The following is a 144179-nucleotide window of genomic DNA, read 5'->3' on the forward strand; positions in this document are numbered from 1 at the left end:
ATACACATCTTTTGGTGCTACACTTGCACTCTGCTTCAATCTTGCAAGATTATTCTTGCAATTAAACTCTCAATATCTAAATTTACTATAAAATGAACAGATAATATCTTTGTAGATATCTATTGTCTTCTCATTATTATTGATCGATCCAATATCAAAAATATCCAGAATATCGGAGTTCTTCTCTAATACGAACCTAATTTGCAAGTTCCTCAATCAATCCACATAGTTGGATCGATCAATATATTTTCATGTAGTGAAAATAAAAAAATCATAATGTAGACTTAAATCTACATAAATAAGAATAATAGTATAAGCAGACCACTCATGTTTGACATACATAAATAGATGATATCTTTTAATATAGTTATGTCTCTCACTATTTTATCGGATACCATAGCCCTCTCCTATTGTAAATAAAAAATCTTAATTTGATTTCTTAATAGGATTGAGATCCTAATCCTCCAATAAAATCTTATGGATATCACAACAAATCTCAATGAGTTCAAAGATAAAAAAATCTATCTACTTGTATCTCATACAACTCTCAACATAATTCTTGCCTCTAAAAATACTCAGTCTTGTGGATAACATAATAAACTATAGTATTTTTAGTTAAGTCAGATCCTTCATTTTTATACAGCTATATCTGAAAAATACTATCTTTGTAGATATCACAACAAAGTAACATATCTAAATATGCCATAAAGTATATAATATACATCAAGATAAATCCACATCAATCTTGATAGCAAGCCTTGTAGATATCACAACAAACCTACTATGATTTTTGATAGGATATTAACTAGGCATGAAGGAAGGCATATGTAGTATTCTAAAATACTGAGCTACCTTCATTCAAGATTCGAACTAATTCAATTGACTAGAAAAGTGTTAAGATTGGTGGAGGTCCCCCGTTGCTTTTCTTAGACACCAATAAAATTAGTTAGGCTAGCAATGGAACCAATTAAATAACCACCACACTTGCAACACTCCTTAGACACCAATTGATTAATCGATTCAAGAAATAGATCAGCTACTGGTTTATAACACTACAACTTAATATAATTTTTATGAGGGCTTTAATGGTCTCAAGCACATCCTAATTCAATCAATCATAATGATGCATTATAATAGTTATCTTAACAATCATAACAACTAATCATGGCATCTATTCATATTTCTAAGATATGAAATCATAATCAACAATATGATTATAATGAAGCATCTTAAGCATATCACATATGTATAAAGTTCTAATAACATGAATGAATATAAAATACTCTTTTCGTGGTTCTTCTTCTTGGGATATCACAGTAACACCCCTACGCACCATAAGAGTACCCCTATTGAATAAGAAGAGAGGGTCTATGAACCCTACTTGCTCTTATGACTGGATGGCCTGGTGATGAACCTAATTAGAGTACTAAACTACTAAGAAAGATTCTATACATACATCATGCATTTTATATTTAAAACATATCTTTAAGATATACGAGGGTTTGGATGTTCAATCGGGTTCAACCCTGCACCCGACTTGAACCAAACCAAAATCTCATGCTTGATCACAATCAAGATAATATTTTAATCTTTGATTATATAGATCAAGGTAAGCTCTGATACCACTATTAGATTTTGGTGATGCAGCAGAAAGACTAGGTGTTTAAAATTTTCATTCAAAACATCCGATGCACCAGAAACTCAAATGCCCAGAAATCCTTGACTATAATACTCAAAGTACAATAAATATAAATTTAAATAAGAAGCATACCTATAGTGCTCATCTCAATTTCTACAAGACATCTAAGTATCTGTCCTCCAATGGTTATCCACACAGAAATTGAACCAAAGACAGCGCTCCTTCTTCACCTTGCTTTAAGAGTTCTAGCCCCTAGAACTCGACTACCCTTACACCAGTCAGGTTTCTCTAAGAACCTGACTCCACCCTCTTAGAACTTCTTTTAAACTTTTGATTCTCTTTCTTTAGAACCCTTACAACCCTTGTTAGGATCAGATAAGGCTTTATCTTAAATCTCAAAGCCTTGTCCTAAAACTAAGATATGTTGTAAGAAAGAAAGGAGAGCAACCAGAGAGAAATTGGAAACCTGATCTGCATGCCTTGGACACCCAATACCCAATCTCTTTTATAGCCACTAGAGAGATACCAAAAGAGAGGGACACACCTCATCCAAGAGGTCTATCTGATCTGATTATCAGAGATAAGAGTTTCTTCAAGCAGAAGGACTCTTATCAATGATACATCGATCAGCACCCTGCTCTGCACGCGTGATCAGAGAAGGGATATTTTTGTATCCCTTCTCAAATCAAAAAAATTCTCAAAAATCCAAGGAGATAGGAGATTCAATCTTGATCTTATATCACCTAATAAGGAGATCAAAAAATCTATGAAGAGATGCGATCTCACATCCTTTCATGCAAAGTTTGATCACCATGCACGCACGCACATGAGGAAGATTCCAGCATCCATTTGGCTATCTGATATGTCTGAAAAAATTCCAGAAAAATTACTAAAAATATATTATCAAATATGAAACATTATCATAAAAAATTATTATAATTTGAAAGCATTTGATTAGGAGAAAGACTCTCCAAATCATAGAGAGATACGACATTTTTGTGCACATGTGCCAGACATCCTTCTTTTTCCAATTTTCTCTCCATAGTAAAAAATCTAGAAAAAAAAATCTCAACATGCACGTGTAAAATCTATTTTGCACCAAGAGTCCTTCACAACTTGGACTCTTCATAATTGGTGTTAACATGGGATGTGGCACCCCAATTTTAGCTATTTTTAGATGGCACAATCTAACACAAATTCTCACCAAATTGGGCTAGCTAATTAGTAAGGGATGAGATCAAATTGATCTCTAAAGGAGCAAAGATTGTCACACGTGCTAGCATGCTTACTGAAATTCTGATTGAATCTAAAATTCTAATCAACCTTTTTCAAAAGGATCCTTGGCCAATTTCTATATGTGTATGACCCATTAGGTTTCATATCTAGCCAATAGTAGGTTCAGATCCAAGTTGATCAAATTTAATTAGATTCTAATTTAATCGATTAAGGTCCAATTGAGCTAACTCGAGCTCAACAATTAGAATCTTTTCTAATTGACGATCGAATTAAACTCTTTAATTCGATCAAAAATTTATAAGTCAAAATTGATATCTCGCAATATATCATGACTATCTAGAAGATATAGAATTTGATAAAAATATTAAATATATCCTTCAGTGTCAAGTTATCGTGCAATTCAATCCTTCGATCATTCCTGCACCCTGAATATGTTCGTGAGTATGAAACTATATCAAACTCAAACATATATTCATATCAATTCTCAATTAACCAATGATGACTTTGATAAAGAAGTATTAGAAACTTTTTCTAACCTCCTTCCTATTTTTGACCAAAAGACTTTTTTTTAGCCATCTAGGATTGAGAATACACAGGATGCGATCTCCTCTTACTAGGAGTGATCAATTCCATGTTGACCTACTCACAATCTCCATACACACTCCACCATATCCAGAACATCCCGTACATATCTTAATGCCATGCCTGGGTATGAACCAAAATATGGGTTCATGTGCATAAGATTCTATAATGGTCTTAGGTCTAAAGATCACTTGCACAACTTCCACTTAAAGAACCATTTTTAACATATAAGTAAAGCTTCCATAAGATATTCTCTTTGATCGAGTCAATTCAATAGACATATTTTTCAAATGAGCACCCACATCCTTGTATTAGTATCTCACACAAGTGGCTAGTGAGATCTGTCATCCTCTCGATCGAGCATACATAGGATGTCCCAGTCTATCCAAAATATTGATCTCTGACTCAATGCTCCTATGATCAGAAATATTTAAAATTAGGATTTTAGAGTTTTAGGTCTCACTAGTATGACCCATTCATGTCTCTTAAAATTATTGTCCTAATCTTTGAGGTTCATCATAATCTTAGACATAATAAGATGAAGCTGATATGATGAATCAATGCTTTAAATAATAAATATCATTATATGAGTTGGAAAATCACAAAGAAAAGTCCCATCGCAACACTTGCGATTGGCTTATAGGGTACTCTTCTTTCAAAGAAAAATTTTTTGAAGTCAGTGATTGTGAATCACTTGTAACCTGTGAATTTTATTTTCTTAAAAAAAATGACCAAGTCATCTTTTACTGAAAAAGGTAAGCGAACCATTGAAATTCTGGGTCTAATACATACTGATGTATGTGGACTCATGAACACGAGTGCTGGAGATGGATATTATTATTTTATTATATTTACAGATAATCTATCGAGGTATGGATATGTCTATTTAGTGACACATAAGTTTGAATTATTTGAAATATTCAAACAATTTCATAATAAAGTAGAGAAATAAACTGAAAAGAGTATTAAAATACTTCGATCCAATTTTGGAGGTGAATATCTCTTCAGTGAGTTTTTGACATACTTAGAAAAGAATGGGACTCTCTCATAGTAGATCCCTCCTAGAACATAAAGTATAATGGTGTGTCGGAAAGGAGGAATCGAACCCTTTTAGATATGGTTCGGTCCATGATGGGCTTTGCAAGTCGGTCAATCTCTTTTTGAAGATATGTACTTGAGTCAGCTTGTTATATTCTAAATAAAATTTTAGATAAGTCTGTAAGTAAATTACCATATAAGATGTGGACATGATGTAAGCCAGTACTCTCTCATCTTAGGGTTTGAGGGTATCCGATCTGTATCAAATATTTGAAAACTGATAAGCTTGGACCTAGCTATTTATAGGGTACCTAAAAGAGACTAAGAGGTATTACTTCTATCTTGCTGATGGACAAAAAGTGTTCATCAGGAATAAGACAGTCATTTTGAAAAAGAAGTTCTTTAGGGTAGGAACAAATGCCTCTAAAATTGAACTTGATGAAGTTCGATTGATAAAAGAATTGATACAATCTAGTAAACCTCTAGAGTCGGATTTGATTAGATCAAATTTGAAATCTATTGTAGAGATATCATTGAGGAGATCTAGTAAAGTACTGCATTAGTCAAACAGATACTACGGTTTCTTAATCTGAGATGGTGATCCTGTTGAACTCGATGAGAATAATGAAGATCCGATCACCTACATAGATATAATGCAGAGGTCTGATTCTGATAAGTGGCTAGAAATCATGAAATCTGAAATGGAGTTCATGAAGGTCAATGATATATGGGCATTGATTGATCCATCTGAAGAGGTAAAATCCAAAGGGTGTAAGTGGATCTTTAAAAAGAAGAGAGGCACAGATGGAAAAGTGAAAACCTATAAAGCTCGTCAGGTTGCCAAGAGTTACCGTTAGCATTATGGTATTGACTATGATGAGATTTTTTTTTTTGTGACAATGCTCAAGTTCATTCGGATCATGCTTACGATAGCAATACATCTGGACTATAAAATCTAGCAAATGAATGTGAAAATAGCCTTCATAAATGGAGAGCTGGAAGAAGAGGTGTATATGATACAACCTGAAGGTTTCATATCCACAGATGAGTCTAAAGTGTGCAAGCTTCAGAGATCTATTTATGGACTTAAGCAGACATCTCAAAGTTGAAACATGCATTTTGATAAAATTATTAGAACATATTGCTTCATTAAGAATGAAGAAGAACTCTACATATACAAGTGGGTTAAGAATTCTATAGTAGTATTTCTTATTTTGTACGTAGATGATATTCTCTTAATCAGAAATGACATCCCTGTATTATAGGGAATAAAGGTTTGGTTGTCATCACAATTCTCTATGAAAGATTTGGGAGAAGTATCTTATATCCTAAGGATGAAGATTTATAGAGAAAGATCTAAGAGGTTGCTTGGATTATCCCAATCCACGTACATTGATACTGTACTAAAATGATTCAGCATGAAGAATTTTAAGAAAAGCTATCTTTCGATAGCTAGAAAATTTCTCTCTCGAAAAGTGATTGTCCGATAACTCCTCAAGAGAGAGAGTGTATGAGTAAAATTCTATATACTTTGATAATGAAATCTATTATGTATGCCATGATATATACGAGACTGGACGTGGCATACTCACTAGGGGTAGTGAGCAGATACTAGTCCAATCCAGATGAGAACCACTAAAAGGTCATAAAGATCATCCTTAAGTATTTGAGAAATTCTAAGAAATAGTAGGTTATCTATGAAAAATCTGACTTAAAACTAGTGGGGTTTACAGACTTCAATTTTCAATCAGATCATGATGATAGCAAGAACATATCGGGATACATTTATACCCTGAATGGTGGAGCAGTCTATTGAAAGAGTTTTAAGCAGCACACAATGGCTGACTCTACTTGCGAGATAAAATATATTACGGCATCCAATGCTATGAAGGAAGCTATGTGGTTATAAAAGTTCATCGCAAGCTTAGAGTGGCACCCTCCCTCGATAGCCCTGTCTTATTGTACTATGACAGCATTGGCACCATTGTTCAAGCGAAGGGACCAAAGTCACATCAGCGCATCAAGCACATTCTACACCGCTACCACTTAGACTATGAGATCGTGGATTGAGGTGACTTCAAGCTTCAAAAGATCAACAAAAAGGAGAATCTGGTCGATCTATTTACTAAAGCCTTCAATGTCAAAGAGTTCGAAGATTATAAATCAAAGATGGGTATACGATACTATATCGATTGGCTTTAATCTAAGTGAAAGTTGTTGAAAATTATCTCAAAACTAATCGTCAGCTTGTTAATGGTTGAGCTAATTATTGTAATTATATATGAATTATTAAAATAATAAATATTATTTAATTTTCTCATCACTCTATGTACATCTTATTTGATCTTTTATTTTGTGATAAAGTCCTTAGGATTAATTGAATCAATATAGGAGAATATATCGTTTAGTCCTTAAACTCTAATTCATGGCCAAATGATATGCTATTATAAAGATGATAGCTATATCAAGTATAGGTCATTGCATACCTTGTGCATTGGTTGTCTTCTTAATCAAAGAGTGTGGAGACACTAGCATGACATGCAAGTGAGACGTAGGGGTACATCTCACTGAACATGACCAACTGTGGAGCACTCTACTATTAAGAGTAGCTCGTGAAGGATATGGGTATAAATATCCCTCCGACCTGAGATTATCATGTTGACTTGCAAGTAATTCACTGTGTTTTAATGTTGGACTATCTGAATTTTTAATTCAGTGATGAAAGATTTTTGGGCACAGTCTAGTACTTATGAAGTCAGTGTGTAAGTCAAGATGAAATTGACCCCTCTCAATAAGTAGAAGCTAATGCATCAGTGTGTTTCAATTCAATAAAACCTCAGTCGGGCTAATCCATGTAATGGATTTGGAAAGCTGAAATACAATATAGATGACTTTTTTAAGATTGACAGTTAAATTCTAGATCACCTTGAGTATTTAGGTCAAAAGGATAAATTATACTATAACCATATGCCAATAGGTTCGTGAATATTGCTTTATAATTTTTTGACCTATCCAAATGTTAGATACCATTGCTATATGGTCACTTTGATTGGTATAGAAAGATTGTTCCTATGCTATTGGCTTAGGTTTGAATCTATGAGGTTATATTCAAAAGAAGTCCCTGACTGATCTTGTGGCTGATCGATGATTGAGAATCATTCTAAGGTATAATCATCAATTTGATTGATAATTAACCTTGAGTAAAAGTTATAATAAATTAATTCACTAATATTGGTGAATTCTAAGAGGATTGATTAGTGACTTGATTACTAATTAGCTCAATTTGATTGAGCATTGAGATTTAGATCAAATCTAATTGAATTAGATTTAATTTGGTTTGATATAATTAGGTTATAAGATGACCTAATCCTTGAAGGTGTTCGATTCATGATTTGATCAGCTCTTGAGATTGATTAATTTTTTATTTGATTAAAATTTAATTGAAACTATTTATTTTCTAATTAGATTAGGTTTAGTGGTCTAATCAGGTCTAACCTAATTTGATTGGGTTAAGAACCTAATTGGATAAGAATTTGAATTTGAATTGAACCAACCCTATGCCACCTCTTCTCTATGCCATTTTTTTCATCACGTAAGAAAGGTTCTTACGTGAATTTTTTATCACACCCAGAAGATTTTGTTGTGTTAGATGTATGTCCTAGAAGTCAATATGGCTAACATATTATAATAAATTAAGAACATAATTTTGTACTTAATATATTGATATGATCAATAAAAGGGTAAGTTTATTTTTCATTCAAGTGTGATGTGTCCTTGAATCGTCTATGAAATTAACCTTCGATACATATTTTCAAGGTGTTGAGAATTAGAGATATATATTTAATTCCTAAATACTTTCAATCATAGGATCATCATGAGGATAGTAATCGATTCGGATAGACTGATGCATAAATCACTTTCTTCAGAATAGATGGATCTCTAGTCTATAATGTAGAGACACTAGACGATGAGTGTAGATAGTTGTTAGAGAACAACTAGTACTGAGCATGACCATACAAGAGATCATTTAAATTTTTACTCAATCATCAGTGATTATCTCGATACTATAGTTGTGTGAGTGGTCTTTTGACCTGAGATGGCACTGCTCCTCACAGTGAGGCTGCTAGAGTTTGATTGATATATAAACATGGATCTCAATAAGCCCTTATAGTGGGTATTGGTGATAGTTGGTCCACTGTAGGAGTAAAATATGCATCAAGATGGAATCTATCAATCTTGATAGAAAAAAATAGTCCTATAAAATTTGAGAGGCTAAATCTGAAAATCTGTGGTCACAGTAGTATGATTGATGGAAAAGAGTTTTCTTAGAAGTCACATTTGGATTTGAGCTGATTGAATCTATCATATGACTAATGTTGAGGTTTGATGATTTATTTATGACCTACCATCAAGTCGAGACTCACGATAAAGGGACTGAATCACATGTTAGCTACACTTAGAGGTTCATTTCAGTTCTACTAGATTGCCACTACATACTGCTAGATGTCACTGGTGGATTGTGAGAGCTCACTAGGATTGTTCTAGATCGACAATCCTTGATGAGTTAGAGTGAAATTATTTCGATCCATTAAAAAGAGTTTCGATGATACTTTGATAGAGATCATTGTATATCTCACTACCAGATAGAATTGAATCTATGTAGTCACATAATAAAGGAATTAGGCTTGAAATTAGCAATTGAGCTTATAAAGTATCAATTGGATCTAGAGAAACTCGATTGGGTTCATGATAACCTTACTAGCACATGGTTGGACCTAATTTTTTTCTTACATTTGGATTTCTTATTTGATAAAATAATTCAAACTTAATTACTTACTAATAACCTACATGAATTAAATGAAGGAACCAGATCTAGGGTTTCAGGGTTAGATCTTGAAACTTTTCAAGATCAGATAGCGAAAGACTAAAATAAATCAAAATTTATTTTATAAAATTAGAAAATCTCTAGATTTGAGATCTTATTATATGATTATTACATGGCATTAAATTAGAATTAAAATATAAAGAGTAAGAACTACATGTTGATCATATCAACATATTTTTATACTACATCTAATGTATGTAAAATATAATAGATCAGATCTATTACCTTGCAAGTTAGACGTTCTAACTTTGCTGATCCAGGCTTGAGGATGATGTTGTGAACCGCACATATGTCTGGCCTCTAGGAGTCATCCACATGATCCCATGAATCACGATCAGAAGTCCTGGTCCAGGAAATTAGCACAGTATGCTAGTACTGCGCTGATCCTTCTTCGATGGTCGATCAGATACCTTCTTCTTCTTGATTTTGACTCTTTCAAAGATGAGAAGTAGGATGAGTTTTAGATGTGAGATACTCTCAAAAAACTTATAGATGGAGGAAGAGAAGAGGTGAACTCAGCAACCCTAGAAGATGACCCTCTTCTTCTTCTCTTTGCTCTCACCTAGATATCTAGTTTTGTATCTATTATATCTCCATGCCCCAATACTTTTTCTCCATAATTTTTACATTCCCCAAAGGTCTCTTAATACTCTATAATCTATAAAAATCTCAAGAAAAAATTTATCTTAAATAAAAAGATATAAAGAATCTTTATCTAGGTCAAATACCTAGTCAAGGAAAATCCAAACAGGGCAAGATAAGTGGTGCCCAACTCTTGGGCGCCCCCTCCTTTTTCTGCCATGAACCACCAACAAAGGGTGCACAATATATACTATGAAAACCATAAAAATCTTAAAAAAAATTTAGATAAAATTAGTGCCATAAGGAAAGAGTTTTGGTTTTCTAAAATTCTATCTCATAGAATTTGAAATCCAAACTAATTCCTACTTTGGCTTAGTCCACAACTACATTCCATGTAAGAGAAAAAGAGTGAAAAGCTTTGGGCATGCATGAAGGCCTGGGAGAGAAGGTTTTATCACACAAAATAAGAGAGAGTGGGCATGGGGCCTAAGGTGGCGCAAGGTGGAATCCTAGTCTTACTAGGGTTCAATCTATGACTTGTTCAAATTTGGTTTCTCAAACTAAATCAAACCAAAACCAAATCAACCCAATTAAAATAGGTCTTAACCCAATTAAAAATCTAATTTAATCAAATTAAATTAGATTTAAATCTAATTTAATTTTCTAATCGAATTAGAAATTAGGTTGACCCAAGTCCTAATTGAACTAGGACTAGTTTTTCCTTGCACTTGGCTTATCCAATAAACCAATTGGACTTGATCCAATCAAAATCAAATCAAATCTAATTAAATTATATTTAATTAAAATTAATCTCAGCCAATTGTATTAATCAAATTAAGCCAATTAGCAATTAAATTACTAATCGATCCTCCTGCAACACTTGCATCAGGTTAAATGTCAATCGTATTGATCGTTTAACCCTAGAACGATTCTTAATCATTGATCAACCATCTGATCGGATTATGAATTCTAATATGTGTGACCTCATAGGTTCTAATCTAAGTCAGTAGCATAGAAATAAATTTTTATACCAATCAAAATGACCATCTAGCAATGGTATCCGATGGCCGGATAGGTCGAATGTGTAGAACAATATCCTTAGAACCCATGCGGATATAATTTTTATATAATTCATCTACTTAATAAAATGCTCATAGGATACCTCAAAGTTCAACTGTCAACTCTGATTAGGTTGTCCATATTGTATTTCAAAATATCAAATCCATCTGATAGATTATCCTTACCAAGATTTTGCTAAATTAAAATACAGCGACTCATTCTTCTCCAACTCTTGGAGTGGTCAATCCCATCTTGATCACACTTTGACTTTGCAAGTACTTGACTATACCCAGAAGCCTTCCGTCACTGAATTAGAAATTCAGTTGTCCAGTACCAAAGCACAATGAGTTGCGTGCAAGTCACTGAGGTGATCTCAGGTCTAAGGGACACTTATACCTATATCCCATCAGAGACATTCTCAATAGTAGAATGCTCTGAAGTTGGTCATGTTCCATGATGATGTACCCTTATATCTCATCTGTATGCCATACCAGTATCTCCACACTCCTTGGTTAAGAGGACAATCAATCCATATGGCCTACAGCGACCTATACTCGATAGAAACTATCGTCCTTATCAACAGTCTATCATTTGGTTGTGAATAGTTTTAAGGACTAATCGATAAATCTTCTCTTTATCGAACCTAAATAGTTTTAAGAATTTCATCATAACAATGGAGTTCATTAGAAGATGAAAACTTATGATGAAAATACCAAAAAAAAATTTTATTTATTAATAAATCAATTACAATACAAAGTTGCTCAATCGTCAACAAGTTGACGATTGGCTTTTGGAACATATTTCCTAACATTAGATTCATTGGACTCCAATTGTTGGATGTTTAAGATTTTGGATCAATTGAATTAGGGTACAGGTTCTAAATTAATATTTCTTAATAGTTATTATAGGGTGCCACCTTGATTGGATCAAGTTGGATGTGTCTCATGATTAGAGAGCTTATGGATCTCATATTGGGTGTCCCTTGGGTGCAAAAGAGGGTGTGTTTATGTGGGTGCAAGGACTCTAAGAGTTAGCACCTAATAGGATTCCTAATATAAGTTAAATAACTTAAATTATTAAAAAATCTAATGCAAGTAGGACTTGTATTATGAGATTGTGTAGGATTCAATTCTCATGCCTATTTAAAAGGACCTCCCCTAAGGTCCCTAGTGCATCCAACTAGCAAGCCCCATGCCTCTTAGAGATCCCTCCATGCCCTCTCTTTCTCTCCCTTTCTCTCCTCCCTTGGATGTCCACACATCCTCCATTGTTTGGAGCGTCCCTTCTTCCTCATGCCAAGGGCTATTGGGCACTTGCTACTGGTTTTTGATATCTAATAGTGGCACAAAGCAAGAGAGAAAGGTAAGAGAAGAAGAGAAGAAGTAGACCAAGGAAAGAAATTGAGTGTTGATTACAATCCAGGCTTCGTTCAGATTCAATTGATTGAATTTTCTTAGAGAAAAAAATTTAATTTGAAGAGGGCTATTTCAGACTGATCCCAAGTGAATACCCATAAAGGCTGGATACTTATGTAGCTAGAAAAAAAAATTTTCTCTTCTAAATCTAGATTTGACAAAAGAGATTGTAAAATAGGTATGTGATTTGATCACAATCTAAATTTCAGCATATGTCAATTTCACCACATAGATTAAATCCTTATGGTTTTATATTTTTATGCATGCATAATTTAGATTAAAAATATTTTAATCTTGTATTCTGCTACGGTGTTTAGAAAGTAAAATTTTAAAATACACATGTATGTCCCAAACCTCAAATTCTAACAGTGGTATCAGAGCCACGGATTTCATATGCTGAAAATTAACAAATATGTTTTGAAAAGGATTTCAAAATTTGATTTTTTTTTGATACATGAAATATTTAGATAAATCTATGAATCTAAAATTTAATTTTAGATTTGATTTTAGAATAATAGTTGATATGTGAAAGCATGCATAGATCTAAATTTTGATCTAGAACGGTTTCTAGTTCATATTTACATGATATGTAGATGCATGCATAAACCTAAAATTTTATATGACCTAATTTATGATTCATGTATGAAGTATATGATTATATATTTAGATCATAAAATACTTTCAATATGATCTATGATTAGTATATGAGATATATGATACCATATTGAAGATCTAAATTTTATTTAGATCTGAATTTTATATGCATATATGTGATATATGTTTGTATGTTAAATTTAAAAATTATTTTTATGATTTAAAACTTATTTTTATGTAAAAAATTTAGATCTAAAATTTGATTTTGGAATCTAAAATTTGTGTTTGTGTATGAGGATTTTGGTTATAAAAAAATCAAAAATTAGATCATGTAATAGGATTGCATCTAAGGTTTTTGATTTGAGTCATATGGGTCTAATTTGATTAAACAATTGATTGAACTAAGTTAAGTATTGATTAGGATCAGATCAATTAAGTTAAATAATCATGCAATTATTGTTGATCGAATCGATTGAGTCCCATATGTAGAATCGATTAACCTAAGGATCTAATTTGGCTCGATGATTTGAGCTTGATTTGCTTGAGTTAACCTTTCTTAACCAATTAACCTATTGGTGTCTAAGATAAGTAATTGAGACGTGGTTATTTAGTTGATTCTGTTAGCTTAGCTAGCTAATTTATTAGTGTCTAAGGAAAATAATGGGGGGACCCCCACTGATTTTCACTTACCTGATCAATTTAGAAGATTGAGTTTTTAATAAGATTGCTTAGTGATTTAGTTTAGTTCATGCCAATTAGATCGATCATATGATGACTGATTAGATGAGATCTAAACCTAAATCCCTCCACTAATATTAAGTCCATTGGTCTTTTACTATTGTAGATGTACGGGTGTACTACTGACGTTGATTGTTTTCGACTGATCACAGTGGTTCAGTTGCATTTGAAATATGCAACCACTCTATTAGCAAAAAATTACTCCAAGATAAGGATGAAGTTGGGCTCAATAACTATTAGGTGAGGGATCCAATGATAGCCTTGCACCTACTTGTGAATGGTAGGTGCAAGGAGTATGGACAATAACTGTTAGGTGAGCCCACATGACTTAGAGATCAAGTTGCTATAACATGCTTAGAGAAGTATCTGGGTAAAGAGTTGCTTATGCATCGATGTGCATGTTACCAATAACAGTTAGGTAAGGTACATGGCATCGATGGGATCGTAGTACCTACTAGGAATCTTTTATCATGTCAGGGTTTTTATTTCCTTTTCGAAGAGTGGAGAGATCTGAAAAATTAGTGAGAGTCATTATTTGTATCTTAAAATCTCTAGAAGTAAATATAACATTAAGTATAAAAGTCTAACTTGAATCTCTACTCTCATAGTTAAACAATGTCAGCCTCAAACCCTCTAGCCCGCATCTTTGAAACCAATTATTTGATCGATACAAATTACAAAGACTGGCTAAAAAATTTTAGGATTGTCCTAACCTCAGAAAAACTAGGTCATGTACTCGATCAGAAATCCATAGTATTACCAAATCGTCATACTACTAAGCAAAGGGCTGCTTTTGAGAAGTGGACGGATAAAGATAGTCGGATCAAGTGCTATATACTGACTTCTATATCAAACGAGTTGCAAAGCCAACATGAGCATATTCCTACTACCAGGGCTATGATCACTCATCTGTAAGAGTTGAATGGTGAATAGAGCCGTATAGTACGTTTGAAGTGTCCAAAACACTCTTCAACTTGAAGATGCACGAAGGACAGTCTATCCATAAGCACTGTATGACAGTGATCAAGGATATTAAGGAGCTTGGAAAGCTCAGACTGGATATGCAAAAGAAATTACAGATGAATTTGATCCTTCAAACCCTTACAAGTTTATATAGTCAATTTATTATAAATTTTTATATGAACAAACTTGATTATACTATACTCGAATTGGTTAACATGTTTGTCACTATAGAGGAAATTTTGAAGAGTTCAAGGGTACTATTCTCGCTGTGGAGTGGACTTCTTTCAAGAAAAGGTTTACTGAAAAGAAGTGGACAAAATCTGCTAAAAAGTAGAAGAAAGAGAGCAGGCCAAAAAAGAAAGTTTCTAAGAAGGCCAAAGACAAGGGAATGTATTTCCACGGTGATGCTGAAGGCCACTGAAGGAGAAACTGTCCACTTTACCTGGAGAGCTTAAAGACCAAAAAGGATGATAAACCTTCCAAAAGTATGCTCGTAATTAAATCTAACCTTATGATTTCTTCTACTTCTAGTTGGGTATTAGACTTGTTGAAAAATATATCCCAAAAGTTAATTGTCAAGTTATTGACGGTTGAGCAACCGAGTATTGTAATTGATTTATTAATAAATAAAATATATTTTTGGTATTTTCATCATAAGTTTTCATCTTCTAACGAACTCCGTTGTTATGATGAAGTCTTTAGGACTATTTAAGTTCGATAAAGAGAAGATTTATTGATTAGTCCTTAAAATTGTTCATGATCAAATGATAGGCTGTTAATAAGGATGACAGCTTTTATCGAGCATAAATCGCTGTAGGCCATATGGATTGGTTGTCCTCTTAATCGAAGAGTATGGAGATACTGGTATGGCATACAGGTGAGATATAAAGATACATCATCATTGAACGTGACCAACATCAGAGCATTCTGCTGTCGAAAATGTCTCTGATGGGATATAAGTATAAGTGTCCCTTAGACCTGAGATCGCCTCAGTGACTTGCAAGCAACTCAATGTGCTTTGGTACTGGACTAACTGAATTTCTAATTCAGTGATGGAAAGCTTCTGGACACAGTCAAGTACTTGCGAAGTCAGAGTGTGATCGAGATGGGATTGACCACTCCAAGAGTTGGAGAAGAATGAGTCACTGTATTTCAATTTAGCAAAATCTTGACCAGGGTAATCCATCAGATGGATTTGATATTTTGAAATACAATGTGGACAACCTAATCTGAGTTGATAGTTGAACTCTGAGGTGTCCTATGATCATTTTGGTCAAGGAGATGAATTATATGAAAACTATATCCGCATGGGTTCTAAGGATGTTGTTCTACACATTCGATCTATCTGACTGTCGGGTATCATTGCTAGATGATCACTTTGATTGGTACAAAAATTTATTTTTATACTATCGACTTAGGTTTGGACCTATGAGGTCACACACATTAGAGTTCACAATCTGATCAGATGGTTGATCAACGATTAAGAAGTGTTATAGGGTTAAACGATCAATATGATTGACATTTAACCTAGTGCAAGTGTTGCAGGAGGATCGATTAGCAATTCGATTGCTAATTGACTTAATTTGATTAAGCCAATGAATTGAGATTAAGTCTAATTAAATATGATTTAATTATATTTAGTTTGGGCTTGATTGGATCAAGCTCAATTAGTTTATTGGATAAGCCAAGTGCAAGGAAAAACTAGTCCTAGTTCAATTAGGACTTGGGTCAACCTAATTTTTAATTTGATTAAAAAATTAAAATAGATAAAATAGATTTAAATCTAATTTAATCTGATTAAATTAGATTTTTATATAGGTTAAAATTTATTTTAATTAAGTTGATCTAATTTTGGTTTGATTTGGTTTGAGAAACCAAGTTAAAACAAGTCATAAGATAGAATCCAAGTAAGACTAGGATTCTACCTTGCACCACATAAGCCCCCCACACCCTCTTTCTTATTCCATGCCAATTTTCTATTATTTTGTGCAACAAAAATCTTCTCCCAGGTCTTCACCATGCCCAAAAGGTTTCCTCTCTTCTTTCTTACATGGAAGATGGTTGTGGATCAAATCAAAGTAGGAATAAGTTTGGATTTCAAATTCTATGAGATAGAGTTTTAGAAATTCAAAACTCTTTCCTTTTTGCATCAATTTTATCCAAATTTTTTCTGAGATTTTTGTGGGTTTTATGGCACTTGATAGGTGCCTTTTGCTGTTGGTCCATACACAAAAAGGAGGGGGTGCCCAAGAGTTGGGCGCCCCTTATCTTGCCATGTTTAGATAAATCTTGACTAGGTATTTGACCTAGATAAGAACTCTATCATATCTCTCTATATAAAATAATTTTTTTTATGAAATTTTAAAAAAAATAGATTAAAGAGAGACCTTTGAGGCATCTAAAAATTAGAAAGAAAGAAGGTTGAGACATGGAGAAATAATAGACACAAGATAGGGTGTCTAGAGAGAGCAAAGAGAAGAAGAAGAGGGTCTTCTTCTAGGGTTGTTGTGTTCATCTCTTCTCTTCCTCCATCTTGAGTTTTCTAAGAGGGTCTCAAATCTAAAACTTCTCCTACTTTTTATCTTTGAAAGAGTCCAAATCAAGAAGAAGGAGGCACCTGATCAACCATCGAAGAAGGATCAGCACAGTACTAGCATACTATGCTGATTTCCTAGAGCAGAACTTATGATCGAGATTTGTGGGCTCGTGTGGATGACTCCTAGAGGTCGGATGCATGTGTGGCTCACAACATCATTCTCAAGTCTAGATCAGCATGGTTAGAACGTCTAACTTGTAAGGTAGTAGATCTGATCTATTATTTATTACATACATTAGATGTAGCATAGAAACATGTTGATATGATCAACATGTAGTTCATTCTCTATATGTTTTAATTTTTGATTTAATGCCATATAATAATCATATAACAAGATCATAAATTTAGATATTTTTTAATTTTATAAAATAAATTTTAATTTATTTTAGTCTTCCACTGCATGATCTTAAAAAAGTTTCAAGATCTAACCCTGAAACCCTAGATCTGGTTCCTTCAATTGGTATCAGAGCTTAAGTTGTTTATTACATGATTATTTATACATACTTAGATTATTTTTTAGATTAGATCTAATTTATAATCTGATTATTAAATCTAAAATTAAAATTTTTAGATCAATCACGAACTACAAAGTTGTCCTGCTGTAAGGTTTATCCCTTACAGTGCAAAGGTTGTCCTAGTTTGTGTAGATCTATCTTTAATCATAAATTTATTAGATATGATCTAGATTAAATTTATGATTTATTAGATTTAAAAGATGTTTAAATCTAAAATAAAATCTCTTTGTTAATATAACCTATGTAAAGAACCATCATATTTTTGTCTGAAAAATTTGTGCAGTTTAAAGTTGAAATTGTTTCAATTACATGAACCTGTTTAGATTAGATCTAAAGTAGTTTTATATTTATTTCATTTGAATCTTAATTATGAATCAAACATGCAACTTGGTTGGTGGAATCATATTGTAAAATTATTTTATAAATATAAAAATTATTTTCAAAAAGCCGAACCCCAACCCTCAGCCCAAAACTTAATTGAGAATTAAGAAGTTATTTTGATTAGGTTCTAGGATTGTGAATTGAAGAACCTAAGGCACAAACTATAACATATTAGGTTAATGGGTTAGTGGGAATTAGGTCCATTAATTAGGTTAGACCTAAGGTTAGATTAAAGATGGACTTTATTAGAGAATTGACTAAATCTAATCAATTGTTGTCTTAGATTAGGTCAAGGATTCTCTAAATCAATTACAATAGTTATAGTTGGTCAAGTCCATGTCTTTAACGAGAACCAAATAGACTTGATTCTTGGCTAAGCAGTCTAGCATGAACTGTTAGGTTGATCCAATCGAAACTAATTAAACCAGTTGGTGTCTAAGGTAAACCAGACCGGTGGTTTTTAATTGGGAGCCCACTTACCTGGCTATTTTTGATGGTGTCTAAGGCCAGCTTTGGCAGACCCTCCCACCGATCGAACTTACCTGGCCTCTTGGTGAAATTATATTTTGATTGGATCACTTGACTATTCGAGCTGACCCATGTCAGCTAGGTAAATCAGTGTGACTGATTTAGGTGCTCCTAGACTAGCCCTTTTAATGGTCTCCCTTAAGCTGACTTGGTGAAGCCAGTGGAAGGATCATGATAAGCTGGTTCATCTGACCTCATCCTCTAAATCAATTAAATCTTCTAAAATTATTAGGTCCTTAAAATAAAATAGTTATGGTGATAACTAGATCATAGCCTCCCATTAAGTGGATGATAATGGGTCCATCAGTTGCATAATCATTGGAGGCCCAAAGGACTGGTGCTTATTGGCTGATGGAATTATCATTCATAATATGATTTCTTGACTGCATCTTTCTAAATGGTGGTTAGGTTAGCCAACCAAAGTTGGGCCTAATCATTCATTGGCTAGATAGGCCAAGTATGGTCATGTTAATGGTTGGACCTAACCAGACCTTTTCAGTGGAGGCCAAAGCCTACTGATTAGGGATTGGGGCAAAATTAAAATTATTAAAAATTATTTAGAGAAATAATTAGTTATGAACCTTCCCTTAGATGCACATGGGTTAGCCAACCAAAGTTAGGCTTGTGTGCAGTCTAAGTGGATTCTAGTACCCACTAAGGAATTAGGATAATTTCTCGAATTGGAGGTAGAGGCTATCAATTCGAATAAAATAGCGAGAGAAATCTTTTGATTAAAGTCCAAATCTTTAGGTTTAATAGATCAATTACTAATTAGGTTATGATTTTCTTTTGTGCAAATAGGCCACTTTTCTATCACTCCGATCATTGTTGGACAATGATAAGTTGGTGGGACCCAACTTCGATAGCTGGTACTGAAAGTTGAAGATAGTTCTGAAGCATGAACGGATCCTATATGTGATAACGGATCCTGTGCCTGAGGAGCCAGCTGCCAATGCACGTGGAACAGTCAGAGATACTTACCTGAAGTGGCTCAATGACCTGACCACGGTGCGCTACATCATGCTGGCTGCCATGAGCGATGAGTTCAGTCACAAATTTGAGACAGCTCAGTCAAAGGACATGCTTCAAGTGTTAGAGGATGCCTTTGGCATACTCGATGATGTGGAGAGGCACAAGACTAGTTGTGCCATCTTCAATGCCAAAATACGGGATGGTGCCTCTGTCATTGATCATGTATTGTACATGATCGTGCTGATGGAGCATTTGAGCAAGCTCGGGAAAGATGCAATACTAAACTCGTTGCCCAAGTCTTATCTCCCATTCCTCACTCATTATAGAATGACAAAGCCTGAAGTAAACTACCATGGGTTACTGGGGTTGCTTCAGAACTTTAAGAAGGATCACCAACTCCACAAGGAGTCGGTGAACTTAGTGGGAGGTTTGTCTTCTGGTTCTCGACCCTTTGAGAAAGGGAAGAAGAATAAGAAGAAGAAAGTGAAGAAGGTGCAAGTTCAGGCTGGGACATCAGTGCAGGGCCAGACCAAAAAGATCAAGCCCGATAAGAGTCAAGCTGAATGCTTCTTTTGCAAGAAGCAGGGGCACTGAAAAAGGAACTATCTTTAGTACATTGCCTTCCTAGACCCGAACAGGTAGAAAAAGTAGCAAGCTATTGCTGGGCAAAGTATTTATATGATAACTCCTTGTAATTTCTCTATTTGTGATATAACTGACCGGGTATTGGATACCGGTAGTCCTTACCATATTTGCAATTCGTTGCAGGGGTTGCAGGTCAGTAGGAGACTTGAGCAAGGTGAGAGGTTCCTGAACATTGGAGATGGAAGACCAGTTTCAGTTCTAGCATTAGGAATCTTGAAACTTGTATTTGAATCCCATACCGTTGTTCTTAATGATTGTCATTTCTGTCCCAGTTTCTTTTTAAACGTTATTTCTATAGGTCTTCTGGCCAAAAATGATTATGAAATTTCAATAAAAAGACAAGTTTGTAAGATCATTATGAATGATATTACTATTTTTTGTGAACATTTGAACAATGGTGTATATATGTTATCACAACCTGTTAACGTAGTCTATTCTACTGGCAAGCATCCTAGATTAGATAGTGTGTCAGATATCTACTTATGGCACTATAGGCTAGGTCATATAAACAAGAACAGAATAAACAGGTTGACTCAAGAGGAAATTCTCGAAGTCAGTGATTGTGAATCACTTCCAACCTGTGAGTCCTGTCTTCTTGGTAAAATGATCAAGTCACCTTGCCAATATCCTTCTGGGGATATGCACTCGAATCGGCCTATTATCTATTAAATAGGATTTCAAGTAAGTCTGTAGTTAAGACTTCATATGAGATATGGACAGAGCGTAAGCCAACACTTTCACACCTTAGGGTCTGGGGGTGCCCGGCCTATGTAAAATCATTAGTTACAGATAAACTCGGACCTAGGTTTGACAAATGCACATTCATAGGGTACCCCAAAGAGATCAAATAATATTTTTTCTACCATGTTGATGAACAAAAAGTGTTCGTCAGCCTTAAGGTAACCTTTTTAGAAAAGAAGTTTCTTGGTGAAGGAACTGTTGCCTCTAAGGTTGAACTTGATGAAGTTCAACAGGTAGAAGGACGGACACCAACAGCTGAACCTTAGTTGGATTTGATTAGATAAGATTCGGAGCCCAATGTACCTACATCATTAAGGCGATCTGATAGAGTACCGCATCAGCCGGACAGATACTATGATTTTTTGATCCAAAACGGTGATCCCATCGAACTCGATGAGAACGATGAGGATCTGATCACCTATATGGATGCAATGCAGAGACCTGATTCTAAAAAATAGCTTGAAGCCATGAAATCCGAAATGGAGTCCATGAAGGTCAACGATGTATGGACATTGGTTGACCCACCTGAAGGGGTTAAACCCATTGGGTGTAAATGGGTCTTCAAAAGGAAGAGGGGCGCAGACGAAAAGATGGAGACCTATAAAGCCCGTCTGGTTGCCAAGGGGTATCGTCAACGTTATGGTATTGTCTATGATGAGATATTTTCTCCTGTGGCAATGCTCAAATCCATTCGGATAATGCTTGCAATAGCTACCCATATGGATTATGAGATCTGATAGATGGATGTAAAGATAGCTTTCCTGAATGGAGAGCTGACCAAAGAGGTGTATATGATATAACCTGAGGGGTTTACATCCATAGATAAGTCCAACATGTGCAAGCTTTAGAGATCTATTTATGGCTTGAAGCAAGCTTCTCGAAGTTGGAATATGCATTTTGATAAGGTGATCAAAATGTATGGCTTCTGTAGTATCCCAATTCTCAACCACACAAATCTCAAAGCAATAAAAAAAATTAAAAAAAATAGAAATTTTGGAGCCAGCATGTGCTCTACACGTGCTAGGTTGCGGGCAAAGAGTTTGGAACTGAAAGAATTCATGGAGTTCTTCTCCCAATCAAATCTAAATATCATCTAGAAAACCTGATTGAAATCGAATTGAAACTCTCCCTATTTAAGATCTATTTAAAGACCTCAATCTCAACAATTTGTTTCTCACAAAAATCACTGATTAATCACTAATTTTCTTTCCTTCTTTCATCTTATTTGCCGACGGATTAATCTTCTTGTGGCCGTCGAAAATTGAGTCAAACCAAATCCAAATTAGGTAAAATCCCTTCTATTTTATTCCATCAATCTTTTAGAGGTTTTTATCATAGATTTTATTGAGTTTTCTACTGAAAAATCCCTTCAAAAATCCTTATTTTTTGAATCCCCTATTTTTTTCTTTATTCTTGATTGCCGTCACCGTGGGCCACTGTCGGTCACTGAACCTGACCGCTCGACGTCATCGGGGACTACCCCACCAGTCGGAGGGGTGGTCAGCTAGGGGGAGGCCTCTTAGTTCGAGAACAAGAGGGAGGAAGACCTCCCTATTCCATGAAGAAAGAAGGGGAAAAGATGAGAGGGATGCGAGTTCCCTCTCCTGTGAAAGAAGAAGAAAAAAAAAGAGAAAGAAAAGAAAAAAAAGATAAATAAATAACAAAATAAAAATGAGAGAGAGTTTCTCTCTCTTTTTTCAATCTGAACCCTTACTTTCTCTCTCTAAAATTTGACTTTCTCTCTCTACTTTCTCTCTCTAAATTTTTTTCTCTCTAGATTGTTTCTCTCTCTTGATGGATTTCTCTCTCTAAAGTTATCCTTCTAAGATTAGCATAGTGAAAGGCTTCATTTTGATGATTTGATCGAGTTTAGGAAAGAGTCTGATTCTATGTGAGGTTTTGATTTGGGATTTATTTAGATTTAATTTTGAATTAAAATTAATATAAAATATAATTTTAGATAATAGGTACTAAAGAATCTCCTAGAAGTTACTCGATCTATTCATTCAGTGCTCTGTGAAAGGTAAGTAATGAATCATCTTCTCGAGATACTTCATATTTATTTTGAAAATAAATAATTATACTTTGAAATTATGCATGATTTATGAAATTATGTTTTGAAAGAAAAGTACTTTTGAAATATTATGGTACGTCGATTATGCACATATTCAGTAAAAAATTATGATATATTATGATACAAAAATATTTTGATACAGATCGGATTTATGCTCTCAGCCTAACTATGTTTCAGTGGGCCCCACCAATGGGGATTATACGTTGGTACTCAGTGGACTCTGCCAGTGGGGGTTGTGCGCTAGTATTTAGTGAACCCTGCCAGTAGGGGTTGTGCACTGGTGTTTGTGGACCCTGCCAATGGGAGTTGTGCGCTGGTATTCAGTGGACCCCGCCAATGGGGGTTAAACGTTGGTCATAGTCGAGGCTGTTGAGTTACGAGTATTTTGAATCGAATCGGATTTATGATTATATTATATGTGAATATTTGAAAAGATTGAATTTGTATAAAATCAGCATGAAATATATTTTTATGTTTATTTACAGCATTGTTCTTGAAAATTATATAATATCTGAAATATCTAGTTGAGATATTTGTTACTTACTGGGCTGTCTAGCTCATTACCTTTCTTTCTATTTTTCAGATTCAGATAATTAATTACGAGCGTGGAAAAAAATATTGGGACAGAGCTTTTAGAGATGAGATTTAGCATTGTCAACTTCATTGAACTTAGATCTATTATTTTATTTTTAGTAAAATTTTATTGGATGTAAGATATTTGATTTAATTACTTGAATTAAAGTTGAATAATAATTATTTAAATTTATTCCGCTGTGATGCATTGATATTGTGATGAGATGCCTTGCATGCTTATGGAGAGAGTTCTTCATAAGTATGCGGTGGTTGTCGTGACCTCTTGCTCACGATCTCGGGTCGGGGGCGTGACAGCTTCGTTAAGAATAGAGAAGTGTCCTGCATCTATAAATGGGCAAATGGTCTAGTTGTGGTATTCCTTATCTTGTATGTGGATGACATTCTCTTAATCGAAAATGACACCCCCATACTACAGGGAATAAAAGCTTGGTTGTCATCATAGTTCTCCATGAAGGACTTGGGTGAAGCATCCTACATCCTAGGGATGAAGATCTATAGGGATAGATCTAAAAAGATACTTGGGTTATCCCAGTGTTGGAAAGGGTGTAGGGTTTCATGCATGAATTTCAAAATATTTTTGAAATATAACACAGTGAAACATATAAATTAAATAATTTAATCTACAAATGCATGTAATCAAATTACTAAATTCTATAATTAAGATCTATAAAATATCATATTGTACTTATAAATCAGAAAATAAAAGCTTGGTATTGATCAAATCAATATCCTAGATCTGAAACGGTTTCAGATCTAAAACCTAGATCACATCTAGATAAGAGAAGAGATCAGATCTCTTACTTTCATATGGGTTGAAAACTCTATGATTGATTTTTTTTATTATCTTTTGAGCCACACACGCGTCCGGCCTCTATAGGTGATCCACACAAGGTTGCAACAAAATTGGAGGTTTATCGAACGAAGATCCGCTCGAAGTGCTAGCTTCTTGCAGATCCCTCCGGATGGTTAATCTAAAAAATATTCTTCAGATCTTTTGGATATTTCAAGAGATAAAGAATATGAGGAGGAATAAGGGAGAAGTCAAACTTTGTGACCTCCCTAAAATCAGAAATAATATGTAAAAGAAAAGGGTCCTAAGAGAAGACAAATCTTCTCTTTCAGTACATCAACAATTGATGTCTTGAGAACATCTCTATGTTAAGACATGAGAAGACCTTCTTCTCTAGATATTTCTCTAACTTTCAAATCTTATGATATCTGATTTCTCTCATAAAAAAATCTCATGATTTATGGAGAAGAAGGGTTCTAAAAGAAATCTTAAGAAAAGACCTTCTTTTCTTTTTCTTCTCTCATCGAAACATGATCAGATCATGTCCAAAATTAGATCACCATGCCCCAACTAATTGGAGCATAAATTCACCATGCCTTCCCTCTTTCTCTCACAAATTTTTATCATATAAAAATATAAAATAAAGAGAGAATAATCTGAAAAGAAAATAATAAGAGAAAATAATCTTCTCTCTTACCTTTTGTTTCTACAAGACATCAACTTTTGATTCCTTGATTGAAGACTCTTCTCCAAAGAATTTGATGTCTCAAACCATCCATTCCATTCTCTTTCTCTCTCAAATTTTATCATATAAAAAATACAAAAAACAAAGAGAGAATAATATGAAAAAAATAATGAGAGAAGACAATCTTTTCTCTTACCTTTCTCTCTACAAGATATCAACCTTTGATCTCTTGATTAAAGACTCTCCTCCAAAGATTTTGGTGCCTCAAACCACCCATGTCTTTCTTTTTCTCCTCTGCTATTTCTATGTAAAAGCCACAAATTTTTTACTCTTTTTTGATAGCATATGGGGCGGCAACTTTTTATATGGTAGACTAGGTCATAAAACCTAGTCTAACAAGGAGTCCATGGGGTGTCCAACTCTTGGACGCCCCTTGCCTTATCTATTTCGTGGAGAGCATGAAAATAACCTCAAAAGGGGCAACAAAAAGAAGGGATAAGGATGGAGGAAGTTGGCGCATGAGAGGAGGGAAGAGTCCTTGTGAAGAGGGACTCTTTCAAACAAAGGAGATAAACCTAAAACACTTTCCATAATTAGCCAAATCTCTTTCCATATTGAATCAAATCAAATTTGATTCAAATCTCTAGAATAAATGGTGTGAGATAATATTCCTTAGATGTGGATATCATAGAAAAATATCTGAAAATTAATTAGTGGGCGTGGGCTTGAGATTTCTTAGGTGGCGCAAGACAAGAGATGGAGTCCTAGTCTAACTAGGATTCTTATGTAGATTAGGTCAAACACTTTGAACCTAATTTAAATTAATTGTAACCTAATTAATGGTGATCCTAGTCTAACTAAAAATCAGATTAAACCATATTTAATTTTGATTTAAATTCTAATTTAATTATAAATTAGGTGCATACAAGTCCTAGTCAAACAGGGACTTGTTCTCCCTTGCAATTTGCTTATCCAATAAATCAATTGGACTTAATCTAATTAAATCTAAACTTATTCTAATTGAATCAAATTCAATTAGACTTAATCTCAGCCTAATTGCTCAATCAGATTGAGTCAATTAGCAATCTAATTGCTAATCGATCCTCTTGTAACACTTGCATTAGGTCAAACATCAATCACATTGTTCATTTAACCTAAGAACGACTCTCAATCGTCGATTAACCATCCGATTAGATTACAACCTCTTATGTGTGTGATCCTATAGGTTTGAACGTAAGCTAATAGTACAAAAATTAATTTCTATACCAATCGAAGTAACCATCTAGCAATGGTTCCCGACGTCCAGATAGGTCGAATGTATGCAAAGCAACATTCTAAGAATCCTAACCCATGGTTACCGTATAATTCATCCTTTTGACCAATAATTCTCAAAATGACTTCGAGTATGCTGTCAATCACTCATACAAGTTATCTCTATTGTGTCTCAAAATTTTGCAAATTCTGTGACTCCTCACGAGGATTACCCAGGCTTAGATTTTGCTAAATTAAAATACAATGAGATATTCTCTTTCTGAAGTTAATCAGGAGTGATCAATTCCATCTTGACTCACACACTGACTTTACAAGTACTTGACTGTACCTAAAAATCTTTCGAACCTATATTAAAAATACAGATAGTCCGGTACCCAAGCATAGTGAGTTGCTTGCAAGTTACTGTGGTGATCTTAGGTCGGAGGAATATTTATACCCATTGGCCTTAGCTAACTACTCTTGATAGTAGAGTGTTACATTGGTCACATTCAATGTAGATGTACTCCTACATCTCACCTGGATGCCATACCAGTATCTCCACATCACTTGATTACGAGGACAACCAACGCATATGGCATACAGCGATCTACACTTGATAAATTATCATCCTTGTTAATAACTTATCATTTGGTTGTGAACAATTTAAGAACCATCTGATAAATCTTTCTTTATCGATTGATTGTGGTTCTAAGAATTTCATCATAATTTAGGAGTTCATTTAAGAAAGATAGAACTTTTATGATGAACCTGCCAAATAACTATTATTATTAGATAATTCATATACTAATTTCAATCATCTACCACTTAGATGATTGGCTTTAGGACATATTTACCAACAACTACCACTTGTACTAAAGTCAATCAAAATGATATCAAATATCCTATCTTCCATTTGAGTTCGTAGAACTTCTTAGTTTCGAGGCCTTAGCAAATGGGTCGGTCAAGTTCTCCTTTTTCATCGATCTTCCAAAGATCGGTGTCACCCTAATCTAAAATCAAAAGTGATAGCAATACAGAGTATGCTGGTCCTTCAGTTCTTTAGCCAAATTTATAGCTCCAGTGCTACGATAGGACTGGACCATCGGTGGAGGGTGCCACTCCCAACCTGCTAATGAAGCTCAGCAATTACATGGCAGCATCATATGCTACGATGTACTCTACATCACTAACTTAGTAAGCTAAAGTATCTTGCTTGAAACTTTTCCAGTAGATTGCTCCTATAATTAGGGTATGATCCCACACTTTCTTGTTATCATCTTGATCTGACTGAAATCAAAACATTCACATGTTTAAAGTCAGTATTTTCATATTTGAGTCACTGGACCTTAGTATTTCCCAAATACTTAAGGATTGTCCATACAATCTTCCAGTGGTTCTTACTTAAATCAGACTGGTATCTCCTCACTATGATTAGTGAGTATACCATATCTGATCTTGAACATGGAGAAATTAGATGACAGCCAAACCTTTATTCTTTGCAATGCTGGAATACCATTTTCGATTAAGAGAATTTCATCCACAGACAACACAAGGAATAACACTACAGAATATTTTGCCCACTTATAAATGTAGGATTCTTCTTTGTTCATAACAAAGACATATGTTCGAAACGTATGTTCCAACTCTGAGATAATAGCGAAATGAGCTTTATAAGTCTCCACCTTCCCATCTGCACTACTCTGATCCTTTTAAAAAATCCATTCACACCCAATGGATTTTATCCCTTCAGGTGAATCATCTAGTGTCTATACACTATTGATTTTCATGGGCTTCAATTTAGATTTAATAGCTCCAAGCCACTTCTCAGAGTTAGACCACTGCATTGCATCCCTATAGATGATCGGATCCTTGTTAATCTCATCGAGTTCAATAGGATCGCCATCCCAGACCTAGATACTGAAGTGTCTGTCCGACTAACGCGGTGCTCTACCAGATCTCCTTAAAGGTGTTACTTTAATGGACTTCGAGTTTGATCTAATCAAATCTGGTTCTGTAGGTTTACTAGGTTATGTCGGTTCATTTTCTACCAATCAAACTTTCATGTTCAACTTGATAGGCATCAGTTCCTTCTCTAAGGAACTCCTTTTCAAAAGGAATGCTCTACTACTGATGAGCATCTTATGTTCTTCAGCATGATAGAATTAGTAACCCTTAAACACCTATTGGACCAAGAACCAAGTTTATCTGTATGCAAACCTTTGACATAGGCCGATCAACTCCAAACCCAAAGGTGAGAGAGTCTAGATCTTTGCTTGTTCCATATCTTATATGGAATCTGCACAACAGACTTACTCAGTATATTTTCAGAGTAAAACAGGTAATCATAAAAGAGCACAATCCTGAAACAGGTAGAAAAGTGAACCCTATCATGGATTGAACCATGTCTAACAAAGTTCAACTTCTCCTTTCAGATACACTTTATCCCGAAAAAGAATCCACTGAGATAGAATCCAATTCTCTCCTAGATATGTCACAAACTCACTGGAGAAGTATTCGCCTCCTCGATCTGATCGAAGAGTTCTAACTTGGGTGTGTACATTACACTTAGTAGGCTATGTCAATATTAAATGTCATTTTTTTATTGTCCATGTATTATTGTAACATTATTCATAATAATATCACAATAATCTTCCTTTATTAATGAATGATAATCATCTTTGACCAAAAGACCAACAAAGATTACATTCATTATAAACAATGGACAATAATAACAATTACTCTAAATGACAATATTTAAAAATAAGCTCTACAATTCCTAAAGTTAGGATTGAAATAAGACTTCTATCCCTAACATTCAAGAATTTCTCATCATTTTCAAATATTCCACTTACTTGTAATCCTAGCAATAAATTCTATAAAATCATGGTATCTAATACCTAGGTAGTGGAATTACATAGAGAAACTTTAAGGTGTTATTATATAACATCCTTGATGAGCAACTCTTGCTCCTTTCTCTTGTTTAGCCTATTATGGTCAAGGGAAGCAAGACAATTCTTCTTCCTTTGGCCCTGCTTCTAGTAGAAGAAACATGCCTAATTTGGATCAATTTTAGACTAACTATTTTGACTGGACTAAGAAGCCCCAATACGAATCCATTCGTACTGCTAAACCAAATTCAACTTTTGATACTAATTAATGAAGTTGGATCCCATAAGTCATCACTGTCTAACATCGATTGGAGCAATTAAAGTTTAGCCTTATTTTGAGAAAAGAGAATAATGACCTAATGTATATGAATTATTTTAAGCCTAGAGACTTAAACTTTAGTCTCAAGGTTCTTTCACTATTTTGTTCAAATTGGTAGCCTCTACCTCCAATTCGAAAAATTACTTTAATTTCCTAGTAGGTACTAGAATCCATATAGACTACAGACAAGCCCGACTTTGGTCGGCCAACCCATCTGCATCTACAGGTAGGTTCATTAACCAATTGTTTCTCCAAACAACTTCTAGTAATTTAATTTTATCCCAGAAACCTAATCAGTAGGTTTTGGCCTCCACTGTAAAAATTCGGTTAGGTCCAACCATTAACATGACCATACTTGGTGCATCTAACCAATAATGATTAAGCCCAACTTTGGTTGGTTCACCTAACCACCATTAGAGAGACACTTCCAAGTCGTCATATGATGAGTGATAATTTCATTAGTCAACAAGCACCATGCCTTTGGGTCTGCAATGATTATTGAGTTAATGGACTCATTATCAAATACCTTAATGGGAGGCTATGACTCAGTTATCTCCATAACTATATCATTTTAAGGACCTAATAATTTTAGAAGATTTAAAATTATTAGTGATTTAAGGATAGAAAGGACATGGACCAATTTGCTCCCACTAACTTCACCAAGTCATGTCCTCCCACTGACTTCTCAAGTCATTAACAAGGACTATGATCAAATTTGGTCCATAGGCACCTAGATCAGTCGAATGAAATCAGACTCACTGATTTTCTATGTGATATGGGTTAGCATGAATCAATGAGCAACCTAATCAAGACTTGTTTAACCGCATTGGCCAGGTAAATATGATCGGTGGGAGGGTCTGCCAAAGCTTGCCTTAGACACCATAAGAAATGGCCAGGTAAGTGGGCTCCCAATTAAAAATCATCGATCAGGTTTACCTTAGACACCAACTGCTTTATCAGTTTTGATTTGGTCTACCTAAAGACTGAGGCTCAGCCGCTGAGCCACGAGCAGTGTTCATTTGTTAGATATATGAATTTTGATCAACTACAACTATTGAAGTGATCTATAGAAATGACCTAATCCTAATAATTTTTAATTAGATTTGATCAATTTCTTAACTTAGTCCATATTTAATCTAACCCTAGGTCTAACCCAGTTAATGACCTGATCAAAGCTAACCCATTACCCTTTAACCCATGTTTTATGTAATTATCTTTGGATCTTTAAATCACAAACCTAGATCCTAAACAATCACTTAATTCTTTTAATTAAGTTCATGGCTGAGGGTTGGGGTTCGGCATTTCAAAATCTATTTTCAACTTTTGAAAGATTTAATACAATCTAGTATTGTTTCACTAAATAGGTTGACTCATTTCAAAAATGGGTCAGCTTATTTCACTAACAATTAAAATCAGTCAGAAAAATAATTGAGCCAACTTTTTAGTCAAGCTGGATTGTTGGTCAAGCTGGCCTGATTAGATCAGCAAACAGAACCTTCACAAGATCTTATTCTTGGCAGATTTTAATCTATGTATATTAAATAAAATTTTATAAAATAAAATAGATCTAATCTAAAATATCCATGACAAGATTTATTTAAACCTTTTAAATTTTCAAGATCGTAACATACCAGGACAATCTTTGCACTGTAAGGGGTAAACCTTACAGCAGGACAACATACAGTCCATGCGATCTTTATTTTACTTTCAGATTTATTTATAATGCAATCATGAACATGTTATAAAAGAATCTAGATAAGATATTTATATGATAACTCCTTACAATTTCTCTATTTGTGATATAACTGACTGGGTATTGGATACCGATAGCCCTTACCATATTTGCAATTTGTTGCAGGGGTTGCAGGTCAGTAGGAGATTCAAGCAAGGCGAGAGATTCCTGAACATTGGAGATGGAAGATTAGTTTCAGTTCTAGCATTAAAAATCTTGAAACTTGTATTTGAGTCCCATACCGTTGTTCTTAATGATTGTCATTTCTGTCCCAATTTCTTTTTAAATGTTATTTCTGTAGGCCTTCTGGCCAAAAATGATTATAAAATTTCAATAAAGAAATAAGTTTGTAATATCATTATGAATGGTGTTACTATTTTTTATAGATATTTGAACAATGGTTGTATATATTATCACAACTTGTTAACGTAGTCTATTCTACTGGCAAGCACCCTAGATTAGATAGTGTATCAGATATCTACTTATGGCACTGTAGGCTAGGTCATATAAACAAGAACAGGATAAACAGGTTGACTCAAGAGAGAATCTTCGAAGTCAGTGATTGTGAATCACTTCCAACCTGTGAGTCCTGTCTTCTTGATAAAATGACCAAGTCACCTTTTACTAAAAAAGGTGAGAGAGCTACTAAGCTATTAGGCCTAGTACATACTGATGTATGTGGATCCATGAGCATAAGTGCTAGAGATGGATATTTCTACTTCATCACTTTTACGGATGATCTATGCAGATATGGATATGTCTATCTGATGAAATATAAGTCGGATTCATTTGAAATATTCAAATGATTTCAAAGTGAAGTAGAAAAATAAACTGAAAAGAGTATTAAAACTCTTCGATCTGACCGAGGAGGAAAATACCTTTCTGATGAGTTTCTCACATATCTAGGAGAGAATGGAATTCTCTCCCAATGGACTCCTCTAGGAACATCACAGCATAATGGTGTGTCTGAAAGAAAAAATCGGACTCTGTTAGACATGTTTCGATCCATGATGGGTTTTGCCAGCTTGCCGATATCCTTCTGGGGATATGCACTCGAATCGGCCTATTATCAGTTAAATAAGGTTCCAAGTAAGTCTACAATTAAGTCTCCATATGAGATATGAATAGGGCGTAAGTCAACACTTTCACACCTTAGGGTTTGGGGGTGCCCAACCTATGTCAAATGGTTAGTTACAGATAAACTTGGACCTAAATCTGACAAATGTACATTCATAGGGTACCCCAAAGAGACCAAAAGATATTTTTTCTACCATGCTAATGAACAAAAGGTGTTCGTCAGTCTTAAGGCAACCTTTTTAGAAAAAGAGTTCCTTGATGAAGGAATCGTTGCCTCTAAGATTGAACTGATGAAGTTCAACGGGTAGAAGGACTGACATCAATAGCTGAACCTGAGTCGGATTTGATTAGATCAGATCCGCAGCCCAATGTACCTGCACCATTAAGACGATCCGATGGAGTACCGCATCAGTCGGACAGATACTATGATTTCTTGATCCGGAATGGAGATCCCATCGAACTCAATGAGAATGATGAGGATCTGATCACCTATATGGATGCAATGCAGAGACCTGATTTTGAGAAATGGCTTGAAGCCATGAAATCCGAAATGAAGTCCATAAAGGTCAATGATGTATGGATATTGGTTGACCCACCTGAAGGGGTTAAATTCATTGGATGTAAATGAATTTTCAAAAGGAAGAGGGGTGCAGATGGAAAGGTGGAGACCTATAAAGCTCATCTGGTTGTCAAGGGATATTGTCAATATTATGGTATTGACTATAACAAGATGTTCTCCCCTATGGCAATACTCAAATTCATTCGGATAATGCTTGCAATAGCTATCCATCTGGATTGTGAGATCTGGTAGATGGATGTAAAGACAACTTTCTTGAATGAAAAGCTAACCGAAGAGGTGTATATAATACAACCTGAGGGATTTACATCCACAGATGAGTCCAAGATGTGCAAACTTCAGAGATCCATTTATGGATTGAAGCAAGCTTCTCGGAGTTGGAACATGCGTTTTGATAAAGTGATCAAAATATATGGCTTTGTTAAGAACGAAGAAGAGCCCTGCATCTATAAATAGGCAAATAGTCTAATTATGGTATTCCTTATCTTGTACGTGGATGACATTCTCTTAATCGAGAATGACATCCCCGCACTACAGGGAATAAAAATTTGGTTGTCATCGCAGTTCTCCATGAAGGACTTGGGTGAAGCATCCTACATCCTAGGGATGAAGATCTATAGGGATAGATCTAAAAGGATGCTTGGATTATCCCAGTCCACGTACATAGACACTGTGCAGAAGAGGTTCAGCATGGAGAATTCCAAGAAGGGCTATCTACCGATAGGCCATGAAATTTCTCTCTCTAAGAAGGATTGTCCGACAACTCCTGAAGAGAGAGAGCATATGAGTAGAGTCCCATATACTTTGACCGTGGGATCTATCATATACGCCATGATATGTACAAGATCAGATGTGGCATACTCACTAGGAGTAGTGAGTAGATACCAATCTGATCTTGGAGAAAACCACTGGAAAGGGTTAAAGCCATCCTTAAGTATTTGAGAAATACTAAAGACCAATGGTTGGTTTATGGCGAGTCAGATTTGAAACTTGTGGGGTTCATAGACTCCAGCTTTCAATCTGACCATGATGACAGTAGAAGTGTGTCAGGTTATATCTTTACTCTGAATGATGGAGCCATCTGCTGGAAAAATTTCAAGCAGCATACTATGGCAGACTCTATTTGTGAGGTGGAGTACATCGCAGTATCGGATGCTGCGAAGGAAGCTGTGTGGCTGAAAAAATTCATCACCGAGCTCAGAGTAGCACCAAAATTCATCACCGAGCTCAGAGTAGCACCCTCCCTCAATGGTCTGGTCCTGCTCTACTGTGATAGCACTGGTGCCATTGCTCAGGTGAAAAAACCCAAAGCACACCAGCGGACGAAGCACATTTTGCACCATTTTTACCTGGTCCGACAGATCGTGGATCGAGGTGACATCGATCTTCAAAAGATCGATGAAAAAGAGAACTTGGCTGACCCTTTCACTAAAGCCCTGACGATAAAGGAGTTCGACAACCACAAGTCGAAGATGGGTATTAGATACTGTGCTGAGTGGCTTTAGGATAAGTGAGAGTTATTGAAAAATATGTTCCAAAAGCCAATTGTTAACCTGTTGACAGTTGAGCAACCTTGTATTGTAATTAATTTATTAATAAATAAAATATATTTTTGATATTTTCATCATAAGTTTTCATCTTCTAATGAACTTCGTTATTGTGATGAAGTTCTTAGGACTATTTAGGGTCGATAAAGAGAGAATTTATCGATTAGTCCTTAAAACTGTTCACGATCAAATGATAGGCTGTTAATAAGGATGACAGCTTCTATCGAGCATAGATCATTGTAGGCCATATGGGTGGTTGTCCTCTTATCCAAGGAGTGTGGAGACACTGGTATGGCATACAGGTGAGATGTAAGGGTACATCATCATTGAACATGATCAACTCCAAAGCATTCTGCTGTTGAGAATGTCTTTGATGGGATATAGGTATAAGTGTCCCTTAGACCTGAGATCACCTCAGTGACTTGCAAGCAACTCACTGTGCTTTGGTACTGAACTAATTGAATTTCTAATTCAGTGATGGAAGGCTTTTGGGCATAGTCAAGTACTTGCGAAGATGGAGTGTAATCAAGATGGGATTGACCACTCCAAGAGTTGGAGAAGAATGAGTCGCTGTACTTCAATTTAGCAAAACCTTGGCCAGGATAATCCATCAGATAGATTTGATATTTTGAAATATAATGTGGACAACCTGATCAGAGTTGATAGTTGAACTCTGAGGTGTCCTATGAGTATTTTGGTCAAGAGGATGAATTATATGAAAACTATATCCGCATGGGTTCTAAGGATATTGTTCTACACATTCGACCTATCCGACCGTCGGGTATCATTACTAGATGGTCACTTTGATTGGTACAAAAATTTATTCTTATGCTATCAGCTTAGGTTTGGACCTATAAGATCACACACATTAGAGTTCATGATCCGATCGGATGGTTGATCAACGATTAAGAATCGTTCTAGGGTTAAACGATCAATACGATTGACATTTAACCTAGTGCAAGTGTTGTAGGAGGATCGATTAGCAATTTGATTGCTAATTGACTTAATTTGATTAAACCAATGGGCTGAGATTAAGTCTAATTGAGTATGATTTAATTAGATTTGGTTTGGACTTGATTGGATCAAGTCTAATTGATTTATTGGATAAGCCAAGTACAAGAAAAAAACTAGTCCTAGTCTAATTAGGACTTGGGTCAACCAAATTTTTAATTCAATTAAAAAATTAAATTATATTTAAATCTAATTTAATCTGATTAAATTAGGTTCTTAATTGGGTAAAAACCTATTTTAATTGTATTGATTTGGTTTTAGTTTGATTTGGTTTGAGAAACCAAATTTGAACATGTCATAGATTGAACCCTAGTGAGACTAGGATTCCATCTTGCGCCACCTTAGTCCCCCACGCCCACTCTCTCTTATTTTGTGCAACAAAACCTTTTCTCCTAGGCCTTCACGCATGCTCAAAGCTTTCCACTTTTTCTCTCTTATGTGGAATGTGGTTGTGGACCAAGTCAAAGTAGGAATTAGTTTGGATTTCAAATTCTATGAGATAGAATTTTAGGAAACAAAAACTCTTTCCTTATGGCACTAATTTTATCCAAATTTTTTCTAGGATTTTTGTGGCTTTTATGGAACATATTGTGTACCCTTTTCTGGTGGTCCATGGTAAAAAAAGGAGGGGACACCCAAGAGTTGGGCACCACTTGTCTTGTCCTGTTTGGATTTTTCTTGACTAGATATTTGACCTAGACAAGGACTCTTTATATCTCATTATTTAAGATGATTTTTTTCTTCAAAGTTTCATGGATTGTAGAGCATTGAGAGTCCTTTGGGACATGTGAAAATTGGGAAGAAAGAGTATTGGGGTGTGGAGATATAATAGACACAAAACTAGGTATCTAGGTGAGAGTAAAGAGAAGAAGAAGAGGGTCTTCTTCTAGAGTAGCTGAGTTCACCTCTTCCCTTCCTCCATCTGTAAGTTTTCTAAGAGTGTCTCATATCTAAAACTCCTTCTCCTATTTCTCATCTTTGGAAGAGTCCAAATCAAGAAGAAGGAGGTATCTGATCGATCATCGAAGAAGGATCCGCACAGTACTAGCATACTATGCTGATTTTCTAGACCAAGACTTCTGATCATGATTTGTGGGCTCGTGTGGATGACTCCTAGAGATCGAACGTATGTGCAGCTCACAACATCATCCTTAAGTCTGGATTAGCAAAGTTAGAATGTCTAACTTGCAAGGTAATAGATCTGATCTATTATATTTTACATACATTAGATGTAGTATAAAAATATGTTGATATGATCAACATGTAGTTCTTGCTCTTTATATTTTAATTTTTGATTTAATATCATATAATAATCATATAATAAGATCTTAGATTTAGAGATTCTTTAGTTTTATAAGATAAATTTTAATTTATTTTAGTCTTTCACTGCCTGATCTTGAAAAGTTTCAAGATCTAACCCTGAAACCCTAGATTTGGTTCCAACAATACTGACTCAAAATTTGTATCTGATTCTGATGATAGAAAGTCTACATCAGGATATGTATTCATTTGTAATAGTGATGGAGTTAGCTAGAAGAGTTTGAAGCAATCCATCATAGCAGATTCGATCACAGGGCTGAGTATGTCGCTGCTTCGGATGCTGCAAAAGAAGGCTTCTGGTTCAAGAAGTTTGTCATTAAACTTGGAGTTATGACATCGGATGTCATACCACTTTACTATGATAATAATGAGACCATAGCACTTGCTAAGGAGTCAAGGTCTCATCAAAAATCAAAGTACATCGAGCGGTGGTATCATATCATATGTGACTATCTCGAAAAAAAAAATGTCAAGGTGCGAAGAGTAGACTCTGCGGACAATGTGGCAGACCTGCTGACAAAACAGTTGAGCCAACCGAAAATGAAAGTCCACCTTGAGAAGATGGGACATAGATTTGTAGCCAATTGACTTTGGTCCAAGTGAGAGATTGTTAGATGTATGTCCTAGAAGTCAATATAGTTGATATACTGTAATAAATCTAGGACACAATTTTATACTTAATACATTGATATGATCAATAAAAGAGTAAGTTTATTTTTTATTTAAGTATGATGTATCCTTGAATCATCCATGGAATTAACCTTCAATACATATTCTCAAGATATTGAGAATTAGAGACATGTATTTAATTCCTAAATACTTTTGATTATAGGATCATCATGAGGATGGTGATCGATCTGAATAGACTGACGCACAGATCACTTTCTTTGAGATAGATGGGTCTCTAGTCTACAGTATAGAGACATTGGATAGTGAGTACGAGTTATTGTTAAAGGACAACTAGTACTGAGCGTGACTATATGAGAGATCATTTGGATTTCTACTCGATCGTTAGTGATCGTCTCGATGCTGTAGTTGTGTGAGTGGTCCTTTGATCTAAGATGGCACTACTACTCGCAATGAGGCTATTGGAGTTTGATTGATACATAAATATGGGTCTCAATAAGTCTTTGTAGTGGATATTGACGATAGTTGGTCCACTGTAGGAGTAGGATGTGTATCAAAATAAGATCTATCGACCTTGGTAGAAAGGAGTAGTCCCATGAGATTTGAGAGGCTAAGTTCGAGAATCTATGACTACAGTAGTGTGATTGATGGAAAGAAGTTTCTATAAGAATCATATTTGGATTTGAGCTGATCGAATCTATCATATGACTGATATTGAGGTTTGACGATTTATCTATGACCTGCCATCAAGTCGGAACGCATGATAGACGGACCGAATCACACATTAACTACACCAAGAGGTTCATTTCAGCTCTACTGGGTTGCCACTACATACTGCTAGGTGTCACTGGTGGATTGTGAGAGCTCACCAAAGTTGTTTCGGATCGACAATCCTTGATGAGTAAGAGTGAAATTGTTCCGACCTATTGAAAAGAGTTTCAATGATACTTTGATAGAGATCATTGTATATCTCACTACCAGATAGAATTAAATCTATGAGATCACACAACAAAGGGATTAGGTTTGAAATTAGCAATTGAGCTTATAAAGTATCAATTGAGTTTAGAAAAATTTGATTGGCTTCAAGGTAATCTTGCTAGCACATGGTTGGACCCAATTTTCTCGTTGCATTTAGATTTTTTATTTGATAAAATAATTCAAACTTAATTATCTGCTAATAACCTATGTGAATTAGATTCATTAGACTTCAATTGTTGGATGTCTAAGGTTTTGGATCAATTGAATTAGGGTGCAAGTCCCTAATTAATATTCCTTGATAGTTATTATGGGGCGCCACCTTGATTGGATCAAGTTGGGTGTGTCCCATGATTAGAAGACTTATGGATCTCATATAGGGCATCTCTTGGGTGCAAAAGAGGATATGTTTATGTGGGTGCAAGGGCTCCAAGAGGTGGTAGCTAATAGGATTCCTAATGAAAGTTAAATAACTTAAATTATTAGGAAACCCAATGCATGTAGGACTTATATTATGAGATTAAATAAGATTCAATCCTCATGCCTATTTAAAGGGATCTCTCCTAAGGTCCCTAGTGCATCCAACCAGCAAGCCCCACGCCTCTTAGAGATCTACTCTTGCCCTCTCTTTCTCTCCCTTTCTCTCCTCCCTTGGACGTCCACACGTCCTCCATTGTTTGGGGCATCCCTTCTTCCTCACGCCAAGGGCTATTGGGTGTCCACTTGTTGTTGGTTCTTGGTGTCTAATAGCAACACAAAGTTAGGAAAAAAGGAAAGGAAAGAAGAGAAGAAAAAGATCAAAGAAAGAAATCAAGTGTTGATCATGATCTAGGCTTCGTTCAGATTCAGCAGGCTAAATTTTCTTAGAGAAGAAAATTCAACTTGAAGAGGGCTGTTCCAAGCTGATCCTGAGTGGATACCCATAGAGGTCGGATACTTGTATGGCTAGAAAAAAATCTCTTCTTTTTCAGATCTAGATTTGAAAAAAGAGATTGCGAAATAGATATATGATTTGATCATAATCTGAATTTCAGCATATGTCAATTTCAGCACATGGACTAGATCCTTGTGGTTTTATATTTTTATGCATACATAATTCAGATTAAAAGTACTTTAATCTTGTATTCTACTGCAGTGTTTAGAAAATAAAATTTTAAAATATACATGCATGCCCCAAACCTCAAATTTCAATATGTTGCCCCTTCTCTAATTCCATTTGGATGAGGATAAATTTGGTTAATCATTCGAATTCAAAGAGTTTGAATTTGACTTGAAAACAAACTAAAACTTATTCTTATCCTTACCTTGGCGCCATCACCTTTGGAAGGCTGAGTTTTGTGCATTAATTTGAGAAGGAAATGGCATGAGATATGTCTCATGCCTCAACTCCTCTAATGCCCTACTTGGATAAGAATGAAGTGGTTTTTTGTTTGAATTCAAAATGATTTGAATTTGAACTAATTCGAACCACCTCATCCTTGTCCTATTCCATCTCCATGCCACCTGAAATTCTTCTCCCTTTTGTGCGACTACTCGGCATCAAGAAGAACCTCGTACCATACCTATCAATAGCGGCGATCATCAACTCATACAAAAGTAATGAGTTTTAAACTCATCTGATTGGATCTAATGATTAGATTTGATCTAAGGCATCAATGTGATCAATGTAATTTTTTTTTATATCAGATTTTTTTATGCAAAATTCTATGTCATAGATTTTTAAAAGATAGTTTAGATCTGATCTAAAGTATGTGTAGGAGATTAAAATATTTAATCTATCTCCACAATGTAAAATTTTAAAAATGCATGCTTTGAACTATTGGTTTTCCATCATCCTGACACCCTCTTTCTATCATCATGATCTGTTTGAAAACTAAAATCAGTATATCCCATGATTTTCAAATCAGATTCTCCATAAATGAGCCACTGATCCTTAGTATTTCTCAAATACTTAAGGATGGATTTTGCAACCTTCCAATGGTTCTCATCCAGATCTGATTAGTATCTGCTCATTACTTCTAGTGAGTGTGCCACATCCGGTCTTGTACATGTCATGGTATATATTACAGATCCCACCATTGAGGTATACAGAATTATACTCATACGCTCTCTTTCTTAAGGGGTTATCGGACAATCTTTCTTCGAGAGAAATTTTATGACCTATCGGAAGATAGCCTTTCTTGAAATTTTTCATGTTTAACCATTTCAGTATGGTATCGATGTACGTAGACTGAGAGAGTCCAAATAGCCTCTTAGATCTATCCCTATAGATCTTCATTCTTAAGTTGTAGGCTGCTTCTCTTAGATCTTTCATGGAGAATTATGATGACAGCCATATTTTTATTTCCTATAATGTAAAGACATCATTTTCGATTAAGAGAATATTATCCACATACAAAATAAAAAATACAACCACTGAACCATTAGTACATTTGTATATGCAGGGTTCCTCTCCATTCGTAACAAAGCCATACATTTTGATCATCTTATTAAAATGTATGTTCCAACTCCGAGATGTCTGCTTCAATCCATAAATGAATTTCTGAAGCTTGCACACCTTGGACTCATCTGTGGATGTGAATCTTTTAGGTTGTATCAATACACCTCTTCGTTCAGCTCTTCATTTAGCAAAGCTGTCTTCATATTTATTTGCCAGACTTCATAGTCCAAATATGCTGCTATCACAAGCATGATTCGAATGGATTTGAGTATTATCACAGGAGAGAATGTCTCGTTATAGTCAATACCATAATGCTGACAATATCTCTTAACAACCAGATGGGCTTTATAGGTCTCCACCTTTCCTTCTATGCCCCTTTTTCTTTTGAGGACCCATTTACATCTCAGGGTTTTACTGATGCGAAATTTTAGTGCAGGGGTAAAATGGTAATTTTAAAACTTTTTCAAAATTATTATTTTACAGTAAAAATTATTAATTAATCTAATTAATTAACATGTGTTTACCCTACACTAGGATCTAAATATGATATACAGCATGCATGCATTTAAATTTGAAATTCAAATTTGAATAGTAAATAATTTACTGTTCTGTATTCAGAACACAATACCTTTGTGCGAGTAGTCGATCACTGCAATCTGATCACCATCGAGAGGATCTGATTATCGCAATGCAATCACATAGTATGTCTGACCTCTGTGGATCATCCACACGAAGCTCCCGATCTGATCGGCTCCTCATGAGTGCTAGCTCGTTGTAGAGCCCTTACGATGGCCGATGCTGATCGAACTACTTCGATCGATGTCTCTTGACTCTTCGGATGCTCTAGATTGTCAGAAAGAATGCTTGAAAGGTTGATAAAGCTCTCCCTAAAATTTAGTGGGCTCACGACACTCATAGCTCACCTTCTCACTTCCCGAACGGCAGGCTGAAACCTTAGGGAACTCACTGAAAATCCTGTGCCTACTTTTCTTTCTTTTCTTTCTTTTTCTCTCGAAAGGTTTTGGACCTTCACCTCATGCACAAGGCTTCCTCATGCCCCAAGCTTTCTCTCCAAAAAATTCTATGCATGCCCCATCCTTCTCCTCTTTTTAAAACAACGTAGAACATATCTTATCCACGTGAGAGGATAAAGATAAGTGGTTGTACATTTGAATTCAAATCAAATTTGAATTCAAATACAAACCAACTCATCCCTATCCACTTGGGCATGAGAAGAGAAGGGGCGTGGCTTCATTTGTGCATGGAGAGTTTATACGAGAAACACTTTCTCATGTAGAACATGGGGCGCTAAAGAGGATAAGGACATGGCTTATGGATTGATTGCTCATTCAAATTCAAACTTTCTTTTGAATTTGAATGGCCAACCAACTATCCTTATCCACCTATATGGCACACAAATGTGGGGCGTGGGAAGGGCTTTGCATGAGAGAAAATTCATGAGAAGTTGCTTCTCGTGAATTCAAATGGGCGCAGATATATGAGGTGGCGCAGGGATTTGAATTCAAATGGTGGTTTAATCTTAATTGAACCAACCTAATCAAAATAGGTTAAGCACAATTAGACTAAATTAAACTCAACTTAATTAGGCTTAATTAGGCTCAATAAAATTCTAACCAAATCAAGAATTGACTAAGCCCAACCCCTGATCAAATCAGGGACCAAACCATCTCGACGATTAGGTCAACTCTTAACCTAATCGGGTCAAACCCAACTGAATCAAATTCAATTGGACTTGATCTAAAAATAATTACTCAATCAAATTGAGTTAATTAGTGATCAAATCACTAATTAAACCTCTCATAAATATTAAGTCCAAATCCGATAGGCAATCGGGTATCAAAGTCCATCGATATGAAACCTTGATTGAAGAGTCCCAAACCAGTGGGACTCTTGACCCCGGTACCCAAAATGTGTGGAACTCGGGATCAGAGAATCCTGATTCTCGATCACAGAGTCCCAGATACGTAAGACTCATAGTCCACAAATATTAGAACTCTTCATCAGCCATCAGATCAGATAGGAACCTTTAATATGTGTGACTCCGCAGGTTCGAACCTAAGCCGGTAGCACAGGAATCAATTCTTGTACTAATCGAAGTGACCATCTAGCAATGGTACCCGATGTCCGGATAGGTCGAATAGTCACAATCGCAATACTTAGAACCTACGTGAATATGGTTACTGTATAATTCATCTCTTTTGACCCCTATGTTTAGGATGACTCAGGGTTAAACTGACAATCCTGATTAGATCATCCAAATCGTGCTAAACTCAAACAGTCCTGTGACTCCTCACTAGGACTATCCTGGTCAAGACTTTGCTAAATTGAAATATGATTGTACACAGCTTCTAAACTGGAGTGGTCAATCCCATCTTGACACACGCACTGACAAGTCAAGTACTTGACTACACCCAACATCCTTCCGTCACTGAATTAGAAATTCAGGTAGTCCAGTACCTAAGTGCAGTGAGTTGCTTGCAAGTCACCGTGGCGGTCTCAGGTTAGAGAGATATTTATACCCATATCCCATCGGAGCAAATCTTGACAGCAGAAATAGCTCCAGAGTCGGTCACGTTCAGTACAGATGTACCCTTACATCTCACCTGTATGCCATACCAGTATCTCCACACTCGGTTAAGAGGACAACCAACTCATATGGCACACAATGACCTATGCATGATAAATGTTGTCATCCTTGGTAACAACGTATCATTTGGTCTCAAACAGGTTTAAGGACTAAACGACAAATCCACCTTTGTCGAGTCTAAATAGTCCTAAGGACTTCACCACAACACAGGAGTTCATTAGAAGATGAAACAATTTGTGATGAAAAATATCAAAATAACTTTTATTTATTTATAATTCATATACTAATATAAAAAGGAGTACAACCATCAACAGGCTGACGATTGGCTTTGGGATACTATTCCCAACAATCTCTCACTTGGCCTAAAGCCAATCAGTGCAGTATCTAATACCCATCTTCGACTTGAAGTCATCGAACTCCTTCACCGTAATGGCTTTAGTGAATGGGTCGGCCAGGTTCTCCTTTTCATCGATCTTTTGAAGGTCGACGTCACCTCGATCCACTATTTCTTGGATGAGATGGTAGCGGCACAGAATATGCTTCATCTACTGGTGTGCCTTTGGTTCCTTCACTTGAGCAATAGCTCCAGAGCTGTCACAGTAGAGCAGAACTGGATCAACAAGGGAGGGTGCTACTCCGAGCTCGATGATGAATTTTCTCAGCCACACCGCTTCTTTGGCAGTATCTGATACAGTGACATACTCTGCCTCGCAAACTGAATTAGCCACTGTGTGCTGCTTGAAACTCTTCCAGCAGACAACCCCACCATTAAGGGTAAAAATAAATCTCGATACACTCTTGCTGTCATCGTGATCAGACTAAAAACTAGAGTCTGTAAACCCTATAAGTCTCAAGTCTGATTCACCATAAACAAGCCACAGGTCCTTAGTATTTCTTAAATACTTCAGGATGGTTTTAACAACCTTCCAGTGATTCTCCCCTGGATCAGATTGGTATCTACTCACTACCCTTAGTGAGTATGCCACATCTGATCGTGTACATCTCATGGCGTACGTGATAGATCCCACTGTCGAAGCATATGGAATTCTATCTATACGCTCTTTCTCTTGAGGTGTTGTCGGACAATCCCTCTTCGAGAGAGAAATTCCATGGCCTATTGATAGATAGCCTTTCTTGGAATTCTCTATGCTGAACCTCTTCAGTATAGTATCAATGTATGTAGACTGGGATAAGCCAAGCAACCTTTTAGATCTATCCCTATAGATCCTCATCCCTAGGATGTAGGAAGCTTCTCCTAGATCATTCATGGAGAATTGTGACGACAGCCAAATCTTTATTCCCTATAATGTAGGGACATCATTCTCGATTAAGAGAATGTCATCCACGTACAATATAAAAAATACCACTACTGGACCATTAGCCCACTTATAAATGCAGGGCTCTTCTTTATTCTTAACGAAGCCATACGTCTTGATCATCCTATCAAAACGTATGTTTCAACTTCGAGATGCCTGCTTAAGTCCATAAATGGACCTCTGTAGCCTGCACACCTTAGACTCATCTGTGGATGTGAATCCTTCAGGTTGTATCATATACACCTCTTCGTCCAGCTCTCCATTTAGAAAAGCTGTCTTCACATCCATCTGCCAGATTTCATAGTCTAGATGGGCAGCTATCGCAAGCATAATCTGAATGGATTTGAGTATTGCCACAGGAGAAAATGTCCCGTCATAGTCTATACCATAACATTGACGATATCCCTTGGCAACCAGATGGGCTTTATAGGTTTTCACCTTTCCATCTGTTCCCCTCTTCCTCTTGAAGACCCACTTACACCCTATGGGTTTTACTCCTTCGGGTGGGTCAACCAATGTCCACACATTGTTGACCTTCATGGACTCCATTTCGGATTTCATGGCCTCTAGCCATTTCTCAGAGTCAGGTCTCTGCATTGCATCCATGTAGGTGATCGGATCCTCATGGTTTTCATCAAGTTCGACAGGATCGCCGTCCCAGACCAAGAAACCATAGTATCTATCCGATTGACGTGGTACTCTACCAGACCGCCTTAAGGGTGCAGGAACAATGGGCTCTGGATCTGATCTAATCAAATCTGGTTCAGGTTCAACTACTTGTGTCGATTTTTCCACCTGTCGAACTTCCTCAAGTTCAACCTTAGAGGTAACAGTCCCTTCACCAAGGAATTCTTTTTCTAAAAAAATTACCTTAAGGCTGACAAACACCTTTTGCTCATCAGCTAGATAAAAATAATATCCTTTGGTCTCTTTTGGGTACCCTATGAAATTACACTTGTCAGACCTAGGTCCAAGCTTATCCATAATTAAACATTTAACATAAGCCATACAGCCCCAAACCCTTAGGTGCGAGAGTACTGGCTTACGTCCTATCCATATCTCATATGGGGTTTTGGTTACAAACTTACTCGAAACCCTATTTAGAAGGTAACAAGCCGATTCGAGCGCATATCTCCAGAAGGAGATCGGCAGACTAGCAAACCCCATCATGGATCGAACCATATCCAATAAAGTCCGATTCTTCCTTTCAGACACACCATTATGCTGTGGTGTTTCAGGAGGTGTCCACTGAGAGAGAATCCCATTCTCCCCAAGATATATCAAAAAATCATTGGAAAGGTATTCATCTCCTCGATCAGATCGAAGAGTTTTAATACACTTTCCAGTTTGTTTTTCTACCTCATTTTAGAATAGTTTGAACATTTTAAACGACTCCGACTTATGCTTCATTAAGTAGACATACCCATATCTTGATAGGTCATCTGTGAAGGTTATGAAGTAGAAATATCCACCTCTTGCACTTGAGCTCATGGGTCCACATACATCAGAATATACCAGACCTAAGAGTTCACTGGCTCGCTAACATTTTCCAGTAAAAGGTGACTTGGTCATCTTTCCAAGAAGATAGGACTCACAGGTTGGAAGTGATTCACAATCACCTACTTGAAGAATTCCTTCTTGAGCCAACCTGTTTATCTTGTTCTTATTGATATGACCTAGCCTACAGTGCCAAAGATAGACTTCTGACACATTATCTATTCTAGGGCATTTACCGGAGGTTTGAACTACATTAACAGGCTGTGAAAGTAAGTAAATTTTATTATTTAGTTATCCAATAAATATTTTAATATCATTCAAAATGATATTGTAAATATTTTTTTTATTAAAAATTCATAACCATATTTGGCCAAAAGGCCTACAAAAGTAATATTTAATAAAAAACTTGGACAATAGTGACATTCACTTAGAATTACATTATGAGAATTGATTACAAGGTTTGTTGTGATCTAGGTGGTGTATCCAAGGCCCAGGGGACCAAGGCTAAGGCCAAGGTCCATCATTCGTGAGGGCTTCATGGAGGCTCTAGGGCTAGTTGGGCCTTAGGTTGAAAGGCTGTGGGCCTTTCGGATTCTTGAGGTCTAGGTTATGTGGGCCTCAAGGGACCAACTCTTTATGGGCCAGTTCTGGGCCCAAGATAGGTGAGATTAGGTCGAGTCATGGGTGTACATGGGCTTGGGTTAACCTAATCTTCCATAGAGTTGGTCAAGGGAGTTTTGGGCTTGGGTCACTTGATCTTGTGTTTATATATACATGCACTGTATAGGTTTGATTAAGCCAAGGAATATGAAAACTCTTTCTCTCAAGTCTCTCTCTCTCTTGTCCCTCTCTCTCCAGCTATTCTCCACACCCCAGGAGCAAGAAACCCTAGGGTTTCTTGCCGCCAAGTCCCAAAAAGGCAGGAAAAGCAAGGGGAGGCGCTAGGCTCCCCCTTTGTGCCGCCAACCACTTTTCTCTCTCCCTCTCTTGCAGTCACCCAAACATCAGATCTAAGACCTGGAATCTCTTGAGAAGAGGTTGGTACAAGTTCTTCTAAGATCTGGAGTTGATCTGAGGTCGTTTGAGGCACGGGTGAGATCTCCATCAACAGATCTACAGGAAAGGCTGCAGCAGGATAGATCTGCAAGGTCTAGTTTTATCTATCTTTTTCCCTATCTAGAATACCCTAATTTGAGATCTACAAATTGAAAGACCTCGGTCAAGGCCTGATCTGGTTGGGTAACAGATTTTGGATTTTTTAGAGGTGATCTTAGAGGTGTTCTTCATCTGGAACGAAAGGCTGACGAAGAAGACAGCAACCAGGCTGATTTTGTCAAGGGCCTTCGATCGAGTCCAGAAGTCTCCAGATTTGTTCGTTGCTGGTTTTGCTGCACCCAAGGTCTATGGGAGGAGCTAGGATCATGCTCCAATAGTTGGTATCAGAGCCACAATGGTGAGGAAGAGGTTTCAAGCGTGAGAAGTTGAAGATCCCAAGTGCTGAAAATTTTTAGCAAGGTACCATCAAGGTATATTCTACACTTTTTGATTTTATATTGCTTGTTTGGCTTGGATCCGGTCATGGGCAGCAATATGAAGGTTGATTTCGAGAAGTTTGATGGCAAGAGAAATTTTTTCATGTGAAAAATTTAGGTGGAGGATCTTTTGGTGCAAGCACATCTGGATCAGGCTTTGGATGAGAAGCCTGAGGGAATGACAGATAGACAGTGGACATAGTTGGAGAAGAAAGCATGCTCGGTGATTAGAGGATGTTTGGTGGATGCGGCATTGTATTCGATGCTGGAAGAAAAGACCCCGAAGGGCCTTTGGTCGAAGTTGCACACCATGTATATGGGGAAGAATATGTGCAACAAGCTAATACTAAAGAAGAGGTTGTACAGTCTTCGGATGCAAAAGGGATCTGATGTGATTGGCCACATTCAGAGGTTCGACCAGTTGTGCACGGACATGATGAATATTGGGGTGAAGCTAGATGAGGAGGACAAGTCCCTGTTGCTTTTGTGTTCGCTGCCAGGATCATATGACTCTTTGGTGACTACATTGCTCTACGGTAAGGAGACTCTGAAATATGAGGACATGGTCTCGGTGCTGAGGTCTAATGAGCAAAGAAAAAAGTTGACCAGAGATCGGGCTCCCCAGGAGGGTTTGGCAGTAGGGGAGAGGACAGGTAGAGGTAGAGGCAGAAGCAAGTCCAGGGGGCGGTCCATGTCCAGGAAGGGAAAGAAAGAGATGAAATGCTTCAAGTACAACGAGTTCGGGCACTTCAAGCGAGAATGTCCACTATGGAAGAGCAAGAAGGGAGATAGAAGTGGCTCAGAATTAATGAGTGTAGTTGCTGGACAGCAGGTGGAGGATGATCTACTTGTGGTATCAGATGGTCACAGGCATTACACAGAAGAGTGGACACTAGACTCTGCGTGCTCACATCACTACACACCACACAGGTCTTGGTTTGCGACATACACGAAGACAGATAAGGGATCAGTGACTCTAGGCGACAATCATTCTTACAAGGTGGCTGGGATAGGGACAGTCAGGGTGAGGATGTTTGATAGGATTGTGAGGATATTGACAAATGTAAAGCACATCCTGGAGCTGGAAAAGAATCTGGTTTCACTAGACTATTTGGAGCGTAGTGGATACATCTTCAGCAGTAGGGCTAGAAGTGGAGTACTGAACATCTTCAATGGAGCTATGGTAGTGATGAGAGGCAAGAGGTTGGACAATAACCTCTATCGCATGGAGGGATCTGTGGTGACCGGAGAGTCTAATGCAGCAGTTGCAGCATAGGACCAGCAGGGGGCTTACAGGATGTGGCACTATCGCTTAGGCTACATTGGTGACAAGGGGCTGAGGGAGTTGAGCAGGAGAGGACTCATCTCTTATCTGGAGGATGGTGCTACAGGAGAGATCTGTGAACCTTGCCAGATGGAAAAGTAGAGGAGAGTTCAGTTCAACATCAGTACAACCCGCAGTGCAGTCCCTCTGGAGTTAGTACACACGGATGTGTGGGGACCAGCCCCAGTTTCAGCTAGGAATGGGGCCAGATACTTCATGACCCTGATTGATGATTTTTCAAGAAAACTCTGGATTTACTTAATGAGAGAGAAGTCAGAGGTCTTCACCAAGTTCAAGATCTGGAAAGCTGAGGTGGAGAAGGAGCAGGGGAGAAGTGTGAAGTGTCTGAGGTCAGACAATGGCGGGGAATACACCAGCAGAGAGTTCCAGGACTACTGTGAGGAGTGTGGGATCAGGAGACACTTCTCAGTTAAGGAGACTCCACAGTAGAATGGGGTGGCCGAGAGGATGAACAGAACACTTTTGGAAAAGGCACGATGCATGAGGCTGCAGGCAGGGCTTCCAAAGGCGTTCTGGGTTGACACAGTTGATGCAGAGGGTTACTTGGTCAATTGGTCACCTCACACCAGGTTGGATGGCAGGCTTCCAGAGGAGGTGTGGTCTGGGAGGATAGTTGGGTTGGGCCATCTACGGGTATTTGGGTGCACGGCCTATGTGCACATTAGAGCTGGTGAGTGGAGCAAGCTAGACGGCAGATCACGCAAGACGGTGTTTCTAGGCTATCCACGAGGAGTTAAGGGATACAGACTGTGGGATCCCTTGGAAAAGAAGGTCATCATTAGTCAGGATGTGACTTTTGATGAGGAGTCAGTCCTACGGAGGCGAGCAGGCATGGAGGAGCAGCAGGAGCAGGAGGAGGTCCAGCAGGGTGCTGCTGGACCGCTTACCTCTTTAATTTTGCCTCTTGCAGGTACTATGGGAGGACATGATATTCAAGTGGAGAACCTACCTAAGGTGTCTCCACAGGTGGAGAGGACTCGGATGGATGATCGAGGCAGAGAGGTCCAGCAGGAGCGAGCTGGATCGAGGACTGATATCGGTGTTGCCCTACACAAGCTCAAGAGGACCATCAGGCAACCGGAATGATATGGCTTCGAGTAGACGCTGTCATATGCCCTGGTGATAGTGAATGGAGACCCATATACACATCAGGAGGCTATTGAGAGCCAGGACAGAGAGCGGTGGGTCCAGACGATGTCCGAGGAGATGCAGTCTCTCCACCAGAACCAGACGTGGCAATTGGTGCAGTTGCCACAGGGGAAGAGGCCCATTGGCTGCAAATGGGTCTACAGTCGCAAGGAAGGGCCTTCAGAGCAGGGAGGTATCAGATTCAAGGCGAGGTTAGTGGCCAAGGGATACTCCCAGAAGGAAGGCATCGACTTCAGCGAGGTCTTCTCTCCCGTCGTCAGACATACTTCCATCAGAGTGTTGCTGAGCATTGTTGCAGCTCAGGATTTAGAGCTGGAGCAGATAGATGTCAAGACGGCGTTCCTCAATGGGCATTTGGAGGAGAGGATTTACATGGAGCAGCCATCCGGTTTCAGGGATCCAGGATCAGAGGGAAAGATTTGTTTGTTGCAGAAGTCGCTGTACGGGCTAAAGCAATCGCCGAGGCAATGGTACAAGCAGTTCGACTCCTATGTGCACAGCATTGGACTTTTCAGGTGCGAGTTTGATCCCTGTGTTTACGTTCAGTCTCTTAAGGATGGTTCTAGGGTGTTCCTACTCTTGTATGTGGATGACATGCTTATAGCATGCAAGAGTAGGAAGGTTGTGCAGGATCTGAAGGCATCCTTATCTCGGGAGTTTGAGATGAAGGATTTGGGCCCTGTAAGGAAGATCCTAGGCATGGAGATTTTCAGAGACCGAGCCCGGAGGGTAATGCATCTATCTCAAGGGGGCTACATACAGAAGGTCTTAGAGAGGTTTGGGATGAAGGGAGCAAAGCCGACGGAGCTGCCACTTGCCAGTCACTTCAGACTCTCGAAGACCATGGTGCCACAGACTGAGGTAGAGGCTCAGGAGATGGAGATGGTTCCTTATGCTTCAGGAGGTGGAAGCTTGATGTATGCGATGGTCTATTGTAGGCCAGATATCGCTCATGCAGTGAGTCAGGTTAGCAGGTTCATGGCGCAGCCTGGCAGGGAGCACTAGAGAGCTCTGAAGTGGATATTCAGATACCTGGCGGGTTCAGTTGGAGTTGGCATCTGCTATGGATAACGAGGAGGTGCAGTGGGATACTCTAACATGTCTAGGGAGGCTCAGGGGCTGATTGGCGATTATGTAGATGCAGACTTCGGTGGAGATATGGATACCCGAAGGTCTACGACAGGCTTCATTTTTAGCCTGTATGGAAGTCCTATTTCTTGGAGATCGAGTCTGTAACCTATCACAGCCCTATCCACTATAGAGGTAGAGTACATCGGGCTGACAGAAGTAGCTAAGGAGGTACTTTGGCTGAAGGGTTTATTGACAAAGATGGGCCTTACTCAGGAGGCCATTAGAGTGCACTATGACAGCCAGAGTGCACTTCTATTAGCACAGAACTCAGTCTATCATGCAAGGACAAAGCACATCGACATTCGGTATCATCAGATCAGGGAGCTTGTGGAGGATGGCGAGGTGGAGCTGGTAAAGGTACACACTAAGGAGAACCCAGCTGATGCACTTACGAAGGTACTTTCACGGGACAGCTTTCAGAGATGTGTTGAGCTGATTCGGCTGATGGATAGAGTGGAGCTGGTTGAGGCCTTGGGACACCAAGGTAGAGATTGTTGTGATTCAGGTGCTGTGCCCAAGGCCCAGGAGACCAAGGCTAAGGCCAAAGTCCATCATTCATGAGGGCTTCATGGAGGCTCTAGGGCTAGTTGGGCCCTAGGTTGAAAGGTTGTGGGCCTTTTGTGTTCTTGAGGTCTAGGTTATGTGGGCCTCAAGGGACCAACTCTTTATGGGCCAGGTCTGGGCTCAGGATATGTGAGATTAGGTCGAGTCATGGGTGTATATAGGCTTGGATTAACCTAATCTCCCATAGAGTTGGTCAAGAAAGTTTTGGGTTTGGGTCACTTGACCCTGTGTTTATATATACATGCACTGTATAGGTTTGATTAAGCCAAGGAATACAAAAACTCTTTCTCCCAAGTCTCTCTCTCTTCTCCCTCTCTCTCCAGCTATTCTCCATGCCCCAGGAGCAAGAAACCCTAGGATTTCTTGCCGCCAGGTCCCAAAAAGGTAGGAAAAGCAAGGGGAGGCGCTAGGCTCCCCCTTTGTGCCGCCAACCACTTTTCTCTCTCCCTCTCTTGCAGTTGCCCAAACATCAGGTCCATGATCTGAAATCTCTTGAGAAGAGGTTGGTACAAGTTCCTCTCAGATCTGGAGTTGATCTGAGGTCGTTTGAGGTGCGGGTGAGATCTCCATCAACAAATCTACAGGAAAGGCTGCAGCAGGACAGATCTACAAGGTCTGGTTCTATCTATCTTCTTCCCTATCTAGAATACCCTAATTTGAGATCTACAAATTTAAAGACCTCGGTCCATGCCTGATCTGGTTGGATACCAGATCTTGAATTTTTTAGAGGTGATCTTAGAGGCATTCTTCATCTAGAATGAAAGGCTGACGAAGAAGACAGCAACCAGGCTGATTTCGTCAAGGGCCTTCGATCGAGTCCAGAAGTCTCCAGATTTGTTCGTTGCTAGTTCCACTACACCCAAGGTCCGTGGAAGGAGCCGAGATCAGGCTCCAACTAAGTTCATAATTTCTAAAGCTAGAACTGGAACTTTGCTTCTATCTTCAACGTTCAGGAACCTCTCATCGTCATCAAATCTCCTATTGACCTGCAGATCCTGCATCGAATTGCAAATATGATAAGGGCTTCCGGTATCCAATACCCAGGCAGTAGTATCACATATAGAAAAATTGCAAGGTGTTATCATATAATTACCTTGCTTCTTCTTCGGCCTGTTTGGGTCCAAGGAGGTAATGTATAGAGAACAGTTCCTCTTCCAGTGCCCCTACTTCTTGCAAAAGAAGCACTCTGCCTGGCTCTGATCGGGCTTGCGCTTCTTGGTCTGACCCTGTGCAGACGTCCCAGCATGCGGCTGCACCTTCTTATTCTTCTTCTTCTTGTTCTTCTTTCCTTTCTTAAAGGGTCGACGACCAGAAGAAGACCCTCCCACAACATTCACCGACTCCTTATGGAGTTGGTGGTCCTTCTCAAAGTTCTGCAGTAACCCCAACAAGCCGTGGTAGTTCACTGCAGGCTTTGTCATTCGAAAATGTGTAAGGAAGGGGAGGAAAGACTTGGGCAAAGAATTAAGGATCGCATTCTTACCGAGCTACTCATGCAGGGGAAAGCCCAGTTTACTTAGGCACTCAATCATTTCGATCATGTACAGTACATGATCAATGACTGAGGCCCCATCCCTCATTCGAGCATTGAAAATGGCACAACTAGTTTTGTGCCTTTCAACATCGTCAGGCATGCTAGAGGAGTTGCTCAACATTTGAAGCATCTCCTGTGGCTGGGCATTCTCAAACTTGCGGCTGAACTCATCATTCATTATCGCCAGTATTATGCATCGAATGATGGTGCGATCATTGAGCCACTTTTGGTAAGTATCTCGGACCGTCCCTTTAGCATTCGGGGCTGGCTCCTCGGGTGCCGAATCCGTTACTACATAAAGGATCCGCTCATGTTCAAGGATGATTTTTAATTTTTGATACCAGCTATCAAAATTAGGTCCCATGAGCTTGTCATTATTTAATAATGACCAGAGTGACAGGGTAGTGGCCATTGCTGCATAATGGAAAACCAGACCTCTATTAGTATATAAATTATTAATACTAAAGACTTGGACTTTAGTCTAAAGTTTCTTCCAATATTTTTATGAATTGGTAGCCTCAACCTCCAATTCGAAGAATTACTTTAATTTCTTAGTGGGTACTAGAATCCACACAGACTGCACACGAGCCCAACTTTGGTTGGTCAACCCATGTGCATCTATGGATAGGTTCATAACCAGTTGTTTCTCTAAACAACTTCTAGTAATCAATTTTGCCCCAGAACCTAATTAGTAGGGTTTGGCCTCCACTGAAAAGATCTGATTAGGTCCAACCATTAACATGACTTGATTTGGTGAATCGGACCAATAAATGATCAGGCCCGACTTTGGCCGGCCAACCTGACCACCATCAGAAAGACTCAAACCAAATTATCATACTATGAATGATAATTCCATTAGTCAATAAGCACCAGGCCTTTGGGCCTCCAGTGATTATTAAACTAATGGACTCATTATCACTCACTTAATGGGAGGCTATGATTTAGTTATCACTATAACTTAATTATTTTTATAATTTTTGAGGATTTTTATTAAAGGATAGAAGAGAAGAAATTAACCAGCCAATTTCAATCCTTCCACTGACTTCACCAAGTCAGATTAAAAAAGATTTAATTAAAGTTGGCATTAGGAGCACCTAAATCAGTCACACTGATTTACCTAATGACATGGGTGAGCCCTAATCACCAAGTGATCTAATCAAAATCTAACTCATCAGGTTAGCCAAGTAAGTGAGATCAGTGGTGGGGATATGCCATTAACTCGTCAGAGATCGAATCAATGCGAGTAGCTCCCACTTAAGAACCACTGGTCAAACTGCCGAACTTACCTTAGACACCAACCGGTTCATTAGTTTTAATTTGATCAACTTAGTAAATAGGGTTCCACCGTGTAGCCATGAATTAAGTCCATCTTGGTCTAGTTAAAGACATGGACCCATTCAACTACAACTATTGGAGTTGAGTCTAGAGTATCCTTGACCTAATCTAATTCAACTTTTGATTAGATTTGACCAATTACTCTAATTTAGTCCATTTCTTTAAGCTAACCTTAGGTCTAACCCAATTATGGACCTAATCCATCTAACCCATTGATCCACAAGTTTATGCAATTGTCTTAGGTCATAATTCACAATTCTAGACCAACTTGACAATACTTAATTCTTTTAATTAAGTATATGGGCTGATGGGTCAGGGTTTGGCATTTCGAAAATAATTTTCAAATTTGAAAGGTTTTATTTTCTGTTCATCAAATATGTTGACTCATTTCATAAATAGATCAGCATATTTCATAAATAGTAATCCTATTGCTAATTACATAATAGAAAATAACTCAATCAAAATAAATCATGAATATTCCTTTAGATCTAATCTAACATATTCATGATAAATTTTACAATTAAACCTTTACAATTAAGTCATTTCGCTGCTTCATCTGCATGGGATATAATTACAGCGGCACCCCTACCGCCATAGGAGACCCCATCGAATAGGAGGAGAGTGCCTTTAAACCCTACTTTTCTCCTATGATCGGACGGCCATGGCAACCAACCCAATTAGATTACTTGCTACTTGGATCAAGTATATCTAAATATACAAATTTCAAATTTCAAATTTCAAATTTTAAATTTTGAATTTCAAATTTCAAATTTTTGAATTTCAAATTTTGAATTTTAAATTTTGAATTTCAAATTTGAAATTTCAACCAAATTTTAAATTTCAAATTTCAAATTTTGAATTTCAAATTTTTAAATTTTAAATTTTAAATTTCAAATTTCAAAATTCAAATTTCAAATTTTGAATTTCAAATTTTTAAATTTTGAATTTCGAACAACTTTCAAAATTCAAATTTCAAATTTTGAATTTTAAATTTCAAATTTAAACTTTTAGATTATAACTTAATCTATGCATGCAAATATATATATCATATCTTAGAACCCGCTTTGATATCATTTGATGCAAAATTTTAGTGCAGGGGTAAAATGATAATTTTAAAATTTTTTCAAAATCACTATTTTACAGTGAAAATTATTAATTAATCTAATTAATTAACATATATTTATCCTACACTAGGATCAAAATATGATATACAGCATGCATGCATTTAAATTTGAACAGTAAACAATTTACTGTTCTGTGTTCAGAACACAATACCTTTTTGTGGGTAGTCGATCACCGCAATCTGATCACTGTCGAAAGAATCTGATAATTGCAATACAGTCATATAGCATGTCTGGCCTCTGTGGATCATCCACATGAAACTCTCGGTATGATTGGCTCCTCATGAGTGCTAGCTCATTGTAGAGCCCTTTCGACGGTCGATGCTGATCGAACTCCTTCGATCGATGTTTGTCGACTCTTTGAATGCTTTGAATTATCAGTAAGTATGCTTCAGAGGTTGATGAAGCTCTCCCTAAAATTTGGTGGGCTCACGACACTCGTAGCTCACCTTCTCACTTCCCGAACCCCAGGCTGAAACCCTAGGGAACTCACTGAAAACCCTGCACCCACTTTTCTTTCTTTTTCTCTCGAATGATTTTGGACCTTCACCTCATGCACAAGGCTTCCTCATGCCCCAGGCTTTCTCTCCAAAAAATTCTACGCATGCCCCATCCTTCTCCTCTTTTTAAAACAACGTAGAACGTGTCTTATCCACGTGAGAGGATAAAGATAAGTGGTTGCACATTTGAATTCAAATCAAATTTGAATTCAAATGCAAACCAACTCATCCCTAACTTGGGCATGAGAAGAGAAGGGGCATGGATTCATTTGTGCATGGATAGTTTATACGAGAAACACTTTCTCATGTAGAACATGGGGTGCTAAAGAGGATAAGGACATGGCTTATGGATTGGTTGCTCATTCAAATTCAAACTTTCTTTTGAATTTGAATGGCCAACAAACCATCCTTATCCACCTATATGATGCACAAATGTGGGGTGTGGGAAGGGCTTTGTGTGAGAGAAAATTCATGAGAAGTTGCTTCTCGTGAATTCAAATGGACGCAGAGATATGAGGTGGCACAGGGATTTGAATTCAAATGGTGGTTTAATCTTAATTGAACCAACCTAATCAAAATAGGTTAAGCACAATTAGACTAAATTAAACTCAACTTAATTAGGCTTAATTAGGCTCAATAAAATCCTAATCAAATCAAGAATTGACTAAGCCCAACCCCTGATCAAATTAGGGACCAAACCATCTCGATGATTAGGTCAACTCTTAACCTAATCGGGTCAAACCCAACTGAATCCAATTCAATTGGACTTGATCCAAAAATAATTATTCAATCAAATTGAGTTAATTAGTGATCAAATCACTAATTAAACCTCTCATAAATACTGAGTCCAAATCCAATGGGCAATCGGGTATCAAAGTCCATCGATATGAAACCTTGATCGAAGAGTCCCAAACCAGTGGGACTCTTGACCCCGGTACCCAAAATGTGTGGAACTCATGATCAGAGAATCCTGATTCTCGATCACAGAGTCTCAGACACATAGGACTCATAGTCCATAAACATTAAGACTCTTCATCAGCCATCAGATTAGATAGGAACCTCTAATGTGTGTGACCCCGCAGGTTCGAACCTAAGCCGGTAGCACAGGAACCAATTCCTGTACTAATCGAAGTGACCATCTAGCAATGGTACCTAATATCCGAATAGGTCGAATAGTCACAATGGCAACACTCAGAACCTACGTGAATATGGTTACTGTATAATTCATCCCTTTTGACCCCTGTGTTTAGGATGACTCAGGATTAAATTATCAACCCTGATTAGATCATCTGAATTGTGCTCAACTCAAACAGTCCTGTGACTCCTCACTCGGACTACCCTGACCAAGATTTTGCTAAATTAAAACATGACTGTACACAGCTCCTGAACTGGAGTGGTCAATCCCATCTTGACACACGCACCGACAAGTCAAGTACTTGACTACACCCAGCATCCTTCCGTCACTGAATTAGAAATTCAGGTAGTCCAGTGCCTAAGTGCAGTGAGTTGCTTGCAAGTCACCGTGGCGGTCTCAGGTCAGAGGGACATTTATACCCATATCCCATCGGAGCAAATCTTGACAACAGAAATAGCTCCGGAGTCGGTCATGTTTAGTACAGATGTACCCTTACATCTCACCTGTATGCCATACCAGTGTCTCCACACTCCTTGGTTAAGAGGACAACCAACCCATATGGCACACAACGATCTATGCTTGATAAACGTTGTCGTCCTTGATAACAACGTATCATTTGGTCGCGAACAGGTTTAAGGACTAAATGACAAATCCTCTTTTGTCGAGTCTAAATAGTCCTAAGGACTTCACCACAACATAGGAGTTCATTAGAAGATGAAACAATTTGCGATGAAAAATACCAAAATAACTTTTATTTTTTTATAATTCATATACTAATACAAAAATGAGCACAACCGTTAACAGGCTGACGATTGGCTTTGGGACACTATTCCCACCATTTACCCCTTCAGGTGGATCAACTAATGTACATAGATCGCTGACGTTCATGGACTCTATTTCGTACTTCATGGCTTCAAGCCATTTCTCAAAGTCGAACCTCTGCATCGCATCCTTATAGGTGATCGGATCCTCATTGTTCTCATCGAGTTCAATAGGATCACCATTTCAGACCAAGAAACCATAGCATCTATTCAGTTGACATGGTACTCTACCAAATCACCTCAAGGGTGGTTCTACATTGGGCTCTAGGTTCGATCTGATTAAATTTGGAGCAGGTTCAGTTACTGATGTCCGTTCTTCTACCTATCGAACATTGTCAAGCTCAACTTTAGAGGCACTTGTTCTTTCACTAAGAACTTTTTTTCTAAAAAGTGTACCTTACTACTAACAATAACCTTTTGTTTAGCAATAAGATAAAAGTAATATCCCCTCATTTTCTTAAGGTACCCTACAAAATAATACTTATCGGACCTAGATCCGAGCTTGTCGGTCTATAATCATTTGACATAAGCCGGACATCCCCAAACCTTAAGATAAGAGAGGTTCGGCCTATGCCCTAATGATATCTCATATGATATTTTATTAAGTGACTTGCTCGAAACATTGTTGAGTATAAAATGGACTGTCTCAAGTGCATATTCTCAAAAGAAGATCGACAGACTTGCAAACTCTATCATGAACCGAACCATGTCCAATAAGATTTGATTTCTCCTTTTTGAGATGTCATTATACTGTGGTGTCCCTGGAGGGATCCATTATGAGAGAATCTCATTCTCTCCTAGCTATATTAGAAATTCATTGAAATGATATTCACCCCCTTGGTCTGATCGAAGAGTTTTAATATTTTTTTAAATTTATTTCTCTACTTCACTATGGAATCGTTTAAACATTTTAAATGATTCAGACTTGTGTTTCATCAAGTAGACATACTCATATCTAGATTGGACATCTGTGAACGTAATAAAATAGGTATGCCTTTTTCTGGCACTAATGTTCATAGGTCCACATACATCATTATGTATTAAACCTAGAACTTCACTAGCTCGTTCATCTTTTTTAAAAAAAGATGACTTAATCATCTTCCAAAGAAGACAAGACTCACAAATCAGTAATGATTCACAATCATTAATGTTCAGGATATCCTCCTGAGCTAACCTATTTATCCTATTCTTGTTAATGTGATTGAGCCTACAATACCAAAGGTAGGCATCCATGATATTATCTAACTTAAGATGTTTATTTGGACTGTACATTACACTCATAGGCTGTGATAAAATATAGATGCCATTTCTTAATTATCCTCGTATTAGTATAATATCATTCATAATGATATCATAATAATCATTCTTTATTGATAAACTATAACTATCTTTGGCCAAAAGACCAACAGAGATTATATTCATAAAAAAAGATGGATAATAGTGACAATCACTCAAAATAATATTATTTGATTTGAAAACAAGCTCGACGACTCCTAAAGCTAGGATTGAAACTTGACTTCCATCTCCCACATTTAGGAATCTCTCACTGTTCTTAAATTTTTTACTAACTTGAAGTCCTTACAACGAATTGCAAATGTGTACTAGACTTTTGATATTTAATACCCAGGTTGTAGTGTCACATATAGAGAAATTATAAAGTGTTATCATATAAAAATCTTAACTAGCAACTAATTGTCCGTTTCTCTTTAGCCTATTTTGACCATAGTCTGCCTGACTCGGTTAAGCCTTAATCTTCTCAACTAGATTAGGCTCAAGATAAATGTTCAACTTCTGATACTGGCTATTGATGTCAAATAAGCTCATCACTGTCAAATAGAGAGTGGAGTGATACAATACTAGCTATTTTTGAAAAGAAAAAAAAAGCATAGACCTAATTAGTATATAAATTAATAAAGTCTAAATATATGGATTTTAGTCTAAAGGCTCTCACTATTTTATACGAATTGATAGCTTCTACCTTCAATTAGAAAAATTATCTTAATTCTTTAGTGCGTACTAGAATCCACACAGACTGCATATGGGTCTGAGTATGGCTCAGCCAACCAATGTGCATCTATGAGTAGGCTCTCAATCAATTATTTCTTCAAATAATTTAGTAACTAGTTTCACCTCAGATTTTATTTCAGTAGGCTAAGGGTGTCCACTGAAAGTCTCAGTTAGGTCCAACCATTAACATGAACCTACTCAGTGATGCTAATTAATGAATGATCAGATCCAAGTATGACTCGACCAACCTAATCATTCATCAAATAGTACAATAGATCATCATATAATGATTGATAATTCCATCATTTAGAGAAACACTAGACGTAAGGTGCCTGTAATGTCAATCTAAAATAATAGACCTATTATCATTCACGTTAATGAGAGGCTATGATCTAGTTATCTCCATAACTAGCTCATTTTATGGATCTAATAATTTAGAGAATTTGGTTAACACAATTAAATAGAATTAAAGACACAGACTAGCTAATCATAATTCTTCTACTGACTTCACCAAGTCAGATCATGGTGAACTAGAAACAAGTCGGTCCGACTGATAAGTCATCAATTCTTTTACTAACTTCATCAAGTCATGACGAGGACTAAGACAAGTTGAACTAGAGGCACCTAAATCAGTCGAATTAATTTTCTAGTAAGCATGGGTCAATCTAAATCATTAAGTAATCTGATCAAAACATGATTCACTATGTTGACCAGGTAAGTGAGATCGATGGGAGAGATATGCCATTAACTCATCATAGACTCAATCTATGTGAGTAGCTTCCAATTAATGATCATCGATCAAGACTACCAAACTTACCTTAAACACCAACTGGTTAATCAATTCTAACTCGACCAACTTATAAACTTGGGTTCAACCACTGAACTAAAGATCAAAGTCCATTTGGGTCTAATCAAAGATATGGACTCAACCGACTACAACTATTGTATTGGCCTTAGAGAAATCCTGATTTAATCTAATTTAACTTTTGATTAGACTTAATCAATTTTTCTATTTAGTCCATTTAATTTTTGATTCTTAACCAAGGGTCTAACCCAATTAGGAGGACTTGATCCATCTAATCCATAAACCTATCTCTCCATGTTTTATACAAATGATATTAGATCTTTAATTCAAAATTTTAGATCTAATAGGTTCAATTTAATTCTTAATTAAGTTTGGGGCTACAATGGGTTAGGTTTTGATATTTGAAAATAATTTTAAATTTTATAAAATATTTTTATAAGTAAATTTATAGATAAAATAATAGTTCTGAATGACTGAGTCAGCTCATCCCTAGATTGAGCTGACTCATCAACATGGGTCGACCAAGTTTTGAAACTTAGTTGCCTTACTGTGGTGATACAAAAATTAGGATTTCTGATATAGAAACTGGATTGGCTCAGCAAGATACTAAGCCAGCTCACTAAGACACTGGGTCAACCTAAACAAGGACTAGATCGACTAACTCCTGAATTGAGTCGACTCAAACAAGATTGAGTCAGCTCAATTCGATAGAACAGCAATAGATTGCTAAATTTTTAGAATTATTTTGCACATCAATGATTAAAACAATTTTAATCATAAGATTAGATATTACATCTTTTCACCGTTCATCTTCATGGGTAAAAGGGTACCCTTACACACCATAAGAAAATCCCATCGAATGGGAAGAGAGGGCCATGAAATCCTACTTTCTTCTATGATCGGATGGCCATAACAATCTATGCAATCTAACTACTATACTACTCAGATCATCTAATCAAATTAATTTAGATCTAATCTAAATTATTTCAGATCTGATTATTACATTTTGATCACATCAAAATCAAATAATAACATCAAAATAAATATCATATGCTTTAATTTAAAATCTAATTTTTAAATTATATGCTTAGATATACATGTCATAAAGAATCTAGTGCTTTGATACCACTGTCAGAAAAATGTAGGGTTTCAAGCATGCATTTCAAAAATTTTTGTAGTGAAATAAGCTACAATAAACCTTTTAATCTATAAATACATGCATAAGATCAAATCTTAAAATATGTATAGAAGGATCTATGATATGATATATAATTAATAAAAAATCTAAATTTAAAATCAGCAAGCATGTGAAAAATTAGCACAAGGAGTAGATCATATCTACGGCTACTAAGGTTCTGAACACTATACCTGAGCATGGGTAGATGAACACTACAACTAAAACTCATGGATCAGAGGCTCTATTGGTCATTCACAGTCACACAAGGTATCCAGCCTCTACAGATCGTCCACACAAAGTCCTCGAACCGATCAGCCTTCAGCGAGAGTGCTAGCTCACACGGATGACTTCTGATGGCAGATCTAATTTGATCTCCTTCATTGATCAACTTGGACCCTTTCGATATCGAAGATGGATCAGTAGAGGTTGCTATATGATAGAGCAAAATTAGATGAAGACTCTCTTCTCTTTAATTTTTTTCCTCACCCAAAAATCCTAGAATGATTCTAGATCTCTCACCCTAAGAGGAGTTGGATCTCCTCCAATACTCATGCCAAGGAGATAAAAGCCCACCCCAAACCTCATGCCCCTAAGAGAGGTTCAGTTCCTCTCTTTCTCAGCTCTCTCATGGTAAAAGAAATCAGAGAGAGTTGGCACACAAAATCATAAACATTTTATGGATGCCGAACAAAGGGAGTTGGGATGTGATAAGGCTTGTTCAAATTTGAATTCCAACTTTTTTAGAATTCAAACTAAACCAACTTTATCCCCATCCAAACTTAGATCAAAGAAAGGGCTGAAGAAGGATTTTGGGCATGGAAAAAAACTTTTAGAAACTATTCCCTTTGTCACATAAAGAAAAAATTTTACAAGGGGTCGACAGCAAGGGGTGGATAGGATAAGATTTTTAGTTTAAATTCAAACTTTTTGAATTTAATTTAAAACCAACTTGATCTTATTAGTTGTGGGTGATTACATGGGTGTTGGCTGCTGGATTTCTCATGCTAAATCAGATTTAGCAAAGAGAGCATGGCATGAAAAAAGGAGAATGGCACAAGGGAGTTAGTCCAATCATATTGAACTCTAGGGTTTAGTCAATCAAGTCCTTAATCTGGTTTTATCCAAATCTAATCCAATTAAATCCAAATAAATCATGATGAACCTAATATAATTAGGCTTCTATAGCCTCAATTAATTATGATCAAATTAAAAAATTAACTGAGCCATAATCTCTATCAAATCAGGATTAACTCTTCCTTAGCGATTACGTCATCTCATAACCTAATTGGGTTTGACATAATTGAATCCAATTCAGTTATACTCAATTTAGATTTTAATACTCAATTAATTTAAGTTAATTAGTGATCTAATCACTAATCAATCTTCATAAATTTCATTAACAATTAGCGAATTAATTTATTATAACTATTGTCAGGGTTGATCATCAATCGTATTGATAATTTTACCCTCGAAGGATTCTCAATCGTCGATCGATAATTGATCAGAGAGAAACTTCTAATATGTGTCATCTCATAGATTGAACCTAAGCTAGTAGTATAGAAATGATTCATATACCAATCGAAGTAACCATTTAGCAATGGTATCCGATGTTCGGATAGGCCGAATGTATGCAAAGCAACACTCAGAACCTACTGGCATATGGTTATCATATAATTCATTTCTTTTGATTTTTGATGCTTAGGATTACTTAGAGTTTAAACTGTCAACTTTTAACTGTACATCCATTATGTGTCTCAACCTAATAAATTCTGTGACTCCTCACAAGGATTGTCTTGACCAAGATTTTATTAAATTGAAATACAAAGCATTTTCTTCAATCTCTTAGAGTGGTCATTCCCGTATTGACCCACATACTAACTTTACTAGTACTTGAATGTGTTCAAAAATCTTCTGATCCTAAATTAGAAATTCAGATAGTCTGACACCAAAGCACAATAAGTTGCTTGCAAATCACTATGATAATCTCAAATCGGAGGTACACTTATACCCATATCCCTTTAAAGTAATTTTTGACAGTAGAGTACTTCAGAGTTGGTTACATTTAGTGAAATATATTATATTTTATCTGTATGTCATACTAGCATCTCCATGCTCCTTAGTTAAGGAGACAACCAACCCATATAGCACACAATGACCTATACTTGATATAGCTATCGTATTAGTAATGGTATAACATTTGGTCGCAAACTTATTTAAGGATTAAATGATAAATCCTTCTTTATCGATTTAAAATAGTCCTAAGAATTTTTATCATAACATAGAAGTTTGATATAGAAGATGTACAAGCTTATGATGAAAAATTATCAAATAATATTTTATTAATGATTAATTCATATACAATTACATCAATTAGTACAACCATCAATAGGATGATGATTGGCTTTGGGACATAATTTTTTGAAAGAATTATGCCCTATAAGCCATTTCGCATATAAGATGTGATGGGATATTTTTCTGTATTTTATCTTCTCAACTCATATACTTGACATTGTTAATTAATAAAATAGATATTTTGATTCATTATATACTACATTTTATTATTATTTTAAGATTATCATGAATCCCATAGGTCTGGGCAATTATTTTAGGACCATGATGAGATCACATCAGTGAGATCTAAATTCTTGATAGCTTTGATCTAAAATATTTTCAGTCGTTGGTTCATTGAGTTGGAGATCAATGATATTGATAAGGCTGACACATCTATTTATGTGATAACACTAATACAAGGATGTAGGTGCTTATTAGAGAATAAGTTCACTGAATTGACCTATGAGAGAATATCTGATTGAGTCTTATTTACATGTCAGCTGGTTGTTCTCTAGTGGGAGTTGTGTAAGTGATCTTTTGATCTGAGATCACCATGGTATCTTGTGTACATGAATCTATATTTTGGATCACTTCCTAATTTAGTTCTCTGATCCTTATGTGGGGTGTTCTATGAAAGAATAATATCCTACAAACCAATCGCATATGGGATGTAATTAGGTATCTTCTATATTTTATCTTCCAAACTCATGTAATTGACATTAATATTTAATAAAATAGGTATTTTGATTCATTATATGTCATATTTTATTATTATTTTTAAGATTATAATGAACCCCATAGATCTGGATAATGATTTTAGGATCGTGATGAGATTACACCAGTGAGACCTAAATTCTTGATAGTCATAACCTAAAATATTTTCAGTCATTGGTTCATTGAGTCGGAGATCAATGATACCGGTATGACTGGTTTGTCCTATGATGCTCAGTGATGAGGGTGGTTGATTTCACAACCACTTGTGTGGTGATACTAATACAAAGATGTGGGTGCTCATTAGAGAATGAGTTCACTAAATAGATCTATGAGAGAACATCTAGTGGAATCTTATTTACATATCAGTTGATGGTTCTCTAGTGGGAGTTATGTAAGTGATCTTTTGACTTGAGATCTCCATGGTACCTTGTGTATATGAATCTATATTTTGGCTCACTTTCTAACTTGATTCTCTAATTCTTGTATGGGATATTTTGGATGTACTGATGTAAGCATGGAGATTGTGAGTGATCAATAAGGGATCAATCACTCCTAATAAGGAGCGCAAACATCCTATGTGATCTCATAGGTTGATGATTCTGGAAGTCTTTGGCCAAAGTAGGATGATAATTAGAAAAGAGTTTGTAATATATCATCAACTGAATCATCACCTTTTGATTAAGATACATAAAGATAAGTAATTTCTTTTGATATGATTATATGCCCATAGCTCATCTAGGATATTGTTTGATGGAAAGATTTAATTACACGATAACTTATCACTGAAAGATATTTTGATAATTTTTCATCAAAATTTTTAATCTTTCAGATAGTCATGATACATTGCTAGACATCAATCTTAACTTGTGGACTTATCAGAATTAAAAGAATTTAATTTAAGAATTAGTTAGGAGGAATCTTAGTTGATTGTGACTCTTGAGCTGACCTAATCTGATCAGATTAGGATTACGTCAAGAGTATATATCCACTGCAAGCTAGATTTGAAATCCAATGGATCACATACATTGAAATTTGATCTTGATCTAATTTAATTAGAATTTAATATAAATTTTAAGGATTAATTTGATATGCTTGCACATTGTATTAACCCAAGTTCCTAAATAGGTTTAGTTCAAAGCATTTGAGCTAAATTAGACTAGTTACCTTTGATCTAATAGGATTGGGTCTAATTTAATTTGGTTCTTATCCAACTTGAAAGTATTTTAAGTATCGAAGGAGTCCTCTGCACCCACTATGTCTCATAGTAAAAAATAATTGCCGCACCCCTCTTAATTGCGTTGAGAAGTGAAGAGTCCTTCTTCATGAAGGCTCTTATCTATCTCTTCATTTCTATCTAGATTGTTTGTTATTACATGCTAATTTAATGTGGAGAATTTATGAGGCATAGAAGAGGAGGAGTCCTTCTATATGAAAGTTCTTCTATGCCAAATAATGTCATAGAGAATTTATTCTCTGTGTGAGAAGTTGGAGCGCTAAGAGTTGGCACCCCTTGGTCCTTCCTCACATCTCCTTTTAGCCTATTTATATGGGGCAACCCATATGGGCTAAGGACTAGATTATGGATGCAAATCAAAGCCAATTGGCATGTAATAGAGGAGAAAAATTTTGAAAAAAATTTGAGAAAAAGAGAAAGAAAAATTAAGAGGAAAAATTGTAAGAAGGGTGGTGAAAAAATTAGCAAGTGTTGCTAGTTTATCCTAGGATTTGGTTTTTTCATGTGTTGGAGCCCAAAATCAAATCCTAAGTTGTAAGACTTTTAAAGAGTATTATCTTGGCATGATTCTAGTGATAAAATTGAAGGTAATAGGGTGTTGGTGTGATCGTTCTTTGAGATCGAAGCTGATAGTATTCTTGTGAAGAAAAGGCTATGGCAATGCACCGGTTAGGAAGGATCTTGGCCAACTTTTGTGTGGATCACCATTGAAGAGCATCTACTTTAGAGTCTTGTAAAAATTACCTACTTATCATACTGCTCATTTGAGAAAGTATAAAATTCTATCTCTTTGCATGTTTGATTTTGTTTTGTTCGATATTTACAAGGTAATTCTAGGATTTGGATTTTGGTTCAATGGTTTTAATTGTTAAAGCTTTTGATATATTTATTTTAAAATTTTTAAAATTTAATTTTTATTATGTGATCAGAACCCAATAGTGGTATCAGAGCCATCCTTGTTATATTCGACCAAACAAGTGCAAAGTTATAATATAAAATTATTCTAGTTCATCATATATTGCCAAAAATAATACATCAATTTTTAGCATCGATTTTAAAATCAAAAATTATTTTTGACTTTATATGAACCATGAATTTAAATTTTAGTTATTAAAATTTTGAATTTATGATAATATAAAATTTATAGTTTCATGGTTGCTTGATGCTTAATTCAATTTTTGATTAAGGGTGTTATGGATACCTAATTTGATTAGGGTTTGCTTTCAATTTGGCTAAACTTGTTATATATGTTAAGTCATTTTGTGCACCCTTATATGATTTTTGGCATGTCAATATGATTGTTATTATAACTTATAAAAGCATGCCGAATTGCATAATTGTATAGTATATTTTATGTTATAGTAGCTAGGATGTGTCGAGACCAATTCAAAGACACTCATAAAAATAATATTAAGTTGTAATGTCAAAATTCACTTTCAAATCAATTGTCAAATTCATTTGATCAATTGGTATCTAGGTAAGTAAGAAAGATGGTTTTCTAATTAGGTCCGTATGCTGGTCTGATCAATTTTGTTGGTGTCTAAGAAAAGCTACAGGGAGCCTCCCACCTACTGACCTGGCCAATTTGACCTTATTGAATTTTGAACTTAGATTGATTAGTGATGTAGACACTACAAGGACTTTCCTTCAAGCTTGGTCAATAGAGTATGTCAATATCTTAGTGAGCTTGTTGTGCTATCCATAAGGTTTACTATAGAAATTGATATGATATTGACTAAGTACATAATAATGCTTACGGCATATTTGAATAGTATTGCTTTTTTGTGCTATCCACAAGAGCAGCATTGCTTAAGTATGACTATATGGAATTGAAGGCTTAACTTAACTAAAATACTATAGTTTATTGTGTTATCCACAAGACTATGAGTGATCTAGAGGTAAGAGAGAAAAATGTTGAGAATTGTATGAGGTACAATTGATAAAGAGTTACCTACTCTTGAACTGCTTGTTGTGCTATTCACAAGGTATTTGTGAGGATTAGGGATCTCAACCTCACTTAGAAATATAAAGATATTTCTCATTTTTCATACTTAAGGGCTATAAAATTTGTTAAAATAATGGGAGATACAATTAGATAAAAGTTCTAATCTAATGGTGCATGACATTATGAGTTATCTACTTATATTGTGTTCTTGTCATTGTAGATTAACTAGACATATGGCATCCTCACTATCACTAAGAGGCATACTAGATGCTAACAAATTGACTGGACCAAACTACGTGGACTGGTTGAAAAATTTGAGAATTATTCTCACTTAGAAGAAAGTCTCCAACATACTTGATACATCTGCACTTGATACGATCGAGAAAGATGCATCTAAGGAGGAAAGGGCCACATATAAGATGTGAAAAAATGATAGTATGACTATCAAATGCATCATGCTTGCCTCGATGAGCAATAAGCTTCAGAGACAGCACGAGGCCATGGATGTTCCTTTTATACTCTTTAATCTTAAGAAGTTATAAGGAGAACAAAGTTGAATTGCTAGATATGAGATATCTAAACAGTTGTTCCATATCCGCATGACTGAAGGTACGTTTGTGCAAACTCATGTCCTAAAGATAATTGATTTGATCACTCATCTGGAACAGTTGGATTTCACTATAGATGGTGAACTCAGCCAGAATTTGATCATGCAATCTCTCTCTGATTTCTTCTCACAGTTTGTCATAAACTATCATATGATCAAACTAAATATTAGCCTGCTTGAACTACTGAACATGCCGAAAATAATAGAGAGCCATTTCAAAGGTGAAAAGGCTCCAGTTCTTTTTGTCGATAAGATGAACAAGAAGAAAAGCAAGAAGGGTTCAAAGAAAAAATTGAACTCCAAGGCTGGCATCTCCAAAAAGAAGGTGAAGAAGATCTCCATCAAAGGTACTTGCTATCACTATGGCAAGGAGGGGCACTGGAAGAGGAATTGCAAGGAATACCTTGTAACTGTAAAATATACAAATATTGCTAAAGATTTGTATATGATACAAACTAACTTATCATTAAGTACTTCAATTCAAATTCTTGGGTATTGGATACCGCCTATGGCTCACTCTTTTGCAAATTATTGTAGGGTCTGTAAGAAATAAAGAGTTTAAATAAAGGTGACTTCAAACTGTTCAGTGCTAGTGGAGAGTCTATTCAGGCCGAAGTCGTAGAAACCAAGATTTTAAAGTTGCCTTCGGGCAAAATTTTGGAACTAAAAATTTATTATTATATTCCTAATATTGTTAGAAATATTATTTCTATATCTTTGTTATTGGAACAAAGCTTTGAAACAAAAGCAAAGAATAACGATTGTTTTATATATTTTTCTAATGAATTTTATGAAAATACTTATATTGATAATGGTCTTCTATTCCTATCACTTAATGATAATATACTTCATATTGATAATATGAAGAAAAAAAAAGAGAGGATGTGAATGTCACATACCTCTGGCACTGCTGACTTGATCACATAAATGAGTCAAAAATTAATAAGTTATATAAAGATATTTTTTTTGATTTTTATGATTTTGAATCATATGAAACTTGTGAATCTTGTCTCATGGATAAAATGATCAAGACTCCATTTATTAGACATGAAAAAGGATGAGTAATATTTTGGGTCTTATACATACTGATGTTTGTGGTCCAATATCAACTCAAGTCAGAGGTGGATATTCTTACTTTATCACATTTACTGATGATATATCTAGATATGGATATGCATATTTAATGAAATATAGATTCGAAGCCTTTGATAAGTTTAAAGAGTATCAAAGAATGGTTGAAAAATAAACTGATAAAAGTATTAAAGTACTTCGATCTGATCGACGAGGAGAATACTTGATTAGTGAGTTTCTCGATCATTTAAAATAAATTAGTATACTCTCTCAGTGAATACCTCCTTACACTCCATAATTAAATAAAATTATGAAAAGGAGGAATCACACCTTATTAGATATGGTGCGATCCATGATGTGTTTCACGGATCTTTCTATCTCCTTTTAAGGATATGCTCTGAGGCCGCAACCTATGTTTTGAACAAAGTACCATCAAAATTTGTCTCTAGCACTCTATTTGAGATATGAAAAGGAAAGAGGCCCAGTCTTAAATGTCTTAAGAGTTGGGGTTACCCTGCTTATGTGAAAAATATTGATGGACATAAGCTTAGTGCTAGATCAGAAAAATATAGATTTGTGGGTTATCTCAAGAAGAGTATAGGATACTACTTCTAGCATCCTACGCAACAAAAGATATTTGTTGGTAGGCATGCCATTTTTTTGGAGAAAGAGTTTATCCAAGCAGAGGTCAATGGGAGGTCTGTTAAACTTGAGGAAGTTCCAAACCTACAATCTATCCAAGATTCACAAGCTGATTCTCAACCAGATGTGTCTGTTATCGAGGCACAGCCACTACACACACATCCTCTCCGAAGGTCAAGTAAAATGCATAATGTACCACTCAGGTATGGGTTTGTCATTGAGAATGACAACCCATTCTACATCATTGAGAATAATGATCCCACAACCTATTTGGAAGCTGTCATGAGTAGTGACTTTGACAAATGGCTCAATGCTATAAAATTTGAAATGGACTCCATATATACCAACCAAGTTTGTGAAAGAATAAGTACCCTATAAGCCAGTCACAAGGGTTATGTGATGGAACTTATTTATATATTCTTCCAATTCATGTAAAGACATTTATTTTGATATAAATAAAAATGAGGTATTTTTTATTCATCATTTCAGTTGCATCTTTTCATATTAAGGATTATGATGAACTCATAGATTAGGATAATGATTTTAGAGGACATGAATGGATCATGCCTATGAGATCTAAAGCCTTAAAATTCTAATCTTAAATATTTTTGATTGTAAGAATATTGAGTCAGGGATCAATGTTTGGAAAGACTGGCACATTCTTTGTATGCTCGATAGAGAAGGTAGTTGATTTTACAAGCCACTTGTGTGGAGATACTAATATAAGGGTGTTGGTGCTCATTAAAGAATGAGTTCACTAAATTAACCCGCCAACATAGAATACCTTATGGAGTCTTACTTACATGTCTAAAGATAATTCTCTAAGTGAGAGTTGTGTAAATAGTCCTTGGACCTAAGACCACCATAGAATCTTGTACATATAAACCCATAATTTGGTTCACACTCAAACATGATATTTGTTGGGTATAAAATAACCCCAGTCGATGTTCGTAAGAGGCCAACCCTCCCAGGACTTTTCCGGCTTCCGACCTTGTGCGGTGTCTTTCTGAACTCTCCCGACCGTCTGAGCTTCCACAGTACTATCCGGACTCCTCTAGTAGTCGATTTGAAAAGATTCCAGCACCGGCACGCCAAACGCCAAAATATCTGGAAACAATCGACTATGAAAATCAAGGGAGGCAACTTCGGTTGTGAAAATTTTCTATACTTTCTTCATTCGAAACCCGAACTCGAAAGTAGGAGGACTAGTGTTGGGTATAAAATAACCCCAGCCGAAGTTCGTAAGAGGCCAACCCTCTCAAGACTCTTCCAACTTCCGACCTTGTGCGGCATCTTTCTGAACTCCCCCGACCGTCCGAGCTTCCACAGTACCATCCAGACTCCTCCAGCAGTCGACCTTCCACAATGTCCTCCAGATTCCTCCAACGGACGAACTCCTATCGTACCCTCAGAACTTCTCCAATAATGAGCTCCTTCAGTCATCTATTGGATTGTCCAAATACTCTCCGGGCTTCACTATCAGTCAATTTTCTACAGTGATCATTCCAGACTTCCATCCATCACGATCGACTTTACTCCGAGCTTCTTTCAGACTTCGTTAATGTCCGGGCTTCTCCAATAGTAGGACTTCTACAGTAACCAAACTCCATCCAAGTTTCTACAGTGGTTGACTGCCTTCCGAATTTCATCTGAGCTTCTACAGTAAGCAAATTTCATCCAAACTTCTATTGCAAGCGGACTCCATCCGAGCTTCTACAGTAAATGAATTCTGTCCAAACTTCTATTGCAAGTAGACTTCAGCCGAGCTTCTACAATAAGTGGTCTCCATCCGGGCTTCCACGGCAACCGATCTCCATCCGAGCTTCTACAGTAAGCGGTCTCCTTCCGGACTTCTACAAGAACCAGACTCCGTCCGAACTTCTACAGCAGATGGATTCCATATGAACTTCTACAACGGACTAGCTCCAGCAGTCGGATTTCTACAGTGACCAACTGTCTCCGATGTCTTCTGTACCTCTCCAGCCGTCAACCTTCAACAGCACCAACCGGACTTCAACAGTGCCAACCAGACCCCTCCAGCGATCGACCTTCCACAGTGTCCTCCAGACTCCTCCAGTGGATGAACTTCCACAACATCTTTCGAATTTCGCTATCGGTCGACCTTCTGCCGGATTTCTCATGCAATCGGACCTCTCTAGTGGATAGTCTTCAGACAAGATTCTACATCAGACAAATTTCAGACAGACTTCTCTAGCAATCGGACTCCAACCGGATTTCTCCAAGAGAAAGTTTTCATCCGAGCTTCTACAGCAGATGACTTCTGTCTGCAGCATCAACGCCTAAGGCACCCAACAACAGTTAACCCGCCAGCAACCTCGGAAATATTTGAGCTTCTCTTTAGATTGAGCTTCAGCTATCTGGCCCGAACTCCTCGGCAAGTCACGACAACGGACACCACTCCACTCTCTGTAACAAACTCCATGTGGCCCCACCACTCTCCAGCAAGTCGCGACAATGGACACCACTTCACTCTCCGTAACAAACTCCACGTGGCCCTGAACAGCCCACTACCAGGCAGTTACGGATGTCGCTGTCAATCGGTTATGCTCTCCCATCTATAAAAGAGACCCCCCAGATACGTTCTCCTCTAAGCTCTAAGCACTATCTCTAAACTCTGCTAAAATCCCATTCGAGTGCTCCATTTCTGTTGAAGCAGAGTACTGACTTGAGCGTCGGAGGGTCTTGCCGGAACACCCCCAACTCCGGTTTAGACTTTACTTGCAGGTCCCGATGGCGGCCGTGATCCCCTCAACTCCATCTTCTCCGACATCGATGGAATTCTGCACCAACAGAATTGGCGCTAGAGGAAGGGCTGTGTCTTCGCAGGATCCTTGTTCTTAAAGGAGTACTCAACGGGACTGTCTCCAGTCATCTTCTTCGACATCTTCTTCTTCTTCTCCAGCCAAATTCCAACCTGATGCCTCCCCAAAAGGCATCCACCAGGCGATCTATGGCTTCCATTGTAAGAACCAGATCTAGGATTTCAGGGATAGATCTTGAAACTTTTTCAAGATCATACAGCGGAAGACTAAAATAAATCAAAATTTATTTTCTAAAACTAGAGAATCCCTAGATCAAAGATCCTATTACATGATTATTACATATCATTAAATCAGAAATTAAAATATATAAGTATAGCATGAACTACATGTTGATCATATCAACATGTTTCTATACTACATCTAATGTATGTATTAAACAATAGATCAGATCTATTACCTTGCAAGTTAGACGTTCTAACCTTGTTGATCTGGGCTTGAGGATGATGTTGCAAGCCACACATGCGTCCGGCCTCTAGGAGTCGTCCACACGAGCCCACGAATCTCGATCAAAAGTCCTGCTTCAGAAAATCAGCACAGTATGCTAGTACTGCGCTGATCCTTCTTTGATGGTTGATCAGGTGCCTCCTTCTTCTTGATTTGGACTCTTCCAAAGTTGGAAAGTAGAAGGAGGAGTTTCAGATCTGAGACGCTCTCAGAAAACTCAAGATGGAGGGAGGAAAGATATGAAAACAAAAACCCTAGAAGAAGACCCTCTTCTTCTTCACGTTTTTCTCTCTAGATACCCAAACTTGCATCTTTTATATCTCCACGACCCAAAGGTATTTCTCTCTGATTTTTGGATGGCATAAAGGACTCTCAAATCTCTGACTTCTCCTAAAATTTCACGAAGAAACTCATCTTATATAGAGAGATATGATAGAGTCCTTATCTAGGTCAAACACCTAGTCAAGGCTTATCCAAACATGGCAAGTTAAGGGATGACCAACTCTTGAGCACCTCCTTCATATTTTCGTGCATGGATCACCAGAAAAGGGTGCACAATGTATACCCTAAAAGCCACAAAAATTTGAAAAAAAATTTGGATAAATTCGATGCAAAATTGAAAGAGTTTTGGATTTCTAAAACTCTATCTCATAGAATTCGAAATCCAAACTTATTCCTTTTAGATTTGATCCAAACCACCTTCCATATAAGAAAGAAGAGAGGAGACCTTTTGTGAACGTGGGAGAGATCTGGGAGAGGGCTTTTGTCGCACAAAATAAGTGGAGATTGACGTTGAATAAGAGAGAGGGCGTGGAGAAGGATTATGTGGCGCAAGGTGGAATCCTAGTCTTACTAGGATTCTGTCTCATGACTTGTTTTAATTTGGTTTTCCAAACCAAATCAAATCAAAATTAGATCAACCCAATTATAGGTCTTAACCCAATTAAGAACCTAATTTAATCAGATTAAATTAGATTTAAATCTGATTTAATTTTCTAATCAAATTAGAAATTAGATTGACCCAAGTCCTAGTTGAACTAGGACAAGTTTTTTCTTGCACTTGGCTTATCCAATAAACCAATTGGACTTGATCCAATCAAGCCCAAACCAAATCTAATTAAATCATATTTAATTAGACTTAATCTCAGCCCATTGGCTTAATCAAATTAAGCCAATTAGCAATCAAATTGCTAATCGATCCTCCTGTAACACTTGTACTGGGTTAAATATCAATCGTATTGATCATTTAACCATAGAACGATTCTTAATCGTTGATCAACCATCCGATCGGATCATGAACTCTAATGTGTGTGACCTCATAGGTCCGAACCTAAGCCGGTAGCATAGGAACAAATTCCTATACCAATCGAAGTGACCATCTAGCAATGGTACCCGACGACCGGATAGGTCGAATGTTTAGAACAACATCCTTAGAACCCATGCGGATATAGTTTTCATATAATTCATCCCCTTGACCAAAATGATCATAGGACACCCTAGAGTTCAACTGTCAACTCTGATCAGGTTGTCCAAATTGTATTTCAAAATATCAAATCCATCTAATGGATTACCCTGGCCAAGGTTTTGCTAAATTGAAATACAGTGACTCATTCTTCTCCAACTCTTGGAGTGGTCAATCCCATCTCGATCACACTCTGACTTTGCAAGTACTTGACTGTGCCCAGAAGCCTTCCATCCCTGAATTAGAAATTCAGTTAGTCCAGTACCAAAGCACAGCGAGTTGCTTGCAAGTCACTGAGGCGATCTCAAGTCTAAGGGACACTTATACCTATATCCCATCAGAGATATTCTCGACAGCAGAATGCTCTGGAGTTGGTCACGTTCAATGATGATGTACCCTTACATCTCACCTGTATGCCATACCAGTGTCTCCACACTCCTTGGTTAAGAGGACAACCAACCCATATGGCCTACAGCGACCTATGCTCGATAGAAAACTGTCGTCCTTATTAACAGCCTATCATTTAGTCGTGAACAGTTTTAAGGACTAATCGATAAATCCTCTCTTTATCGAACTTAAATAGTCCTAAGGACTTCATCACAACAACGGAGTTCATTTGAAGATGAAAGCTTTGATGAAAATGCCAAATATATTTTATTTATTAACAAATCAATTACATTACTTGGTTGCTCAACCGTCAACAGCTTGACGATTGGCTTTTTGGGACACATTTTCCAACAACTCCCACTTGTCCTAAAGCCACTCGGGACAGTATCTAATACCCATCTTCGACTTGTGGTTGTCGAACTCCTTTATTGCCAGGGCTTTAGTGAAGGGGTCGGCTAGGTTCTCCTTTCCGTCGATCTTCTGAAGGTCGACGTCACCTCGATCCACGATCTTCCGGACCAGGTGGAAGCGGCGCAAGATGTGCTTCGTCCGCTGATGTGCTTTGGGTTCCTTCACCTGAGCTATGGCACCAGTGCTGTCGCAGTAGAGCAGGACTGGACCATCGAGGGAGGGTGCTACTCCGAGCTCAGTGATGGATTTTCTCAGCCACATAGCTTCCTTCGCAGTATCCGATGCTACGATGTACTCTGCTTCACAAACAGAGTCCGCCACAGTATGCTGCTTGGAACTCTTCCAGCAGATGGCTCCACCATTCAGAGTAAAGATATAACCCGACACGCTCCTGCTGTCATCATAGTCAGATTGGAAGCTGGAGTCCGTGAACCCCATAAGTTTCAGATCTGACTCGCCATAAACCAACCATTGGTCCTTAGTATTTCTCAAATACTTAAGGATGGCTTTAACCACTTTTCAGTGATTTTCTCCAGGATCAGATTGGTATCTACTCACTACTCCTAGTGAGTATGTCACATCTGGTCTTGTATATGTCATGGTATATATGATAGATCCCACGGCTGAAGCATATGGGACTCTACTCATACGCTCTCTCTCTTCAGGAGTTGTCGGATAATCTTTCTTAGAGAGAGAAATTCCATGGCCTATCGGTAGATAGCCTTTCTTGAAATTCTCCATGCTGAACCTCTTCAGCACAGTGTCTATGTACATGGACTGGGATAACCCAAGCATCCTTTTAGATCTATCCCTATAGATCTTCATCCCTAGGATGTAGGATGCTTCACCCAAGTCCTTCATGGAGAACTGTGATGACAACCAAACTTTTATTTCCTGTAGTGCGAGGATGTCATTCCGGATTAAGAGAATGTCATCCACGTACAAGACAAAGTATACCACAACTGGACTATTTGCCCATTTATAGATGCAGGGCTCTTCTCCATTCTTAATGAAGCCATACGTTTTGATCACCTTATCAAAATGCATGTTCCAACTCCGAGAAGCTTGCTTCAATCCATAAATGGATCTCTGAAGCTTGCACACCTTGGACTCATCTGTGGATGTAAACCTCTCAGGTTGTATCATATACACCTCTTCGGTCAGCTCTCCATTCAGGAAAGCTGTCTTTATATTCATCTGTCAGATTTCATAATCCAGATGGGCAGCTATTGCAAGCATTATCCGAATGGATTTGAGCATTGCCACAAGGGAAAATGTCTCGTCATAGTTAATACCATAACGTTGACGATACCCCTTGGCTACCAGACGGGCTTTATAGGTCTCCACCTTTCCGTCTGCGCCCCTCTTCCTTTTGAAGACCCATTTACACCCAATGGGTTTAACCCCTTCAGGTGGGTCAACCAATGTCCATACATCGTTGACCTTCATGGACTCTATTTCGGATTTCATGGCTTCAAGCCATTTCTCAGAATCAGGTCTCTGCATTGCATCCATATAGGTGATCGGATCCTCATTATTCTCATCAAGTTCGATGGGATCACCATTCTGGACCAAGAAACCATAGTATCTGTCCGGCTGATGCGGTACTCTACCGGATCACCTTAATGGTGCAGGTACATTGGGCTTCGGATCTGATCTAATCATATCCGACTTAGGTTCAGCTATTGATGTCGGTCCTTCTACCTGTTGAACTTCATCAAGTTCAACCTTAGAGGCAATGGTTCCTTCACCAAGAAACTCCTTTTCTAAAAAGATTGCCTTAAGGCTGACGAACACCTTTTGTTCATCAGCATGGTAGTAAAAATATCCTTTTGTCTCTTTGGGGTACCTTATGAATGAGCATTTGTCAGACCTAGGTCCAAGTTTGTCTGTGATTAATCGTTTGACATAGGCCGAGCACCCCCAGACCCTAAGGTGTGAAAGTGCTGGCTTACGTCCCATCCATATCTCATATGGAGTCTTAATTACAAACTTACTTGGAACCCTATTTAACAGATAACAGGCCGATTCGAGTGCATATCCCCAGAAGGATATCGGCAAGCTAGCAAAAATCCATCATGGATCGGACCATGTCTAACAGAGTCCGATTCCTCCTTTCAAACACACCATTATGCTGTGGTGTTCCTGGAGGAGTCCATTGGGAGAGAATCCCATTCTCTCCTAGATATGTGAGAAATTCACTAGAAAGATATTCTCCTCCTCGATCAGATCGAAGAGTTTTAATACTCTTCCCAGTTTATTTTTCTACTTCACTTCGAAATCGTTTGAACATTTCAAATGAATCCGACTTATGTTTCATTAGATAGACATATCCATATCGGGATAGGTCATCCGTGAAAGTTATGAAGTAGAAATATCCACCTCTAGCACTGGTGCTCATGGGCTTGCATACATCAGTATGTATTAGGCCCAAGAGCTCAGTAGTTCTCTCATCTTTTCCAGTAAAAGATGACTTGGTCATTTTACCAAGAAGATAGAACTCACAGGTTGGAAGTGATTCACAATCACTGACTTCGAGGATTTCCTCTTGAGTCAACCTGTTTATTCTGTTCTTGTTTATATGACCTAGCCTACAGTGCCATAAGTAGATATCTGACACACTATCTAATCTAGGGTACTTGCCAGTAGAATAGACTCTTATCAGGCTTGATCTTTTTGGTCTGGCTCTGCACAGATGTCCCAGCCTGAACTTGCACCTTCTTCACTTTCTTCTTCTTGTTCTTCTTCCCTTTCTCAAAGGGTCGAGAACCAGAAGACGAACCTCCCACTGAGTTCACCGACTCCTTGAGGAGTTGGTGATCCTTCTCAAAGTTCTGAAGCAACCCCAGTAATCCGTGGTAGTTTACTTCAGGCTTTGTCATTCTATAATGAGTGAGGAATGGGAGATAAGACTTGGGCAGCGAGTTCAGTATTGCATCTTTTCCAAGCTGCTCATGCAAGGGAAAGCCGAGCTTGCTCAATCTTTCCATCAGCTCGATCATATACAATACATGATCAGTGACAGAGGCACCATCCCATATTTTGACGTTGAAGATGGCACAACGAGTCTTGTACCTCTTTATGTCATCGGGTGTGCTAAAAGCATCCTCCAACACTTGAAGCATGTCCTTTGGCTGAGTCATCTCGAATCTACGACTGAACTCGTCGCTCAGGGTAGCCAGCATGATACAGCATACCGTGGTCCGATCACTGAGCCACTTCTGGTAAGTGTCTCTGACCGTTCCACATGCATTGACAGCTGGCTCCTCAGGTGCAGGATCCATTATCACATATAGGATCCGTTCATGCTCCAGGACTATCTTCAACTTTTGGTACCAGCTACCGAAGTTGGGTCCCACCAACTTATCATTGTCCAACAATGATCGGAGCGATAGGGAAGTGGCCATATTTACACAAAGGAGAACCATAACCTAATTAGTAATTGATTCATTAAACCTAAAGATTTGGACTTTAATCAAAAGGTTTCTCCCACTATTTTATTCGAATTGGTAGCCTCTACCTCCAATTCGAGGAATTATCCTAATTCCTTAGTGGGTACTAGAATCCACTTAGACTGCACACAAGCCCAACTTTGGTTGGTCAACCCATGTACATCTAAGGGTAGGTTCATAACCAATTGTTTCTCTAAACAATTTCTAGTAATTTTAATTTTGCCCCAGAAACCTAATCAGTAGGCTTTGGCCTCCACTGTGAGGATCCGGTTAGGTCCAACCATTAACATGATCATACTTGGTGTATCTAACCAACGAATGATTAAGCCCAACTTTGGTTGGCTCACCTAACCACCATTAGAGAGGTACTTCCAAGTCGTCATATGATGAGTGATAATTCTATTAGTCAACAAGCACCAGGCCTTTGGGTTTGCAATGATTATTGAGTTAATGGACTCATTATCAAACACCTTAATGGGAGGCTATGACTCAGTTATCTCCATAACTTTGTCATTTTAAGGACCTAATAATTTTAGAGGATTTAAATAATATAGAGGATGAGGTCAGATGAACCAGCTTATCATGATCCTCCCACTGGCTTCACCAAGTCAGCTTAAGGGAGACCATTAAAAGGACTGGTCTAGGAGCACCTAAATCAGTCACACTGATTTACCTAGCTGACATGGGTCAGCTCGAATAGTCAAGTGATCCGATCAAAACATAATTTCACCAAGAGGCCAGGTAAGTTCGATCAATGGGAGGGTCTGCCAAAGCTTGCCTTAGACACCATCAGAAATGACCAGGTAAGCGGGCTCCCAATTAAAAACCACCGGTCTGGTTTACCTTAGACACCAACTAGTTTAATTAGTTTTGATTAGATCAACCTAACAGTTCGTGCTAGACCGCTTAGCCAAGAATCAAGTCCATTTGGTTCTCGTTAAAGACATGGACTTGACCAACTACAACTATTGTAATTGATCTAGAGAATCCTTGACCTAATCTAAGACAACAATTGATTAGATTTAGTCAATTCTCTAATTAAGTCCATCTTTAATCTAACCATAGGTCTAACCCAATTAATGGACCTAATTCTCACTAACCCATTAACCCAATGTGTTATGATTTGTGTCTTAGGTTCTTCAATTCACAATCCTAGAACCTAATCAAACAACTTCTTAATTCTTAATTAAGTTTTGGGCTGAGGGTTGGGTTTGACTTTTCAAAAAATAATTTTCATATTTGTAAAACAATTTTACAATATGATTCTACCAATCATATTACATATTTGATTCATAATTAAGATGCAAGTGAAATAAACATGAAACTACTTTAGATCTAATCTAAACAGGTTCATGTAATTGAAACAATTTCAACTTTAAACAATTTCTTTGCACAAAAATTATTAACAAAGAGATTTTATTTTAGATTTAAATATTTTTTAAATCTAATAAATCATAAATTTAATCTAGATCATATCTAACAAATTTATATTAAAGATAGATTTACACAAACTAGGACAACCTTTGCACTGTAAGGGGTAAACCTTACAGCAGGACAACCTTGCAGTTTGTGATTGATCTAAAATTTTAATTTTAGATTTAATAATCAGATTATAAATTAGATCTAATCTAAAAAATAATCTAAGCATGTATAAATAATCATGTAATAAAGAACCTAGGCTCTGATACCAATTATAGGAACCAGATCTAGGGTTTCAGGGTTAGATCTTGAAACTTTTTCAAGATCATACAGCGGAAGACTAAAATAAATCAAAATTTATTTTCTAAAACTAGAGAATCCCTAGATCTAAGATCCTATTACATGATTATTACATAGCATTAAATCAGAAATTAAAATATATAAGTATAGCATGAACTACATGTTGATCATATCAACATGTTTCTATACTACATCTAATGTATGTATTAAACAATAGATCAGATCTATTACCTTGCAAGTTAGATGTTCTAACCTTGTTGATCTGGGCTTGAGGATGATGTTGCAAGCCACACACGCGTCCGGCCTCTAGGAGTCATCCACACGAGCCCACGAATCTCGATCAGAAGTCCTGCTTCAGGAAATCAGTACAGTATGCTAGTACTGCGCTGATCTTTCTTTGATGGTTGATCAGGTACCTCCTTCTTCTTGATTTGGACTCTTCCAAAGATGAAAAGTAGAAGGAGGAGTTTCATATCTGAGACGCTCTTAGGAAACTCAAGATGGAGGGAGGAAAGATATGAAAACAAAAACCCTAGAAGAAGACCCTCTTCTTGTTCACGTTTTTCTCTCTAGACACCCAAACTTGCATCTTTTATATCTCCATGATCCAAAAGTATTTCTCTTTAATTTTTATATGGTACAAAGGTCTCTCAAATATCTGAATTCACCTAAAATTTCATGAAAAAACTCATCTTATATAGAGAGATATGATAGAGTCCTTGTCTAGGTCAAACACCTAGTCAAGGCTTATCCAAACATGGCAAGTTAAGGGACGCCCAACTCTTGAGCACCTCCTTCATATTTTCGTGCATGGATCACCAAAAAAGGGTGCACAATGTATACCCTAAAAGTCACAAAAATTCTAAAAAAAATTTGGATAAATTCGGTGCAAAATTGAAAGAGTTTTGGATTTCTAAAACTCTATCTCATAGAATTCAAAATCCAAACTTATTCCTTTTAGATTTGATCCAAACCACCTTCCATGTAAGAAAGAAGAGAGGAGACCTTTTGTGAACGTGGGAGAGATCTGGGAGAGGGCTTTTGTCACACAAAATAAGTGGAGATTGGCGTTGAATAAGACAGAGGGCGTGGAGAAGGATTATGTGGCGCAAGGTAGAATCCTAGTCTTACTAGGATTCTGTCTTATGACTTGTTTTAATTTGGTTTCCCAAACCAAATCAAATCAAAATTAGATCAATCCAATTAAAATAGGTCTTAACCCAATTAAAAATCTAATTTAATCAGATTAAATTAGATTTAAATTAGATTTAATTTTCTAATCAAATTAGAAATTAGATTGACCCAAGTCCTAGTTGAACTAGGACTAGTTTTTCCTTGCACTTGGTTTATCCAATAAACCAATTGGACTTGATCCAATCAAGCCCAAACCAAATCTAATTAAATGATATTTAATTAGACTTAATCTCAGCCCATTGGCTTAATCAAATTAAGCCAATTAGCAATCAAATTGCTAATCGATCATCCTGCAACACTTGTACTGGGTTAAATGTCAATCGTATTGATCATTTAACCCTAGAACGATTCTTAATCATTGATCAACCATCGATCGGATCATGAACTCTAATGTGTGTGACCTCATAGGTCCGAACCTAAGCCGGTAGCATAGGAACAAATTCCTATACCAATCGAAGTGACCATCTAGCAATGGTACCCGATGACCGGATAGGTCGAATGTGTAGAACAACATCCTTAGAACCTATGTGGATATAGTTTTCATATAATTCATCCCCTTGATCAAAATGATCATAGGATACCCCAGAGTTCAACGTCAACTCTGATTAGGTTGTACACATTGTATTTCAAAATATCAAATCCATCTAATGGATTACCCTAGCCAAGGTTTTGCTAAATTGAAATACAGTGACTCATTCTTCTCCAACTCTTGAAGTGGTCAATCCCATCTCGATCACACTCTGACTTCGCAAGTACTTGACTGTGCCCAGAAGCCTTCCGTCCCTGAATTAGAAATTCAGTTAGTCCAGTACCAAAGCACAGTAAGTTGCTTGCAAGTCACTGAGGCGATCTCAAGTCTAAGGGACACTTATACCTATATCCCATCAGAGACATTCTCGACAGCAGAATGCTCTGGAGTTGGTCACGTTCAATGATGATGTACCCTTACATCTCACCTGTATGCCATACCAGTGTCTCCACACTCCTTGGTTAAGAGGACAACCAACCCATATGGCCTACAGCGACCTATGCTCGATAGAAAACTATCATCCTTATTAACAGCCTATCATTTGGTCGTGAACAATTTTAAGGACTAATCGATAAATTCTCTCTTTATCGAACTTAAATAGTCCTAAGGACTTCATCATAACAACGGAGTTCATTTGAAGATGAAAGCTTATGATGAAAATGCCAAATATATTTTATTTATTAACAAATCAATTACATTACTTGGTTGCTCAACCGTCAACAGCTTGACGATTGGCTTTTTGGGACACATTTCCCAACATCCGTGGCCAGATCTCAATAAGATCCGCCAGCTCCAGCCTCATCTCTAGTTTTCCAAGCTCCTCCTCCTCTGGCAACGGCAGTCGGCATGGAGCAGTTTGACCTGCTGATTCAGCAGGTCAGGGGCCTCACCAACGGGTGCAGGCCATGCAGCAGTAGCAGCAGCAGCTGCAGGCATCTGTGCGGCTGGAAAGAGTATCGTCGGAGTTCCAGAATTCGACGATCAGGTGGTCCACTTGGGCCAGTCGCCCTGTATCCCCCGAAAAGGGAAAGCAGAGGGCGGAGAGCCCTCTGTCTGATCATGATTCCACTCCCGAAGAGTCCCTACCTCCGTTCTGCCAGAAGATCCTCGAGATTCATGATTGAGAGGATCTTCTGGATCAAAGGTTTCAAGAGGTGAACCGGTGGATCAAAGAGCTCCACCGTGCTCTCCCTGCTTACGATGAGGATATCTGTACTGACCCTCTTTTTTCTCAAAGGATTTTGCAGGAACCGATCTCGTCGAACTTCAAGCTCCCCCAATTTGAGAGCTACGACGGGACCTCAGATCCGGTTGACCACCTGGAGGCCTTCTGGACAATGATGCTGCTCCACGGTGCACCAAACGCCATCCTGTGCTGAGCTTTCCCATCCACCTTGAAGGGAACAGCAAGAAACTGATACTCGACATTGAAGTCGGGTACTACCTTCTCCTTTGATCAAATAAGCCACCAGTTTGCGGCTCATTTCGTCAGCAGCCGACATCCCCGGAGAGGTTCAGAGTCCCTCATCAATATTAAGCAAAAGGAGGGAGAATCCATCTGAACTTATGTCAACCATTTTAATGCCACCACATTGGAGGTCCGAAACTTGGACCAATCAGTTGCAATGGCCGCCCTGAAGAGTGGTCTTCAAAAGAATGACCTTCTATTTTTCCTGAAAAAGAAGTATCCCCGGGACTTCGCTGATTTGCTGGCTCAGACCGAAGGATATGCCCGAGCAGAGGAAGCCTTCAAGCTGAAGGATGAGGAGGCCGTGAAGGAGCGGTAGGTGGGTGAGTCCGACAAGCCCGCAGCTGAAAAAGGGTCGAGTGAAGCTCGACCACATTCTCGAACTCTCTCTGGACACAAGCATGTCCGAACTCCCCCCCGAGCTCATAGGAAGAGAAGTCTGGACCACAGAGTTCGGCAGAGCTCTCCCCCAGGAAGATTCCACAGCTACGTCCCTCTCAATGCTCCAAAAACTCAAGTGTTGATGGAGATCAGGGAGCAGCTGCCAAGGCCGAAAAAGATGCACACACACCCTGAGAAGTGCAACCCTAACAAGTTCTGCCTCTATCATCGTGACCACGACCATGACATGGAGGAGTATATTCAGCTCTGAGATGAGATCGAGGAGCTCATCAGATGAGGTCGGCTCAACAGATTCATTCGACGCTGGCCTGAAGGTAGAGAAGATCGATCGAGAGCCCTACCACAACCAGAGCTGCCAAGGAAGGAAGAACAGCCTGAAGATCGGCCTCCAATCGGAATCATCAACACCATCTCTAGAGGATCCTAGCATGGAGCAGCCAGTGGATCGGTCGGACCGCCCAAGCGACAGAGGACTGAAGAATCTATAACCTTTATTGAAGAAGATGCCCAGGAGATTCAATTCCTCCATAATGATGCAGTTGTGGTTTCTTTAAATATTGCTGACTATGATGTACGCCGCATTCTTGTTGATAATGGAAGCTCGACCGATATTTTATTTTACGATGCATTCTCAAAAATATCCATTCCAGATGATCGATTAGGGCTGATAAGCTCCCCATTGGTAGGGTTCACTGACGATGCTGTGCTAGTGGAAGGAGTAATAACTTTGATCATAGTTTTAGGTTGGTACCTGAAACAATCTAGAGCGCAAGTGGATTTTCTGGTAGTAAGGGCGCCGTCTGCCTACAATGCAATACTCGACCGACCTAGCCTCAACACCCTCCGAGCTGTGGTATCGACCTACCATTTGAAATTAAAATTTTCGACAAGACAAGGGGTCAGAGAGGTCAGAGGAGATTAAGTCCTGACAAGATACTACTATAATATAGCCTTACAAAGAAATGATCAGTCTGACCCCTATCCGATTGATGGATTAGACATCCGCTACGATCTTGCTGAAGAATGGGGTGAACCAATTGAAGATCTTGTCTCAATTCCTTTGAACAATGGGAATGAAGAGCACATGGTGAAGATCGGCTCCAGCCTGGGAGAAGAGGTACGGACATAGCTCATCAATTTTCTACAAAAGAATGCAGATGTTTTCACTTGGGTTCCGATGGATATGCCGGGGATTAATGCGGAAGTCATGGAACACCGTCTAGCCGTTGATCCCAAACATCGACCGATGAAAAAAAAAATCTGAGGTCATGCACTGGAAAGGCAGAAGGCAATAGCTGAGGAAGTTGATAAACTCCTGAAAATCAGGTTCATCAGAGAAGTCAACTATCCGAACTGGGTCTCCAATGTGGTTCTCATCAAGAAAGCGAACGGCAAGTGGAGGATGTGTATAGACTTCAAAAAGTTGAACAAAGCCTACCCGAAAGATAGTTACCCTCTGCTCAGAATTGACCAATTGGTGGATGCAACCTCGGGCCACGAGCTTCTCACTTTCATGGATGCATTTTCTGGCTACAATCAAATCAGGATGGCACTAGAGGACGAAGAAAAGACTACTTTTATCACTGACCGTGGTCTTTACTGTTACAGGATCATGCCTTTTGGTCTCAAAAATGCAGGGGCGACCTATCAACGGCTGGTAAACAAGATCTTCAAAGAGTAGATCGGCCACAACATGGAGGTCTACGTGGATGACATGCTTGTAAAAAGCAAATCCTCAATGAACCACGTTGCTGACCTTGAGGAGACTTTCAGCGCCCTCCAAAAATACAAGATGAAGCTGAACCCAACCAAGTGCGCTTTTGGAGTAACCTCAGGAAAATTTTTGGGCTTTATAATATCGGGGCACGGGATCGAAGTAAATTCGAAAAAGATTTGTGCCATCCAGAAAATGACCGCCCCGAAGTCAATAAAGGAAGTTCAGCACCTAACTAGGAGAGTAGTAGCTCTGAATCGCTTCGTCTCAAGGTCGGCCGAACGGTGCCTACCTTTCTTTCTAGACTTCAAGCAGTCGAAGAACTTATGTTGGACCACTGAATGTCAGCAAGCATTCGAACAATTGAAGAACTACCTCAGCTCACCTCCGCTATTGGCAAAGCCCGAACCTGGAAAGGAGTTGTTCCTGTACTTGGCGGTCTCCCCTATGGCTTTCGCAGTAGTTCTGGTTAAAGAAGAAGCAAAAATTCAATGGCCGATCTACTACATAAGTCGAGTATTGAGAAACACCGAAACCAGGAACACTAAGTTAGGGAAACTAACTTACGTCCTGTTGATTGCAGTCCGAAGGCTCCGACCTTACTTTCAAGGGCACCCCATAACATTGCTCACCGACCAGCCGATTAAGGCAGTTCTGCATCGAGCAGATGCTTTTGGAAGGATAGCAAAATAGACGGTCGAGCTCACAAAATTCGATATCAACTATCAACCTCGATCGACGATAAAAGCCCAGATATTAGCAGACTTCATAGTGGAATACACTATCTCGAAAGAAGCCGAACTTGAACGAGGTGAAGCTGACAACCCAGGGCTCCAGTCGAACTCCCCTGAGGAAAGAATAGATCTCCCTGATGGTTTTTGGGCCCTCTATGTGGACGGTTCCTCCAACATGTCAGGTGCGGGCGCAGGCCTGATCTTGGTCAATCTGGAAGAAACTTTTGCGGAGTACACACTGTGCTTCGAATTCTCTGCGATAAATAATGGAGCAGAATATGAAGCTCTGATTGCAAGACTGAAGATCCCCAAAGAATTAGAAGTAGATCAGCTCCAAGTCTATAGTGACTCCCAATTGGTGGTGGGACAAGTCCGCGAAAACTATGAAGCTCGAGAGGACAGTATGGCCAAGTATCTCAAAAAGGTAAAAGAGATCATCCCTGCCTTTGGCAGCTTTGATATCAAGCAGATTCCAAGAGCAGAAAATATCAGGGCCGATCTTCTCTCTAAGTTGGCTACACTAGCTCTGGCTGAACTACCCAAGGAAGTCCTCTTCGAAGTTCTAAAATGTCCAAGTACGGAAGAACCATAGCTTGTAATGGAGATCAGCCATGAACCCAATTGGATTGACTCACTGGTTGCATACCTCAAAGACGGGGTTCTTCCTCATGATGCAAAAGAAGCTCGGAAGCTTAGAAACCAGGCCTCCCGATATATCCTTTATGAGGGCAAGTTGTATAAGAGGTCGTACTCTTTGCCCCTCCTGAAATGTCTCCGACCTTCCGAAGCCGACTTTGCCTTGTGGGAGGTACATGAAGGAGTCTGCGAAAGTCACCTGGGGGCCAGATTTTTATCCCACAAACTACTCCGACAAGGTTATTACTGGTCTACAATGTACCACAACTCCATTGAATATATCAGAAAGTGTGATCGGTGTCAGAGATATGCGAATATCCAAAGACAGCCCACCTTCAAACTTACACCTTTGAGTGCCCCATGGCCGTTTGCACAATGGGGGATTGATATCCTTGGACCTTTTCCCATGGCATCCGGGCAGTGGAAGCTCCTCCTGGTGGCAATTGACTACTTCACCAAGTGGGTCGAAGTCGAACCTTTGGCGAAAATCACAGAAGCTAAAGTGCAGGACTTCATCTGGAAATCAATCGTTTGTAGATTCGGCTTACCCAGAACTCTCATTAATGATAATGGGCAATAATTTGCTAGAGCAAAGTTTGCTAAATTTTGTGAGGACTTAAACATCTCCCATAACTTCACGTTGGTAGCCCATCCGCAGGCAAACGGTGAAGCCGAGGTGACTAACAGGACTCTATTGCAAGGAATTAAGGTGAGACTTGAAAAAACAAAGAAAACTTGGGCAGACGAGCTTTATCATGTGTTATGAGCATACCGAACTACCCAAAGATTGCCCACGGGGGAGATCCCCTTTGCTTTAGCCTTCGAAACAGAAGTCATTATCCCGATTGAACTCAAGCTTCCGTCGATGTGAGTCGTGGCATTCGACGAGCAGTGCAACTCACAGGATCTCAAGGCCAACCTCGACTTGTTAGAAGAAAAGTGAGAGACAACTCAAGTTCGAATGGTAGCCTACAAGCAGAAAGTAGTCCGCTACTACAACTCCCGGGTCAAGAGCAAAGCCTTCAGAGTGGGAGACTTAGTACTTCGACGAGCTGCTGTTTCACAACCTCAGAACCAAAGAAAACTTGTCCCAAACTGGGAAGGCCCATATGAGGTCAAGGAGGTAGTCCGGCCCGGAACATACTACTTAAAAGAGCTCGGAGGAGCGGATCTTCCGCGACCATGAAATTCAAAAAATTTACGAACGTATTACCGATAACTTTGCCTTAAATAAAAGTTTCATGTTTGCATATCTTTTCTTTTTGCATGAGCTTATAAAGATAGGGAGTAGCTCCTTCAGACAATCGAAACTAAGCGTGTCAGGAACAAGAGGAGAACCTCATCCCGACACAAACGAAGACCCGATTATTAAGAGACCGGATGGGGGGAGAGGCCCTCGCAATGGTCCTTATGCACCCCCACAGCCATCTTAGGAACAGGAGGAGAATCTTATCCTAACATGAGCAAAGTTGAAGGCCCGATTATTAAGAGACCGAATGGGGGGAGAGGCCCTCGCAACGGCCCTTATGCGCCTCCACAGTCATGTTAGGAACAGGAGGAGAACCTCATCCTAACATGAGCAAAGTCAAAGGCCCGATTATTAAGAGACCGGATGGGGGGAGAGGCCCTCACAACTGCCCTTATGTGCCTCCCACAGTCATGTTAGAAACAGGAGGAGAACCTCGTCCTAACATGAGCAAAGTCGAAGGCCTGATTATTAAGAGATCGGATGGGGGGATAGGCCCTCGCAACGGCCCTTATGCGCCCCCACAGCCATATTAAGAACAGGAGGAGAATCTCATCCTAACATGAGCAAAGTTGAAGATCCGATTATTAAGAGACCGGATAGGGGGAGAGGTCCTCGCAACGGCCCTTATGCGCCCCCACAGTCATGTTAGGAACAGGAGGAGAACCTCATCCTAACATGGGCAAAGTCGAAGGCCCAATTATTGAGAGACCGGATGGGGGGAGAGGCCCTCGTAACAGTCCTTATGCGCCCCCACAGCCATGTTAGGAATAGGAAGAGAACCTCATCCTAACATGAGCAAAGTCGAAGACCCGATTATTAAGAGACCGGATAGGGGGAGAGGCCCTCGCAACGGCCCTTATGCACCCCCACAGCCATGTTAGGAATAGGAGGAGAACCTCGTCCTAACATGAACAAAGTCGAAGACTCGATTATTAAGAGATCAGATGGGGGGAGAGGCCCTCGCAACGTCCCTTATGTGCCCCCACAGCTCTATTAAGAATAGGAGGAAAACCTTATCCTAACATGAGCTGAAATTGACTGTATCGGGAACAGGAGGAGAACCTCATCCTGACACAAACGAAGACCTGATCATTTAAGATCGGATGAGGAGAAAAGCCTTCTCAACGGCTCCTCGACACCCCTACAATCCCGTTAGGAGCAGAGGGAAACCCTTACCCAAACATCAAAAAAAGTGAGAGAGAAAAAAGGAAAGCGACGAGCTACGCCAGAGATAAGAGAAAAACGAACTACATCTAAGATACAAGGGACCTCATCTCAGCGAGGAAGAAAACTCTTGTCAAAAATCTTCAGTCTCTAAGGGAGAACCCAACACTAGCAGGAGAAAATAGACTTCCTCAAAGTAACGAGAAGTTCGGACCCCAAGCTCGAACATCGAGAGAAAGCATCAAATTCGAATGGCCTCAAAAAAACCTTCGATCATGAACAAAAAGGGCGAATCAATGCGGCGATGACCAAGAACCTTCAAATAATGTCGACATCAAATAAGACAAAAGATAAGAGAACCTCGGTAAACGACAACTCAAAGCAAGAATAAACAAGGTAATGAGAAAATTTCTTTTCATTTCATTAGTAAAGAGAGCATTACAAAAGTCTTTGAAGGCCAAAAAAAAAAGAAAACAACAAGAAAAGAAAAGAATACATGAAACAAAAGGTAAAAGAAGCTCCAAGGAAGCTCGGCTTCTTCTGACTTCGAACTCTCGGTTCCAGCCATTATCAGGGATTGCTTTAAATTCTCAACTTCTTCTAGTTCCTTCTTTCTTAGCAGCATCTCCTGATACATTTGCTGAAACCATCGGCTTTCGTCCTTCGATTTCTGAAGCCTCTTCCTCAGAACTTCGGACTCCGCTTCTGCATCCTTGACCACCTACTACTCATAGGTCAACTGAATTTTCAAATCAAGGGAGGCAACTTTGACTGTGAAAATTTCTCTGTACTTCCTTCATTTAAAATCCAAACTCGAAAGTAGGGGGACCAGTGTTGGGTATAAAATAACCCCAGCCGAAGTTCGTAAGAGGCCAACCCTCCCAGGACTCCTCCGGCTTTCGACCTTGTGCGGTATCTTTCTAAACTCCCCCAGTCGTCCGAGCTTTCACAGTACCATCTGGACTCCTCCAGCAGTTGATCTGAAAAGACTCCAGCACCGACGTGCCAAATGCCAAAATATCTGGAAACAATCGACTATGGAAATCAAGGGAGGCAACTTCGGCTATAAAAATTTTTCTGTACTTCCTTCATTCGAAACCCGAACTCGAAAGTAGGGGGACTAGTGTTGGGTATAAAATAACCCCAGCCGAAGTTCATAAGAGGCCAACCCTCCCAGGACTCTTCCGGCTTCTGACCTTGTGTGGCATCTTTCTGAACTCCCCCGATCGTCCGAGCTTCCACAGTACCATCCAAACTCCTCCAGCAGTCGACCTTCCACAATGTCCTCCAGATTCCTCCAACGGACGAACTCCTATCGTACCCTCTGAACTTCTCCAATAATGAGCTCCTTCAGTCTTTTATCAAATTGCTCCAAATACTCTCTGAGCTTCACTATCAGTCGATTTTCTACAGTGATCGACTACTCTCCGAATCTCTTCCAGACTTCCTCCCATCATGATCGACTTTACTCCGAGCTTCTTGCGGACTTCATCAATATCCAGGCTTCTCTAACAGTAGGACTTCTACAGTAACAAGGCTCCATCCAAATTTTTACAGTGGTTGACCGCCTTCTAAATTTTATCCGAGCTTCTACAGTAAGCGAATTCCATCTAAACTTCTATTGCAAGCAGACTCCATCCGAGCTTCTACAGTAAACGAATTCCATCTGAACTTCTATTGCAAGCGAACTTCAGCCGAGCTTCTACAATAAGCGATCTCCATCCGAACTTCCATGGCAACCGATCTCCATCCGAGCTTCTACAGTAAGCGGCCTTCTTCCAGATTTTTGCAAGAATTGGACTCTGTTCGAACTTCTACAATGGATGAATTTCAGACGAACTTCTACAACGGACGGACTCCAGCAGCCAGATTTCTATAGTGACTGACTGTCTCCGATATCTTCTGTACCTCTCCAGCTGTCAACCTTCAACAGCACCAATCGAACTTCAACAGTGCCAACCAGACCCCTCCAACAGACAAATTTTCTCTGGATCCGTCCAGTGGTCGACCTTCCACAGTATCCTCCAGACTCCTCCAGTGGATGAACTTCCACAACGCCTTCCGAATTCTGCTATCGATCGATCTTCTATTGGATTCCTCATGCAACTAGACCTCTCCAGCGAACAGTCTTCAGATAAGCTTCTACATCAAACAAATTTTAGATAGACTTCTCTAGCAATCGGACTCCAGTCGGATTTCTCCAACGAAAAGTTTCCATCCAAACTTCTACAGCAGATGACTTCCATCTGCAGCATCAGCACCTAAGACACCCAACAATAGTTAACCCACCAGCAACCTCAAAAATATCCGAGCTTCTCTTAGATTGTGGAGACAGAGAGCTATTCCGCTCCACCAGACGTCCCAACCGAGCTTCAGCTGTCCGACCCAAACTCTCCAACAAGTCGCGACAACGGACACCACTCCACTCTCTATAACAAACTCCACGTGGCCCCACCACTCTCCGACAAGTTGCGACAATGGACACCACTCCACTCTTCATAACAAACTCCACGTGGCCCCGAATGGCCCACTACTAGGCAGTTACAGACATCGCAGTCAATCGGTTATGCTCTCCCATCTATAAAAGAGACCCCCCAGATACGTTCTCCTCTAAGCTCTAAGCTCTAAGCACTATCTCTAAACTCTGCTAAAATCCCATTCGAGTGCTCCATTTCTGTTGAAGCAGAGTACTGACTTGAGCATCGGAGGGTCTTGCCGGAGCATCTCCAACTCCAGTTTAGATTTTTCTTGTAGGTCCTGGCGATGGCCGTGATCCCCTCGACTCCAGCTTCTCCGACATCGACAGAATTCTGCACCAACAATGTTAAATTATATATGGGGTGTTCTGAATATGATGGAGTGTTTATGAAGATTGTGAGTAAGTCAACAAAGAATTGATCACTCTTAGTAAGAAGAGATGGCATCCTATATATTCTTTTCTCTTGATAAACTCAAGAAGACTTTGGCCAAAGCAAATGAAAGTTAGATAGAGATTCTAATGCTTCATTAGAGTTATCATTGATTGATAAAGAATCAATAAGAATATGTGTTAAGTTTGACATGATTCTATACTCATAAACATATTCGGGATGTAGGATGATTAAGAGATTGAATTGCATTGTAATTTACCACTGAAAGGTATATTTAGTTTTTTCATCAAATTTTATATCTTTTAGGTAGTCATGATACATTACTAGACATCAATCTTGACTTGTGGGTTTGATCAAATTAAAAGTTTAATTTGATAACCAATTAGACAGGGTTCTAATTGCTGAATTCAGGTTAGCTTGTTTCGGACCTAAATCGATTAGAAAGGCTCTAATAAAATTTGGTCAACTTGCATCTGAACCTATTGCTAGCTATATGAAAAATCCAATGGGTCACACATAAAAGAGACTAATCAAGAATCTAATTAGATTAGATTAAGTTTGCAGAATTTGCATGCTAGCACATGTTGCAAACACTAGCTCCTAGAATCAAATCGATTTCGCTTTCGATTCTAATTTGGATAGAATTGAGTTAATTAAGCTCATGATTTATTTGGATCTAATTTATATTAGCTAAATTTTGGCACCTAACTGAATTCCTCTTATTTGGTTTGGCCTAACTAGATTGGGTTAGCTTTGACTTGGTGTTATGGATAGATATGGACTAAAGAGTCCATGTGGTTATGGACTCATAACCAAACACCCACGCCACCTTTTTATTTGAGTTTTTCCAAGCCTAAAGAGTGAGATGGTGCCTCCAATATAGGCCCATGGATGGCATGAGGTGCTGATTTGTGGTGGAGGAGGGTGCTAAAAATTGTTGCCACACGACTCTTCGGAAACATTGATAAAAGACCACGAAGACTCCGTCTACTTTAAGTCTCCTAGGCACCACTTATTGTTGGAGCACGATCCCGGCTCCTCCCATGGACCTTGGGTGCAGCGGAACCAGCAACGAATAGATCTGGAGTTGTCCCAAGGCCCTTAACGAAATCAGCCTGGTTGCTGTCTTCTTCGTCAGCCTTTCGTTCCAGATGAAGAACACCTCTGAAACTACCTATAAAAAATCCAAGATCTAGTACCCAACCAGATCAGACCTGGACCAAGATCCTTCAATTTGTGGATCTCGAATCAGGGTATTCTAGAAGGGGAAGAAGATAGATGGAGACAGACCTCACAGATCTATCCTGCTGCAGTCTTTCTTGTAGATCTGTTGATGGAGATCTCACCCATACCTCAAACGACCTCAGATCAACTCCAGATCTGAGAGAAACTTGTACCAACCTCTTCTCAAGAGATTCCAGGTCCTAGACCTGGTGTTTGGGTGCCTGCAAGAGGGGGAGAGCAGATCTGGTAGGCGGCTGCAAGGGGGAAGGGGCTAGTGCCTCCCTTCCTTTCTTTCCTTTTATGGACTGGCGGCAAGAAACCCTAGGGTTTCTTGCTCCTGGTGCATGAAAGATTGCTGGAGAGAGAGGGAGAAGAGAGAGAGACTTGAGAGAAAGAGTCATCTATTTTCTTGGCTTGATCAAAACTATACAAGTACATGTATATATAAACACCGGGTCAAGTGACCCAAACCCAAAACTCCCTTGACCAACTCTATGGGAGATTAGGTTAACCCAAGCCCATGTACACCCATGACTCGATCTAATCTCACCTATCCTATGCCCAGACCTGGCCTACAAAGAGTTGGTCCCTTGAGGCCCACATAACCTAGACCTCAAGAACCCGAAAGGCCCACAGCCTTTCAACCTAGGGCCCAACTAGCCCTAGAGCCTCCATGAAGCCCTCATGAATGATGGACCTTGGCCTTAGCCTTGGTCCCTTGGACCTTGGGCACACCACCTGGATCATAACAATCTCCATCTTGGTGTCCCAAGGCCTCAACCAGCTCCACTCTGTCCTTGCGACTGTAGACCCATTTGCAGCCAATGGGCCTCTTCCCCTGTGGCAACTGCACCAATCGCCACGTCTGGTTCTTATGGAGAGACTGCATCTCCTCGGACATCGCCTGGACCCACTGCTCATATGGGTCTCCATTCGCTATCACCAGGGCATATGACAGCGTCTCCTCGAAGCCATATCGGTCCGGTTGCCTGATGGTCCTCTTGGGCCTGTGTAAGGCAACACCGATATCAGTCCTCGGTCCAGCTCACTCCTGCTGGACCTCTCCGCCTCGATCATCCGCCCGAGTCCTCTCCACCTGTGGAGGCACCATAGGTAGGTTCTCCACCTGAATGTCATGTCCTCCCGTAGTACCTGCAAGAGGCAAAACAAAAGAGGTAAGCTATCCAGCAGTGCCCTGCTGGACCTCCTCCTGCTCCTGCTACTTCTCCATGCCTGCTCGCCTCCGTAGGACTGACTCCTCATCAAAAGTCACATCCCAACTAATGATGACCTTCTTTTTCAGGCGATCCCACAGCCTGTATCCCTTGACTCCTCACAGATAGCCTAGAAACACCATCTTGAGTGATCTGGCATCTGGCTTGCTCCGCTCACCAGCTCCAATGTGCACATAGGCCGTGCACCCAAATACCCATAGATGGCCCAGCCCAACTGTCCTCCCAGACCACACCTCCTCTGGAAGTCTACCATCCAACCTAGTGTGAGGTGACCGATTGACCAAGTAACCCGCTGCGTCTACTGTGTCAATCCAGAACTCCTTTGGAAGCCCTGCCTGTAGCCTCATGCATCGTGCCTTTTCCAAAAGTGTTCTTTTCATCCTCTCGGCCACCCCATTCTGTTGTGGAGTCCCCCTAACTGAGAACTGTCTCCTGATCCCACACTCCTCACAATAGTCCTGGAACTCTCTGCTGGTGTACTCCCCACCATTGTCTGACCTCAGACACTTCATGCTCCTCCCAAGCTCCTTCTCCACCTCAGCTCTCTAGATCTTGAACTTGGTGAAGACCTCTGACTTCTCTCTCATGAAGTAAATCCAGAGCTTCCTTAAGAAATCATCAATCAGGGTCATGAAGTATCTGGCCCCATTCCTAGCTAAAACTGAGGCTAGTCCCCACACATCCGTGTGTACTAACTCTAGAGGGGCTGCACTCTGGGCTGTCCTGTAGGTGAACTGAACTCTTCTCTGCTTTTCCATCTGGCAAAGCTCACAGATCTCCCCTGTAGCACCATCCTCCAGATCAAAGATGAGTCCTCTTCTGCTCAACTCCCTCAGCCCTCTGTCACCCATGTGGCCTAGGCGGTAGTGCCACATCCTGTAAGCCCCCTCCTGGTCCTGTGCTGCAGCTGCTGCATCAGACTCTTCGGTCACCACAGATCCCTCCATGCGATAGAGGTTATTGTCCAACCTCCTGCCTCTCATCACTACCATAGCTCCATTGGAGATGTTCAGTATTTCGCTTCTAGCCCTACTACTGAAGCTGTATCCACTGCACTCCAAGTAGCCTAGTGACACTGGATTCTTTTCCAGCTCTGGGATGTGCTTTACATTTGTCAATGTCCTCACAATCCTATCAAACATCCTCACCCTGACTGTCCCTATCCCAGCTACCTTGCAAGGATGATTGTCGCCTAGAGTCACTGATCCCTCATCTGTCTTGGTATATGTCGCAAAGCAAAACCTGTGTGGTGTGTAGTGATGTGAGCATGCAGAGTCTAGTGTCCACTCCTCTGTGTAATGCTTGTGACCATCTGATACCACAAGTAGATCATCCTCCACCTGCTGCCCAGCAACTGCACTCACTGATTCTGAGCCATTTCTTTCTCCCTTCTTGCTCTTCCATAGTGGACATTCTCACTTGAAGTGCCCGAACTCGTTGCACTTGAAGCATTTCACCTCTTTCTTTCCCTTCCTGGACTTGGACCGCCCCCTGGACTTGCTTCTACCTCTGCCTCTACCTGTCCTCTCCCCCTACTGCCAAACCCTCCTGGGGAGCCCGATCTCTGGTCAACTTTTTCCTCTGCTCATTCGACCTCAGCACCGAGACCATGTCCTCATACTCTAGAGTCTCTTCGCCGTAAAGCAGTGTAGTCACCAAAGAATCATATGATCCGGGCAGCGAATATAGAAGCAATAGAGACTTGTCTACCTCATCCAGCTTCATCCCGATATTCACCAACTCCGTGCACAACTGGTCGAACCTTTGAATGTGGCCAAACACATCAGATCCCTCCTGCATCTGAAGACTGTACAATCTCTTCTTCAGCATCAGCTTGTTGCACATATTCTTCCCCATGTACATGGTGTGCAACTTCGACCAAAGGCCCTTCGTGGTCTTTTCTTCCAGCACTGAATACAATGCCGCATCTGCCATGTTGGAGCACGATCCCGGATCCTCCCACGGACCTTTGGTGCAGCAGAACTAGCAATGAATAGATCTGGAGACTTCTGGACACGATCCAAGGCCCTTGACGAAATCAGCCTGGTTGCTGTCTTCTTCGTCAGCCTTTCATTCCAGATGAAGAACACCTTTGAAACCACCTCTAAAAAATCCAAGATCTGGTACCCAACTAGATCAGACCAGGTCCAAGGTCCTCCAATTTGTAGATCTTGAATCAAGGTATTCTAGATGGAGAAGAAGATAGATGGAGACAGACCTCACAGATCTGTCCTGCTGCAGCTTTTTTGTAGATCTGTTGATGGAGATCTCACCCGCACCTCAAACGACCTCAAATCAACTCCAGATCTGAGAGGGACTTGTACCAACCTCTTCTCAGGAGATTTCAGATCCTGGACCTAGTGTTTTGGGTGCCTGCAAGAGGGGGAGAGTAGATCCAGTAGGCGACTGCAAGGGGGAAGGGGCGAGCGCCTCCCTTCCTTTCTTTCCTTTTATGAACTGGCGGCAAGAAATCCTAGGGTTTCTTGCTCTTGGTGCATTGAAAATTGTTGGAGAGAGAGGGAGAAGAGAGAGAGAGACTTGGGAGAAATAGTCATCTATTTTCTTGGCTTTTTCCAACCTATACACAGTACATGTATATATAAACACCGGGTCAAGTGACCCAAACCCAAAACTCCCTTGACAAACTCTATGAGAGATTAGGTTAACCCAAGCCCATGTATACCCATGACTCGACCTAATCTCACCTCTCCTGCACCCAAACCTGGCCCATAAAGAGTTGGTTCCTTGAGGCCCACATAACCTAGACCTCAAGAACCCGAAAGGCCCACAGCCTTTCAACCTAAGGCCCAACTAGCCCTAGAGCCTCCATGAAGCCCTCATGAATGATGGACCTTGGCCTTAGCTTTGGTCCCCTGGGCCTTGGGCACACCACCTGGATCATAACAATCTCTACCTTGGTGTCCCAAAGCCTCAACCAGCTCCACTCTGTCCTTGCGATTGTAGACCCATTTGTAGCCAATGGGCATCTTCCCCTGTGGCAATTGCACCAATCCCCATGTCTGGTTCTTGTGGAGAGACTGCAACTCCTCGAACATCGCCTGGACCCACCGCTCTCTGTCCTGGCTCTCAATAGCCTCCTGATACGTATATGGGTTTCCATTCGCTGTCACCAGGGCATATGACAGCATCTCCTCAAAGCCATATCAGTCCGGTTGCCTGATGGTCCTCTTGGGCTTGTGTAGGGCAACACTGATATCAGTCCTCGGTCCATCTAGCTCCTGCTGGACCTCTCCGCCTCGATCATCCATCCGAGTCCTCTCCACCTGTGGAGACACCTTAGGTAGGTTCTCTACCTGAATGTCATGTCCTCCCATAGTAGTACCTGCAAGAGGCAAAATCAAAGAGGTAAGCTGTCCAGCAGCGCCCTGCTGGACCTCCTCCTGCTCCTGCTGCTCCTCTATGCCTGCTCGCCTCTATAAGACTGACTCCTCATCAAAAGTCACATCCCGACTAATAATGACCATCTTTTCTAAGGGATCCCACAGCCTGTATCCCTTGACTCCTCGCGGATAGCCTAGAAACACCATCTTGCATGATCTGGCGTCTAGCTTGCTCCGCTCACCAGATTCAATGTGCACATAGGCCATGCACCCAAATACCCGTAGATGGCCCAGCCCAACTGTCCTCCCAGACCACACCTCCTCTAGAAGTCTGCCGTCCAACCTGGTGTGAGGTGACCGATTGACTAAGTAACCCACTGCGTCTACTGTGTCAACCCAGAACTCCTTTGGAAGCCCTGCCCGCAGCCTCATGCATCGTGCCTTTTCCAAAAGTGTTCTGTTCATCCTCTCGGCCACCCCATTCTGCTGTGGAGTCCCCCTAACTGAGAAGTGTCTCCTGATCCCACACTCCTCACAGTAGTCCTGAAACTTTCTGCTGGTGTACTCCCTGCCATTGTCTAATCTCAGACACTTCACGCACCTCCCCTGCTCCTTCTCCACCTCCGCTCTCCAGATCTTGAACTTGGTGAAGACCTCTGACTTCTCTCTCATGAAGTAAATCTAGAGTTTCTTTGTGAAATCATCAATCAGGGTCATGAAGTATCTAGCCCCATTCCTAGCTAAAACTGGGGCTGGTCCCAACACATCCGTGTGTACTAACTCCAGAGGGGTTGCACTCCGGGCTGTACTGATGGTGAACTGAACTCTGCTATACTTTCCCATCTGGCAAGGCTCACAGATCTCCCCAGTAGCACCATCCTCCAGATCAGAGATGAGTCCTCTCCTGCTCAACTCCCTCAGCCCTCAGTCACCCATGTGGCCTAGGCGGTAGTAACACATCCTGTAAGCCCCTTGCTGGTCCTGTGCTGCAGCTACTGCATCAGACTCTTCGGTCACCATAGATCCCTCCATGCGATAGAGGTTATTGTCCAACCTCCTGCCTCTCATCACCACCATAGCTCTATTGGAGATGTTCAGTACTCTGCTTCTAGCCCTACTACTGAAGCTGTATCCACTGCGCTCCAAGTAGCCTAGTGACACCAGATTCTTTTCCAGCTTCAGGATGTGCTTTACATTTGTCAATGTCCTCACAATCCCATCAAGCATCCTCACCTTGATTGACCCTATCCCAGCCACCTTGCAAGGATGATTGTCGCCTAGAGTCACTGATCCCTCATCTGTCTTGGTGTATGTCACAAACCAAGACCTGTGTGGTGTGTAGTGATATGAGTACGCAGAGTCTAGTGTCCACTCTTCTGTGTAATGCTTGTGACCATCTGATACCACAAGTAGATCATCCTCCACCTGCTGCCCAGCAACTGCACTCACTGATTCTGAGCTACTTCTTTCTCCCTTCTTGCTCTTCTATAGTGGACATTCTCGCTTGAAGTGCCCGAACTCATTGCACTTGAAGCATTTCACCTCTTTCTTTCCCTTCCTGGACTTGGATCGCCCCCTGGACTTGCTTCTACCTCTGTCTCTACCTGTCCTCTCCCCTACTGCCAAACCCTCCTGGGGAGCTCGATCTCTGGTCAACTTTTCTCTCTGCTCATTCAACCTTAGCACCGAGACTATGTCCTCATACTCCAAAGTCTCCTTGCCGTAGAGCAGCGTAGTCACCAAAGAATCATATGATCCGGGCAGCAAACATAGAAGCAATAGAGACTTGTCCTCCTCATCCAGCTTCACCCCGATATTCAACAACTCCGTGCATAACTGGTCGAACCTCTGAATGTGGCCAATCACATCAGATCTCTCCCACATCCGAAGACTGTACAACCTCTTCTTCAGCATCAGCTTGTTGCACATATTTTTCCCCATGTACATGGTGTGCAACTTCGACCAAAGGCCCTTCGGGGTCTTTTCTTCCAGCACCGAATACAATGCCGTATCCGCCAAACATCCTCTGATCACCGAGCATGCTTTCTTCTCCAACGATGCCCACTGTCTATCTGTCATTCCCTCAGGCTTCTCATCCAAAGCCTGATCCAGATCTGCTTGCACCAGAAGATCCTCCACCCAGATTTTCCACATGGAAAAATTTCTCTTGCCATCAAACTTCTCAAAATCGACCTTCATATTAATGCCCATGACTGGATCCAAGCCAAACAAGCAATATAAATTCAAGAAGTGTAGAATATACCTTGATGGTACCTTGCTAAAAATTTTCAGCACTTGGGATCTTCAACTTCTCATGCTTGGAACCGCTTCCTCACCACTGTGGCTCTGATACCAACTATTGGAGCACAATTCTGGCTCCTCCCATGGATCATTGGTGCAGCAGAACTAGCAACAAAAAGATCTGGAGACTTCTGGACACGATCCAAGGCCCTTGACGAAATCAGCCTGGTTGCTGTCTTCTTCGTCAGCCTTTCGTTCCAGATGAAGAACGCCTTTGAAACCACTTCTAAAAAATCCAATATCTGGTACTCAACCAAAGCAGACCTGGACCAAGGTCTTTCAATTATAGATCTCCAATTGGGGTATTCTAGATAGGGAAGAAGATAGATGGAGATAGACCTCGCAGATCTGTCCTGCTGCAGCCTTTTGTAGATCTGTTGATGGAGATCTCACCCGTGCCTCAAACGACCTCAGATCAACTTCAGATCTGAGAGGGACTTATACCAACCTCTTCTAAATATATTTCAGGTCCTGGACCTGGTGTTTTAGGCACCTGCAAGAGGGGGAGAGCAGATCTGGTAGGCGGCTGCAAGGGGGAAGGGGCTAGCGCCTCCCTTCCTTTGTTTCCTTTTATGAACCGGAGGCAAGAAACCCTAGGGTTTCTTGCTCCTGGTGCATGGAAGATTGCTGGAGAGAGAAGGAGAAGAGAGAGAGAGACTTGGGAGAAAGAGTCGTCTATTTTCTTGGCTTTTTCTAACCTATACACAGTACATGTATATATAAACACCGGGTCAAGTGACCCAAACCCAAAACTCCCTTGACCAACTCTATGGGAGATTAGTTAACCCAAGCCCATGTACACCCATGACTCTACCTAATCTTACCTCTCCTGCACCCAAATCTGGCCCATAAAGAGTTGGTCCTTTGAGGCTCACATAAACTAGACCTCAAGAACCCGAAAGGTCCACAGCCTTTCAACCTAGGGCCCAACTAGCTCTAGAGCCTCCATGAAGCCCTCATGAATGATGGACCTTGGCCTTAGCCTTGGTCCCCTGGGCCTTGGGCACACCACCTGGATCATAACACGCCAAACATCCTCTGATCACCGAGCATGCTTTCTTCTCCAATGATGCCCACTGTCTATCTGTCATTCCCTCAAGCTTCTCATCCAAAGCCTGATCTAGATCTGTTTGCACCAGAAGATCCTCCACCTGGATTTTCCACATGAAAAAATTCTTCTTGCCATCAAACTTCTCCAACTCGACCTTCATATTGCTGCCCATGACTGGATCCAAGCCAAACAAGTAATATAAAATCAAGAAGTGTAGAATATACCTTGATGGTACCTTGCTGAAAATTTTCAGCACTTGGGATCTTCAACTTCTCGCACTTGGAACCGCTTCCTCACCATCGTAGCTCTGATACCAACTATTGAAGCATGATCCTGGCTCCTCCCACGGACCTTGGGTGCAGTGGAACCAGCAACGAATAGGTTTGGAGTCGTCTGGACACGATCCAAGGCCCTTGACGAAATCAGCCTGGTTGCTGTCTTCTTCGTCAGCCATTCTTTCCAAATAAAGAACGCCTCTGAAACTACCTCTAAAAAATCCAAGATCTGGTACCCAGCCAGATCAGACCTGGACCGAAGTTCTTCAATTTATAGATTTTAAATTGGGATATTCTAGATGGGGAAGAAGATAGATGGAGGCAGACCTCACAGATCTGTCCTGCTGCAGCCTTTCTTGTAGATCTGTTGATGGAGATCTCACCCATGCCTCAAACGACCTCAGATCAACTCCAGATCTGAGACGGACTTGTACCAACCTCTTCTCAAGAGATTTCAAGTCCTGGACCTAGTATTTGGGTGCCTGCAAGAGGGAGAGAGCAGATCTGGTAGGCGGCTGCAAGGGAGAAGGGGCTAGCGCCTCCCTTCCTTTCTTTCCTTTTATGGACTGACGGCAAAAAACCCTAGGGTTTCTTGCTCCTAGTGCATGGAAGATTGCTGGAGAGAGAGGGAGAAGAGAGAGAGAGAGACTTGGGAGAAAGAGTCATCTATTTTCTTGGCTTGATCAAAACTATACAAGTACATGTATATATAAACACCGGGTCAAGTGACCCAAACCCAAAAACTCCCTTGACCAACTCTATAGGAGATTAGGTTAACCCAAGCCCATGTACACCCATGACTCGACCTAATCTCACCTATCCTGGGCCCAGACCTGGCCCATAAAGAGTTGGTCCCTTGAGGCCCACATAACCTAGACCTCAAGAACCCGAAAGGCCCACAGCCTTTCAACCTAAGCCCAACTAGCCCTAGAGCCTCCATGAAGCCCTCATGAATGATGGACCTTGGCCTTAGCCTTGGTCCCCTGGGCCTTGGGCACACCACCTGGATCATAACAATCTCCACCTTGGTGTCCTAAGGCCTCAACCAGCTCCACTCTGTCTTTGCGACTGTAGACCCATTTGCAGCCAATGAGCCTCTTCCCCTGTGGCAACTACACCAATCGCACGTCTGGTTCTGGTAGAGAGACTGCATCTCCTTGGACATCGCCTGGACCCACCACTCATATTGGTCTCCATTCGCTGTCACCAGGGCATATGATAGTATCTCCTCGAAGCCATATCGGTCTGGTTGCCTGATGGTCCTCTTCGGCTTGTGTAGGGCAACACCGAAATCAGTCCTCAATCCAGCTCGCTCCTACTGGACCACTCAACCTCGATCATCCGTCCGAGTCCTCTCCAGCTGTGGAGACACCTTAGGTAGGTTCTCCACCTGAATGTCATGTCCTCTCGTAATACCTGCAAGAGGCAAAATAAAAGAGGTAAGCTGTGTAGCAGTGCCCTGTTGGACCTCCTCCTGCTCTTGCTGCTCCTCCATGCCTGCTCGCCTCCGTAGGACTGACTCTTCATCAAAAGTCACATCCCAACTAATGATGACCTTCTTTTCTAAGGGATCCCACAGCCTGTATCCCTTGACTCCTCGTGGATAGCCTAGAAACACCGTCTTGAGTGATCTGGCATCTGGCTTGCTCCGCTCACCAACTCCAATGTGCACATAGGCCATGCACCGAAATACCCATAGATTTGAGGTGATCGATTGACCAAGTAACCCACTGCATCTACTGTGCCAACCCAGAACTCCTTTGGAAGCCCTGCCTGCAACCTCATGCATCGTGCCATTTCCAAAAGTGTTCTGTTCATCCTCTCGGCCACCCCATTCTGCTGTGGAGTCCTCCTAACTGAGAAGTGTCTCCTGATTCCACACTCCTCACAGTAGTTCTGGAACTCTCTGTTGGTGTACTCTCCACCATTGTCTGACCTCAGACACTTCACGCTCCTTCCTTACTCCTTCTCTACCTCAGCTCTCCAGATCTTGAACTTGGTGAAGACCTCTGACTTCTCTCTCATGAAGTAAATCCAGAGCTTCCTTGAGAAATTATCAATCAGGGTCATGAAGTATCTAGCCCCATTCCTAGCTAAAACTGGGGCTAGTCCCCATACATCCGTGTGTACTAACTCCAGAGGGGCTGCACTCCAGGCTGTACTAATGGTGAACTGAACTCTTCTCTACTTTCCCATCTGGCAAGGCTCACAGATCTCCCCTGTAGCACCATCCTCCAGATCAGAGATGAGTCCTCTCCTGCTCAACTCCCTCAGCCCTCTATCACCCATGTGGCCTAAGCGGTAGTGCCACATCCTGTAAGCCCCCTCCTGGTCCTGTGCTGTAACTGCTGCATCAGACTCTCCGATCACCACAGATCCCTCCATGCGATAGAGGTTATTGTCCAACCTCCTGCCTCTCATCACTACCATAGCTCCATTGGAGATGTTCAGTACTTTGCTTCTAGCCCTACTGCTGAAGCTGTATCCACTACGCTCCAAGTAGCCTAGTGACACTAGATTCTTTTCCAGCTCCGGGATGTGCTTTACATTTGTCAATGTCCTCACAATCCCATCAAACAACCTCACCCTGACTGTCCCTATCCCAGCCACCTTGCAAGGATGATTGTCACCTAGAGTCACTGATCCCTCATCTGTCTTGGTGTATGTCACAAACCAAGACCTGTGTGGTGTGTAGTGATGTGAGCACGCAGAGTCTAGTGTCCACTCCTCTGTGTAATGCCTGTGACCATCTGATACCACAAGTAGATCATCCTCCACCTGCTGCCCAACAACTGCACTCACTGATTCTGAGCCACTTCTTTCTCCCTTCTTGCTCTTCCATAGTGGACATTCTCGTTTGAAGTGCCCGAACTCGTTGCACTTGAAGCATTTCACCTCTTTCTTTCCCTTCCTGGACTTGGACCACCCCCTGGACTTGCTTCTACCTCTGCCTCTACCTGTCCTCTCCCCTACTGCCAAACCCTCCTGGGGAGCCCGATCTCTGGTCCACTTTTCCCTCTGCTCATTCGACCTCAGCACCGAGATCATGTCCTCATACTCTAGAGTCTCCTTGCCGTAGAGCAGTGTAGTCACCAAAGAATCATATGATCCGGGCAGCAAACATAAAAGCAATAGAGACTTGTCCTCCTCATCCAGCTTCACCCCGATATTCACCAACTCTGTGCACAACTGGTCGAACCTCTGAATGTGGCCAATCACATCAGATCCCTCCTACATCCGAAGACTGTACAACCTCTTCTTCAGCATCAGCTTGTTGCACATATTTTTCCCCATATACATGGTGTGCAACTTCGACCAAAGGCCCTTCGGGGTCTTTTCTTCCAGCACCGAATACAATGTCGTATCCGCCAAACATCCTCTGATCACCGAGCATGCTTTCTTCTCCAACGATGCCCACTGTCTATCTGTCATTCCCTCAGGCTTCTCATCCAAAGCCTGATCCAGATCTGTTTGCACTAGAAGATCCTCCACCTGGATTTTTCACATGGAAAAATTTTCCTTGCTATCAAACTTCTTGAACTCGACCTTCATATTACTGTCCATGACTGGATCCAAGCCAAACAAGCAATATAAAATCAAGAAGTGTAGAATATACCTTGATGGTACCTTACTGAAAATTTTTCCCACTTGGGATCTTCAACTTCTCATACTTGGAACCGCTTCCTCACTATCGTAGCTCTGATACCAACTATTGGAGCATGATCCTGGCTCCTCCCACGGACCTTGGGTGCGGCAGAACCAACAACGAATAGATCTGGAGTCGTCTGGACACGATCCAAGGCCCTTGACGAAATCAGCCTGGTTGCTGTCTTCTTCATCAACCTTTCATTCCAGATGAAGAACACCTCTGAAACTATCTCTAAAAATTCCAAAATCTGGTACCCAATCAGATCAGACCTGAACCGATGTCCTTCAATTTATAGATCTTAAATCGGGGTATTCTAGATGGGGAAGAAGATAGATGGAGACAGACCTCATAGATCTGTCCTGCTGCAGCCTTTCTTGTAGATCTGTTGATGGAGATCTCACCCACACCTAAAACGACCTCAGATCAACTCCAGATTTGAGAGGGACTGTTAGGATTTGACACCTCGAGATTCAGCTCACATTGAGCCCACAGCGAGGTTCGCGGCAAAAAATGGAGTCCAATGAGACCAAGATCACCTGAAACGGAGCTCGGATGGAGGAGATACGAGCTTATGAAGTCGGCACGAGAAACGAGGCAGCGGAGGACCACCGGCGACCAACGGCGGGCGGCAGCGGCGCGGCCGCAGGCGGTCGGTGCGGGACACGCGACCCAGGCCCGCACGGTGGGGGCCCGGGGCCAGGCGGGCGCGCGGCCCAGGCGGGCGCGCGGCCCAGCCGCGCGCAGGCCCGCGCGTGCGGGCCGGCCCAGGTCCGAGGGCTGCTGGCCCCCTTGCCCTGGTCCACCGTGGATCGCGTGGTCCACGACGCGGTCTGTGCACCGCATGGGCATTTCCCACACGTTTCTCACGGTCCACGGCACTATTTCGTGGACCGGAGCGCGATCGGATGGCCCAGAGAGATCCCGGTCACGGTCCAGGGGTTTTTTGGCTTTGTTTAGGACTCCTAATCCTTCTCGAATCAAGGTTTAAAGCCTGTTTAAACCTATAAAAAGCCTGTGAGGTAACAGAGAGGGGTTCGGTTTCTCGCCGCCATACGAACCAGAGGAGAGAGAGAGAGGGGCGAGGGCGCTGAGAGAGAAGGAGCAGGAGGCTCCTGGACAGCGGTCGCCCAGCTCTTCAGGGGTTCAGGGGGGTCTTTAAGAGAGAGAGAGCTTTTGTGAGGGAAACTTCATGTGAGAGAGAATTGGGTGTACAAGGGTTGAGGATGAGGTCTCCTCTTGTAAAATTTTCTTTTCATAGTGAAGTTTGCATGCCCCGTGGAGGCGAGCCCTTTTGTGGCTGATCCACGTATTTTGATTATTTTTTCTTCTGTTTTGTTTCTTCTTTCTTCCTGCTGCATCGCGTGGTACCGAAAGGATCTTGGGAGGTGGTGTCCTGGCCAGACATCCACCCAACAGGGACTTATACCAACCTCTTCTCAAGAGATTCCAGGTCCTGGACCTGGTGTTTGGGCACCTGCAAGAGGGGGAGAGCAGATCTGGTAGGCGGCTGCAAGGGGAAAGGCGCTAGCGCCTCCTTTCCTTTCTTTCCTTTTATGGACTGGCGGCAAGAAACCCTAGGGTTTCTTGCTCCTGGTGTGTGGAAGATTGCTGGAGAGAGAGGGAGAAGAGAGAGAGAGAGATTTGGGAGAAAGAGTCATCTATTTTCTTGGCTTGATCAAAACTATACAAGTATATGTATATATAAACACCGGGTCAAGTGACCCAAACCCAAAACTCCCTTGACCAACTCTATGGGAGATTAGGTTAACTCAAGCCCATGTACACCCATGACTTGACCTAATCTCACCTATCCTGGGTCCAAACCTGGCCCATAAAGAATTGGTCCCTTGAGGCCCACATAATCTAGACCTCAAGAACCCGAAAGGCCCACAGCCTTTCAACCTAGGGCCCAACTAGCCCTAGAGCCTCCATGAAGCCCTCATGAATGATGGACCTTGGCCTTAGCCTTGGTCCCCTGGGCCTTGGGCACACCACCTGGATCATAACACTTATATCAGATAATCTTCTAGTTTTTAAACATTTAAGGAAAGAGTTTCTACATGTAAAAATCTAAAAAAAATCTGATTAATGAAAAGATGCTTATCGCATCTTTTATTGGGCGCGCGTGGGAGAAGAATAAAACATCGTATCTGAGAAGAGAGTTTCACCTGCAGAAAGACTCTTATCATATATGATTTTTCCTTAAATTACAATGTGGAAAGACCTCTAAAAATTCATTTGGAGTGTGCGGATTAGATGGCACCTATTGAAATGCGACTCCATGCTAATTATAAATAACGTGGAGTCTCCGATATTTTGGCATTCAAAAGTCTATCTCTTCTTTCTTACATTCATCTCTAGATTGTCCAATTTCTTTCTTCCTTCCCTTGTTAGGACAAGTCCAAATATAGTAGGGGCAAGTCTGATTTAGGACAAGGGTTTAGGAAGATAGTAAAAGAAGACAAAGGGATAAGAAAGGTAGAGAAAGACAAGCCAAGGGAGGATGATGTTTAGGAAAACACTGTGCTGCCCAAATTAGTGAAGAAAAGTCTTGAAGAAGCTTGTGTCTTGATCCAGTCTCTGTGTGGATCACCATTGGAGGGCGAACTCTTGGACACCTAGTGGAAGCTCTACCAAAATTTTTTGAATTTAGCGATACAGGTATTATTCTATATCTTCTATAGTATCATGTATGTTTAGATATATGATTGTTAATAACCAAGGAAGTCTTGAGTTAGGGTTTGATAATTATGATTTCATTATGCAAAGTTACAAAATTCATACTTTCATTGTGCTATCATAACCCAACAATGGTATTAGAGCCAACCTTGATTGGTTAAATCATATGAGCATGTCTATATATAGAATTATACATATATGTGAGTTGTATGCATATGATATCCTATATGTGCTATACTATGTAAATAACTGTATTATGATTTAATTAATATATATTTGTTAGATCATAATCATGCAGTTAAATTTTAAGGATGTGCTTGTGACCATTAAAGTCCTCATAAAAAAAATTATATTAAGTCATAGTGATCAGAACTAGTGGCTAACCAATTCTTAAATCGATTAATCAATTGGTGTCTAGGCAAGTGTTAAAGGTGGTTCTTTAATTGGTTCTGTTGACTGATCTAACCAATTTATTGGTATATAAAAAAAGCAATGAGGGGACCCCCACCTACTTACCTGGCTAATTAGATTAGTCTAAATCTTGAATTTGGTTTGCTCAGTGTTTATTACACTACTAATGCCTTCCTTCATGCTAAGATGATTATTATTTTAAGAACCATAGTAAGTTTGTTGTGCTATCCACAAGACTTACTATAAGGCTAATATAATAAAATCTTAGTGCATTATGAATACTTATGGCATATTTGAATTATTATTGCTTTATTGTGCTATCCACAAGAGCAATATTAATTTCAAATATGGTTGTATGAAAATGAAAGATTTGACTTAACTAAAATACTATAGTTTATTGTACTATCCACAAAACTATGAATATTTTAGAGGTAGATTATGTTGAGAATATAATTAGAAAGATTTTTCTATCTTTGATCTCACTGGAGTTTGTTGTGCTATCCATAAGACTTCTTTGAGGAATAGGGTCTCAACCCCACTAAGAGATCGATTTAGGATTTCTCATCTATCGTAGAGAGGGCTACGCTATATGATAAAATAGTGAGAGCAATAACTAGAATAAAAGACCTTATCTAGTTATACATGTCACCATGAATCATCTGCTTATATGATTACTCTTAATTCTTGTATATTAAAACTCTGCATTATGGCTACTTCACTCTCACTACATTGCATCTTTGATGCAAATAAGTTGACTGATCTCAATTATGTGGACTAGCTGAGAAACTTGCATATAGTGCTTATGCAAGAAAAGTTGTCTTACATTCTGGACACACCTGACCCTAGTCCAGTTAGTGAAGATGCTTCAGAGGAAGAAAAGGCCACATATAAGATATGGCAAAATGACAGCATGGTTGTCAAATGTATAATGTTGGCCTCTATGGGTAATGAATTATAGAGGTAACATGAGGATATGGATGCTTCTTCCATACTACTCAATTTAAAAAAGCTATATAAAGAGCAGAGCTGAACTGCTAGATATGAATTATCTAAGCAGTTGTTTCGAGCTCAGATGACTGAGGGAACTCTAGTTCAAAATCATGTGCTGAAGATGATTGACTTGATCATCAGATTAGATCAATTAGGATTCACTATTGATGCAGAACTCAGTCAAGATCTAATCCTCTAGTCTCTCCCAGAATCCTTCTCCCAGTTTGTGGTTGTTGGGTATAAAATAACCCAAGCCGAAGTTCGTAAAAGGCCGACCCTTCCAGGGCTCTTCCGGCTTCCAACTTTGTGTGACGTCTTTCTGAACTTCTCCGATAATGGGCTTCCACAATACTATCCGAACTTCTCCGATAATGGGCTCCTCCATTCACCTACCGGACTGCTCTAAACGCTCTCCGAGCTTCACTATCAGTCGATTTTCTATAGTGATCGACTATTCTCCAAATCTCAGCCTAGACTTCTTTCGACCACGAACAACTTTACTTCGAACTTCTTCCGGGCTTTATCGACATCCGAGCTTCTCCAACAATAGGACTTCTACAATAACCAGACTCCATCCAAGTTTCTACGACGGTCGATCACCTTCCGAATTTCATCTGAGCTAATCTCATTCGAGCTCCAACGAGAGTCAGATCCCAGCCGAACTTCTACAGTGAATGGATCACAGATGAACTTCTACAACAGGACAGGCTCCACCAGCCGAGTATCTACTCCGAGCTTCTACAATAAGTGGACTTCATCCAGACTCCTACGAGAGCCGGACTCTGTCCAAACTTCTATAATAGAATTGAATCCTGGACTCCTCCGACGTTCGACCTTCCACAGTGTCCTCAAGACTCCTCCAGCAGACGAACCTCTACAATGCCATCCGAACTCCACTGTCGGTCAATCCTCTGCCAGATTCCTCATGAAATTAGACTTCTCCAACAGAAAGTCCCCATCCGAGCTTCTACAGCAGATGACTTTCACCTACAGCATCAGCGCTCTAGGCACCTGAGAATAGTGGACTCATCAGTAATCTCGAAAACATTCGAGCCTCTCTTAGATTGCAGAGATAGAGAGCCATGCTGCTCCATCAGACATCCCAGCCGAGCTTCAGCCGTCAGGCCGAACTCCCTGGCAAGTCACGATAATGGCCACTACCCCACTCCACTCTCTGTAATAGATTCCACATGGCCCCACCACTCTCTGGCAAGTCACAACAATGGACACCACTCCACTCTCCATAACAAACTTCACGTGGCTCTGAACGGCCCACTGACGCCACTACTCTCCGCAACAAACTCTGCATGGCCAAAACGGCCCACTACCAGGCGGTTACAGACATCGTTGTCGATCAGTTACGCTCTCCGTCTATAAAAAGGAGACCCCCAGATACGTTCTTCTCTAAGCTCAAAACTCTATCTCAAAACTCTGCTAAAATTCCATTTGAGTACTCCATTTCTGTTGAGATAGAGAACTAACTTGAGCATCGGAGGGTCTTGTCGGAGCACCCCCCAACTCTGATTTAGACTTCTCTTGCAGTTTTCGATGGCGGATGTGATCTCCTCAACTCTAGCTTCTCCGACATCGGTGGAATTCTGCACCAACAGAATTGGCACTAGAAAGAGGGCTTGTGTCTTCGCAGTACCCTTGTTCTTAAAAGAGTACTCAGCAGGATTGTCTTCGGTCATCTTCTTCGACATTGTCTCCTTCTTCTCCCGTCAGATCTCCACCTAATGCCTTATCGAAAGGCATCCACCAGGTGATCCATGGCCTCCGCGACCAGATCTCAGTGAGACCCACAAGCTCTGGCCTCGTCTCCAGTTTTCCAGGCTCCTCCTCCTCCAGCAACGACAGTCAGCATGGAGCCATTCGACTTGCTGGTTCAGCAGGTCAGGGGCCTCACCGAAGCAATGCAGGCCATACAGTAGCAGCCGCAATAGCCGCAGGTATCTGTGCGGCTAGAAAGAGCATCATCGGAGTTCCAGAATCTGGCGACCGAATGGGCCACTTGGGCCAGTCGCCCTATCTTCCCCAAAAAGGGGAAGCAGAAGGTGGAGAGCCCTCCGTCCGATCATGATTCCACCCCCGGAGGGTCCCTACCTCCGTTCCACCAGAAAACCCTCGAGACTCATAGTCGAGAGGACCTCCTGGATCAAAGATTCCAAGAGATGAATCGGTGGATTGAAGAGCTCCATCATGCTCCCACTGCTTACGGTGAGGACATCTGTACTGACCCTCCTTTCTCTCAAATGATCATGCAGAAACCAATCCCGTCGAACTTCAAGCTCCCTCAATTCGAAAGCTACGATGGGACCTCAGATCCGGTTGACCACTTGAAAGCCTTCTGGATAATGATGCTGCTCCATGGTGTGCCAGATGCCATCCTGTGCCGAGCTTTCCCATCCACCTTGAAAGGAGCAGCAAGAAATTGGTACTCGACACTGAAGTTGGGTACCATCTTCTCCTTTGATCAGATGAGCCACCAGTTTGTGGCTTATTTTGTTAGTAGCCAACATCCCCGAAAAGGTTCGAAGTCCCTCATCAACATCAAGCAAAAGGAGGGAGAATCCATCCGAACTTACGTCAACCATTTTAACACTGCCACGTTGGAGGTCCAGAATCTGGACCAATCAGTTGCAATGGCTGCCTTGAAGAGCGATTTTCAAAAGAACGATCTTCTGTTCTCCCTAAAAAAGAAGTATCCCAGGGACTTCACTGATTTGCTGGCTCGGGCCGAAGGATATGCCCGAGCGGAGGAAGCCTTCAAGATGAAAGATGAGGAGGCTGCGAAGGAGCGACAGGCGGGTGACTCCAGCAAGCCCGCAGCTGAAAATGGGGCGAGTGAAAATTGGCCACATTCTCGAACTCCCCCCAGACACAAGCATGTCCGAACTCCCCCCCGAGCTCATAGGCAGAGGAGCCCGGACTGCAGGGTTCGATGGAGCTCTCCCCCAAGAAGATTCCACAGCTACGCCCCCCTCAATGCTTCAAAAGCTCAAGTGCTGATGGAGGTCAGGGAGCAGCTGCCAAGGCCGGAAAGGATGCGCACATACCTCAGGAAGCACAATCCTAACAAGTTCTACCTCTATCATCGTGACCACGGTCATGATACGGAGGAGTGCATTCAGCTCCGGGACGAGATCAAGGAGCTCATCAAATGAGGTCGGCACGACAGATTCATTCGACACTGGCTTGAAGGTAGGGAAGATTGACCGAGGGCCCTGACACAACCAAAGCCATCAAGGAGGGAGGAACAGCCTGAAGATCAGCCTCCAATTGGGATCATCAACACCATCTCTAGAGGACCCCGATGGGGAGCAGACCTTCCTCGACTATGGGATTCGAAAAATCTATGAATGTATTACCAATAACTTTGCCTTAAATAAAAGTTTCATTTATATTCGCATATCCTTTCTTTTGGCATGAGCTTGTAACGACAGGAAGTAGCTCCTTCAGACAATCGAAATTAAGCATGTCAGGAACAGGAGGAAAACCTCATCCTGACACGAACAAAGGTTCGGTTATTTAAAGACCGGATAGGGGGAGAGGCCCTTGCAACGGTCCTTATGTGCCCCATAGCCATGTTAGGAATAGGAGGAGAACCTCATCCTAACATGAGCAAAATCGAAAGTCCAATAATTTAGAGACCGGATGGGGGAAGAGGCCCTTGCAACGGCCCTTATGTGCCCCCATAGTCCTGTTAGGAACAGGAGGAGAACCTCATCCTAACATGAGCAAAGTCGAAGGCCCGATTATTTAGAGATCGGATCGGGGGAGAAGTCCTTGCAACAGCCCTTATGTGCCCCCACAGCCATGTTAGGAATAGGAAGAGAACCTCATCCTAACATGAGCAAAGTCGAAGGCCCGGTTATTTAGAGATCGAATGGGGAGAGAGGCTCTTGCAACGGCCCTTATGTGCCCCCACAGCCCTGTTAGGAACAGGAGGAGAACCTCATCCTAACATGAGCAAAGTTGAAGGCCCGATTATTTAGAGACCAGATGGGGGGAGAGGCCCTTGCAATGGCCCATATATGCCCCCACAGCCCTGTTAGGAACGGAGGAGAACCTCATCCTAACATGAGCAAAGTCGAAGGCCCGATTATTTAGAGACCGGATGGAGGGAGAGACCCTTGCAATGGCCCTTATGTGCCCCCACAGCCCAAACATGAGCTGAAATTGACTGTGTCAGGAACAAGAGGAGAACCTCATCTTGACACAAACGAAGACCTGATCGGTCAAGACCGGATAAGGGGAGAAGTCTCCTTAACAGCTCCTCTACACCCCTACAACCTTGTTAAGAGCAGAGGGAAAACTCTCACTCGAACACAAAAAAAAAGGGAGAAGAGAAAAGGAGAAAGGGACGAGCTACGCTAGTGATAAGGAAAAAATAAACTACATCAAAGACACAAGGAACCTCGTCTCAATGAGGAAGGAAACCTTTGTCAAAAACCCCCAGTCTCTAAGAGGGAACCTGACACTAGCAGGAGAAAATCGACTTTCTCAAGGTAACGAGAAGTTTGGGCCCCCAAGCTCGAGCACCGAGAGGAAGCGTCAAACTCGAGTGGCCTCAAAAAGATCTTCGATCATGAACAAAAAAGGACAAATCAACATGGCGACGATCAGAAACCTTCAAACAACGTCAATATCGAACAAGACAAAAGATGAAAGAAGCTCGGTAAACAACAACTCAAAGCAAGAATAGACAAGGTAACGAAAAAATTTCTTCTCATTTCATTAGTAAAGTGTGCATTACAAAGCCTTTGAAGGCCAAAAAAGAAAAATGACACGAAAAGAAAAGAATGCATGGAAGAACAAAAGGTAAAAAAAGCTCTAAGGAAGCTCGGCTTCTTCCGACTTCGAGCTCTCGGTTCCAGTCATTGTCAGGGATTGCTTTAAGTTTTCGACTTCTTCTTCCAGTTTCTTCTTTCTTAAAAGCATCTCCCGGTACATCTGGTGGAACCACCGGCTTTCGTCCTCCGATTCTCAAAGCCTCTTCCTCAGAACCTCAGACTCCGCCTCAGCATCCTCGATCGCCTGCTGCTCGTAGGTCAGCTAAATCTTCAGCCACTGCAGTTCAGCCTTCTCCTATCCAAGAGCCACGGACAGTTCTTCCATGGTCTCCCTCAAGGAGCAGAGCTCATCAGAGCCTTGTGCAGAGATGGCCTGGACTCTCTCAGACAACTGCCTCTAAAGGCGGGCAACTTCTTCGATCACCGTCTTGAGCTTTCTTTGGTAGTCGTTTATTTTCCCGCACCAGCCGACTCGATAGGTGTTATAGTTTGCCTTGGCATCCTGCAGCTACTTCTGAAGGTCGGAGAATTTCTTCGACCAGTCTCGATCTTGGTCAGCCTGAGCTGCGAGCCAGGACGAGCTCCCTTCTAACTGACCGATCTTCTCCCGTGCAGCCGCCAGCTCGACTTCAAGAGAGCTGATCTTGGATGCCTGAGTCCAAGATTGGTCGCTGGCACATTTTTGGAGTTCCTCAAGCTCCGTCACGAAGTCAGTCTTCCTCTGGGTGTAGTCCATGAGACCATTTTTGTGGAGGCTCCGAAAGCGAGTAGCCTCTGCAGTGACTTTCAAATGGTTTTTCCTCAGTCGGTGAAGTTTGTCATCCAGCTTCTTTGATTTCTTCATCAAGTGATGAACTTCCCTTCTGAGGTCCCAGATCATCGACTTCAGAGGAATCCCCTATGGTAGGGGAAGAGCTTGGGCAGGGCACTGTCATTGGGAGACAAGAGCGCCACAACACAAATTAGTGCCAGAAAACAAAAGAGAAGAAAAAGAAGGTAGAGTAAGACAAAGGAGCTCTCTGTAAAGGAGAATTCGGTTTCATTGATTAAATAGTTCTTAAGTACAAGAGAATGAGAAAAAGTTGCAAAAAAAAAAAAAGAGAAGAAGAAAAGAATACAAAATTAGAGGTTTTGGACCTCTAGGGTAGAAGTGGGGGAGCTCGGCGCCTCTAGAAGGTTGGCCATGGCAGTCGAGGAAGTCTCAACTGGAGGAAGACCAGCAACAGCTTCAGAAGGCCCGGCTTCGTCATCGGACACCTCATCCAGGAAGCCAAGGTCCAGCTCGGAAAACTTTCCGACCACCTTTTCTTGGCAAAGTTCGAAGCCGTTGTTGAAGGCGGCCTGACCAAACTCGACCTTCAGATCCCTCATCTCGGAGGAGGTTTTGAACTCCTCCACTGCCCAACCATTACCTCCGAGACCAGAGTCGGGATCTGCGCCTTCAACTCAGAGACCTCGACCTCTGCTTTCTTTCTCTCCTCTTCCAAGGTGGCCCTCAAGTCTGCGGAGGTCTGCCCCTCTTTCTGTAGTGCCTTTTGGAGACTCACGACTTCAACAATCTTCTCCTTGAGGCGGGTGGCCTCGGCCAGGTGACCTTCCTCCGCCTGGGCGACCTCCTTCCTAGCATTGTTCATCACCTCGATGTTGGCAATGAGCTGGTGTCCAATCTGCAAGAGCGGCCAGGGAGTCAATATAAAAGCCAAAGATAAGCAAAGTAAAGAGGCGAGAAGAAGGAAGAAATTGATCTACCTTGAAAAAAGATCCCAGAGAGTCCCAAATCCGCTGCTCAGGATCGGCGTGGATGATCCTATGGATGACCTCGGGCAGGATGCACCCGTTGACCAATCTCTTTATTAGATCCCTATTGTTGAAGGGATTCTCCCTCGGATCTTTTTCGGAGCCATCGGCCCCCTCGATGGCAGCCCTGTTGCTACGGCTCTTGCGGGCCAATGTCTTCTTTTCTCCTTCTCCGTTCGGCCCTCGATGCCTCCTCGGGCCGAGCCTCTGGAGCGGGAACCTCGACTGGAGTGCTCCTTGAAGAGGTTCGGGGGCTACGGGCTCGACGTCGGAGGAAGAGTCGATAGCAATGGCCTCCTAGATAGACGCAATCGAGCTGGTCTCTTCTGCCCTTGCCCTCTTCGCCACCCTCAAGGATGCTGCGCCTTTCCTTTTGAGGGTCTTGAGACCCTGGACTAGCATTCGAGCTGTGTCAGCATCCATATCTGCAGTAAATGAGGATCGACACAGCTTAATAAAAGAACAAGAAAAAAGGAAAAGCAGCGAATAATATATATATATATATATATATATATATATATATATATATATATATATATATATATAAAACAGTACCGGTAGGGTTGAGAGGGCTTAGGCCGATGTTAAACAAGAGTTGTTCCTTCAGGAGGTTGGAGAGAAGAGGAGTTGGATAAGCCTCAAATTTTTTGGAGGCTTCAAGGTCATCCTGTCCTAGACTAGAAGCCCGATGGACAGAATCCCTCAGGGAGCCCCAAGGAGGCAACCCCAACTCCAAGGTCGGGGATCGGACGTAGAAGTACCTCTCCTTCCAGTTATGGATAGAAGAGGGGGCACCTTTTAGCAACCCCTTTCTATCAAATTGAGGAAAAAAGTACCATCAGTCCTTTACCGAGGGATGATGCTTGAAGGTATAAAAATTCCTAAACAAAGAAAGGGTTGGCCGAACTTCAGTTAAACTACAGAGGAAAAGAAATCCTATCAGAAATCTAAAGGAGTTCGGCGCTACAGAAACCAAAGAAATGTTTAAGAAGCAAAAGAGAGCAATAACAAAAGGTGAAAGCAGAAGTTGAAGCCCGACACGGAAAGCTTCTTGGTATAAACAGAAGCAGCCGAGAGGAGGAGCGCTAGCCCGGCCAGTCGGCCTGAGAAGCTCCAGCTCGTACTCCGGAGGAATTCCATACTGAATCCTAATCAGTGAGAGTTCCTTTGAAGTCAGAGAGATGGGGATGGTGTCTAGTACAAAGATCAGATGAGGTTCATCTATAGAACTAAGATTTTAGGAGGCTGGAATGGACGGACTCCTAGAACTACTAGAGGAGGAAGTGTTGGAGGATATTTTGAATCAAGTGAAAACCCTAAAAATCCCAAAAAAATTGAAAAAAATAAGAAACGGGACGCTCGCAGAAAATCGAACAGGCAGAATGTAAAGGAAGAAAAATGGAAGAAGAATAACAAGAAAAAAAAATATATAGGGGGAGAGTTTTGGAACTAACCTAGGCTGGTCCGAAGGATGCAGAGATGCAGAGATGGGGACGACTAGAAGAACGCCTAAGGCCGAGAAGGATGCTGGGGAAGAACGAAACTCTCAGGACGTAGGAGGGATCGAAGAAACTTCTAAGCAAAGTGAGACCCCTGAAGGAGGGAGGCAGGTTTAAATAAGTGACAAGGTCCAGCGCAGTAATGATTGTGGATCTCCTCTGACCGATCTACAACCGCCATGTGTCCCACTCACCATGGCAGGCGGCTGAAAGTGGCTGATAGCTGACAGAACCATTATTGCACTGTACCTAAATCAATGCTCTAGTGGGAGTTCCAAAAAAATCTTTTCGGATCGCCTCGATTTGAAAAGGCTCTGGCACCAATGCGCCAAATGCCAAAATATCTGAAAACAACCGAGTGCAGAAATCAAGGGAGGCAACTTCGGCTGTGAAAATTTTTTTGTACTTCCTTCATTCGAAACCCAAACTCGAAAGTAGGAAGACTGGTGTTGGGTATAAAATAACCCCAACCGAAGTTCGTAAAAGGCCGACCCTTCCAGGGCTCTTCCAGCTTCCAACCTTGTGTGACATCTTTCCGAACTCCTTCGATCGTACGAGCTTCCACAATACCATTCGAACTTCTCCGATAATGGGCTCCTCCATTCACCTACCGGACTGCTCCAAACACTCTCCGAGCTTCACTATCAGTCGATTTTCTACAGTGATCGACTATTCTTCGAATCTCAACCTAGACTTCTTCCGGCCACGATCGACTTTACTCCAAACTTCTTTAGGGCTTCGTCGATGTCCGAGCTTCTCCAACAACAGGACTTTTACAATAACTAGACTCCATCCAAGTTTCTATGGCGGTCGACCACCTTCCGGATTTCATCCAAGCTAATCTCATCCGAGCTCCAACGAGAGTCGGATCCCAGCTGAACTTCTACAGTGAATGGATCACAGACGAACTTCCACAACGGGACAGGCTCCACTAGCCAGGTATCTACTCCGAGCTTCTACAATAAGCGAACTTTATCCAGACTCCTATGAGAGCCAGACTCCATCCGAACTTCTACAATAGAATTGAATCCCAGACTCCTCCAACGTTCGACCTTCCACAGTGTCCTCAAGACTCCTCCAGCGGATGAACCTCTACAATGCCATCCGAACTCCACTGTCGGTCAACCCTCTGTAGGATTTCTTATGAAATCAAACTTCTCCAACAGAAAGTCTCCGTTCGAGCTTCTGTAGCAGATGACTTCCGCCTGCAGCATCAGCGCTCTAGGCACCCGATAATAGTGGACTCGTCAGCAACCTCGAAAATATCTGAGCCTCTCTTAGATTGCAGAGACAGAGAGCCATGCCGCTCCACCAGATGTCCCAGTTGAGCTTCAGTCGTTAGGTCCGAACTCCCTGGCAAGTCACGACAATGGCCACTACCCCACTCCACTCTCTGTAATAAATTCCACGTGGCCCCACCACTCTCTGGCAAGTCGCGACAACGGACACCACTCCACTCTCCATAACAAACTCCACGTGGCTCTGAACGGCCCACTGACGCCACTACTGTCCACAACAAACTCCGCATCACCACGAACAGCCCACTACCAGGCGATTACAAACGTCGCTGTCGATCAGTTACGTTCTCCGTCTATAAAAAGGAGACCCCCAGATACGTTCTTCTCTAAGCTCAAAACTCTATCTCGAAACTCTGCTAAAATTCTATTTGAGTACTCCATTTCTATTGAAGCAGAGAACTGACTTGAGCATCGAAAGGTCTTGCCGGAGCACCCCTAACTCCGGTTTAGACTTCTCTTGTAGGTCCCGACAGCGGACGCGATCTCCTCAACTCCAGCTTCTCCGACGTCGGTGGAATTCTGCACCAACAGTGGTAAATTACCATATGAACAAATTGGACATTTTCTTGCTAGAGCTATTAAATATGTTAAAAATAGTTTAAAATCATATAAAGTGAGAGAAAGATCCACTTCTTATGGTGGACAAAAATAAATATGAAAGGAAGGGTTCAAAGAAAGGAAAAAAATTAAACCCTAAAAGAAGCACCTTTAAGAAGAAGAAGACAAAGCATGTCCCTTTAGATATGACATGTTATCACTGTGGCAAGACGGGACATTGGAAAAGAAATTACAAGAGTTTTCTTGCAAAGATGAAAGAAAATGCAAGTGTAGCACACAAAGGTATGTATATAATACATATTGTATTTTCATTAAGTTCTTCAACAAGTAATTCATGGGTATTGAATACCGCATGTGGTTCTCATATTTATAATTCATTGTAGGGGTTACAGAGAATCAAAGGGCTAAAAAAATGTGAGTTCAAGCTTTTCGGTGCTAGTGGAGAATCAATCTCTGCTGAAGCTGTGGAAGCTTACCTACTGGAGCTACCATAAAAAAAAACTCTAGAATTAAAAAAAATATTATTACATGCCAAAGATTCTCAGAAATATCATATCTATACCTCTCTTGATACAATGTGGATATGAAATAAAATTTATGGGTAGTGATTGCTCTATATTTCATGCAAATGAATTTTTTGGCAATGGATATTTTGATAATGATCTTCTAATTCTATTACTTAATAAAAATATTTTTCATATTCATGAAAATATAAAAAGTAAGAGAGAAGACAAAAATATGTCATTTCTCTGGCACTGCTGTCTTGGTCATATTGGTGAGTCAAAGATAAGCAAATTATACAAAGAAAAATTCTTTGAACCATATGATTTTGAATCATATGGAACTTGTGAATCTTATCTTATGAGAAAAATGATCAAGACTTCATTCTCTGAACATGGAGAAAGGACAAATGAGTTATTGACCTTAGTACATTCAGATGTATGTGGGCCCGTGATAACTTTAGCCAGAGGACGATATTCCTATTTTATAACTTTTACAGATGACTTATCAAGATATGGATATGTGTATCTCATGAAACATAAATCCGATGCATTTGATAAGTTTAAAGAATATCAAAAGATGGTCAAAAAACAAACTGAAAAAGAAATTAAAGTCCTTTGATCTGATCTAGGTGGCAAATATTTGTTCAGTGAATTTTTTGATCATCTTAAAGGACAAGAAATTCTTTCTGAATGGACATCTCCTTATATGCCATAGTTGAATGGGATAGCAGAAAGAAGAAATCATACTCTTATGGAAATGGTACGGTCTATGATGTGCTATGCTGGTCTTCCCATATCTTTCTGGAGATATGCCCTGAAAACTGCCGCATATATTCTTAATAGAGTGCCTTCAAAATCAGTATCAAGCACTCCATATGAATTATAGAATGGAAGGAAGCCCAGTCTTAAACATCTCAAAATATGGGGCTGTCTTTTGGACATAAGCTAGGTGCAAGGTCAAACAAGTGTTTATTTGTAGGATATCCTAAAAAAACTAGAAGATATTATTTCTACCACCCTACTGAATAAAAGGTAATTGTCAGTAGGCATGCCATATTCTTGGAAAAAGAATTCATCTAAGAAGGAGGCAGTGGGAAGAATATTGAACTCGAGGAGATTCAAGACCTACAAAGTATTTCAGAATTACCAATGGAAGTTTCTTAACCAGAAGTACCTAGTAATGAGGTACATCTAAAATATACACATTCTCTTCGAAGGTCAGATAGAGTGCGTTATGCACCCTCAAGATATGGTTTCATCATAGAAAATGATAATGAGACTAGTATCATTCAGGATGATGATACATTGACTTATTCGGAAGCCGTCATGAGTAAAGACTCTGACAAGTGGCTCAATGCTTTGAAATCTAAAATGGACGCAATGTATTCCAACCAAGTGTGGACACTAGTTGATGCATCTAAGGGTGTAACTTCAATAGGGTGCAAGTGGATCTTCAAAAAAAAGATCAGAGCAGATGGCCAAATTGAAACATACAAAGCTAGGTTAGTGGCAAGAGGTTTCAGACAAAACAAGGGATTGATTATGATGAAACTTTTTCACCGGTGGCTATACTGAAGTCTATACGGATTTTATTTGTTGTAGCTATATACTATGATTATGAAATCTGACAGATGGATATCAAGACTATCTTCTTTAATGGTAACTTTGAAAAAGAGGTCTATATGACCCAGCCAGAAGGTTTTATCTCTAGTGGAAGGCCAAACCAAGTATGCAAGCTTAAAAGAACCAATTATGGATTAAAGCAAGCATCAAAGAGCTGAAACATCCAATTTGATGTAACAGTCAAAGAGTTTGGCTTTATAAAAGGTATAGATGAACCATGTGTATATAAGAAGACTAACGAGAGTGCCTTTAGTCTTCTTAATATTGTATGTCGATGACATACTATTGATTGAGAATGATATCTCAATTGAAAAGAATATGCCCTATAAGTCAATCGAAATTTATATTTTGATGGATTTTCCTTGTAATCTTTCAGACTCATATATTGAATCTTTATAAATAAAAGATATTTTTTATCATATGCTGCATCTTACTTTTATAATGATTTTTGGGTATAAAATACCCTTTGACCGAAGTTTGTAAAAGACTGACCCTTCCAGGGCTCTTCCGGCTTCCGACCTTGTGTGTGGCATCTCTCCAAACCCCCTCGACCATCCAGACTTCTCCGATAGTGAACTTCTGCATTCATCTATCGGGCCACCCCAAAAGCTCTCTGGACCTCACCACCAGCCGACCTTCTACAGTGATCAATTATTCTCTGAACTTCTTCTGGACTTCGCCAATATCTGAGCTTCTTCGACAATAAGATTTTTACAGTAATCAAACTCCATCCAAGTTTCTACGGCGGTCGACCGCCTTCAGGATTCCAACCGAGCTCCTGTAAGAGCCGAACTTCTACTACAGAAGGTCTACTCTGAACTTCTACTACGAGCAGTTTACTCCGAACTCCTACTACGGGCGGTCTACTCCAAAATTCTACTACGAGCAGTTTACTCCAAACTCCTACTATGAGCAATCTACTCCAAACTCCTACAGCGAGCGGTCTCCTCTGAACTCCTACGGTGGGCGGTCTACTCTGGATATCTACTGTAAGCAAATTCCATTCGAGCTTCTACTGTAAATAAATTTCTTTCAAACTTCCATTACAGGTAGACTTCAGTCGAGCTTCTTCGTAGTCGGATCCCAGATGAGCTTCTACCATGGGGCAGGATCCACCGGCCAGGTCATTACTCCGAGCTCCCATGATAGTCGATCTTCGATCGAGCTCCAACAATAAGCGACCTCCTTTCGGCCTCCCATAAGAATCGGACTTCGTCCGAGCTTCCACAGCGGATGGATTTCGGATGAGCTTTCGCAACGGACGGGCTCCAACAGCTGAATTTCTACAATGATCGATCGCCTCCGGATCCCTCAGACTCCTCCAGTAGACGAGCCTCCCCAATGCCATCCGAAGTCCACCACCGGTCGACCTTCCACCAAGTTTCTCATGAAATCAAACTTCTTCAGTGGATAATCTTCAGACGAGCTTCCATACTAGGCAAATCCCAAACGGACTTCCCTAGCAATTGGGCTCCTATCAGACTTCGCCAACTGAAAGTCTTCATCTGAGTCTCTACAGCAGATGGTTCTCACCTGTAGCCTCAGTTCCCAAGGCCTCCGACAATAGTAGACTCGTCAGCAACCTCGACAACATCTGAGCTTCCCCTGGATCGATGAGACAGAGAGCCATTCCACTCCATCAAGCTGAGCTTCAGCTGACAGATCCGAACTCTCTGGCAAGCCACGACGAGGGCCGCTACCCTGCTCCACTCTCTGCAACAGATTCCAAGCGGCTCCACCACTCTTTAGCAAACCACGACGAGGGCCGCTACCCTACTCCACTCTCTGTAATGGATTCCATGTGGCTCTACCACTCTCTGGTAAGCCACGATGAGGGCCGCTACCCTGCTCCACTCTCTGTAACGGATTTCGCATGGCTCCACTACTCTTTGGCATGTCGTGACAACGGCCACCACTCCACTCTCTATAACCAACTCCACGTGGCCCTGAACGACCCCTGACGCCACTACTTTCCGTAACAAACTCCAGGCAGCTCTGAACAGCCCACGAGCAGATGGTTACAGACGTCACTATCAATCGGTTATGCTCTTCGTCTATAAATAAGGACCCTCAGATATGTTCTTCTCTAAGCTCTGAACTCTATCTCAAAATTCTGCTAAAATATTTTCTCGAGCACTCCATTTCTGTTGAAGCAGAGTACTGACTTGAGCATCAGAGGATCTTGCCGGAGCACCCCCAACTCCAGTTTAGACTTCCCTTGCAGGTCCTAGCGGCGACCGCGGTCATCCCGACTCCAGCTTCTCCGACTTCGGCAAAATTCTGCACCAACAATGATTATGATGAATTTTATAAATCAGGACAATGGGTTTAGGATTATGATGAGATCATATCTATGAGACCTAAAATTTTAAAAATTTTGATTTAAAATATTTCTAGTCATAAGAGCATTGAGTAGGGGATCAATGTTACGAAAAGCTAGCAATTCCTATGTATGCTCGATGGAGAGAGTGGCTGATCTTATAAGCCACTTGTGTGAGATACTAATACAAAAAAATAGATGCTTATTAGAGAATGAATTCATGAAATTGATCTGACTTAAGAAACATCTTATGAAATTTACTTATCGATCAAAAGATATTTTCTTATAGTGGGAGTTATGCATGTAATCTTTTGACCTGAGACTATAATAGAACTTTGTATACATGAATCTATATTTTGGCTCATACTCATTCATGACTTAGTCATGTACGGGATATTCTGGATATGGTGGAATGTGTATGGAGGTTGTGAGTAGGTCAACATGGAATCGATCACTCCTAGTAAGAGGAGATTGCATCCTACTTGCTCTGATCGATTGATGATTCAGGGAGCCTTTGATCAAAGCAGAATAAAAATTAAATTTTTTTTTTAATATTTTATTAATCAAATCATCATTAAAGATTAAGATAGATATAAATATGATATTGGATTTGACATCATTCCATATCCAGAGTCATATTCGGGGTGCAGGGAGATCACAGGATCCAATTACACGATAACTTTCCACTAAAGGATATTTTTGATATTTTTATCAAAATTTTATATCTTCTAGGTAGATATGATATATTGCTAGATGTTAATCTTGTCTTGTAAGTTTGATCGAATTAAAGAGTTTAATTCGACTGCAAATTAGAAAGAGTTCTAATTGCTGAAATCGAGTTAGCTCGATTGGATCTAGATGGATTAGATCAAATTCTAATCAAATCAGATCGACTTGCACTTGGGCCCACTACTAGCTAGATGTAGAATCCAATGGGTCACATATAATAAAAATTGATCAGGGGTCTAATTAGATTAGATCATGTTTGCAAAATAGATATGCTAGCACATGTTGCAAAAACTAGCTTCCTATTACGAATCGGGTTCAAAATTGATTCTAGATTGGGCTAATTAAAGCTAAATTAATTCAAACTAATTTTTAATTTGAGTTGGGTCAGCCCTTGGGTACATGTAATAAAAATTTAGATCCATGAAATTAGGTCTCCATGCATCAAGAATTTTTCTTACGCATGGGTGGAGTCTTTGTGCGCAGAAACAAGTTTCGCATCCCATGAGATGGGATGCCCCTTCCTCAAGCTTATCCAATGATCCACGATGCAAAAAAAAAAAATTGGTGATTTTTGACTTAATTTTTAGTGCAAAAAATCTTTCTGAGGTTAAAACACCTTTTAGTTTAATCATGGAAATTGGTTGAAGTTGGAAATTTTGCCAATCTGATCCACGCACCTAACCAAGAGTCTAATTTGTGAAGGACTAATCCAAGTGTCACATCACATTTTAATTTTATATTTTTTCTACACCATTAGCAAGTTAGTACCTTCATTTTGGTCTATTGGGTGGCTAAAAGTTGCTGATGGGTGGTGGAGAAAAATTACTCCATGGGAAGCTGCATGACGCATCAAAGAATCATTGAAAAAAATATTTCGAAGAGTCCTTCTGCGTGAAGCATCTCTTAGATTTTTTTTTTTGATGATTTCCATATATCAAAATCTTCTAGATGGATGTGAGAATTCATCAGGGGGTGTGAGATTTTTTGACGGATGCGAGATGGTGCGTGGAGGGGGGTGCGAATCATTCTCGAAGGCAACTTGTCACTAACAATTTAAAGGGGGCTGCATCGGAGATTTGATTCATTCATAAAATTGCTCTTATCTCTTCTTTCTTACACACTCTCCCTATTATCCAATTAGTATCTTCCTTCTCTTGTTAGGTCAAGTCAAAAAATAGTAAGGACAAGTTCGATTTTTGGACAAGAGCCTAGGAAAAGAATTAAGGAAGACAAGGAGAGAAGAAAGGTAGGGATAGGAAGGCTAGGAGGAGAGGAAGAGGGTCTCGAGGTTCTGGAGCCCAAAAAAATTCTCAAAGTGAGAATTTTGGAGAAGAAATCATCTCAAAGTGTTGGTGTCCTAGTCATATCTCTGTGTGGATCACCGTTGGAGGGCGAACACTTGGGCACTTGGTGGAGGTTCTGTCAGAATTTGGATTAAGCGCTGTAGGTATTCTTCTATAGCTTGAATTTAATTTTAAATATATATTATATATGATTGTTAATCATCAAGAAGATATTGATTTATGAGTTTAATATTTAAAAATTTTATAATTTAAATTTTAAAATCTATTATGCTTCTGCTATGCATGTCCATCTTGAAATCCTATAGTAGTACCAAAGCCAGATTTGTTTGGTTCAATCATATATACATAATGTTTATGTGATGAATAGTATCATTCATGCTATAAATAATTTATATCATCTATTATACTTTCATATGATGATATGAATTGATGCATATATGATGCACTACTTCATCATCCTGACATAAGGTTGTCCTAGCATAACGAGATTATGCTGCAAGGTTGTCCTAGGATAATGAAAGTCCATATGTTACACTTACATATATAGAATATTTTAATATTGATGTATATTAGTATAAATTAGTATTATATAGTTAGAATATGCATGAGACCAAATAAAAGCCCTCATTAAAAAATTATATTAAGTTGTAGTGATATGCAACTATGGGTTAACCAATTCTTGATCAATTGATCAATTGGTGTCTAGAAATATGCTACAGATAGTTCTTTAATTGATTCCATTATCTAACCTGGCCAATTTATTAATGTCTAAGGAAAGCAATGGGAGGACCCCTATCTTACTTACCTGGCCAATTTGATTAAGTGATCTTGATATTGAAAAATCTTAATGTTGAAAACACTACTAGGGGCCTTTCTTCATGCTAGGTTAATATTACATCATGAACTATGGCTAGTTTGTTGTGTTATCACAAGACTTATCATAAGGATTGATATAACATAATCTTGGTGCATAGAAGATGCTTACAATAATTTTGGATGTACTGTTTTGTTGTGTTAACACAAGGACAGTTATATTCGAATTTGACTGTATTGAAATGAAGGATCTTACTTAACTAAAATATTATTACTTGTTGTATTAACACAAGGCAAATAATATTTTAGAGGCTAAGATATGATATTAAGAATTGCATAAGATATAATTGGAAAGAGTTTCCTACCTATGAACTCATAAGGACTTGTTGTGTTAACACAAGATCATTATGAGGGATTAAGGTCTCAATCCCACTAAGATAAATATGTAATATATCTCATTCATCATAGTAGAGGGTTATGATGTTTGATAAAATAGTGGGAGGCACAATTAAATCTAAAGATCTTATTTAATTATGTGAGTCAACATGAGTTGTTTGCTTATGTAATTTTCTTTAATTATTGTAGATTAAATTCTACAAATGACATCTTCACTATCATTGTGAGAAATTTTAGATTCCAACAAGTTGACCCATCCTAATTATGTAGACTGGTTAAGAAATTTAAAAATCATACTCATTCAGGAGAAGCTCTCCTATATTCTTGATATCTCCAAACCACAAGAGGTTGGGGATGATGCCACAGAGGAGGAGGTATCCACATACAGAATGTGGAAGAATGATAGTTTGACTATCAAGTGCATCATACTAACTTCTATGAGCAATGAATTATAGAGGTAGTATGAGAGCATATATACTTAACCCATACTCCTCAATCTTAAAGAGTTGTTTGAAGAACAAAGTAGGATTGCTAGATATGAGATATCTAAGCAGTTATTCTATACTAGAATGACTGAGGGATCATCCATACAAGTTCATATCCTGAAGATCATTGATCTGATCACCAGATTGAGTCAACTAGATTTTGTGATGGATGGAGAATTAAGTCAGGATTTGATCCTGCAATCTCTCTCTGAGTCATTCGCTCAGTTTGTTATGAATTATCATATGAACAAACTGAATACCTCCTTATCTGAGCCGTTAAATATGCTCAAGACAACTGAGAGCCACATTAAGAAAAAAAAGCTCCACTTCTTCTAGTGGGTAAAATCTCTAAGAAGTCAAATTTTAAGGGTTCAAAGAAATCACTGAATCCTAAGGGTGGTAAGATGAAGAAGAAGGGGAAGAAAATCTCTGGACAGAGTACCTACTTTCACTGTAGTAAGACAGGACATTGGAAGAGAAATTACAAGTTATATCTTGCAAATGTAAAGGCTGGTGCAAGCGATGCACCAAAAGGTATATATGAGATACATACAATTCTGTCATCAAGCTCTTCCAATTCAGACTCTTGGGTATTGGATACCGCTTACGGTTCTTATATCTGCGAGTCATTGCAGGTGCTGCAGAATATTAGAGTGCTAAAGAAGGGTGACTTCAAGCTCTACAGTGCTGGAAGAGAGTCCATCCAAGCAGAGGCTATAGGGACATATATTAGGAAGTTACCTTCTGGAAAGATCTTAGAGCTAGAAAACTATTATTCTATATCCAAGATCATTAGGAACATTATTTCTGTACTGTTGCTATTGCAACAAGGTTATGAAATTAATAGAAAGAGCAATAGTTGCTCAATTTTTTTTTCTAATAAAATTCTTTGTTATGACATTGTTAATAATGATCTTCTAGTTCTATCTAATAATAATATTTTTTATATTAATAAAAATAAAAAGCAAAAGCTAGAAGAGATAAATAATACTTTACTTTGACATTATCGACTTGATCATATAAGTAAGATAAGGATTAACAAATTATACAAAGAAGAGTTTTTTGATCCTTATGATTATGAATCATTAGAAACTTGTGAATCTTGTCTTATGAAAAAAATGACTAAGACTCCATTTAGTGGACATAGAGAAAGGACAAGTGAGTTATTAGGATCTATATATACTGATGCAGTGGTCCTATGACAACAAAAGTCAGAGGAGGATACTCTTATTTTATAACGTTCACTGATGATTTATCTAGGTTTGAATATGTGTATCTTATGAAACACAAATTCGAAGTCTTTGATAAATTTAAAGAGTATCAATGTATGGTCAAGAAAAAACTGAAAAAATTATTAAAATCCTTCAATCTGATCGAGGAGGAGAATACATACCCAATGAGTTTCTAGATCTTCTTAAAAAAAATAAAATTATCTCAGAATGGATCTCTCTCTATATACCACAGCTAAATAGTGTAGCAGAAAGAAGGAATCACACTTTATTAGATATGGTACGGTCCATGATATGCCTTACAGACTTGCCTATTTTCTTCTAAGGATATGCCCTAGAAATTGCTGTTTATATCCTGAACAGAGTACTTTCAAAATCTGTGCCAAACACTCTATATGAGATATGGAGAGGAAAGAAGCCTAAACTTAAGTATCTTAAGATATAGGGCTGTCCAGCTTATGTTAAAAGAAATTTTGGACATAAGCTGAGTGCTAGGCAGATAAATACTTATTTGTAAGTTATTTTAAAGAGAGTATAGAATACCTCTTTTACCACCCTATTGAATAAAAGATTTCTGTTAGTAAACATGCCACTTTTATGGAAAAAGAGTTTATCCTAAAAAGAGGCAATGGAAGAAAATTAAACTTGAAGAAGTTCTAGACCTACAAATGCAAGCACAAGATGATCCTCAACCAGAAATATTTATTAATGAAGTACAATCATAAAATACACCTCGTCTCCGAAGGTCGGATAGAGTACGGAATGCACCTATATGGTATGGGTTGTTATTGAGAATAATGAAGCCCACATCATTAAGAATGATGAATCTTTGACCTATACAGAAGCCATCATGAGTAGGAACTCAAATAAATGGCTAAAGGCTATGAAATCTGAAATGGACTCCATGTACTCTAACCAAGTGTGGACTTTGGTTGATGCACCAGAGAGTGTGACCTCTATTGGATGCAAATGGGTCTATAAGAAAAAGATTGGAGCAGATGGCCAAGTTGAAACCTATAAAGCCAGATTGATGGCTAAAGGTTTCAAGCAAAAATAGGATATTGATTATGATGAAACATTTTCATCTGTTACCATGCTCAAATCTATATACATTATGCTTGCAATAGCAGCATACCATGATGATAAGATTGGCAAATAGATGTGAAGACCGCCTTCCTTAATGGTTATCTTAAGGAAGAGGTTTACATGTCTCAGCCAAAAGAATTTATCTCAAAAGGGAGAGCAAATCAGGTATGCAAGCTTAAGAAATTCATTTATGGATTAAAGCAGGCCTTAAGGAGTTGAAACATGGGCTTTGATGTTACAGTCAAAGAGTTTGACTTTATCAAAAATATGGATGAATCTTGTATATACAAAAAGATTAGTGGGAGTATCATTATCTTCTTAGTTTTATATATGGATGACATACTTCTCATTGAGAATGATGTCCCAATATTACAATCGATCAAGATATGGCTATCAAATAAGTTATTCATGAAGAATTTAGGCAAAGCATCCTATATACTAGGTATAAAGATCTATAGAGATAGATCTAAGAGGATGTTAAGCTTGTCCCAATTTAGGTACATAGATTTAATGCTAAAAAGATTTAGCATGGATAGGAGTAAAAAATGTTACTTACCCATAAGTCAAGGCATACATCTCTCTAAAAGGATGTCTCCTAAAATACTGAAAGAGAGAAATAGAATGAGTTCTATTCCTATGCTTCAGTAGTAGGATCGATCATGTATGCTATGCTATGTACCAGGCCTGATGTCGTCTATGCCTTAGGCATAGTTAGTAGATTTCATGCTGATCTAGGAAAGATCTTGGAAAGTAGTAAAAAATATTCTTAAGTACTTGAGAAGGACTAAAGATATTTTTCTGATATATGGAGGATCTGATCTAAAATTAGAAGGTTATTCTAACTCTAATTTCTAATCAATCCTGATGATAGCAAGTTCACTTCAGGATATGTCTTTACTTTAATGGTGGAGCTATTAGTTAGAAAAGTTTCAAGTAACAGACTGTAGCTGACTCAACACTGAGGTAGAGTACTAGCTGCAAGTGAAGCCACCAAGAAAGCTATCTGCATAAAGAAGTTCATCACTAATTAGGTGTCATTCTAAAATTGAGAATCCAGCACCATTTTACTGTGATAATACTGGAGTAGTTGCTTAAGCAAAGGAACCAAGGTCTCATCATAAATCAAGTAATTCTAAGATGCTTCCATCTCATTCGTGAAATAATCGAAAGACAAGATATTGTCATTGAATGAGTAGAAACAAAAAACAACTAGCAGATCCGTTCACTAAGGCTCTACCATAGCAGCAGTTCGATCGCCACCTTCAATTGTATGGGGTTAAATATAAGGATGATTGGTTTTAGTGCAAGTGAGAGATTGAAAGAATATGCCCTATAAGCCAATCAAAATTTATATTTTGATGGGTTTTCCTTATAATCTTCTAGACTTATGTATTGACTCTTTATAAATAAAAGATATTTTTTCATCATATGCTACATCTTACTTTTGTAATGATTATGATGAACTCCATAAATTAGGGTAATGGGTTTAGGTTATGATGAGATCATACCTATGAGATCTAAAATCCTAAAAATCTTATTTATAATATTCCTAGTCATAAGAGTATTGAGTAGGAGATCAATGTTTTAGATAGACTAGCAATTCCTATGTATGCTCGATGGAAAGGATGGCTGATCTCATAAACCACTTGTGTGAGACACTAACATAAGGAAGTGGGTGCCATTAGAGAATGAGTTCACTGAATTGATCCGACTTAAGAAATCTTATGAAATTTACTACCCATCAAAAGATGTTTTCTTATAGTGGGAGTTATGCATGTAATCTTTGACCTGAGAGTACCATAGAACTTTGTACACATGAATCTATATTTTGATTCATATTCATTCATGACTTAGTCATGTACGGATATTCTAGATATGGTAAATATGTATGGAGGTTGTGAGTAGGTCAACATGGAATCGATCACTCCTGGTAAGAAGAGATCGCATCCTACTTGCTCTGATCGATTGATGATTTAAGAAGCCTTTGATCAAAGTAGAATGAAAATTAGAAAGACTTTTTAATGTTTCATTAATAAAATCATCATTAAAGATTAAGAGAGATATGAATATGGTATTAGATTTGACATCATTCCATATCAGAGTCATATTCGGGGTGCAGAGAGATCGCAGGATCCAATTGCACAGTAATTTTTCTCTGAAGGATATTTTTGATATTTTCAATAAAATTTTATATCTTTTTAGGTTGATATGATATTTTTAGATGCTAATTTATCTTGTGGGTTTGATCAGATTAAAGAGTTTAATTCGATCATCAATTAGAAAGAGTTCTAATTGCTGAAATCAGGTTGGCTCGATTGAATCTAGATCGATTAGATTAAATCTAATCAAATCAGATCGACTTGCACTCAGATCCACTACTGACTAAATATGAAACCAAATGGGTCACAACACAAAAAAAATTGATCATGGTTCTAATTGGATTAGATCATATTTGCAAATAGACATGCTAGCAATATTGCAAAAACTAGCTGCTTGTTACGAATTAGGTTTGAAATTGATTTTAGATTGGGCTAATTAAAGCTAAATTAATTTAAACCAATTTTGGGTTTGAGTTGGGCCATCCTTTGGCTGTATGTACCAAAACTTTGACCAAGAAATCAGGTCTCCATGCATCAAAATTTTTTTTATGCATGGGTGTAGTCATTGTGCACAGAAACAGGTTTCGCATCCCATGAGATGGGACACCTTTTTCTTGAGCTTATCCAATGTTTCATGATGAAATTTTTTTTTTGGTGATTTCTGACTTAATTTTGAGCACAAAAAATCCTTCTGAGATTAAAATGTCTTTTGATTTAATTGTAAAAATTGGTTGAAGTTAGAAATAATTTAAACCAATTTTAGGTTTGAGTTGGGCCATCCTTTGGCTGCATGTACCAAAACTTTAGACCAAGAAATCAGGTCTCCATGCATCAAAAAAATTTTTTATGCGTGGGTGTAGTCATTGTGTGCAGAAACAGGTTTCGCATCCCATGAGATGGGACACCTTTTTCTTGAGCTTATCCAATATTCATGATGAAATTTTTTTTTTGATGATTTCTGACTTAATTTTGAGCAACAAAAAATCCTTCTGAGATTAAAACATCTTCTGATTTAATCGTAAAAATTGGTTGAAGTTAGAAATCCTGCCAGTCTAATCCATACGCCTAACCAAGAGTCCAATTTGTGAAGGACTCCAATACAAGTGTCACTTCATATTTTAATTTCAAATTCTTTTCATGCCATCAGCAAGTTAGTGCCTTCATTTTGGTCCATTAGATGGCCAAAAAGTCACTGAAGGTGGTGGAGAAAAAATTACTCCATGGGAAAGCTGTGCGATGCATAGGAGAATCATCGAAAAAAATATTCTGAAGAGTCCTTCTGCGCGAAGCATCTCTTGGATTCTTTTTTTGATGATTGCCATGTATCAAAATCTTTTGTGAGATTTTTTGATGGATGCGAGATGGCACATGGAGGGGGCGTGAATCATTCCCGAAGGTAACCCATCGCTAACTATTTAAAGGGGGCTGTGTTAGAGATTTGATTCATTCAAAAAATTGCTCTTATCTCTTCTTTCTTACACACTCTTTTTATTATCTAATTAGTTTCTTCGTTCTCTTGTTAGGAATAAGTCTAAAATAGTAAGGATAAGTCTGATTTTAGGACAAGAGCCTACGAAGAGAATTAAGGAAGACAAGGAGAGAAGAAAGGCAGCGATAGGAAGGCTAGGAGAAAAGGAAGAGAGTCTTGAGGTCTTGATGTCCAAGAAATTCTTAATGAGAACTTTGGGGGAAGAATCATCTCAAAGAGTTGGTGTCCTGGTCATAGCCCTGTGTGGATCACCATTAGAGGGCAAATACTTGGGCGTCTGATGGAGGTTCTACCAGAATTTAGATTAAGCACTGCAAGTATTCTTCTATAGCTTGAATTTAATTTTGAATACACATTATATATGATTGTTAATCATTAAGGAGATGTTGGTTTATGGGTTTAATATTTAAAATTTTATAATTTAAATTTTAAAATCTATTTTGCTTCCGCTGTGCATGTCCACCTTGAAACCCTATAGCTCCAGTCAGTCAAAACTTGGCTATCTAATAAGTTTTTCATGAAAGATTTGGGTGAGCATCCTACATTTTGGGTATAAAGATTTATAGGGATAGATCTAAAAGGATACTAGGTTTATCCCAATCTAGATGCATTGACTTAGTATTGAAGAGATTCAACATGAAGGGAAGTAAAAGAAGTTATCTGTCCATAAGTTAAGGTATATATTTCTCTAAGAAAATATGTTCAAAGACACCAGAAGAAAGAGAAAGAATGAATTCCATTCCCTATACTTTGGTAATAGGATCTATTATGTATGCCATGCTATGTACCAGGCTTGATGTGGCTTATGCATTAGGCATAGTCAGCAGGTATCAGACTGATCCAGAAGAAGATCATTGAAAAGCTGTAAAAAATATTCTTAAATATCTGAGAAGAACTAAAGATATTTTTTTAATATATGGAAGATCAGAATTAAAGCTAAAAGGATATACAGGTTCTAGTTTTCAATCAAATCCAGATGATAGCAAGTCAATTTCAGGGTATGTGTTTACCCTGAATAGAAGAGTAGTGAGTTTGAAGAGTTCAAAGCAACAGACAGTAACTGATTCAAATACTTAAGCAGAGTACATCATTGCTAGTAAAGCCGCTAAAGAAGCTATCTGGATAAAAAAATTTGTCATGAAGCTAAGAGTTATTCCTACGATTGAAGGACCAGTGCCTTTTTATTGTGACAACACTGGTGCTGTTATTCAAGCTAAAGAACCAAGGTCTCATCATAGATCAAAGCATATCCTCAAATGCTTCCACCTCATTTGAGAGATTATCGAAAGATAAGATGCTATATTAGAATGAGTAGAAAATAAGAATAATATAGCAGACTCATTCACTATGGCATTACCACAACAACTGTTTGATCGCCATCTTGATTGTATGGGATTGAAATACAAATGTGATTGGCTTTAGTGCAAGTGGGAGATTGAAAGGAAAAGTGCCCTACAAGCCAATCACAAGAGTTACATGATGGAACTTATTTATATATTCTTCCAATTCATGTAAAGATATTTGTTTTGATATAAATAAAAATGAGGTATTTTTGATTCATCATTTCAGTTGTATCTTTTCATATTAAGGATTATGATGAACCCTATAGATTAGGATAATTATTTTAGAGGACATGAATGGGTCATTCCTGTGAGATCTACAGTCTTAAAATTCTAATCTTAAATATTTCTGATCGTAAGAATATTATGTCGAGGATCAACGTTTGGAAAGACTGGCACATTTTTTGTATGCTCGATAGAGAGGATGGCTGATCTCACAAGCCATTTGTATACAGACACTAATACAAGGATATGGATGCTCATTAAAGAATGAGTTCACTAAATTGATCCACCAATAGAGAATATCTTATGAAATCTTACTTACATGTCAAAAGATAATTCTCTAAGTAGGAGTTGTGCAAATAGTTCTTAGGCCTGAGACCATCATGGAATCTTATACATATGAACCCATATTTTGGTTCATACTCAAACATGATATTAAATCATATATGGGGTGTTCTGAAGATGGTGGAGTGTGTATGAAGGTTGTGAGTAGGTCAACAAGGAATTGATCACTTTTAGTAAGAAGAGATGACATCCTCTGTATTCTTTTCTCTTGATAAACTCAGAAAGACTTTGGCCAAAGCAAATGAAGGTTAGATAGGGATTTTAATGCTTCATTAGAGTTATCATTAGTTGATAAAGAATCAACAAGAATATGTGTTGAGTTTGACATGATTCCATATTCATAAACATATTTGGGATGCAGGATGATCAAAGGACTGGATTGCACTGTAACTTACCACTGAAGGATATATTTAATTCTTCTATCAAATTTTACATCTTTTAGGTAGTCGCGATATGTTGCTAGATGTCAATCTTAATTTATGAGGTTGATCAAATTAAAGGTTTAATTCGATCACCAATTAGATAGGGTTCTAATTGCTGAATTCAGGTTAGCTTGTTTCGAACCTAAATCGATTAGAAAGGTTCTAATCAAATTTGGTCAACTTATATCTGAACCTACTACTAGCTAGATGAAAAACTCAATGGGTCATACACAAAAGAGACTGATCAAGGATCTAATTGGATTAGATTAAGTTTGCAGAATTAACATGCTAGCATATGTTGCAAACACTAGCTCTTAGAATCAAATTGATTTCGATTTCGGTTTTAATTTGGATAGAATTGAGTTAATTAAGCTCATGATTTATTTGGATCTGATTTAGGTTAGCCAAATATTGGCACCTAACTAAATTCCTCTTATTTGGTTTGTTCTAATTGGATTGGGTTAGCTTTGACTTGGTGTTATGGATAGATATGGACTAAAGAGTCCATGTGGTTATAGACTCATAACCAAACACCTGCAGCACCTTTTTATCTAAGTTTTTCCATGCCTAAAGAGTGAGATGGTGCCTCCAATATAGGCCCTTGGATGGCATGAGGCAGACTGATCTATGGCAGAGAAGGAGAGTGCTAAAAATTGTTGCTACGCAACTCTTCGAAAACATCAATAAAAGACTGTGAAGACTCCTGCTTTAAATCTCTTAGGTGCCACTTATATCAGATAATCTTCTGATTTTTAAATATCTAAGAAAAGAGTTTCTAAGCGTAAAAATCTAAAAATAATTTGATTAATGAAAAGATGCTTATCGCATCTTTTATTGGGTGCACGTGGGAGAAGAATAAAATGTCGTATCAGATAAGAGAGTTTCACCTGCAGAAGGACTCTTATCAGATATGACTTTTCCTTGAATTAGAACATGGAAAGACCTCTGAAAATTCATTTGGGGCATGTGGATTAGATGGCACCCATTGATATGCAACTCCACGCTAATTATAAATAGCATAGAGTCTCCGATGTTTTGGCATTCAGAAGTCTATCTTTTCTTTTTTACATTCATCTCTAGATTGTTCAATTTCTTTCTTCCTTTCCTTGTTATGATAAGTCTAAATATAGTAAGGGCAAGTCTGATTTAAGACAAGGGTTTAGAAAGATAGTAAATGAAGATAAAGAGATAAAAAAGTAGAGAAAGACAAGTCAAGGGAGGAGGGTATTCAGAAAAACACAAAAGGAGTGTTGTGCTACCTAAATTAGTGAAGAAAAGTCTTGAAAGAGCATGTGTCTTAATCCAATCTCTGTGTGGATCACCATTGGAAGGCGAATGCTTGGGCACCTAGTGGAAGCTTTGTCAAAATTTTTTGGATTTAGCGATACAGGTATTCTTCTATATCTTCCATACTATCATGTATGTTTAGATATATGATTGTTAATCACCAAGAAAGTCTTGAGTTTGAGTTTGATAATTATGATTTCATTATGCAAAGTTACAAAATTCATACTTCCATTATGCTCTCATAATCCAACAGTTTGGACTTTAATTGATGCGTCTGAGGGTGTGACCCCAATAGGCTGCAAATGGATCTTTAAGAAGAAGATGGAGTAGATGGCCAGACAAAGATTATATGGTCGATGTATGCCCTAGATGCCAGATTGGCTGACACATTCCTGTACAAATCTAAGGACAAATTTATAATTTTGACTACAAATCAATAAATGGGTTATTCTTCTATCACATTGTGTACATTGTGTCTGTGATACATCCTTTGAGTTAGTAGAAATGTCAATTCATAATTTTAAGAGTTAAAAATTTAAGGCATGAATTTACATAACTAAACTCATAAACAGCTCCTGACCATAGGATCATCACGAAGATGGTGATCGATCTAGAAGGTTGGTGTACGATCACTTTCTTAAGGTAAATGTGTCTTGAGTCTATTGGTGTGGAGACACCAGAGAGAGAGTACAGGTATTCATTGAGAACGAGAGTACTGGAGCGTGACCATCTCGAGCAGTCATAAGGAAGTCTAACCTTCTCATCAATGACTAGCTCAATACTGCAGTTGTATGTTTAGTTTTTTTGACCTGAGGTGCATCGACAGTTCACCTTGAGTGTGTTATAGTTTGACTACAACATAACTCAATCTTCTAGCCATTCGGAACCCCTGAGGTGTATGTCTGACTGTAGCATATTCATTGTAGGAACTAGGGTCGCACCAAGATAGAATCTATCAACCTCGATAGATGAGAGGAGTAGTCCTATAGTGATCGAAAGATCGAGTCCTTAAGCCCTGGCCATGGGCAGAGTGAAATAAGAAAAAAGAATTTCCATTGGGGTTTCACATCGGACTCGGGATCGATCGATTGATTCATATGACTGATGTTGGGGTTTGATGAGTTTACCTTAACCCTAATTCAGTCGGGACTCATGATAGAGGAACTCAATCACACAGGTAGCTGCACTAAGAGGTTTGTCTTCAGTTCTGATGGATTGCCAGCATATATTGCTAGGTATCACTGATGGATTTTGGAAGCAATTAGAATGATATTGATGATCGATCATTCTAATTGTCTGAATCAGAAGAGTTCTGGTCCATTGAAAAAAGTTTCGATGATGTCGATGATGAGATCACGACATGTCTCATTATCATACGAAATTGAACCTAACTGGGTCACACAAATAAGGGTTAGGGTCTAGATGTCATCAATTGGGCCTAACTCAATTGATTTGGATAAGATCCAATTAGGTTTCAAGAAAATCGTGCTAGCACACGATTGAGCCTAACTTTCTCCTCATGTAATCTTTTCTATCTCTACTGAGCCAAATATGATTTCACTCAACTAGAGAACCTTGGAAGGTTTCTCTCAGTCTAAATGAAGCTTGTCTAGCTCAAAAAAGGTTTGTCTTAATTCATGAGATGAATTTAAGACAAGCACCTGCTAATTCCAGTCACCTGCCAATTTCATTTTAGGACATTTGTCAAAAGTTGACATATGGGTCTTAAATTGAAGGCCACTTGGCAAGAGCTTATTGGAGCATTTTTTGTGGAGCCAAACCACATCAAATTGGGTGCCATAATCAGATAATGGCGTGAGCCCAATTGGATTTAGTGGCACCCCAAGTGGATAAGGTTGGAGAGTCTTTATAAGATTGGACTCTTTGCCGCCAACCTCTCTTTGTCCTTAACCTGTGTTGGCGCCAATTTTGAGATAGAGGCTTGGGTTCTTATCTGATGTGATCAGATGATATCAAGCAACCAATCAAAATTTTTTTCAAAATTTATTGAAATTTTTTGATTGGTTGAATGATGTGGCACTGCGCCAGCATACAAAGGTCTATATAAACCCTTCTGCGCCTAGGGTTTTAGTAAGAAGTTGTTTTATGCCCCAAACCCAATAGCTGTCACCCCTCCCTTTTTCTCTACATCCTCCCTGCTCTCCTATCTCCCCTCTTCACATCCAAGGAGTTGGACGTTAATCTGGTGCAAGAAAAAGGGCATGGTGATGCCTGGAACAGGAAGGCTACAGGACATCTTCGAAAGGCTGCTGCTCCAACTTCAGAAGGAGTTCTGAAGTACTTCCAAATCAGATAGAGATCTAATTTTTGGAGCATAGATTTCATGACGAGAAGATATTCTAGGTCCTACCTGAGTGGATACTGGTAGAGGCCAGGCACTTGTGTAGCTACATCAGAACCTTCAGGCTGTGCCTGAGATCATCTATTCAGGGTATTCAGATTACCCTTGAGGTATGTCTATACTTCTCATATTTTTAGATTTAATTTTAGATTTAAAATATCAGATAACAAAATTAAATCTAACAAACATTAGATCTGAAATAGTATAGGATAAAATTTTTAAATTATTTCGCCCCAAATTTGATGAAATCTGGAAGATCCTACAAAGGAAAAAGACAGTTTTTTCTTTAACTGGTATCAGAGCCAGATTTTTGACTCTATTTCAGATCTAATTTAGATCTAATTTTTATTTATTTATTATCTAATATTTAAAAAATTTAAATATCATATCAGATATAATAAAATTTGAAATTAAAATATTTAAAATTAAATCTAAGAAGATCTAACATGCATGAGATGCATAACTAGACTAGGATTAGTTGAATCCATGAACAGTCTTAAGTTTTATATTTTAATGAGATTAAATATAAATTAAATCTAATTTATTCTCTATTTTTTTGATGTTATAAGTATTATAATCAAATCAGAAAATAGAAAATAAAATTTTAATTTTTTCATAAAATTGATCTGTTGCATGCCTAGACTAGTTATAGAATTGTTCCAGTAACTTATCTAGAATAGATTTAATTTTGAATAGTTCAATTTAAATCTTATTTTTTAGATATTACATATGATGTATCAAATCTGAAAACATGTTAATTAGATCAATTTTTGATACATGAAATGTATGCAAAGCATGTATTAGTTAGATCTTAAATTGTATATGAGATATGTAAATTTAGATCTAACTAGTTTTTATGGTTAAATTTATATTTCTGATTAAGGTATTCCTCATGGCCGTCTGATCATAAGAATGAAGTAGGGTTTTAAGATCCTCTCTTTTCATTCAATGGGGTATTCTTATGATGTGTAGGGGGCGCCGCACGTTTCATCCTTAATCAGAAATCAAAATTTACTTTTTTCCAAAACCATAGATCCTAAAATATTAGGATTTATTTTACATATTTTGTTTATAAATCCAAACTTAATTAATGAATTAAGTTTATGAAATTAATTTGATCTAAAATTGAGAATTTCAGATCTAAGATATTTTTATAAAATTGTGTTCGGGCTTGGGTAGCTCAAATTAGTCTAGCGGTTGATTTAAACCGAATCAAGAGTTGGTTAGGTTAGAATCATGAAAGCTAATAATTGACCAGCCTAATAGGATTAAGTCTGGGTCAAGGTCGAATCACATTTAGATGTGACTTGATCAAATTAAGACCTAATTTGGCTCAGTGGTTAGAGTCTGAATTGTTGGCTAACTCAATTAGTTCTGGTTCGACAATTTGGTGTCTAAGGTAAGTTAGGTAGATGCGACCGACTGGTTTTTTAATTGGGAGCTACTCAACTCGAATGTGTTCTTGTCGAGTTAATGGCATATCCCTTCCACCGGTCTTACTTACCTGGCCATATGTGTTGACCCAGTTCTGATTTGAGGTGGCTAACAATTCGAGCTAACCTATGCCACTAGGTTAGTCATAATTGTTATGACTATGTCAAGTCAAGTTTAATGAGACCTAAATCAAATCTTCCTAAGAAAATATTAAGTCTAGGTCTTCCACCATTATGGATGTGTGGGCCCTTCCCGGGGTTGATTGTTCTCGACTGGTTATAGTAGCTCAGTTGCACCGGGAAGATGCAACCATGTCCATTAGGCATTGGATGCTATGAATTAGAGGATGGGTTGGGCTCAATATTTTGGATACGGTGAGGGACCAAATCAAGAATCTAGTTCATGCAAATGGTGGGTCTGACTTAACTAAGGATTGGAGCAATATTTCGGACACAGTGAGCTTCATAAATTAGAGACCAAGTTTTGGGTGCACCATGATTAGAGAATCATTGGACAAGAGTTGTCCACTCATCGGTTGACCCATTACTAATAACTGTTAGGTGAGGTGATGAGCCAGTTGGTGAGACCGCACCACCCACTAGAAATCACTGATCATTGAGATTTTCACATCTCTACCAAGGAGTGTAAAGATCTGAGAAAATAGTGGGAGCCTAATTTGTTTAAAAATGAAACCCTTAAACAAATTGGTTAAGTCTGATTACAAAATCTAACTAGAAACTTTCGACTCTCTACAGGAAATATGTCCACCTCCAACCCCTGACCAAAATACTAGACACCCACAGATTGACTGGACCCAATTTCAAGGACTAGTTGAGAAACTACAGAATTGTTCTGGATTCTGAAAAATTAACTCATGTCTTGGACCAGAACCCACCTGCCATGTCAGCACGTCTGACTGCTGAACAGAGAGCATCTTTAGAAAAGTGGACGGATGATGATAACAAAGCAAGGTACTACATGTTGGGTGCAATGTCTGATGACTTGCAGTGCCAACATGAAATATTTTGACTACCCGCCAAATGTTGGCTCACCTACAAGAGTTGTTTGGTGAACAGAGTTGCGCGGCTAAGTATCAAGTCTGTCAAAGATTTTTTAAGGCTAAGATGCGTGATGGACAGTCAATCCAAGATTATTGTTTGACAATGATCAAAGACCTTGAGGAGCTTGAAAAACTCGGTATCATCTTAGACAAGAATTTTTAGATTGATGTGATCCTTCAGTCCTTGTCCGATGCATATGGTCAGTTCATCATGAACTTCCATATGCATAAGATGCAGTGTACCTTGGCTGAGTTAATGAACATGCTGGTTACAGCTGAGCTTTCAATGAAGGGTTCAAAAGGCTCAGTTCTTACTGTGGAGTAGACTTCTTCCAAGAGAAAGTCTTTTGGAAAGAAAAAAAAGTCTGCAAAGAAGCAGAAGGTGGATGGCAAGAAGAAGAAGACAGAACCGAAGAAGAAGGCTGCTGATAAGGAAAAATATTTCTACTGGCCAATCAGACGGCCATTGGAATGAAACTGTCCTCAGTACTGGCCACCCCTAAAGAACAAGAAGGATGGTCCTTCTGGAGGTATGCTTATTTTTAGAATTTAACCATACGGTTTCTTCTACATCCAGTTGGGTGCTTGACTCTGGTTTTAGTGCTCATTTATGCACTTCTATGCAGGGTCTTGAGGAGAGCAGGAGGGCTGAGGGATGGGGAGATGATCCTATGCATCGAAATGGAGCAAGAGTTGCTACTTGTACCGTGGGAAC

This window comes from Elaeis guineensis, chromosome 6, assembly GCF_000442705.2.
Source record: "Elaeis guineensis isolate ETL-2024a chromosome 6, EG11, whole genome shotgun sequence".
NCBI lineage: Eukaryota > Viridiplantae > Streptophyta > Magnoliopsida > Arecales > Arecaceae > Elaeis > Elaeis guineensis.